The sequence below is a fragment of the Panthera pardus genome, unplaced genomic scaffold (genome assembly GCF_024362965.1).
Source record: "Panthera pardus isolate Hobbes unplaced genomic scaffold, ASM2436296v1 HiC_scaffold_4, whole genome shotgun sequence".
NCBI lineage: Eukaryota > Metazoa > Chordata > Mammalia > Carnivora > Felidae > Panthera > Panthera pardus.
This window is the reverse complement of record NW_026526969.1, coordinates 7,148,713-7,264,505: the sequence shown is the minus strand read 5'-3', so window position 1 is coordinate 7,264,505 and position 115,793 is coordinate 7,148,713. Positions and strand designations below refer to the sequence as shown.

At 53.1% G+C, this 115,793-nt stretch overlaps 3 protein-coding genes and 1 long non-coding RNA gene across 4 annotated transcripts; 2 read left to right on the top strand and 2 right to left on the bottom strand.

The window, feature by feature from the left end:
- The first annotated feature begins 1,429 nt into the window (after window positions 1-1,429).
- LOC109250569 (uncharacterized) lies at window positions 1,430-8,559 on the top strand. The gene is made up of 2 exons (XR_008419099.1): window positions 1,430-1,750; window positions 8,294-8,559. It is a non-coding gene; the product is annotated as an uncharacterized LOC109250569 (long non-coding RNA).
- Window positions 8,560-10,058: 1,499 nt separating this feature from the next.
- On the top strand, window positions 10,059-37,803 carry YWHAG (tyrosine 3-monooxygenase/tryptophan 5-monooxygenase activation protein gamma). Its single transcript, XM_019421633.2, has 2 exons — window positions 10,059-10,376; window positions 34,317-37,803. Exons 1-2 carry the CDS (start codon window positions 10,290-10,292, stop codon window positions 34,971-34,973), a joined length of 744 nt encoding a protein of 247 aa, XP_019277178.1. The 5' UTR covers window positions 10,059-10,289; the 3' UTR covers window positions 34,974-37,803.
- Window positions 37,804-51,340: 13,537 nt separating this feature from the next.
- Window positions 51,341-52,845, bottom strand: HSPB1 (heat shock protein family B (small) member 1). Its single transcript, XM_019421634.2, has 3 exons — window positions 52,354-52,845; window positions 51,768-51,831; window positions 51,341-51,661 (listed from the first exon to the last, which is right to left on the bottom strand). The coding sequence occupies exons 1-3, from the start codon at window positions 52,715-52,717 to the stop codon at window positions 51,472-51,474; spliced, it is 618 nt and encodes a 205-aa protein (XP_019277179.1). The 5' UTR covers window positions 52,718-52,845; the 3' UTR covers window positions 51,341-51,471.
- Window positions 52,846-59,833: 6,988 nt separating this feature from the next.
- On the bottom strand, window positions 59,834-114,945 carry SRRM3 (serine/arginine repetitive matrix 3). The gene is made up of 15 exons (XM_053893786.1): window positions 114,833-114,945; window positions 93,485-93,749; window positions 86,964-87,065; window positions 77,955-78,083; window positions 77,774-77,854; window positions 77,242-77,271; window positions 76,720-76,782; window positions 76,565-76,600; window positions 74,699-74,749; window positions 74,128-74,232; window positions 73,597-73,774; window positions 63,238-63,605; window positions 62,170-62,394; window positions 61,917-62,054; window positions 59,834-60,227 (listed from the first exon to the last, which is right to left on the bottom strand). The coding sequence occupies exons 2-15, from the start codon at window positions 93,715-93,717 to the stop codon at window positions 59,999-60,001; spliced, it is 1,968 nt and encodes a 655-aa protein (XP_053749761.1). The 5' UTR covers window positions 93,718-93,749; window positions 114,833-114,945; the 3' UTR covers window positions 59,834-59,998.
- Window positions 114,946-115,793: the final 848 nt, after the last annotated feature.

Genomic DNA, 115,793 nt, shown 5'->3' with positions numbered 1-115,793 from the left:
CTCTCTCCTTCATCTGACCATTAAATTGCTGATGAAAGCAGTCGGCCCCACATTTTAACTCTTCACCCCTTTACCCCTTGCTGTCCAAATTGCTGGCCTAGGTCAACAAGGACGCCCTAACTCAAGAAAAGGCCTTCCTGGGGCTCCTGGGTGGCTCAGTGGGTTGAATGTCCGACTTCGGCTTAGGTCATGATCCCGTGGTTCGTACGTTTGAGCCCCGCATCGGGCTTTGCACTGACAGTGTGGAGCCTACTTCAGATCCTCTGTCTCCCTCTCTCTCTGCCCCTCCCCTGCTTGCTCTCTCTCTCTCAAAAATAAATATTGAGAAAAAGAAAGAAAGAAAGAAAGAAAGAAAGAAAGAAAGAAAGAAAGAAAGAAAGAAAGAAAAGGTCTTCCTTTCTGCCCTCACATGAGTTTTCTGCAGGCATCTAGCAACATGGCCATAGAGCACCAGGAGGATCTGGTGATCACATCATTCCATGATCCCTGAGACACAGGAACTCTGGTTTTCCTGGTGCTCCCTCCAGGTCTCCTCTTGAGCCCATGTGTGAGGGCCTGCTGTTTCAGATTTCTACTTCTGGCCCCAACCTGGGCATCTCATTCGGATGTTCTTTCTTTCTTTCAACTAAATAAAATTTTAAATTTTATTAATTTGGTTTTTATATTTTAAGCCCAGCATAGTTAACATACATATAGTGTTGTATCAGTTTCATGTGTGCAATACAATGATTCAACAACCCTATACTTAGATACTCTTTTTTTCAAATTTATTTATTTTTGAGAGAGAGAGAGAGTGAGCACGAGTGGGGGAGGGGCAGAGAGAGAGGGAGAGAGAATCCCAAGCAGGCTCTGCCATGTGAGGCGGAGCCGGATGCAGGGCTCAGACTCAGGAACTGTGAGATCTTGACTTCAGCTGAAACCAAGAGTCAGACGTTTAACTGACTGAGCCACCCAGGCGCCCCTAGATACGCTTTCACACTTGTCACTTCCCAACTGAGCCCATCACCTTTCCCTTAAGCCTGTTCTATCTCGGAGAATGGGATCATCTTGGGAGTCATGCTGGGTATGTCCCACCTCCCACAGCCACTACGACGGCCGGCCCTGACCCAACCTCCCACCTCTCACAGGAACCCCCCCAAGTGGTCTCCCTCCCTCTGGCCTTCTTCCCGTCCAGTCCATCCTCTGTCCCAGCTGCCACAGTGCCTGTGTTCTAAAATGCCAATTTTTTCTGCCTTGCGTGAAACCTCTCCTAGCTGAAGATTCTGAAGGGCTGGTCCATTCTGAGATTCCCAACCTTGGTTCCACTTGGCACCTTTTTACTTGTTCTCTCCTCCCTAGAACCCAGGAAAGCCCCGTGATATCACAGATAGCCAGCAAAGCCCCGTGACATCATTGGGTGCTTCTGATCTGCACAGGAGAACCAGAGTTCAGATCATTTTAGAGAAGGTATCAAAATGTAAAGGTTTTAGTATTAGCCCAAGCGGCTTGTTTTGACCTGATGCGTCATGAGTCATTGGTTCCTCATTTGGCAAAGGAGGGACAGAGTTCCAGAGAAGAGAAGTAATTTGTTTAAAGTTATTCAGCAAGTCATTAGCGGAGCAGTTCTGTTCACTGTCCCAGGGCCCGGGACCCAGCATGGATGGCCACCACCGTGGGCTGTACACCTGGAAACTGCGGTCCCTCCAACTTCTCTGGGAGGGCCTTTGCTCTGATTCACTCCCCTAGAGACCACACTCCTTCCCATGAGTGAGTAAGTCACTTACTTCCTCCCTCCGTTAGAAACAGACCCAGCTGGGGGCGCCTGGGGGGCTCAGTCGGTTGAGTGTCCACCTTTGGCTCAGGTCATGATCTCACGGTTCGTGAGTTTGAGCCCTGCATCTGTCAGTGCAGAGCCGGCTTCAGATCCTCTGTCCCCCTCTCTCTGTCCCTCCCCCACTTGTGCGCCCTCTCCCTCAAAAATAAACTTTGAAAAAAGTTAAAAAAAAACATTGGAACATTGAAAAAACAAAGAAACATTGAAAAAAGTTAAAAAACCAAAACAAAACAAAAACAAAAACCAAGAGGGGCGCCTGGATGGCTCAGTCAGTTGAGCCCCTGACTTTGGCTCAGGTCATGGTCTCATGAGGTTTGTGAGTTAGAGCCCACGTCAGGCTCTGTGCTGACAGCTCAGAGCCTGGAGCCTGCTTCATACTCTGCATCTCCCTCTCTCTGCTCCTCCCCTGCTCACACCCTCTCTCTCTCTCTCTCTCTCTCTCTCTCTTGAAACTAAATAAAAACATCAAAAAAGAAAAAGAAAAGAAATAGGCCCAGCTGGGTGCTTCCGGATGGTGGATAAGGAGTAAGAGACACGTGAACCTCCTTTATGACCCAAAGCCTCCACTTACTAGCTGTATGACCTGGACAGGTTACTTATCTTCTGTGTGCCTTGGGTTCCTCATCAGTGCTATGGGTTCTCTAGAGTCTATAGGGGCATGGGAACAATCACATCCGCCCTCCTGTTCTTTTTTCTCACCTATTGGCCTTTCCCGGCTCTCTGAGTATTAGAGACTAAGGTGAGGACTTGGGGTGAGGAGCATCGATTATAGACCCCCAGGTAAGACTTGGATGTAGCTGGGCACCCAGCCTGGGTTGGGGGAAGGGGCGCTGCTGCCATGAGGTTGGAGACCAAACCCCTCTTTGTCACAAAGTGTCCTTCGGCCTCGTAGAAGCCTCTGTGCACAGGGAATCGGTACTGCGTGTCCTGGGAATCTCTTTTTGGCCATCTTTGCGTTTGCATCACATATCAGGCACTCTGGAGGCAGAAAAGCATGTGCTCAAACCTACTTTCCGCTGCTGGGGAAACCGTCCAGTGTGGAGACCACAGGGCTTCAGCGTTCTGGCCTTACACATAAAAGGTTTTTGGGGAGAAGCGTTCTCCTCCTTCTTGCAATGCTGGGAGGCAGAATGAGGAACAATGGACAGATGCTCTGGGAACAGGAGTGCTGTCCCGAAGAGGAAGGGGGACCTCAGGAGAACAGCAAATGATCTGTGGCTGGAGGGGTGCTAGCAAGGGCCGACGCCCAGGAGGTGGGGTGCCGCGTAAGGAAGGGATTCCTCTCCTGGACTAACAGGAGTCCTCCTATTGTCCCTTCCAATTATGAACCCCAAACTCCAGGAAGACAGAGAGGAAGCCTGGCTGGGCCCGAAACTCAGAGCACGGTGCAGGCCCCATGCTCTCGAGTCGTCTTGGCTCACTCAAGGCTTGGCATGGAGGGAGTGCCTCTGGCCCCTGCCTGTCCCGGGGCCCGGAGTGAGGAGTTGGTGCGGAGTGTCTGTCCCCTGGTGCAGCCTGGGCTCCCGACTGCCTGCTGCGTCAGCACCAGTGTTCCTATTACATGACCGAGTGGGATTTGCACTCTGGAAGCATTAGTGCTGGGCTGACTCGGCAGAATGGCCAACACGAGAAAATGCCAGTTCCCCCACCTCTCCCAGACGGTTCTCAGAAGGACTCACGGCCGCTTGACTTCCTCTTCAGGCAACCCAGCCTCGCCTCCTTCAAAGTCGCCAGGGCCTTTTGAGGTTACCCTGGCAGACCATGGGTGATAGGAAGAATCCCCCAGAGAACTTTGAAAGCATACAGTTCCCCGGACCCCACCCTTAGATTCTGACCCAGGATGTCTAAGCTGCACCTGGGACTCTATATTCTCGACACACTCCCCCAACCCCAGGTATTGGGAAGCAGTGATGTCCAGCCAGCTTGAGAATCACTGTTTATCTGCTGACCCTTGACCCCCGATTCCTGTCCCAAGCCCTCCAGACCCGCTCATGTCATCACCATACAGCTCCAGCTGATGGAGAAATTGCTCCCTTGAGATAAGCAGGCATTAGCGGGCTCTCTGAAGCTTGCAATCCTCCAAAGATAGAAAGGTCCACCTCACTCCGTGTGATCAGTAGGCAGGCTGCCACTGCCTCATCACTATCAGTCTCCCACGAGTCCTCCGTTGGAGTTCGAAGCCTCAGAACGCTGCTTCAGACCCCTCTACCAAGTCAAGGAACATATTCCTGCCATTGTACGATTCAGAGAGCAGGGTGGAGATTTCTCTTTAAGATTCGGTGGGGAGGGGCACCTGGGTGGCTCAGTCGGTTGAGTGGTTGAGCATCTGATTCTTGACTTCAGCTGAGGTCATGATCTCATGTTTCATGAGTTCGTTGGAGCCCCATGTTGGGCTCAGTGCAGAGCCTGGTTGGGATCCTCTCCCTCCCTGTCCCTCTGACCCTCCCCCACTCGTGCTCTAACTCCCTCTCAAAAAATTAAATAAACTTAAAAAGAAAAAGATTCAGTAGGGAATCTGAGGTCCAGATTGGTGAAGCATTTGGCCGAAGTTTACATAGCTGAGTTTTGGGAGAAGATCCTAGCTCAGGCGCCTCTGCTCTGGAACACCTATCTCTTTTTACTTTATTATTATTATTTTAAAGGTTATTTATTTATTTACTTATTTAATGTTTATTTTTCTAATGCTTATTTATTTTTGAGAGAGAGAGAGCATGAGTAGGGTAGGGCAGAGAAAGAGATAGACACAGAATCTGAAGCAGGCTCCAGGCTCTGAGCTGTCTGCACAGAGCCTGACGCAGGGCTCGAACCCAGGAACCATGAGATCATGACCTGAGAGGAAGTCGAACAGAGCCACCCAGGCACCCCTATTTATTTTTTGACAGAAAGTGCACCACAGCAAGTTGGGGAGGAGCAGAGAGAGAGGGAGAGAGAAATGCCAAGCAGGCTCTACATTGTCAGCACAGAGCCCAGCACAGGGCTCGAACTCACGAACTGCAAGATTACAACCTGAACTGAAACCAAGAGTCAGATGATTAACCCACTGAGCCACCCAGGTGCGCCAGGAATGCCCATCTCTTGGGAATGGCACAGTTTATCTCTTTGTTTGAGACAATGACCCTTTTTTTTTTTTTTTTTTTTTACTGTGACAGACATTCCATTGGTGTGGTAAATTTTGAATTTGGTTCTTTTTAGGGGAATGCAAAACTTAAAATGTAAAGATATGTCAGGAGCACCTGGATGGCTTAGTTGATGAAGCATGTGACTCTAGATCTCAGGATTATAAGTTCAAGCCTCACATTGGATGTAGAATTACTTAAAAACAAAAAAAAAAAAAAAGAAAGAAAATGAAATCTTAAAAAAAAAAAAATAAAGATCTATTAGACTTTTCAATCTCTTCCTCTTCATAGATGATTTTAGGGGATTTGAGAGTTTGGTCCTGGAGTAGGGAAGCTGGTTTGGTGAGGAGTGGTCAGCCTCCAGGGAGGCAGAACAGAGAATTTCTGCTGGTAGTGAGCCCCATGTCAACAGGCCCTTCTTTGAAATCCTGTACGGATGCTCTTCAAAACTATCCTTTCTGGCCATAGCCCTATCTGTTCCTGGGATTATTTACGGTTCTGCTTTCCCGAGTTTTTGCTGCAACTTGCCCATGACCATTGCTTTTGGGGTAAAACTTTTCAAATCCCCCTCAAGAGGCTAGACCATCATCGGGCCAATCCTTTCTCGAAGTGGAGAGTCCCTTTCATTGAACCAAACTGCCCTGAAAACCTGCTCCACGCTAGGCTTGGAGCTCAGAGGTGGCTCAGGTGGAGCTCTGTCTTTGAGGAACCTGTTTGTAAGACCTCAGGGAAAGACAGACTCATACATATAAGGGTAATAAGGAGATTTAAACCCCTTGCCGGAAGTATTGTAGCATAGGAGCTGGTAGGGGCTCCAAAAGGGAGCAGTTCAGTTTAACTTACAGTATCTGAGTCTGAAAGATAGGAGGTAAGGATTGAATGGGGGTAGGAGTAGAAGGAGTTCCCTGCAGAAGGCATAGCTTTTGAGAAGGCCCGGAGTTGGACGAGGGTACTACATGGCTAGGAAATGCCAATCGAGTGCCCTGTGAAAAATGAAGCTAGAGACGTAGGCAGGGGCCCTTAGGAAAGCCTTTAACTCCAGGCTAAAGCAAAGTGACTTTGGCCCATATGCAAGGGGAGTGACATGTATGGTGGAGCCAAGGCAAGGGAAGGAGAAGATGGGATGTCTATTTGGAAAGATCTTTTAGATCTTTTACTGGAGAGGCTGGGAAGACATTGAGGCGGGCCAGCTGAAAGGCTGTTGCTACCGGCTGGCAGATCTTAAGAAGCAGCCGTCTAATTCTCTTCTTTTATAGATGCACAGTCTGAGGCCCAGAGAGGTCAAGTGACTTGCTCAAGGTCACCCAGCAAGATCAATAGCAAAGTCAAGGCTTCAACCTGTGGGTCCTGCCTCCCAGCACAGGCTTCCTTCACTGCCCCACTCTCCTCAGGAGGGTGGGCCACGCACTGAGATTTCTTTTTTGTCCTTTGCTTCTGAATCTGTTACGTGCTCTGCCCCTACCACAGCCCAACCCTCGAGGAGAGTGACAGGGAAGTGTTCCCAGAGGACAGGGCGGGGAGTATTGCCTGCTTCAGAAGATGTTGCTGCTGCTGCTGCCACCGCTGCTGCCGCCTCCCCGCCAATCAGGGAGCTTTCTAGCCGCAGGAGGAAGCCAGGAGCCAGGGGATGGGACTGCAGTGATTTATGACTGCACAGAAACAGCAGGACACTAATGTCTCTGGCCGGCCTACTTGTCTGCCAGCTCAGCCAAAGAGCATGGATCTAAAGGTCACGTCCTCCAGGGCTGGAGATGGGGCAGAGGGTCAGCCATACAGGGTGCTTGCCCAGGGCCCTCATGTCAGGCCCATCACCAGAGGGCAAGGCCCCTCCCTTCCTGAGCAGATGCCAAAGGGTAGGTCCTCACAGCCTGGGCAGGGAAGGGTGCCCTTGCCATTGGGAGTCTGGACGATCTCCCTGGGTTTGAATTCAGTCACTGATCATCTGAGTCAGTCACTGATGTGTGATCTTTGGCTGGTCATACAGCCTCTCCGTGCCTCAGCTTCCTGATCTACAAAACAGGGACGATTTTGAGCCTCTCAATCCTTGGGATTGAATCATCTCCCAGGTCTGCAGGTACAGATTCCCTGTTGCCAAGGCTAAAGAAGAGGAACAAGCCGAATCTAGAACTTTGTCTTGTCGCGGCTGGGTGGGGCATTTAGCGCTCACTTCGTTTGATTTCTCACTTCAAAGTTGGGGAAATTAAAACCCTGAGAAGGGGCAGGCTTTGCACACAGAGCCGGGGGGGGGGGGGTGGTGAGGGGGGGGGGCAGGCAGAAGCCAGGATGCTAGTTTTCCACCTCCTTGCTCCAGGTGTTTTTCAGCAGTACCAGGCAGTGGCGAAAGAAGCCAGAAGATTAAGCCATTTGTTCTGTGTAATGTCGCTATACCTCTGAAGCAGCCCTCTCAACATCCAGGCACGGCTGGGCTGCTGCAGCTTTAAGCTTAGAGTCTCAAAAAAAAAAAAAAAAAAAAAAAAAAATCAAAAAGGAAAGGAGGGCAGGGCCAGCTCTCCCCTGCACCATTGGAGGGAAGCTTTGATGTGGGGACTGCAGATGTCATTCCTCTTTGGCTTTGGAACATCCTTTTCTTTGCATCTGCTTTCTTTTCCCAACCAGATTTGGCCTGGATTTTTATAATAATAATAATAACAATAATAATTATTATTATTTTAATGCACATTAAACTGGTGGGGGAAGGAACTGATGTGGAGAGGTCAGAGAGGCAGCCTGAAATGAGCCAGGAAGTTCCCAAGATTTTGCATCTGGGGCCTGAATCATTGACACATTTAATGCACAGGAGGACAAGCAGGGTTGGCTATGAGGGCTCATTGCCACGGACCTGCGATGCCCAGGCCTGGACCAGAGAGGAAGAGAGAGGAAGAGGAATGACTTGGTGAACACTCATGTAGGAGACAGGAGAAGGGGGAGAGTTTATTCACCCCCAGGACTGCATTTTTTTTTTTAATTTTTTTTTTTTAACGTTTATTTATTTTTGAGACAGAGAGAGACAGAGCATGAACGGGGGAGGGGCAGAGAGAGAGGGAGACACAGAATCGGAAACAGGCTCCAGGCTCTGAGCCATCAGCCCAGAGCCCGACGCGGGGCTCGAACTCACGGAACGCGAGATCGTGACCTGAGCCGAAGTCGGACGCTTAACCGACTGAGCCACCCAGGCGCCCCCCCCAGGACTGCATTTTGCTGAGTGTTGTAGTAAGAGAGGAGGGACTAGATGCTATGTCAGTGGTGGGGAGAGCAATTTCTAGACCCTCTCCTCACTCAGTCCATCTCCTCCACTTCTGCCGGGGCAGCCTCCCTAAAGTGCATGCATTCATTAATTCATTTCTTTATTTCATACATTCTACAGATTTACTGTGTGCCAGGCACCGTGCAGTGCTCTGAGGAGGCCACGATGATGGACGCAGGATGCAAATCTCATCATTTTTTGCCCTCGTTAAAATCTCTCACAGGCTTCCTACTTATTTCAGGATAAGGACTTCACTCCCTTGCCTGCCATTCAGGGCTCCTCCTGTTCTGGCTCCCGACTCCATCCCCAACCCCACTCCCGGTCACTTAAGGCAACACACACTTTGGATTCTTTGCCTAACAATAAATATGTCAGGGGAAAACGTGCCTCTGAGTCCTGCTGCCTGTGTCCTTTCCATGTTCTCAAATGCTACACATCCTTTTAAGAGCTGGGTTGGAAATGTTACCAACCTTCCTGGAGAAGCTTTTCAGAACCTCTTCCTATCCAGCCCGAAAGAATTAACAAACAAAACTTAACAGCACTTAAAACATTCTAAATTCCTTGAGGGCAGGATTCTGTGCCCTCTTCCTCTACCATCTAGCATAGAGCCTGAATAGTCCTTCACAGAGACTCCTTCATTCTAGATTCTCATACACAACACTTCATATCCTGTTGTTGTTTTAACTCCTTATCACTTCCTAACATACTCCACATATTTATCTGTATCTTACCTGTTTTTTGGGGGGTAGGGTTTTTTTGTGTCGTTCCTTGCTGTACCCCATTGCTTAGAACAGTGCTTGGAACACAGTAGGTGCTCAACAGATAACTGCCGGGGGAAAAAAAATGAAGCCAATAAAATGTGCAGTCAAAACTATGGATGTGTAAGCTCCACGGAATGTTGAAAATGGAAGCATATGAGCAAGAATTTGTCAGCCCGACCTCAGCGTGTGCGTCTTAGGTGGGGAGAGAAGGGTCGGTCAACCCTCAGATAACAACCTCATGTGAAGCATACAGTAGGCTCTTGGCAACAGAACTTAATCTCTGACACTCCACCCTGGAGAGGAAGGAGCTCCCCCGGGGGTCAGCCTGAAGACAGCTGCATCCTTTCTGTAAATTAACCAGTATGCCCGGCCAGTATTTGTCCTTCCATGTTTTCACCTCATCAGGTCCAAGAACCTCAAAGTGCGTGTGGGGAAATGGAAGCCTGTGGGGGAGGGTGACAGTTTAGCTCCCAATATTAAGCTCCGTAATTCAACCCATCCAGCCGGCGGGCACCACCCTGGCAAGTTTGGACCTACGGTGGACGCGTGTCCTCTCCTCTGTCCCTCCTTGGCCTGCTGCTACTTTATCTCTTAGACGGGGTCCAGGGCTGAGGTCCTGGCCCCCTCACCTCGTAATTTCCCGGAGAATATGGGGCGGGGCCGTGAATCAGCACTCGCTAAGACTGAAGCAGCCTCAGTCCCCGCCAGGGGTCCCCCGTGGCCGCGGAATTAGAACCCCTCCCTTCACCTCCGCTCGCGCGCTATGACCATTGGGAGATGTAGTCCTAACTGCCCCTTTGTCCTTGATCTCTCCAACATATCACCCCACCGCCGGGCAAACTACAATTCCCAGGGGCCCACGCGCTGGGGACCTGGCAGGGCGGGGGGCGGTGTGAGGGGCGAGGTTGGGGGTGATCTGGAGAAGCTGAGGCGCGGGAACCGGGGTAAAGTGAAGAACGGGGAGCACTGTCGGGGGGGCAGCGGGGAAGGGAGGGACGCCCAGAAAGCGAAGGTAAGCTGAGCTGGGGAGGAGAAGCCCGAGAGGCGGAAGGGCCGGGGCGGGGCCGGGGCGGGGTGCGCGGGCGGGTAGGCGGGACCGTCTGCGTCACGCGGCGTGGGCGGGGCCGCAGGGGGTTGTCCGCCCGCGGCACGCACAGCAGCCGCAGCCGCCTCGCGCCTGGTCCCGCGGTCGCAGCTCAAGCCGCAGCCTCCGCGCCGCCGCCGCCGCCGTCGCCTTAGCTGCTCGCTTCGTGGGTCGGTCTCTCCGGCACACGGGCTCCAGCCGCGCCGTAGCTGCCCTCCGAGTCCTTCAGGCCGCCCCGGTCTCCTCACCCGGCCCGATCCAGCCCTCGAAGATGGTGGACCGCGAGCAACTGGTGCAGAAAGCCCGGCTGGCCGAGCAGGCGGAGCGCTACGACGACATGGCCGCGGCCATGAAGAACGTGAGTTTCTCCTCCCCTCCCCCCGCCTCGCCCCAGTCCCTTCGCAGACGCGGGCCTTCGCGTGGACGGCCCAGGGACTAGTCGCCATTCGCGACTGCAGCGTTGACTGCCCCTCCCCACCCACTCGGGGAGCTGGGGAGGGCCCCGGCAGCGATAGGGACCCGGGTTGTGACGCGGCCTCTCCCCGAGCGTCCCCCAGGGCCGGCGGCGCTGCCTTCTCGGCCCTCCCCGGACTCGGGCTGGGGCGGGATCTTGCAGGGCTGGTCTCGGGAGCGGGGTCTCTGGGCCCCGCGTCTCCGGGTCCGCTGGGGACTTGAGCGGGGGCCGTGAACATCCTTTGTGCCCCACTTCCCCTCCTCCCAGCCTGGGCGTGGGGGCGGGGGGACCGCATGGATGCGGTTCCTCTTTCTCTCCCTGGTGTCTGGGCGGCGCCTTTCCCATTCACTCATCAGGTCTCCTGGTTTTCTAATACCCCCCCCCCCCCCGCCCCGATATTCCCCATTGCCTCTCCTGACAGATCCTTTAGAACCTCCACAGAAAAAACGTAGGCTCTCCTGAAAACCTGGGCTCAATGGTGCAAAATCGAAACCTTGCTGCTCTCACGTTTTTGTTAACAAAAGGCTCCTCTTTCTCTATACCCCAAAGCACGTCCTCTTGCGGGGAACGTATTTCTCGCTAGCGTTTTCATTGATCGTTCTCGACATGTCATCTCCGTTTTTTCCTAACGTGTTTTGTATTGAAAAGGGTAGGTATTGTCTTTAAAATAAAGGTTATGCATTTAGCTGACTGGTTTAATTTGTGACAAATGCTGTTTCTTTTTTAAATAGGCACACATCTGTTGAAATTCCTATAAGTCGAAAAAATATTCTCCCTAATCTGATATTGCAAACAAAGCAGTGGTGGGAGGCAGTATCAAGTCATTCTAGAAGATTCTGCATTTGTCATATTGCAGAGAGCCTAGACTGGGTGGAGGCTGGGAGGAGTTATTTTAAAGGAGGAAAAAGTCTTTTTTTTTTTTTTTTTTTAATAATTTGTTCTGTTAGATACATCCGAGGCTTAAAAAAAAAAAAAAGCTAGCGCATCCTCATGCTGATGAAAAGAGAATACTGATCGCCAGTTGTCGCATTTTGTCTGGGATGCAGATTCCTGCCTGTATTGCACCATTTTGTCAGTAACACTACATTTATCTAATGGGCTATCAAAGAGTTTGATATTAGAGGAGGGGGCAAATATTGAGCATTATTAAATAAAACATGGGAAATTACCTGGTTAATGATTTAGGTCTCCCACTGTCTTAACATTTAACTTCCTGTCTTATGTAACAAAGGTTTTTAAAATGCATCTCCAGTGTGAAGTGGATTCAGGAGTGTATCTTGCGTGTTAATTTTTTTTAATGAAGCAATGTAGGTATCCCAGCTTAATCCTTGAACAACTTTGCCGGTTCATAAAAGATAACAATGCTGATGCTTTTTTATTTAAGCCGGCTACCTTACCAAAAGATTTTTATCTCATTAAGGAAGAGACTTGATTCTGAAATGGGGACTATTGCCGTGTTAATGTATTGCCACAGATGCTACCTTAAAACATTTTAAAGCTCAAATGAGAAGTTCTGCTCTTAATAGATATCAGTGTTGGAAATATGTTTAGTTCATGTTATTTAGACTCTTCTAATTTTTCCATATTTCTAGTTTCACAGGAAAGTGAGTGACCTCGCACCTATATCCATAGCAACCCAGTGATGTCACACACAATGACACAGAGGCTGCAATGCACCTAAGGGCTGGTAGGGAGTATGCAAATGGCATTTGTCCAAGGTAATGCAGAAATTAGCAGATAAGCAGGTGGAATTGAGGACTTCATCTTATCCACCAGATAAGAATTGGTCCAGAAAATAAGAATAATCATTTACCTTTAGGCATGCAGAGCAGTGACCTCTAGATATGCCAATTCATTTTCCAATTTCTAGTTTACCCACAAAAGTTTATAAGCTACATTTGTATTTTTAAACATTTGTCTCATTGTTAAAATTGGACAACAATGGAATAAAGATAGAAATTTTAAACAAGAATATGTCTTAATCATAGTGCTGGGGTGGGCTGTATACTTGGGTTTTTTGCAGATTATTAACTTGGCAGGTGTTAATAAAAACCTTAAAAAACTCTTGACTTCCTACTGGGTCGTTTTCAGTAATGTTAGAGAGTGAGAACTGGTTACAAAACACAAGGCAAAAGTTCTCTTGTGCCTCTGGTCCTTGTCAGTATGGAGGAAAGGGCAGTTGTAAAATAAAGCAGACCTTTCTTCAAACCTACTTACTGAGGAAGTGTGCTTACCTCTCCGGCCCTCATTTTCCTCATCTGTGAAATAGGTCAATATCCCCTTGAAAAAGGTGTGAGGATTAAGAAATTAGTAGGTGTTCGAAAATAGTAACTATTTCTAAAACTTTGATTCTTCCCCTGTTTATGAGAGTCATCTCCTCATGGAGAATTTGGGAAAGACAGAAAGATACAGAGAAAAATACTCTGTCCTGTCACTCAAATGAGTGTTCTTCTAAGGCTGAAATCCTAATGATAGAAGGATTAAGACTATTTGCATTTAATGAAATTATCCTAGTAATAATGTCACTGGGGCCTGTGTGGAGGAATAAATTGTGTGTGGGTGACATAACACAATAGGAATGAAAAGCGGCATGCAATATTTTGAAAAGGAAGAAAGAGGGAAGTTTAGGGTTGGGTTTTTTCCTTAAGTTATTATTTTTTGTGTTAGTAATCCCTATGCCCAGTGTGGGGCTCGAACTCAGGACCCCAAGAGCAAGAATCACACGCTTCCAAATGAGACAGCCAGTTTATTTATTTATTTATTTATTTATTACTGTTTATTTTTGAGAGAGGGAGAGACAGCATGCCAGTGGGGGAGGGGCAGAGAGAGAGAGAGAGAGAGAGAGAGATCTGAATCAGGCTCCAGGCTCTGAGCTGTCAGCACAGAGCCCGACGCAGGGCTCGAACTCACAAACTATGAGATCATGCATGACCTGAGCCGAAGTCGGAAGCTTAACCACCTGAGCCACCCGGGCGCCCCAAGGTTTAATTTTTAAGAGAAGTGTGTAGTCTTCCATTTAAGGGGAAAGGGAACACCTAGATGTTTCTTGTTAGATGGTTCTGTCCTGTCCTTCGGATTCTAATAGCCTCTGAAGAGAAGTTAATAATCTAAGTAGGATACTAGTATTCGCCTCCGGAGGGAGAAAAGCTTCTGGGCTCCTCTTGTTGAAGTGACCCGATTGGGGGGTTTGCTTGCAAAAGGCCTTCTTAATTCTATTTAAAAAAAAAAAAAAAAAAAAAAAAAAGGTCTTGCTGGAATCAATATAGTTGAAAATTCTTCCTATCTTAAATATTGTGTTTTTCCTACTAGCCCTTCCAGGAGGGGCCAGATCAATAGCCATTATCACTAATGGAGTAATGACACCTCTGTAGACTTCAGAGGTGGAGTTCTGCCAGCCATTATTCTAAGTCATGTGGTTTCAATTGTTCTCTTCTTTGGGGTGGGAAGGATACAGATAACAGTTGGCTTTTTATGTAGTAGTCTTTGCAGTAACTGAAATGACGATTAAGTGCCTTTTCTAATTATTAAAAAAAAAAAAAGCAACCTCCCGTGGATCTTTTGAATTCTATCCAGATAAAAGGTGCTGCTAAACGTGTATTCTTGTTAACAGAGCTTTGTGTTAACAGCAGACAGTGGGGGGAGTTTCATCCCCTAGTATTGGCAGGAAGCCTTATTTATTTGTTAAGCCTAACTCCTAATCGTTAAGAAGAAAAAATAATTTTGTTTTTATTGAGGTAAAAGTCAACGTAACATGCAGCAAACCGTTTTCGAGCGTACGGTTCAGTAACATTTTGCACATTCGCAGTGTTGTGCAACCGTCCCCTCTAGCTGAAAAACTGGGAGAATGCCGTTTCTAAAAAGGATGATGGCTTGGCTATAACTGGCTGGATTTCAAAACATTACTGATTCAGGAATGTGTCAATAATGAAGTAACCACAGCAGCTTACAGCCACTGGTAATCGGGATCCTTCTCTTTGTTTTCTAACATCTGGACCTTTTTGGCATAAATTGAAAAGAAAAGAGACTTGTCTCAGCTAGATTAAGATTTCCATGGAAGTTCCAGAGCTTAAAAACCATGTGATGGTCCCCCAAATAAATAACAATGTATCTAAAATCGGAACAAACTATTAATCATTTGGAGATTATGGAAATTTTGCTGGGTTCGTACTAGGACTCATTTTCCACTCCAGTGCTGACTTCGTTGTAAATGATTTCTCTGCTGTGTGGCAGCAGTCCCCTAATGAGCACCGCACGGCACCCTAATGAGCACCGCGCAGTGCTGAGAGGGTTAGCTGTTCAAGCACGGATGCTACACTGATAGTCCTGTGTATATGATGTCACACACATCGTTTGGGGGCTTCTGAGGCTGCCAGGAGCTTCTCCCTCCCATAATCACCAGCCTTAACCCTTTTATCTGGCAGGGCATCTGACTGTTTCTGTATTGCTATCAGATTCCGTGGGATGTGGGAGAAAGAGAGCACAGGCCATCTTAGGTACTTACTAGTCAAAGGAGGAAAAAAATTACACATAAACCACCGTCTTTTGTTCGTTTGAGTAAGCTCTGTGCCCAACGTGGGGCCTGAACTCAGGACCCTGCGATCAGGAGTCACATGTGCTACCGACTGAGCCGGTCAGGCGCCCATCTTTTGTCTTATTTTCTAAGTTCTGTTAGTGCTTAACCAGATATTTAAGGTTATAATCAGAGGATGCTATGTTTGCTGCCTTTGTAGGTTGTGAAGGCTGCCAATATCATCTGCCTTTTGGCCTTGCCTTTCATAATCCCTTTCCTCTTCTCCCCAAATTCTGTTTTAGGTGTGAGCTGTTGAGTTTGGTTCACTACCACCACATCATCCTACTTTTTAAATTGGGCACTTGTAGAGATCCTTGAGTTTTGTTTTTTCTAATTTATAAATTTGAATAGTGCACAAAACCGTTCTGTGAGAAATGATCAGAAGTTCCCAAAGGAGAGCTTTAGTTTAAAGGTAAACGGTTAAATAATTGGTCTGGTCCCACGATCTTGCAGGAACAATAAAAATTACATCTTAAGGACTTGGCATGAGTCTTTTGTTTCTTTCCTTTTTAAAGAACTGGCGAAGTCTAAGCTAAATTTTCATCAGCATTTCACCTGTAAGGGTGTGTCCTACAGAGGGAGACTTTTCCTTGCATAAGTTGAATACCGTTAATGTGCTGCGTAACGTTAATTCAGTTGTGACTAGGTAAATGGAAATGAGTGTTCTCACATACACAGATTTTTTTTTTTTTTTCCCCTTCTAAGTTTTTACTTAAGTGATCTCATGACCCCGAGATCAGGAGTCGCGTGCTCTTCCAACTGAGCCAGCCAGGCACCCCACATACAGAAATTTTTAAACATGAGGTTTAGAAAATAAATTTCCAAAGAAACTCCTCGGTCTTATCCTCCTAATCTTTGGATTAATACCGTATTTTTGGAGAGATGGATGAAAGCTGAACTGAGTAGGACCCAGGTGTAGTGTCAGCTTTCTCCTCTTAATTCTGTTACTAGAACGGGGGTGTCAGAGCTGGGAATAGGACAGTGACAGCAGTGGGCAGCTGCACATGTAATGACAGGAGCTTAAGAGGAATCCCTTAGCCGCCCTCCCCCACAGCCAAGTGTGTAGGGCAGCTGTGGCGGTGGAGAGAAGGGTAAGAGGTAATCAGAGGAAGGCTTTCATTTTTATTTATTTTAATGTTTGTTTATTTTGAGAGAGACACAGAGTGAGTGGGGGAGGGGCAGAGAGAAGGACACAGAATCCCAAGCAGGCTCTGCACGCTGTCAGTGCAGAGCAGGACTCAGGGCTCGATCCCACAAACTGAGATCATGACCTGAGCCAAAACCAAGCTTGGACGCCACCCAGGCGCCCCAAGAGGAAGGCTTTTTTTTTAAAGACGCAGGTTTGTTTTGAGATATATCATTTAAATGTCCAACACCTGAGCTCCCATACTTTCATAACCTGGATCTAGGAAACCGTGGTCTCTGGGGCCGGTACTTTAAGGATGTGGAAATAAACTTTCTTTTGCCTGAATTGTTCCAGTTCAGGACCCTTCAGTTGAATACAGCGCTCCTTTTGTAGCTAACAAGAACTAGCAAATGAGAATGTGTGTGCCCTGGTGGCCCAGCATGGATGGTAGCCTTGCAGGTAATCCCACGCCCCCTGCCGGTGCAGTTCTCCTGCTTGAGCTGGACAGAAGCTATTGCCAAATGATGCCCCGCTCTTCACATACGACCTATATCTAGTCTTTGTAACTACATCTGTGTAATAGAAATAGACGTTAGACACTAAATTTTTTCTACTAAGTCGAAAATGACCCAGTCCAGAAGGGCAAGGAGAATTCATGGGATGGGCTCAGAAAAGAGCATCCTGAAGCAAGGACAAGCTAGTTGGGAACAAGTGGGTAGTAGAGAAGGAATATTCCTTTTTTTTTTAATTTTAATTTTTTAATTTTTTAAAATGTTTTAGAAAAGGTTTTAGTTTTAAGTAATCTCTACGCTCAGCGTGGGTGCTCAAACTTAACCCTCAGATCAAGAGTCACATGCTGCACCAACTGAGCTTGCCAGGTGCCCCTAATTTTTTTTTTTTAAGTTTATTTATTTATTTTGAGAGAGAGAGAGAGGGTGGGTGGGGAGTGGGGGACAGAGCATCTGAAGCAGGCCCTGTGCTGACAGCAGAGAGCCCGATGCTGGGCTTGAACTCACAAACTCTGAAATGATGACCTGAACAAAAGTTCAGACGCTTAGCCGCCATCCAAGCGCCCCTAATTTGTTTTCTTTTGGGAAGGAATATGGTAGAGTATCTTGAATTTGGGGATGCTGTTAATGTCCTTTTTTTTTCTTTTTTTAATTTTTGAAAATTTAGTTATTTTGAGAGAGAGAGCACGCACAAGTTGGGGAGGGGCACCGACGGCTAGCACAGAGTCCAGTGCCAGGCTTGAACTCGTGAAACTGAGATCATGTCATGACCTGAGCCAAAATCTAGAGTTTGACGCATAACCAACTGAGCCACCCACCTACGGGCCCTGGGATGTTAATTTCTGAGGGAGTCTTTGGAGTCATCGTTGGGAGTGATGACTGATGACAAAAACGTCTGACCTTTATGATGCTAGAAAATTTGGGGGGAAAAGATAGGTATCCCCATAATTCCCCATGCAGGGGTGTATGTCCATCATGTCTTTTTTTTCCTTGGGGTTTAGGCTTGCTTTTGTACCGTGCCTTCTCCCTTGACATTCATTATTTCAAGGAGTTTTTTTTTTTTTTTTTTCTGTTACTAGTATGTTCAATGGCTGAATAAGTCTGTGGATGGGTCATAATTTAATTATATTTTTATGTAACATCCATGCTCTTTGCAAATTTGTGGTAAAATTGCCATGAATATCTTTGTGGCTAAAGCTTTGACCACAGTTTATATATTAGGACCGAGACCCAAAAGTGGAATTTTTGAAAGCATAAAATTTTAAGCCTTTTGAAATCATCAGTAGTACTGCGTGTTCTTAAAAGTAGTGAAAAATGTAACTGAATAGGTAAACATATACATGGTTCAAAATTCAAGGATGCCCTGTTGCCTTTTTACTACATGAAGAAAAATAAACTGAAGACATCTGCTCTCAACAGATCTCCCTTTTGTTACTTTTTTCTGGTTGGAATGACTGCCTTTAAAAAGAAAACCCTGGGGGCACCTGACTGGCTCAGTCTGAAGAGCATGGGACTCTTGATCTCTAGGTTGTAAGTTCAAGCTCCACGTTGGGTGTAGAGATTATTCTAAAAAACGGACGTTAAAATAAAAAGAAGGGACACCTGGGTGGCTCAGTTGGTTAAGTGTCCGACCTTGGCTCAGGTCATGATCCTGTGGTTCATGGGTTCGAGCCCTGCATCAGATTCTGTGTCTCCTTCTCTCTCTGCCCCTCCCCCATTCGTGCTCTGTCTCTCTCTCTCAAAAATAAATAAACATTTTTAAAAAAAAAGAAAACAATGATATGAAAATTTTCAAAACATTTGTTGAGATGAATAGCAGAGTAAACCTCCCCATAACCTGCTTCACCAGGTGGCAGCATAGTAGTCAATCTTTTTATCTACGTACAAGCCTACTGGTTGGTCCCCTTGGGATTTACCATCTTGGAAGATGGCTTCTTACCGACCTAAAATTACCCCTTTTTTGCTGTAAATGGTCAAGTTAGCAGCAGGGTCTCCCTACATTTATTTAAATTTGGCACCCTGCAAAGTAGTTTCTTGCTTAAACCATTTAATCCAGATGGCGGCTGATTGTCACTTTTCCCTTGATTTTAAGGTGCTTCTCTTCAGTTGACATGCAGGTGATGTGTTATCTGTGGGGTAAGAGTGTGATCACTACAGGACTGGGATTCCTTTCTTGCTGCCTTTTTTCTTTAGGGTGGGGGAGGTAGATTCTTCTGACAGAAGAGCTAAAACCCAGTGAACTTGCAGAGGATGATGCAAGTAAACACGTTTTGCTTTTGTTTCGCCTTGTTACTTGCCAGGCATTTTTAAAAAATCCTTTTTGCCTTAAGGTCAGTGTCCTGCTGAGTGTGGGGGTGCATGGGCGGGTAGATAGCATATGTAATAGCTGTCTGAGCCCAGACGGCCTGGCTTTGAATCCATGCTCAGAAGTATGGAGCGGACCAATCTAATGATGCTAGCAGTAATTTAGACGGATATGCTGCCGTTCTATTTATTTTTTGCCGTCTGAAGGTCCTGCAGTTAAAACTTGAGATTTTTGGGACAGGATCCGTTTATTGAGGAAAGGAAAATAATATGGTAAACTTCAAACAGGTATAGTAACGGCGTAATGGAGTAACAGGGCACTGAAGTCACACTGGACTTCAGTGGCTCTTTCCTAAAGAAGTGATGCTGGCATAGTGTCTTGGGGGACTGCAAGGGAGGGGGGAACATGTAGAGGAAGGACTGTCCTGGGAGAGGGAATAGCATGTGTAGGTTCAGAAGAGCAGAGTGTGGTGCGGGATTCATTGATTCACTGTTGGTTGCTGCAGTACTGTGCATTTGAGGGAATATTAGCAAAGGAGTCCAAAGAGGTAAGTAGGAACCAGTTTATTGAAGGGCCTTGTGGAGTTTGAGTTCTTTCTCTAAGCTCTGGAGAGTCATGGAAGGATTCTAGGCAGAGGAGGATCGTGATCTGATTTTTGGCCTGGAGAGATTTGGAAACTCAAGGACAGTGAGACAAAGGGAGGGAGACTAATTAGAGCATTGCAAGGGGTCTAGTTTGAAGGAGGAGAACCTGGACAAGGATAGTGAGGGTAGATCAGAGACAACTTGATGGTCGGAGATAGAATAAGAAAGAGGAAGAAGGAAAAATGATGGAGAAGAGGAATGCAGCTGTCCTGCAGAGTTTGGGGAAGCATTTAAGTGGAAGTAGATAAAAGATGATGGCTACAAGATAGTACATGAGGAGCACTTAGAGTAGTGCCTGGCACAGCATAAGCGTGTGTGTGTGTGTGTGTGTGTGTGTATTTTTAGATGTTAAATATTTTTATTTATTTTGAGAGAGAACGAGCAGGGGAGGGGCAGAGAGAGAGGGAGAGAGGATTCCAAGCAGGCTCTGCAGAGCTGGATGTGGGGCTCAATCCCACAAACTGAGATCATGACCTGAGCTGAAACCAAGAGCTGTACTCAACCTACCGAGCCACCCAGGTGCCCCAAGTAAACATATTTTTTTAGGACCAACTAAAGACTACGTTCTGGTCCAAGAGCTGGAGAATATGTGTCCCATTCCCCCCCAGAACTGCCATTCTAGTGGGGGTCACTGTATATCCATGGTGGTTAACACCAGGCGTAGTAAGGTCACCTAGGGAAAGCAGAGAGTTGGAGTCAAAACATGTAACCCTGGGGAATAGCACTTCTATAGTTACCAGAATGAGGAAGCTGAGTTGGTAGTGATTGAAGGCAGAAAACCAGGAAAGAATGCTAACGAAGGGAAGAGCGTGTCAAGAAAGGGGGAGTGGTCGGCAGTGTTGGGTTCCTTTACGAATAAAAATTTAAGTTGGCTTAAGGGAACATTGGTTAGGGATATGAAATGGGAAGGATAGTTAATGGCATTTTACTAGATGGGTACAGGGGTGGAGAGGTGGGGAGTAAACGAAAGGAGGAAATGCTAGGGAAGTATAGGCTTACTTTCTTTTTTTTATTAAAAAATTTTTTTACATTTGTTTATGTTTTAAGAGATAGAGCACAAGTCAGGGAGGAGCAGAGAGAATGAGACACAGAATCTGAAGCAGTCTCCAGGCTATGAGCAGTCAGCACAACCCCAACGCGGGGCTCAAACTCACAAACCGTGAGATCGTGACCTGAGCCGAAGTCGGACGCTTAACCGACTGAGCCACCCAGGCGCCCCTAGACTGAACTTTCAGAAGCTTGATTTTGTAGGAAATAAAGAGATGGAAAAAAAGTGAGATTAAAAGGCATCACTTATTTTCACCCTAAACTTGGGTTATATGTTAATGGGAAAGAGCAGGAGAGGAGGAGGGAACATACAGGGGAGAGAATGACTGACCACTGGGCACATAGAGGGAAGAAACACTTAGTTGGCGCATAGGGAGGAGGCAACGATAGGAGAAGTTGTTTGCCAAGAAAAGGCCTTGGAATCTGCTTACCTAGTGGTCGCTTTCCTCTACAAAGAGGCAGTGGTAAGCAAGGATCGCTAGGCAGTGAGTGCAGAGGGTCAGAAAAACCCTAATGCGCAGCGGCTGGTCTTCTCTTGGTGTCTCTCTTGGTCTCCCTCCCTGTCTTTACTCGCTTCAGTTTTGGGTGGAAGAATAAAAAAGGCTGAGTGATTGGACTGATTGCGCATTTGAATGCTTTAGAGCTCGTGGAACAGAAGGACAAGGCACAGGAAAGTGTATATTTAAACAAAAACAATGGAATTGGTGAATCTTAGAAGGAAGGAGTAAAGTCTGAAGGGGAAGAGAAAGGATGGGATTCAAGAGCACAGTGGGAGTGCCAGTAGGTGGGAGTGAGGACTGGTATTACTGGAGGTTGTAAGAGTTTGATTTTAAAAGTGAGTGATTTCTCTGGGGTTCGCCTGGGTGGCTCAGTCCGTTAAACATCTGACTCTTGGTTTCAGCTCAGGTCATGATCTCATGGTTTGTGAGTTCGAGCTCCACATCAGGCTCTGCATTGGTATTATGGAACCTGCTTGGAATTTTCTCTCTCCCTCTCTCTTTGCCCCTCCCTGGCTTGCACTGTCTCTCTCAAAACAAGTAAAATAAACTTAAAAAAAAAAGCAAGTGATTCTGGAGCGCCTGGGTGGCTCAGTCAGTTAAGTGTCCCACTCTTGATTTCGGCTCAGGTCATGATCTCATGGTTCATGGGATTGAGCCCTGCATCAGGCCCCATGCTAACAGCATGGAGCCTGCTTGGTATTCTGGCTCTCCCTCTCCCACTTGTGCTCTTTTTCCTCTCTCAAAATAAATAAGCAAACTTGTAAAAACTTAAAAAATAAAGTGAGTGATTCTGAACAAAGAGGTCAAGGGTGTAGCTTGGGTGAGAAGTTGTCAAATTTGATGAGATAGCTGAACTATTGTTCATAATGGATTTGGGGGAATAGCCTTGGATAATGGAGGTGGAACAAGAGATATGGACGTAGGTGAACAATCCCAACGAAAGCGAACGCGACGTTGATTCTGGGAGAAGTTGTAGAAGCAAAGAAAAGGCCTAAAAGTGGAACTTATTGTAAAAGAAAGTCAGTATGGGTTTGTAGAAGAAGCTGTTTAATTTTTAACTAATTTTGATTGAATTACTTTTTAGAATAGGGTTATTTGACTACCAGCCAAGGGAACACTGGAATATGTATACCTGAATTTTTTCAAGACATTCAGGTCAGGTGTTTTTCCTCCTACGTGGGGTTACACAGCAAAGTTTTGACAAATGTCCTAGTTGTTAGAAAGTGAGATCAGACTGGAGCAGTGGGTGGAATCTAGGGTAATGAAATGGCCTTATTTTTTTTTGCTTAAAGTCTTGTATTTTGGCCCCCAAATTCAGCTTTTCATTATTCCATGTGATGCAGATGGCACTTAACAATCGCACCTGTTGGGGGCAAAGAGACCTAGGGTGTTGATTGAGATCGCAGTAGGAATTCAGTCTGATTGATTTTCAGAAGTTAATTTAAGCAGAATTTAACACTGCAAGATAATATTAAAACAAGTATATAAGTGAGTTTTTGTTGATATCAGATTACCCCAAACAAAGATTTCTTACTTCTCATGATTCTGTTGTTTGGCCAAGTATTTTTGGTTTAGGCCAGCCTCAGTTTGGCTAGATGAAACTACAGTGGCCGTGGAAGTTTCCTAGCAGCAAGCCCTTCCTGACTCTCGAGCACTTTTCAGGCCTTTGCTTGCCTCATACTCGATAATATTCCACTAGTTAATGTAAGTCACATGACCGAGTGCAGCCTGTGGGGTGGAGAACTGTATTCCATTTCTTCATAGGAGGAGCTACAAAATCATAGTGAAAAGGAAGATGTGTACAGGGTTGGGAAGAAATATTATTGCCACTTTTGCAAACAGTCTGGGCTTGATACATCATGTGTAAATTCATGTCACTTACACATTCAGAAGTGACTGTTAGGTAACATGGTGATTCATTGGTGAGTGCAAGGTGGTACCTGCCCCTTAAGGACTTCAGTCTTCTTGGGGAAAGGAAAGGTATACAGTTAACGGTACAAAGCGTTAGGAATCGGCAGCATGTTGGGGCGCCTGGGTGGCTCAGTCGATTAAGTGTCTGGCTCTTTATTTCCACTCGGGTCATGATCTCACAGCTCATGAGTTTGAGCCCCGTGTTGGACTCTGCACTGGCAGCACGGAGCCTGCTTGGAATTCTCTGTCTTCCTCTCTGTGTTCCCCTGCCCTCCCCCACCCCCTGCCCTCAAAAATAAATAAATAAATAAAAATTTACCAAAAAAAAACCAAAAAAAACCCCCAAAAAACCCAGTATAAAAGGTGGAAGGTAAAAGTTACACAGAGTAAGCAGTGATTAGAGCTGCCTGAGAATTTTTCAAGAAGCGTATGTAGTATTTGAATTAGGACCTGCTGGATATATAATTTTTCTTTATGGGTTCTGGAAGTGTGTTTAGGTGGTTGGAAAAGCATGAGAGCACAGAAGTGTGTGGTATGAGGAAGAATGTGAGTATCATGACCCGAGTGTCGGTAACTTGGTGCAGGGTTTTTCTACATCGATATTTGGACCGTATTATTCTTCGCTCCTGTAGGATGGCTGTCCTGAATATTGTGTGGCAATAGCATCTCTGGCCTTTGCCCGATAGGTAATATCTCAGTAGAGTGGTTTTCAAGAAACTGCTGTGCTGTACCATAGTTTATACAGCACTTTCATACACGCCAGTTTGTTTCATTTTCAGCTGGGGGAGTTCCCCCTTTCCCACCAAAACACAGATCTGTTGTAAAAGCAGCAGTTATAAATATTAGCTCATTTGTTTGCTGAAGCTTGCAGTCTTGTATTCTAAGTAGCAGGCTGAAGGGCAGTGACCAGGGAGCCTCTTTGGGGGAAGAGAGTCGGGATGGGCAGGGGAATTGTATCCAGATCATAGAAAATAGTAAGCAGGCGAGATCCAGAGATAGGAGGGCTCTCTTCACCTGTATGAGGAATTGATTCTGGCCCCAAAAGATAAAATTCTTAAGGCTAGCCCGTGGCAGTTGTAGGGAGATGAACTAGGTTTTAACATGAAGTGAATCTCTAAAGGTGGGTTTAGGCTGAGTTCTCCCGGAAAGCATGCAGGTAGAGGGTAGAAGACATTCACTCGGTCTGTAAGAGGGAAGGGAACTCTGGTTTGCTATTCGTGTGGATTGTCTGTATTTCGGGAAGTTAAGTAATCTTAGTGTGTTTCTCTCCTTGGCATTTCCCTCGCCTAATGGCGGGATTGGATGCTTATTATCATAATGGAAAAATAAGCTGTGGTAGGGAATGTAAATTTCTTAGCCCTTTTCAGGTTTATGTAAGTATGCGTGAGCAGTAAACATAACACAGTACTCTTGTTCTCATTTTGAGGAAAATTAAAAACACAAGGTTTGTGCTCTGTTATAGTTACTTTTCTTTGTATAAGCCCATGTATTATGAAGCACGAAGTATCTGGAATTCTGAACTCCTCAAACATGTGAGTTAATGTTTAATTGCTGGTATGTGTGAAAGTGCTGTGTAGACTATGATACAGTGCAGCGGTTTTATTTTTATAGCTTTATTGAGGTAAAATCCACCTACCAGTCACCCATTGAAAATGTACAATTCAGTGATTTTTTTTTTTTTTTTTTTTAATGTTTAATTTTGAGAGAGAGCAAGAGCACGAGCAGGGGAGAGCAGAGAGAGAGGAGACACAGAATCCGAAGCAGGCTCCAGGCTCCGAGCTGTCAGCACAGAGCCCAACGTGGGGCTCGAACTCAGGAACCACGAGATCATGACCTGAGCCGAAGGCGGACGCTTAACTGACTGAGCCACCCAGACACCTCTCAGTGGCTTTTAGCATGTTCAGGGTTGTGTAACTGGCACCAGTGTCTGAGTCCTGGAATAAATATTGTCATTCCCCACAAAGAAACCCTGTACCCATTGGGAGTCACTGCCTACTCCCCTGCCCCCAAAACCCCCGAGCCCTAAGCTACCAGCAGTCTATGTTTCTAGAGATTCGCCTGTTTGGGACATTTCCTAAAACTGGAAACCTACAGTATGTGGTGTTTTGTGAGGGGCTTCTTTCGTTCGGCATCGCATTTCCAGTGTCCCCCATGTTGTAGCCTGTGTCCCTCCTCTGTCGTTTGGATAATACTGCATTTAATTTTGTCTGCTCACCAGCTGACAATCAGATTGTTTCCACTTTGGGGCTGTTTTGACTAGTGCTGCTGTGAACATTTGTTTACAAGTTTTTGTGTGGACGTTATGTTGTCAGTACTCTCCTCTGTACTTACCAAAGGGTGGAATTGCTGAGTCACGTGGTAACTCCACATTTTGAGGAACGTTGTGCCGCAGTTCTTAACCCGGAGAAACACAAGTATGGATTCCACACACTACTGAGTCTTCAAGGGTTAGGGCTGCGGAGGGAGATACCTTAAAAAAGCTTCCCCTTCCTTGTTAAGAACTAGGCCTATAGTGGAAGGCATATAGGATTTTGAGCCATTAGGTATGGGTTCCATTCTGGGGCCCTGAGCCTTAATGTTCCTAACTTTAAAATGGGAATAACAGTACTAAATCATAAAGCGTTATCTGGAGGACCAAAATAGAAGTTACAATTTGGTAAAGAACCCATTTCTGATATGACGAAAGTTACTTAGAAAGATACGGAATAGCTGGATACTTTCTCGACATGGTAGAGAAATCTCTTGTAAAGCGAAAGTGAGTATTTAAGAATGAAACACTGGAAGTATTCCATTAAATTCACAACCAAACAAAGATGCCCATGATCAGCGATAGTAACATTGCCCTTGTGCATGCAGGAAGATGTGATTACAAGTATAGGAAGTATAACTACGGGAAAGAGAGTGATACTTGGAAACCAGAAGATTATGTAGGGAATAGGGGCACCTGGGTGGTTCAGTCAGTTAAGTGTCTGACTTCAGCTCAGGTCATGATCTCATGGTTCGTGAGTTCAAGCCCCGCAGCGGGCTCTGTGCTGACAGCTCGGAGCCTGGAGCCTGCTTCGGATTCTGTGTCTCCCTCTCTCTCTCTCTCTCTCTCTCAAAAATAAAATAAACATTAAAATATTTTTTTAAAAATTCAAAAAAGTGTTGGATTTAACAAAGATTATGTAGGGAATAAAATGGGAAAATATACGAAATAATAATTGGTTTAATGACAGGGCTGAAATCTATGGTATATATACTATATACTGGTCCTAATCTGTATAAAGATACAGTGGAAGATTTTTATACAACTAAAATGAATGGAAAAAAGTTGTTCTTGGTAGGGGTGGGGTAGTGAGCACTAACCAGCAGATGTACAATCATTTATATCAATAAACTAGTTTATATAAAATTACTGGCTTCAGCTTTTTTTTTTTTTAAACTCGTTTTTCAAAATTGGCTTTAAACTTTAATTGTAGATCTGATTAACAGGGTAAATTGTGGAGCGGGTTTGTTTGGGTATACCGTAACGGGTCAAAATTCAACCTTCTCAATCTTGACTGCCTCCCAGCCACTCTGTTTTCAGACCTTTCTAGAAAGTACACTGAGAATACACAGATACTTTTTTTTTTTTAATTTTTGAGAGAGAAAGGGAGGAAGACACAGAATCTGAAGTGGGCTCCAGGCTCTGAGCTGTTAGTATAGAGCCCGATGTGGGGCACGAACTCCTGAACCGCGAGATCATGACCTGAGCCGAAGTGGGCCGCTTAACCAACCGAGCCACCCAGGCACCCCTACACAAATACTTTCTGATTGGCTGTCTTAATTCCACTGTATGGATGTGTCCTAATCTAATAACTAGTCTCTTACCGAAGACCATTTAGGTGGCTCCAGACTTCAGCTGTTAGCAATAACGCAGTGAATCCCTTTCAAGAAAGGGAATTGCAGAGGGTCGCCTGGCTGGTTCAGTCGGTAGAGCACGCAACTCTTGATTTTGGGGTTGTGAGCTTACTTTGAAAAGAGGGGTGGGGGCTGCAGAGTCAAAAGTTGTTGAGCAGTTGTAATTTTGATAGTCCTTTCCAGATTGCCCTCCGATAAAGGTTTTGCCAGTTTATAGTTTCCCACTGTAAGCGAGTGCTTTACCCATGCCATCACCTTCATAAGTCGTCTGACTTGAGATATTGCCCGTCTGATCAGAGAAAAAACGAACATTTGTGATGGATGAGGTTTGGGTGCTCTGCTTGTGTTTCCCTTTCTTTCAACTGTCCGTTCCTTTTACTCCTTTTGCTGTTGCTGGTTCGTCTGAAATTCATTTTTAGGTCTGTATTAGAGAAATCAGCCCTTTCTCTGTGATGTGTCAGCAACGTTTATATCGTCAGAGAACACAGGGCTTGAAGCCATAGGGCCCACGTTTATGTCCCGTCTCTGCTGCGTGTTTGTGGTGTGCTTTGGGGGAAAAATCATTTCGTATCTCTGCCTCACACCCGTGAAGTAAGTGTGATGTCCGCCTCTGTAGAGTGGTTGTGAAAAAAAAACTCAGGACTTGGTGGCTGTCAGAAAAGCCCCGGTGCTTGGCCAGCTCTCCTGTCACCTGTGAGACCTTGCAGTTGGCCCTGATGAATATGAAGTTACATGACTGTTGTAGGATGTTCCTCTTCCTGAAATGTTTCCCTTCCGCACAGTGTTTATCCAGGATGGTTGCTGCCGGGTTCTTTTGTTTTTTTTTTTTAAAGCCCAGCTGATGTTATTTTCTAATTAAAATTTCCTCTAAACTGCCCAGGTAGCGTGCTACTCTCAGAAGATCCACCTGTGTGGCTGGTGACGTAAAGTGAATAAGTGTGTGCCCCCTCCAGGATGTCTGTTTTGTCTTCGCAGAGTGGTGGCGTGGGACACGTGCTAGATAGATGCTCAACAAATGTCTGGTGGATTATCTGATGCATGGCTTTTCAGTACATTTTCCTTGTCATCAGACCTTACAGGACACGTTCTATCAAGTTTTCCAGAATGAGTGTACTACAGTTGTGCTCAGGGCTGTTGATTTATTACGGTGAAGCCATACAGAGCGAAATCAGCAAAGAAAAAAGGTGCCTCGGGCAAAGAGTAAACCAGGCCCAAGCGAGAATCCTCTCCCCCAGGGGACTCCTGCGAGGGACTCCTACGTAGGGTGTGTGTGTGAAATGGTGTCTGCCAAGGAGTTTCATAAGAGATTTAGTGACCACGGGTTTTACTGGGACTATTCACATAGTACTTCCTGCCTAGCACATACCAAAAATGAAGACTCCTAGAAGGAAAACAGGTGTTTACCATGAACCACATTGTTTGCGCAAACAGTTTAGGGACAGGGAGCCATTCTTATCTGGGAATGATGGGAACCCTTCCAAAATTCAAGTTCTCAGATGCCAGCCAGGGGTCAGCTTTGCCAGCAGACCTTTCTAAAGATAGCAGTCTCCAGTTAACTCTTCCACGCAGACTATAATTCAAGTTTTTCAAGTTTAAAGGCGTTTTACTCAGGCGAGACATAGCTTCAGGTTATTTTGTAAAGTTTTTGTAGTTATTTAGTAGACTGGTCATCTCTAGAATACAGGATTAGTTCTGTATTCAAGCAGAACACTTGAAAGTGTTTCTTTCCAATGGTTTATTCTTCTGTCTGTACAACATATAGATACTGTGTCCGTTACATGGACGCTGATGCCCATCCTGCACGTTTTCACCTTGTTTTTTCTGTTTTTGGCATAGGATGTTCCTATACAGCAGTCACTGTGTTTATCTTTTTCATTTCTTCTTGGCCTTTCTGGGTGGTTAGTACTCCACACCTGAGGGCCCTAAAAAATGGAAGACGGGGCCAAATGTTATACCTAGTGTCTGCTAGCCCTCTTTTTCCTTTCTACTTTTCTTTAATAGACTTTTTCTTTTTTTTCTTTTTTTTAAGAGCAGTTTCCGGTTCACAGCGAAATTGAGCAGAAAGCACAGAGTTCCCATGTGCCTCCTACCTGCCCTGCCACCGCCTGCCTGCACAGTGTCCTGTGCTGTCAGTGTCTTTTGACTGGTCTGTTAGAGTCAGTGGCCCTAGACCTACCGTCCATGGTTTGTTTACATTAGGGTTTATTCTCGGTGATGCATGTTCTATGGATTTTGACGAGTGTGTAATGACATGTACTCGCCATTAGGGTATCCTACAGAATAGTTTCATGCCCTAAACATCCTTTTTTCCACCTGTTCATCCCTTCTGTCTTATTTTTTGGGGATGTGAACTCAGTTTTTTCTGGAGATTTTCAGCTTTCTTAAATCAAGATGTCTTGTGGTCACCACCATAACTGTTGTTTTTTTGTTTTTTTTTGTTTTTTTTCATTTTTTTTTTAATGTTTATTTATTTTTGAGACAGAGAGACAGAGCATGAATGGGGGAGGGGCAGAGAGAGAGGGAGACACAGAATCGGAAGCAGCTTCCAGGCTCTGAGCCATCAGCCCAGAGCCTGACGCGGGGCTCGAACTCACGAACTGTGAGATCGTGACCTGAGCTGAAGTCGGACGCTCAACCGACTGAGCCACCCAGGCGCCCCGCATAACTGTTGTTTTGTAACTTCTTTGTAAGCTTCTGCAAGATAGGAATAGATATTATTTATTTATATATTTTTTAATGTTTATTTGTCCATTTTTTGAGAGCACAAGCAGGGGAGAGGCAGCGAGAGAGGGAGACAGACACAGAATCCAAAGCAGGCTCCAGGCTCTGAGGTATCAGCACAGAGCCTGATCTAGGGCTCGAACCCACAAACCATGAGATCATGACCTGAGTGGAAGCCAGACACTCAACCAACTGAGCCACCCAGGTGCCCCAATAGAAATAGATTTTAAATAAAGTAAGCCTGATTCAAGTTTTTTCTTATTTAAGAAGATTAAACATTTGAAGTTGTGTTCATTACAATTTAAGGTCCTTGATAGAGAAGTTGAGGAAATTGTAAATGACTCAGTGCTCTGAATCTTGGGGTCAGAAAGTCCTCTAAATAGCTTTCCAAGAATCTTGAGGGTTGCTGATCTTTGGTTGAAAAGTCTCTGCATCAACTCTTAGGGGAGAACAGTTGACACTAATTAATATCTGATTCCTTAGCAGCTGGGATTTGGGGAGTTCTAGTTCTTAACCTGTCTGAGAATACCAGATTTTCTGGGTCTTTTTTCTCCTCTGTTTATCTTGAACTCACCGAAAGAAATTTGAACTTGGACTAGTATCCTAGGAGTTGAAAAGACAGAAAGTTTCATTTTGTTTTTAAGCGGAACATGTGACACGCCAGAGAATACAGACTTTCTACATTTTCCAGCAGCCGTGACAGTATATTTTGGGGACCATATTTAAATGTGTTGCATTCGTAGAAACAATTCAGTGACTGTTTTTGAAAAATAAGTCTCTCCCTTCCCAGATGATACATCTCTCTCATCTTCCCACATCGAACACTCTCCTTCTATCTTGGTTAAACCTTTTTTTGGACACTATGAGAATAATTTTTTTTCTCCCCTTTTCAAAAGTTCTCTTGACTCTTAAAACTAGCCTGTTTGGGATCTCTTGTTTGAACGTAAAAATCACAGGTTAATTCTCACACAAGTCATTTTGATCTTAAGGAGTTTTTGAAGTGCTTGTTTAAGGCTCCTAGAGGAACCTCATCTTTCCTTTGAGCGGACTTTTTAAGAGTTCAAGGTTTTTCCCTCTAACTTAGTTCTTCAGTGGCAGAGAACATCTGGGTATGTTCCAAATGTGGTCGAGTTACTATATCTAAGGGCGATACTGCCGTTTCATAATCTCCGTGTGCCCGTCTGGGGCAACCGTGCCGTCTTGACATAAGCACATTGCTGCCCGTGGGCTCTGCAGCCCTACTGCATTTGCAGCAGGAGACCTGACAGTATAGGGTACTGGTGAGGTCATTTGAGCTTTAAATAGTTGCCGGCTCTGGAAATAAGGACAGCATGATTTAGGGGAAAGGCCAGAACTCGATCTCAATGGCCTTAGGCACTCTGGCTTCTTTTTGCATCGGAGACAGTTATCAGGTTGCACTAGAGGCGAGTGTCCAGTGAATATAGGCTGGAGTCCTATGGTTTGCGTGCCTGAGGCTTACAGAGGCCTCTGCCTGTTTGAAAGCCAGTCTGGGGAGGTTTTTGTTTTTGTTTTTTTTTCAGGCTATATGATGTTAAAGTTTCTGGAAAGGAAGTGATGTAAGGTAGCTAAAGAAATTTCAGCTTTGAACAGAGAACAGGATGAAATGGAGAAGCGATACTTGATAGAGGGATGTAAGCTAGCAGATTGTTATGTAAGAAATTTAGAGGCTTCTTATGCTGAGAATTAAAATGGAAAACTATTCAAGGCATTCTCAAAAGTAATTGCTCACCTCTTTGTCACTTTATTGAGTCAAGAGCACTTTACCGTTCATCTGATAGGCTTTTTTAATTTTGAAAAAAATTAAAAAAAAATTTTTAATGTTTTATTTATTTTGAGAGAGAGGTGGGGTAGAGTGAATCCCAAGCCGTCTCCATGCTGCCAGCACAGAGCCTGACGCAGGGCTCGAGGCAGTGACCTGTGAGAGCATGACCTGAGTGGAAACCAAGTCAGACACTCAACTGACCGAGCCACCCAGTCGCCCCTCATCTGATACACTCTTAATAGTAATTTTATGAAAGAGGCAGAACTCTCATTTTAACGGATAAGAAAATGAGATGCCCAGGAGGATGAAATGCTTGCACCCAAGGTCACTTAGTAAAATGGTGGGCCTGGGAAAACCCCGATCTTCTGGGTTATCTGAATATGCCTCAAATCATCAGGAGTGACAGTGTGGTCTGTGGGCTGAGAATAGTGTCTCCAGAGCCTAGAACATATAAAGAATTGGACGGGAGATGATACAAGCCGCCTTATTCTGGAGAAGTGGAGTTTCCACAGGGCCACGGGGGTCAGAGGTCATGGAACAGAAAGCACCTGTGTCCTGATTTCCTTCTGCACAAAAACCCTGTCTCCTCACTCTGTGTCTCATGTAGGCCATGTCTGGGGAAGGTCCTGTTCTCCAGCATTATAATGGGGAACCAGTAATGCATAGCAAAAGGGTAACATAAGAAAAGCGGCTGATGAGTTTAAGAAATACTTGCAGATAGGTCATTTGCCGGATATTGTGGGAATTAGCGAGCAAAGCGTGATTAATTCTTTCAAAGAATGTATTGCTTGCCGTAAATTAATATGCATGATTTGGTTTGTGTTCTGATTTAATTATCTCCTCAGAGATACTGTTTAATTTATACAACCAGTTGCACTAAGCATAACCCTCCCCACCTCCCCAGTTTATAAAAGTGCCATACAGACCGAATGTGAATGATTCACACGTACGAAAAAGTCTCTTGGTATCCCAACTCCTCAAAATAGTTTTGGTATATCATTTTGGATTATGTCCTCCCCCCACTCCTCACATCTATAAGTAATATAACACTATGTAGAGTGGCCAGTTTTGTTTTTTTTTTTAATTTTTTTTTTTAGCGTTTATTTATTTTTGACACGGAGAGAGACAGAGCATGAACGAGGGAGGGTCAGAGAGAGAGGGAGACACAGAATCTGAAACAGGCTCCAGGCTCTGAGCCGTCAGCCCAGACCCCGACGCGGGGCTCGAACTCACGGACCGGACCGCGAGATCGTGACCTGAGCCGAAGTCGGACGCTTAACTGACTGAGCCACCCAGGCGCCCCTAGAGTGGCCAGTTTTAACTGGGGTTGGAGGGAGAGATGGGGAAGGTTTCAGAGAGGATACGAATAGAGGATATTAACTTTTTTTAATGTTTATTTGTGAGAAAGAGAGCTCAAGCCGGGGAGGGGCAGAGAGAAGAGGGAGACACAGAATCCGAAGCAGGCTCCAGGTTCCAAGCTGTCCGCACAGAGCCCAATGTGGGACTCAGACTCACAAACTGTGAGATCGTGACCCGAGCCGAAGTCGGATGCTTAACCAACTGAGCCACCCAGGCGCCCCTTAACTTGGATTCTTGACACTTGTATAGTATTTCAGGGAGGGAAGAACAAAGGGCAGAAGTGCGAAGTTTTTGTTTTGTTTAGTTGCAATTAAGGTGTCATGACTGGAGCCACAGGTAGGAGAGGACGGGACAAGGTCCTCTGTAAGACTTTATGAAATACTGAATGAATCGTGGTTCCTGATGTTGTGGCTTAGCCATTGACTTAGTATAACTAACTACCAGTGTAGATAGGATAGCCAGACAAATAAAAAATGTGCCTTTGGATAGGAATAAAAAGCCCTATCCTTGTAAAATTTTCTATTTCACATGTTGTCAGACAGCGGTGTCTGGCTCTGATATGACAGACATCAGGTAATATAAATTAAGTCAGTGCAGTGTTACTGACTTTTTTATTCTAAGCAGTTGTGTGGTAGTCCTAAAAATACAGATCATTGGTGGGACATTGCTTTAACTTCCTCAGGGTGATTAATCTTTGGGGTGATGAAGATCGAAACTTGTCGAAATGCCCACATGGAAAGAAGCATTAATTCCTCTTGGCCACCTCAGCTTAGAAATACCTTGCTCATCTCTCCATTCTTTTGTGTTGCTCGTAGCATTAGGCCGAACACAGCAACAGGTCCGTGTTCTCTCCCAGTTGCTGACGTATCTCCGTGGCCAGACTCAGTCCCATGCCCCCGGTGGTTTTGATTTCCCTTCTGAGATTTGTAATTCATACGGTCTTAACACAAGAGCAGAAAAGCCTTCTCATTTCTCAAATGTCAACTTGAAGTTGACTCACAATATTCTCCCTGAAGAGGGACGGAACTGAGTAGACAGGACGAGGTTAGAAGGAAAGGGTCAGTCTGATTTCCTAAAAAACTGTTGAGGTAGGTTGGCCACCTGTGCTTAACGACCCCCGGGATTTGGTAGGTAGGTATGTAATGTTACAGGAGAGATCTGTTGACCTTTTGCCACGTAGGTCAAATTTTGGTTTGTCCTCTAGGAGCTCGACTTCGATCGTTCTTCGGAACAGCTATGTGCTAAGCATGTGTCCTTTCCCGGGGAGGAAGCAGGGGTTCAGGCACCACTGATGAGCAGCAGTGTTTTCCTTCTTTGTTGTTCGTTCCGCCTCCATCCCCTTCCGTACACCCACACGGCCTCAGTTCTCGGCTGTTAATCACTTTAATCAGCCGACGAGTCTGTTTGTGTTTTAGTGGCACAGAGATAGGATTAATCCACTGCCATCATCTGGACCATAACGACTCCTCGTTCTCTCCTCCTAATAGGTGACAGAGCTGAACGAGCCACTGTCCAACGAAGAAAGAAACCTCCTGTCCGTGGCCTACAAGAACGTAGTCGGGGCCCGCCGCTCTTCCTGGAGGGTCATTAGTAGCATTGAGCAGAAGACCTCTGCAGATGGCAATGAGAAGAAGATAGAGATGGTCCGTGCTTACCGCGAAAAGATCGAGAAGGAGTTGGAAGCGGTGTGTCAGGATGTGCTGAGCCTGCTGGATAACTACCTGATCAAGAATTGCAGCGAGACCCAGTACGAGAGCAAAGTGTTCTACCTGAAGATGAAAGGGGACTATTACCGCTACCTGGCTGAAGTGGCCACTGGAGAGAAGAGGGCGACTGTCGTGGAGTCCTCTGAGAAGGCCTACAGCGAGGCCCACGAGATCAGCAAGGAGCACATGCAGCCTACTCACCCCATCCGATTAGGCCTGGCTCTTAACTACTCCGTTTTCTACTACGAGATCCAGAATGCGCCGGAGCAGGCGTGCCACTTGGCCAAGACCGCTTTCGACGACGCCATCGCCGAGCTCGACACTCTGAACGAGGACTCCTACAAGGACTCCACTCTCATCATGCAGCTGCTCCGCGACAACCTAACGCTCTGGACGAGCGACCAGCAAGACGACGACGGCGGAGAAGGCAACAACTAAGGCCCCCAGGTGGACTGGCAGCGCACGCTGATGCTCCTACCGCAGTCTTTATTTTTTTCCCATGAGTGGGGGGTCGGGTGGGGGAGGGGAAGGGAGGGACGACCTTCCCAGGGAGAAGCCCACGACCTGTCCTGTCTTTGATCGCCTCTTTGACGTTTTTGCCAAAACACCACTAGTGGAAAGTCAGGTTAGCTGTGCTGGTATTGGAATAGCAGCCTCACACTGGCATACGGACTGTTCTGTAGATGAATGCAGGTGGAGCTGTCTGTCTTGAGTCTAACTTATTGCCAGAGTAGGGTTTGGAGTCCAAAAGAAAACTGAAAAATGGAACGGCCCTCATTCAGGAAGTTCTGTGGTTCCAGTAAGGATTTGTATGTACATACGCTCTTAATCTTAAGTTCTGGGTACTTCCTGGCTCATCTGTTTCTAGCCGTGCGTTTTTGTTTTGTCCTGTTGTGTTTTTTTTTCAGGGTGCACCCGACCAGCCAGGGAATAGTTTAAATCCCAAACTGACAGACTTGGGACAGAAGGTATATTTATCCTTGTGGTTTCAGGCCTTGCCAGTTTTCTGAAGTCTCCGATTAGTCGACAGTATTAACACTAAATTGCAGTTCACAGCGTTTCTACATGACAGCCATATGTAACATCAAGCCATCGAGTGTGCATTCTTCTTTGCTGCTTCTTTTGGCTCTCCGTCCTTACTCAGCCTTTACCCGGGTTGGTGTTGCTGTTCCCTGTCTCCTAGGCCAAAAAGGCTTGCCTGAGGAGAACCCGAGCTACTTTAGGTTTTGGTTAATAGGTGCTTGGCAGGTGGCTGTGGGATTTTCGTCTTTCTTTCCTCTTAACTTCAGTCCGCCACAAAAATGGATTACTCGCTTTAATAGAAACGTTACACACCACAAAAATAGAGAAAATTCAGGTCTGTATGTCATTTATTGTGTTGATATTTTCAGAGAACTCCTGATTTTTAAGCTGCCACAGCTCCTTCCTCAGGGATCACGCTGCCATTTCACTCTTCACTTGAGTGCTCCCCACTGTACCTTCTGCTGGCGGCGCCCAGGGGGTGGAGACGCTGTGGGGCTGCAAAGGCTGGGCCGTCCTCCTGAGAAAGTCTGCGGTGCAGTGTGTGAAAATTCAGGTGCTAGAAGCTTACTGGTAGAAAAATCCAGAAGGAAGAGCTCTTCTAGTCATACACATTCTGTCCGATGGCGGGAGCCTCCGTAAGCATGTCAGTCTTTTCCTCCCCGAAAACACTCCTTCCCCGAGTAATTGTTGTAGGAAGATGAACTAAAATCATCCTCGGATAAGAAATAACTCCTACTTGACCAAAACTTTTTCTATATATCTATATTTTTTTCTTTTTAACGAAAGCATCGAAGCTGGAGAGTCCTTTTCTCTCGCGCGTGGTCGACGCATGATTTGGAATTGAAGGGAAACGACCTTGCTGTTTTCCACAAATTTGTTCTCAGTTAGCCTTCGGTCCTTCATTTCTCATTTTGGAAAAAATCTTTCTGAAAACGCGAACCGTTGAGTATGTGTTCAGTCTTTTTTAGAAGATCAGTAACCGTGTGAACTCCTGAGACAGGTAATGACGCCAGACTTGTTTTGTCTGTTTCTTTGTTTTATTTAGTCAAGGAGAGGTATGAGTAATAATTGAGGAAACACTGACCGTTGCTTTTGCTGTTACCAAAATTGAACTTACGGTTAGGAAACGGATACGTGTGACAGGACCCAGGTGACCGTGAAGACCAGAAGTACGACGAATTGATGCTCTGTGGCATCGCACAGTTTATACAGCGTGACTTTCCTTAGAAGGTTCCCTCCATACGCTAGAGCAGAAGTCCCAATTAACTGAACCCTAGCAGTAAACTCCTAGAAGAGAGCTGTACAGCTTTTGTGCCATCACTGGGGCCTAAAGTCAATGCCATGGATGGGAAAAGATTGGGGGTGGGGGGAGGGGGTAGGTGGGGCTTTTCCTTAACTTATCTTCATGTCCAGTGAGCAGTGTTGTGTCCTTTCTTGTAGCATTTGGAAATGATTTACTGGAATTACAAAACCTATTTTTTCTTTCAAATTTCAGCTTTGGCTCTGGCTGCTTTTTAGAATAATGCAAGATAAAATTATACCCGAGGGCTAAAAATGAAGAGGGGATGGGAGACTTGATATTTAAGCAGCTTGAATGGTTTCTTTTCTTTTCTTTATTTTTAAAGAAATGCACTTGCCTCTGATACTGTCTCTCCAGTGAAATGATTACTCCTCCATTACTCTATTGATACAATATTGTGCATGCTAGTGTTGTATTTCTATACAGTAGCTTGAAATTTATTAACTTATACTGTAGGTGTTATGTATTCCTATGACAAAAAAAAATTAAGTCTTCAAATTTTTTAAAGTTTTTTTAATTTAATTTTTCCTTTTGGGGGTACAGTTTGCTCTACCAAATAGTGATCGTAACAAATTGATCTGTTTTGGATGTTGCTATAGTGACATGCAGTTATATATTTTGTTTTTAAGGGGGGGGGGGGAGCAAAAGAAACACCAGTGTTAGCTTAATCTTAATGTCTGGTGTTTGTCATGGTGAAATTATAACTATTACAGTGTAGGAGAACAATGAAGATGTTCTCTGAATGAGCCTCTGTGCTTTTTTGTCATGTTATGCAGTGAACTATTTTTAAGGTCTAATCAGTGATTATTTTTCCAACTCCGTGTTTCTCTAAGGAATTCTTTCACACACGGACCATTCTTAGCAGTTTTCCTCAGTGATGGAATATCATGAATGTGAGTCATTATGTAGCTGTCGTACATTGAGCAAATAAACTTACAGATCTGATGTCAGTGCCACTTAGTTTTATTTAATGAGTGTAATTTGCCTTTGAAGGTTTGCTTGGACGCGGGGGGGGGGGGGGGGGGTCTGTCCCCCTGTCCGCTCAAAGAATGAAGTTGGACTGGGGGCAAGGGACAAGACTGTATCGGAAAGCGCCGCTAGCTAGGAGTCAGACCGGGTTTGCTGACCTTGAAAAACCATAGCACCTTTGGAGCCTCCGTTGTTTCTCTTACAAGAACGAGCACGTTCAAGTAGATCTCTAAAGGTCCTTCTGGGGGTATCATTTGGTAGAAGCACAGACCTCAGTTTGAATCTGGCTCCCTTCTGGGCCTCGGGCAAATTACAGAACTTCTGAGCTTTGGGGGGGGGGGGGGGGGTGGTGTGGGTGTGAATGAAAACTGGGTCACGTGCCTGGTTTGGTAACTCCATTAGTTTCCCAGTATTGTTGGAGATCTCATGAAGTCTTAGATGAGGTGGTTCTTTGCACTTAAAGGTGTTGGTAAGTAAAACCGTCTTGTGGTTTTAGCCCCTCTGAGGTGGCCAGCAGCCTTAGTTGGTGTGGGCTGAGCTCTCAGTAGCCCACTGTTGGCTGATGGCAGCTGTCAGAGTGTGGCCACCATGAGAATTGCATCCCTGGGTGTGTGGGGTGTGTCCTGCCTTGATCACTGTGGGGAGGGATATTTGTCTGTAGGAAGGAAGAATGCCAGGACAAAGGCTTTCCTCGTCAGGTTGGGTTTGCTCCAGGAAAGAGGTGGAGGGTTGTGGGGTTTTTGTTGTTGTTGTTTTAACTTTTTGAGTAATCAGAATTCACATTTTAGGAATAACAATTTGTGTGACCGAGTTTTTGCCACGTGCTGGATGAATTCACCCATGTTGGCTCGTTTGTCACTCAGAACCACCCTGAGAGTGCCCCCGCAGGCATAGCTGTGGAAATAGAAGTGGCTGCCGTGCCCAAGTTCCCAAGATGTCACAGCCCCAGTCCTGGGCCCTCCTGAACTTGGCCTACAAACACCAGGCTGCTTTTGCTCAGCCAGGAAGACCAAGAAACTGAGCGTCAGCCAACATCAGCACATGGTGATTGAGCTCTTTCAGTGCAGGAGATATTGAGGGTATAGACCATCAGATGACATTTTGCCAATAGGACAGTAGAGATTCGGGCATCATCAGAGCAGTCAAACTGGGCTAAGTATAACAGGCTCACCAAGGCTCATCAGAAAGAAGGGTTAGCTCCTGGAGGGTGCTGCCATTATACTCCTATTTCTTCTGTGTAACTTCCCATTATGAGTGCCTGGAATTTGCTCAGAGTACTTGGACGGACACTTAAATTTCTCTTGAGCTAGGACGCTGTCTGTTGCTGCATTTCTATCCAGTTTCGAAGAATATCAAAAACCAGATATTAAAAATAACTCATTTGTTTAATAAAAACCCATGACATGTTAAGTAATAACTTCAAGAACAGTAATTGTGTGCCCCCCCCCCCCCCCCCGCCAAAAAAAAGAGCATTGTTTTTACAGTTTTCCTGATCTCTTAGTAGAGGTCAGCTGGACTCTCTATACCTGCTCCTGCACTCGATCTGTTGTGATGTTTTTTTGAGCTGAAGTATTTGGAAAGGGAAAAAAAAAGAAGTAGTTGGAAGTGGATGGCCTTAAAGAGGTCAGGAACTGAAGGATGCCCCATGTGAGGCACCAATGATCGAAGTCCTCTTCCTCAGTGCACTCCAGAGTGTTAAAAACAACATCGTGTGAAGCAATTAAATAACGGTGATGGGTAGGGGTAGGAGAGCAATTAGGAAGAGTGGATCCACTCTACTTGGGGCGTCCCCGTAAAGCAGAATTCTCCATTCCAAGGCTGGGGCGGAAGGGCTGTCAAACGAGATTTAGTGGCAGGGCACTTGAGTGTAGCAAGCGAGTTGCTGTTCGGTGCCAGTGCAGTTTTCCCGCACTCTATTTATGTGTAATTACCACACGCGTTGGCCTCTGCGCTGGTCAGCTGAGACTGCGTGTTGACCAACGCTGGCTGATCGGAGTGGCTGAGAGTGGCGGCCCCCTCCTGGGTGTACAGTTCTCCAAGCGTGGAAAAACAGCCTGCCGAAAACTAGCTGGGTAACACTTGTCTAATTCTCGGAGTTGACAGTAAGCGGTAACCCAGCCTAATCAGAACATTACAGTGTGGTATACCAGCTTGCTCGTTAGTCTGCTGGTTTGAATTTTACAGTTCTGGTATGGATTGGGATAAATGGTCGAATGGGAACGGCCACAAACCCTGCCTCTAATGAACCAGACACCTGTGGTCAGTGAGAGGGAGGGTAGGGGCAAGAGTGGCTGGGTCAAGGTGACAAGAGCCTTCAGTACCAGGTCAAGTTTGTTGGTATCTTGTGTTTGTACTTCATCCACACCTGGCAAGACAAACGGGCCAGGATTTCCCATTTTAAGTAGTACTCTGAGGTGGCATTCAATTATCCACCTGCAGGAGAGGAAAGTCAGGAATTTGGGGAGCATTAGCTGGTTTTGGGGGTTTTATATCAGTAGGTAGTGCAGGCACATGAAAGTACACCAGGGTGTAGTCTAAAACAGGCTTTTGTATTGTCTTTGAGCTAAGACTGGTTTTCCATTTTAAAAGGGTTGTAAAAAAAGTGCAAAGGGACAGTATATTGCCCACGAAACTTAAAATGTTTACCATCTGGCTAGCAGTTGGGTGACCCCTGGTTCATCAGTAACTCACTCTCCCACACCCTTTTCCCAGCCATCCGTTTCCTCCTCTTAGAGGTAAACCACTGTTCTCTATTCTTACCTGGCTCAGTTTGAGACAGTAGAGTTGACTCTGGCTTTGAGATGGAAGGATTTCTGCTTCCGAGCAGTGACTATTGGTCCAAAGAAGATTTTGCCTTGTGATTTTAAATACGGTTAATTGAAATCTGGTGATCTCAGTGAGTACTTCTTACTTGGATACTTTAACCGTGTTTAGGGGCACCTGAGTGGCTCAGTCGGTTAAGCATCCAACTCTTGATTTCGGCTGGGTCCTGATCGCAGGGTTTGTGAGTTTGAGCCCCACGTCAGGCTCCGCGCTAATAGCGTGGGGCCTGCCTGGGATTCTCTCCCTCTCTGCCCCTCCTCTGATCATGCCCTCTCATTCTCTCCCAAAATAAGTAACCTTGGGGGGAGGGGGGGGGGAATTACTCTAAAGATATAACTCCATTTAAATGGAGGTGGTGTTGGGTGGGGCACTGAACCTCCAGCATTTTGAGAAATTTCAGACAAAAAAGCTGAAAAGAATGGTATAACCAAATACCCACTGTATCTTGTGGAACTTTGAGAGTAATGACATTTACTCCCCATATTCATATTTCTCTCAAATATCAGGACATGCTCTCACATGGCTACCCCATTGTCATCACACCTAAGGAAATCAACAATTGCTAATGTCACCCCATATTCAGGTTTCCTTAAGTTATCCCCACAATGCCTTCCCCACCACCAGCTCGGATCTAATTAATTCATTAACTGGATTTCATTATTAGGTTTCTTTAGCCTCTATTCCTTCCACCTCTTTTCTTTTAGGATAATGACTTTTTCAAGAAACCAGGCATCTTCATGAGATGGGTCTTTTTTAGAGATTTCATTTAAGTAATCTCTACACCCATTGTGGGATTTCAGCTTACCACTCCCAACATCAAGAGCTCTGCTGATGGAGCCAGTCAGGTGCCCCTCAAGAGATGGTCTTATGGAATGTCCCACATTGCAGGTTTGTCCAGTTTCCTCCTGTGTCCTTTAACTTGTTCCCAGCCCTGTGTGGGCACTTGCCTTGCACAAGGGTTTTGCTTTGCCCCTCCGTCCAGTCTTCAATGGTTTACGTGAAATTAAATGGGAGCCTCATAGTGCTCTACTGAGAATCAGGTGATCTTAAGCAGTAGCCAGCACCAGGGCCTGAGAGGGAGTGCCTGCTGCCCAAGGGAACCTGAGTCTTCTAGGCTAGGATGTTTTGCCTCCTTTCAGCCCTCTCTTGCCTCCCCCAGATGGAGAAAGTCTTATGTAGGCACCCGGTCTCATTTTGACTTCGCAAGCCAGCACACATGCACCCCACAGGGTGAGTCCTGGCGGTCTGCAGTTCTCCCCCTATGCCTGGGGAAGGTGGCAAAACAGTGTCGCCCACCATGTTCCCAGGAGTTCTCGGGAACAGGCAGGCATGTCTGAGAGGCTGTCTTCATACTGAATGAATGTACATCAGAAGAATAAATCTAGACTCGTTTTAAACCAACCTTGGTATAAACTGGTTCTTCCTACAATGATGGACAAGTTCCCCTACTTACTGACTCTTAGGGACCAGGAAGAGACCTCAAACCCTTCTACCTCTTAGGCACTAAGCCCATACAGATTTTAGGGATGGGGTTTTGATAGCTGGTGGGTTCCTTAAAGCCTAGTGGGATTCTGGGTTCCATAAGGTTATCAAAGCATATTGCCTTCCAAAAGTCCTTGCCTCCCCAAATATGGAAGTATAAGGTCATCATGGTTTACAGGGTTTTTGCCTTCTCCATTTGCAAACTGCTTAGTCTTAAAAAGTCTAATTTTTAGGCTTTGCGCCCAGTGTGGGACTTGAACTCAGAATCCTGAGGTCAAGACCTGTGCTGAGATCAAGAGTTGGACGCTTAAACGGACTGAACCACCCAGGTGCCCCTGAAACATTTCTTTTGGGGAATGTTGTGGTCCCTCAGTGATGAGTTCCAAGATGCAGGGCATTGGATTGTAGGCAGACTGAGAGTGAAACATATTCTCTTGCCCGAAATTTGAAGATCGCCTTGAAAATAGAGACGAGAGATGTAGGAAATAATGGCTGGGTAGCCGGGTATAAAGGACGAGCAGCTTTTATGGCTGACTCATTTGGGGGGAGTCCCTTCCCATGCAGTCTCCGTAAATTCTGTCCAGATCCCCAACATCCAACCATCTACTACATCCCACTGCTGGGCAAAAGCAAAAGGAGCAATAATAATTGCTCCCCGAAGTATTCTTTAGCCTGGTGGGGACAGGGCCAAAATAAGCCTGCATAGCAGAAGTAAAAAAAAAAAACAAAAAAAAACAACCTTGGCCCATCCCTCACGGCTTCCCCCCAGAATTGACCAGCGACGAGTGGTCAGGCCGCTCTTGCACCATTACTTTGGGGTGCTGAATGGTTTGCTGGGCCCGGGGCGCGCGCGGCAGCGGGTTGGGGGCGGGAGGATTCGGCATCTACCTGGGCCCGGCCCCGCCTAAGCGCTGTCCCCAACTGGGCCCCGCCCGGCTCTGCAGCAGGTCCGCGTCTACGGAGCCCCACCCTCCCCGGGATTCCGCCAGGATCCCCCGGGTTCTGCTTCTTGCAAGCCTCTGCGACACCGAGGCTGGACCCAGACCTCTGGGCCGCCTCGGCGCCAACCCACGTAGGAGCTCCATCCTCCGGCTTCTCGGGTCGCCTCCCATCCCAGACACCCGGGCCCGCCAGGCCTCAGTTCTGCGCGGGCACACGGGCGAGGCCGCGTGAGTAAGCCGCACAGCCCCGCGCGCCCCCCGCAGGTGCTCGCCCCCACCACGGTCCCGCCGCGGGGCTAAGAACGAGCCCGCGCGCGCTGTCAAGAACTGAGGTGGGGAGGGGGAGGGCGTCTGACCAGCAGGAATCGCGAAGGTTCCAAGACCGGCCAGATACCCGGATGGGAGCTGGGCGGGACACGGCCCGCCTTCCAATCTCCGGCAGTGGCGAAAGCCAATCACGGGCCGGTCTGTCCCGCTCCTCCAATGGTCGGCCTGTTGCTAGCCCCGCTCCCCGATCTGCCCCCGCAGCTGCCCAGGTCCGATTCGCTCCCGACCCGGCGCCCCTCCCACTCGGTCCTCCCTCTTCCGCCCTCCCCCAGCCCGCCTCCACTCTCCTCGTGCGCGGTCGTCACCCAGAGAGCAGCCGGGTCTGGGCTGTGCGGGGCGTTCTGAGGCCGTGTAGGCGATTGGCCACGTCTCCGGGCCCTGTCCATTGCCGCGGTCGGTGGAGGGAGCGCGTTGGAGGGGACAGGGCCTCAGGCGTCAGCTTTCCCCCTGACCCCGTGCCTGCCCCTCAGTTTGTGAACGGCCGGCACGACCGCAGATGCCCTGTGCGGGTTTGCGGTGCTGTCTTACCTCCGTAGCCGTCATCCGGCGCCGGCCCCAGCGGGCCACGTTTCCCGCAGATTGCAGAGGAGGAAGCCGGGTTCGGCACAGCCGGCTCGACCCGCACAGCTGAAGAGAGGGCTCAGGGCTGGTGGCGACTTGGGTCTGGCACATGCTGGCCCCGTGGCCCCGTAACCTGGCGTCCGGATGCAACGAAGCCCCCCCTGCCTGTCTTTGGCGTTCAAGGCTTCTCCAGCCTCACCTGCCGCCCGCCTCACGTCACAGCCTCGTCCTCCTTCGGCCAGTGCTTGTTCCACCCCTGAAAAAGCCCTTTCTTTCCCAACGCCTTTAAAGAGAGACTCCCAACTTGGAACTGCGTGGTGGCCGCCCAGGGCCAGCCCCAGAATCGGACGTTGGAAAGGTTCAGGAGGGCACGCACCCCAATCTCCGCCCCAAACATCTCCCCAAGCAAAGAGCTAATTCAGCCTGAGGGCCTGGGAGGGGAGACGGCTGGGTCAGCTTCAGCGTGGCTGGCTACGGTTCTCGAAGGTGAAATTTCTGTCGCTCAGCCATGTCTGTCGTGTTCCAAAAGGAAGGGCTGTGTCAGTGGCAGAAAGCTTAGGAGGCCGGGCTTTGAATGCCCACCCTACCCCGTCCTAGCTGTGTGGTGTAATCTCTCAAGTCCCTTAGCCTTTCAGGCCGACAGTTTCCCGATCTGTAAAATGGGACTAATACAGTCCACCTCATAAAAATGCCTAGTGTGGCTGGGTGTCCAAGACTTGTATTTGTCCGTGTAGTCGGCTTCACTCTGCAGAGGAAGAAACCAAGACTTTGTAACTTGCCTGAGTTCCCACAGTTAGTATGTGGGCCCAATGAGGGGTTGACCCAGACAGTTTTGACGCAAGAGGCAGAAGTCGTAACCACAATCCTCTGCTGCCTCTCAGTGGCATGGGGTTGCTCCGAGGGTTTCCTAAGCTAAGCAGTGATTGACAGCTAGCAGGTGCCCAGTGCTTGCCAATTGTGATAAGAGAAATGGTGGCGAGTATCTATGCGGCAGGGCAGAGAAGGGGCCTCCAGGCCTTGGCTGCCAAACCCTGCAAAGGCAGAGAAAGGGGTGGCTGGGGGTGAGCTGGGTCCTCCAGACCAGAGCTTCTAGGAGGCTTGAGGGCTCTCAGAGACTGAGGCCCAGGGCAGAGAACAGGGCCAAAGGTACAGAAGGCGTGGAGCTGAGGGCGCCAGTCCCCTGCCCCATTTCTGCTCTGGGCCTGGCAGGACCTAGAACGAGGGCAGAGACTCCTGAGGGTTCTGGGGTAGGCGGTGTTGGCTCTCTGGGAGAGCACCAGGGGGCAGTCCTTGACTGTCCTCTCTGGGCCTGGAGGAGGGGAGGGTGAGGACGCCCAGCCCCAGAAGGTCCGGCAGGGGGCAGTCAGAGCCTGCCTTGCTTGGCACTTGGCTCTGTCCCCCCTCCCAGGTGGGGCCTAGGCTGGGCTTCCTTTCTGGAATTGGCCAGTACCACCAGCCCAAGGCCCCAGCTGGCAGGGCCTGCAGCATGCTTGGTGGGGATTGGTTTCTCCTCCTCCACAACCTCTCTTCTACCCAGGAGGCTCCAGGACCCCTGCTGAAAGATTGGCCTGTGGGGCCACGCCTAGGGTTCAAGGCTTTCTGGCTGCTCAGGCCTAGAGAAGGGGGTTTTCAGCAGGCCCACCGAGGGGATTGTAAAAAAGATAGCTTACCCACCAGGGCTCAGAGAGAGATGGGGGTGGAGTTCAGATGGGGAGGGGCTCAGAATGGAAGGGGGCATGATGAAGTGAGAAAGTACAGCGATGGAGGGTGGGGGTTCAGTGAAAATGTAAGAACTCTGAGAAAGGGGAGGAGGTTTGGAGAAGGGATTTGGGGGTGGGGAGGGATGCAGTGAGGGGTGGGTCTGAGTAAGGGGGGGGTGCAGTGAGAGAGACAGGGAAGGCCAGCAGGGCAGCAGAAGGTCGGAAGGGTCTGGGAGAGGGTGGGAGAATTCAGAGAGAGAGGGGGCTTAGGGGAGAGGGCTCACTGACCTCTCTGGTCATTCATTCACCTAAGTAAGTCCTCAATGTCCCTGTCCCATTGCCAGCCTGAATGAACACTCAGACTCAGCCATCCTGGAGGGACTTTCAGAAAACCTTTCAAACTATCTTGTGGAGGGGAAGGATGTGAGAAGGGAAGGGTTAGCCGGACCTGCCCTGGAGTCAGGGCCAAGACTGAAGGAAGGCCTTCCTTCCCCATGCCAGGCCTTGTTGGTCCTGCAGAGAGCTGTCCTTATATCCTTGGGCGCCCCTGGGACTTTGGCCTTCCTACCATTGTTAGGAGACCCTGGGCAGCTGCCAATCTTCACGATTCTCCCTTGATGCCCATTCTGCATAGGGCTGACAACACTGACAACCCAAGGCAAGAGGGGCCTCAGAGGTCACCCAGACTCTCAAAATGGAAACTGAGCCCAGAGCAGGGTGGGCCCCAGACCATATCTCCAACAGGGATGGAGCTGGCCTCAGCCCAGTGCTTTTTCCTGAACACAACTGCTTATGCCACCTCAATCCATTTTGTTTTTAAGTTTTATTTATTTAATCTCTACACCCAACTCGGGGCTCAAACTCACGGCCCCGAGATCAAGAGTCGCATGTTCCCTGGACTGAGCCAGCCAGGCGCCCCTCAATCCATTCTTTAATCCAAGCCTTCCTAGTAAATTCTGCCCTGTTTGGCCTAGGGGAAGGGGCGGAGGTAGACTTTCTTCCTCTGAGGCAGCCCCCTGGACCACTGGTGCCACATCTTGATCCAATTACTGCCACCATAGTCCGGACAGGGTGGTTATATCAGGCTGGTAGGTGTACAAGGCTGGAAGGAAGGGTGGCAGGGGCCATTATGCTACAGAGACTCCTCCCAGGGCTGGTGGGTTTCCCCAGGGTCCCCAGACGTGACCTTTTCTCTCTGGGTGTTGGGAGCCCTGGCTGGGCACTTGACTTTCCTTTGCCCTCAGTCTGCCCCTCGGAAGAGAAGGAGGTGACTGGCTGGCCAGGGCTCTTCTGCCCTCCATGCTCCTACATGAAACCATCCAGCGGTTCTGTTACTGATCTGAAGCTGTCCCTTCTTCACCAAGCCTGGGATTCCTGGCATTTTTCACGCTGCCAGCTCTCCCAGCACAAGGAATGGTTGGCAGAACTGTCTCGTGAGAAGCCCATGAGAACATGGCTCATCCTTGGGATACAGAGTGAGATGCACGCAGTGAAATCCAAAGTCACCTGGCCAGATGGAAGAAGGGAGGACCCAGAGCCCTTAGCTAAGAGGGTTGTGCTGGGGATGGAGATATTTCCTGCTCATGTGTGGGTCTCCCCCCATTTAACCCTGTGCTCCTCAGGACTGGCACACAGGAGCATTGTCTGGTGGACAGACAGTATATATTTTGGGGTGGGGGGCCACTTTCCTGGGAGGGCAGCATGGGAGGGGGAGTGGGGCTTAGCCCCCATTTCACTGGGTCTGAGCTGCCAGGCCCAGTGCCAGATTCTGGCTAAGACCAGCCTAGGCTTGCCCTCACCTATGCAGCTTCCTCCCTGCTTTGATCCTGAGCTGGCAGCTCACTGCTGCTGTGCAAGTCTGGGCCAGAGGCCAAGCCCTGAGCTCCAGAGCTGTCTCAGATTCCCAGGTCCCACCAATTGCATAGGGTGGTGGGGCAGGGTAGGGAGGTGTAGGGGAGTCCAAGGTAAAGTGAGCCAATAGGACCCTGACCAGCCTGAGCCCTGCCCTGTCTTAGGCTCTGCCAGGAGACTTTGGGTGGCTGCCAACAGACCAGTGGGTCCGGGGTCTCTATCAACCATGGGCCAGGCTCCGGTCCTGCCTTCTCCCTTCTCTGCCTGGTTGCCCCTTCCCCATCACACAGGTGCTCTGACCATGCCCTTTGGACCCAGCACTAGGGTCCTCTGCAGCCATTCTTCGGGCTTTTGCTTCCCACCCCAACGTCTCCATGGAGAAGTCTGTGCCTGGCAAACCCTGCCTGAGTCGATTTTGTAGCAAGGAAGATGATGCTATCTGGAAACAATTCATTCCCCAGCAGCAGAGGTCTGGGGGTCTGCCTGGACTTACGGAGACTGAGATCAGCAACCTGGGCAGGAAGCCACAAGAGTCAAGGGCTCAGAGCCTCAGCGGATCCCTTTCTTCCCTGCCCCCCACATCCCCACACTGCGGTCTGTTACCCCACACCACGGAGCCTGCTGCTGCCACATCCTGACATCTGTCCTCCTTTCCCTCTCCCCCTGGCGGGACCCATGCCCACTACACCTCAGCAGCACACTGTCCCCTGCCTTTTGACTGGTTCCTGCCAACCACTCTCCTCTAAGATCTGGACCCTTTTTCCTAAAGCAGGAATGCTTAGGGAACGCCTGGGTGGCTCAGTCTGTTAAGCGTCTGACTCTCGATCTCGGCTCTGATCATGATCTCAGTTTGTGAGATCGAACCCCATGTCTGCCTCTGTGCTGACAGCACGGAGCCTGCTTGGGATTCTCTCTCTCTCTCCTTCTGCCCCCACCCCGCTCTCTCTCTCTCTCAAAAGAAATAAAATAAACTTAAAAAAATAAATAAATAAAGCAGGATGTTTAAACCTCTCCACTGTGGTCGCCTACACTTAGCGTGGCCTTCAGGGCCCTCTGAGATGGGCCCCACTCACCTCCCTCACTTGCCCTCTTGCTCTCCTTCCTCCAGCCTGACCTTGCCAGTTTGCCAGCCCTGGCCTATGTGATTCCCCCTTGCCTATCCAAGGGTCACTTCTGGAAATCCCTTTTTCCTACTCCACTAAGACCCCACAGGATGTCCTGCCCCCCCACCCCCCACCCCATCTCTAACGGTATAATACTGCTTGTCACTGAGAGGTTTCCTCCATTTGGTCCCTTGAGCAGAGACTCAGACTGACTGGCTGGGTCCTATGCCCAGAGGCAGGGCCAACAGGGATGCAGATTTCACAACTGGGAGGGAGAGAGAAAAGGAGAGACCCAGGGATTGGCCTGGAACTGAGGATGGCTTGTGCACTCCACAGATCCTAGGGAGGCTGGAGCTGGTGAGAGGTGGCCACGGGGACTTGAGGTCCTCATTAGCCTGGAGCACAGAGCATTGCCTCTCAGGCACCCTTCTGCTGAGCAGTGGGGCCCTATTGCTAGCATTCATTGAATCAAGGCCAATGTCTGGAGTCTGCAGACCTGAAGGACATCCGAGGCTTTTAGAGAGGGCCCGACTGAAAATCAGGGAAAGGCCTGGAGAAGCTTGGAAATGCTCCTGGACCACAGCGGGTGTCCCAGTGCCCAGTGCCAGCCTGTCCCGGTGGAAACCTGCAGACATGAGCCAGCCAGTCTACCCAGGGGTGCTGGCCCAGACCCCATATCTGAGTGGTGGTGCTCTGGGCATAGGGCCAGCCCAGCCTCGGACTCCCCTCTTGCCTCTGCCCCATGGTGGCCCAGGCAGGCTACAGTTTTCCTTGTCTTCTACTTCGTTTCCTCTGGAAACTGGGGCCTGTTTCCTTTGCAGGAACTGAATCCCTTCCCGCCCACCTACCCTGTGCCCAGCTGTGTCCCAAGTGATGGCCTGAACCCTCAAGACCTCAAAGCTGCTGCCCTTGGACTCACTCCTGTGGTAGGCACTGACAGTCCCCTGAGCGCTGACCTCTACCTGCCCCAGGCCATGGCCTTGGACACTAGGATCCCTCAGCCCCTTCGAGCAGCCCTGGCCCCTAGGCTCACTGCATCCCCCTTCTGCTGTGGCCCCACCGAGCCTCTTTCGGTTGTACTTCAAGCTTGAAGCGTGGGACACTTCCATATGCCCTCCTCCTCTCCAGCCTTCCTGTCTGAGCTAATCTGCCCTCCCCTGCCTCAGGGCCACACTGATGTCCCTACCCCCCCCGCCCCAGGACTAGCCATGTGGACCCGGGCAAGTCCATTCACTTCTTTGAGGCTGGCGGCGCCCAGGTGGAAGGCAGGACCAGCCACACCTCTTGACGCGGGGATTGACGCGAGGATTACCTTGTCAAAGCTTGGCACCAGCTTTCCCACACTTCCAGTTCGCTGGCAGCCTTGCTCCCACTCTGACAAGACGTGAGGAGGCAGCCACACCCCTGGAGGCCAGGGCCATCCTGCTGCCAGCCAGATGGGAGCTGGCGAGCAGAGTGAGGGCGAGCCCCGGACGGGCTGATTCAGTTGGGACCACAGGAATGTGGACACGTCCAGGAGACACCTGAGATGCGGCATGCGTGTTGTCAGGGAGGAGGATGGCAGATTGAGGAGATAGGAGCTCAAGAAATGAATAGTGGTAGGGCTGGGTAGATGGGGCAGTGCCCTGGCCAACAGGCCCAGACCTGTGCTGCCAGCCGGGCCGGCACAATCCTCGTTCCATGTGTTTATTTATTTCCCTTGTTGGCTGCCCTCCAGGTCCAGCGAGGCCTTCAAAGCCAGGGACCCGCTTTGGCCTCCTGCCTGCTCCAGATTGTGGTATCCCAACAGGGAGCCCCGCACCAAGCAGTGGCAATTAAGGAGCTGCGCAGTGTTGAGGGTAACGCACTCGTGTGTATGTGTGCACGTGGCTGCTCTCACAGACCCCGGGCAAGTCGGGCTGTGGGCTCAGAATGTCACAGTGTCTTGCCGCAGCTTCAGGCTCCGTGACCTTGTAGGTGGAGATGGTGTGGGATCTCTCAAGTTCTCAGAGACTTCACCCTGGGCTCCCAAACCCCCATCTGCTCTGTTCCTCTCCCAGATCCCTCCGAACCCTTCTTGGGCCAGGTGAGATGAGAGGGTGGTGGGTAGGACGAGGGCCAAGGAGAGGACCCAGGTAGGTGTGACTCTTCCTACCTGGGCTCGTCAAGGCAGGCCCTTCCTGGAGTGCACGTCTTCCCTGTCAGGGTCTTTGCCTCTTTTCCATCAAAGCCTGGGCCGCACTGCCCTCACCGTCTGCAGAGCGCCCTTGACCTGAGAGCCCAGGCCTGCTTCCTGCATGCGTGGGCACTGGGGGATGGAAACTTCGACAAGGTCAACCTCCTCTCAGAAAGTCACCTGGAGTGCTACACCTCCCATACCTTCTACAAGGTCCTGCCCCTCCTGGGGAGAATAGTGAAGTCTCACTGAAGTCAGCAAGGGACTCCGAGCTCCCAAGAAGCTCCCCTCCCCCGGCCCTGCTCTGTCCCTCTGCACCTGACTGCAGCCTCTGAGTCCCTGACTGCCCAAGCCTGGACCTGGTTTCCCCCATCACAGCTGGTTACAATCATTTCTTCTCTCTTCGTGGACTCAGGGCCTAGCATGGGGCTCGGCACACAGGAGACCCTGGGCAAAAGTGATCAGTGTGTCAGCCAGCAAATGGCACGGAACCCCAGGCCATTAGAGAGGGCCCAACTGAAAATCAGGGAAAGGCCTGGAGAAGCTTGGATCTGAGGCAGAGGCAGAGGCTGGCAGTTGCTTCAAACTTTATTTGAGAAAAACAGAAGGTTAACGTATCAAAAGAGCATACAGGTTGGTGGGTGGGGATGGTCAGTGATGGCTACTGAGGCAGGGGGCAGTGGACAGCAGGGCTAAGGCCTTTACTTGGCTGCAGGCTGCTCCGACTTCCCAGCTTCTGGGCCCCCAAGCTGGGCACGTGCCTCGAAGGTGACAGGAATAGTGATTTCTGCCGACTGTGTGGCTGGCTTGGGCATGGGGGCCTCCACGGTGAGCGTGCCCTCAGGGGACAGGGAGGAGGAGACCAGAGTGGGGTCCACACCAGGGGGCAGCCTAGACAGACAGAGGAGGAAGACAAGAGTTACACCCCCATGCCTCACTGCCCCCCTCCGCCCCGCACCCCTCTTCCTGCCCCCCTCAATCTGGGGCCAAGACTCACGTGTATTTGCGAGTGAAGCACCGGGAGATGTAGCCGTGCTCATCCTGACGCTCTTCGTGTTTGCCTAGGGGGGAAGGAGGGGGGGAAGAGAAGGAGGTCAGAAGCTGCGGGGAGGGGCCCGCCCAAATCCACACATGCCCCAGTGAGTGGCCAGACTAAGCCCGAGGCCCTTCAGAAGCTTCTGGAAAGTTGGGTTCAAAGTAGGGTGGGGCTGGGCGCGGCGCCAAGGAAGCGCACACGCCCCCTCTGCGGACCCGGGCTTAGGGCAAGCAGCAGGGCCAGAGCCAGTCAGTCCCCTCTTCCCCCGGCCTGCGGGTGGCCCCGCGGAGATCTGGTCATTTGGGGGCGGGGCTGGAGGTCTCCTCCGGAAGGGGCCATTTCTTCCCTCAAATAGAGCACTTTTCGGGCCAGAAGGGCCCTGAGGAACACACGCAGTCCCCTTTCCAGAGCCGGAGCCGGAGCCTGGGGGCAGGGTGAGTCCCAAGTCTTCCGGGTCCCTTGGTGGAGTTTCCCTGCCCAGTTCCCCCGCGCCCACGGCTCAACCTCCCACCCCGCCCGCTTGGTCCCCGCAGGGCCGGGGGCTCACCGGTGATCTCCACCACGCCGTCCTTGGTCTTGACCGTCAGCTCCTCGGGGGCGAAGTGGTTGACGTCCAGGGACACGCGCCAGCGGTCGGCCGTCTGCCGGATCTCCGAGACGCCGCTGCTGAGCTGCCGGCTGAGCGCGCGGCTGTAGGCGGGCGCGGCCACCGCGGCGGGGCCCTCGACCGCGGGCAGCGGGCGCACGTAGCCCGGCCAGCCGCTGTGGCCCAACCACTGCGCCCACTCCTCGGGCAGCCGGGGCAGCCCGAAGGCCTGGTCGAAGAGGCGGCTGTGGGCCGGGTACCAGTCGCGGAAAGGGTCCCAGCTGGGGCTCCGCAGGAGCGAGAAGGGCACTCGGCGCTCGGTCATGTTGGCTCTGCTCCGCGCGTCTGGCTGAGGCTTGGAGAGAGAAGTGCGGAGCGGCGGCCCCGCGGCGCTTTTATGCGTCTCCAGCCGGGTATTTTTAGCAGGCGGTGTTTCAGGTCTCTATTAAAGGCAATGACGGGCTGGGGGCAGCCCCTCCCCCTGCATTCCTCCCCTGCACTCGGGGCGGGGGCGGGCCGAGGAAGGCCCTGCCCACATCTGGAACCTTCTGTTGTTTGACAAAACAAATGACTGGAGCACCGGTGCTGGTGCAGTGCCCGCTGCCGGACACTCGCGGGCCTGGACGGTAAAGCGCTGGGTGGCGCGGCTGGTGGTCAGTCCTATCCCTTTGCCCTGGAGGACAAAGCCCAGAGAGGCTGGGCTACTTGTCCCAGGCCACGGGTATCTAGAAGTGGCAGAGCCGGGATTTGAACCACAAGGTGTCTATGAAATAATGTCTTTAAAAGCAGCGTGGTGTCGTCGATGAGAGTGTGGGCTCTGGAGCCAGGCTGTCTGACTTCACATCCTGGGTCTGCCACTAACTGGGTGGATGTGCCCAAGTCAGACTCTGTGCCTCAGTTTCCCTATCTGGAAAATGGAGATGGTGATGATGATGATGATGATGATAAAAATGCTTACATCGTTGGGTTGATGTGAGAATTCAGCAACTTAAAGCAAGTAGAGATTTTAGGCCAGGGCCAGCGCCTGGTACCTGCTCATTGTTCATTGTTGTTATTTTATCTATCTGCAGTTAAAGGGGGGAAGAGGAAGGAGAGTGTGTTATGTATCTCTGTTGCAGAGGCAGTGACCCAGGTCGGAAACCCAGTGCTGACAGGGGGTCAGGAGGGAAGTTGTTGCAAATCCCCCCATATATCTTATTTTTCCTCGAGGAGCCCTGGACCGGGAACTTGAAAGGCAGTAACTCTGAATTTAGCCTGGGCTTTGCTGTTGACTTACTGTGATTTGGGGCAAGTCCCCTCCTTTCTCCAGACCTCAGTTTCCTTTTTTGTAGATTATTATCTCAAAGTCCCTTTTGTTTATGATTCCCACAGGACCAAGGGAGGGAGAGCGCTAGGCGGTACATTTCTCTCAAACTTGCTTGGAGCCTGAGGCCTGCCCTTGGGCCCCTACCTCCTGTCTGACCACCTGTGAGATCCAGGCCCCCACCTCCCACCTCTGGGAGACGGTGCTGCACCTAGGCTCCTGCCATAATCCTGACATTCCCTGTCTCCTGCTTTCATAGGCATGACCCCCCTCCATTCTTTCTCCTGATTTATACCCTATTATCCCTCCTTTTTATTTTTTTAATGTTTGTTTATTTTGAGAGAGGGAGAGAGAATAAGCAGGGGAGGGGCAGAGAGAGAATCCCAAGCAGGCTCCATGCTGTCAGTGCAGAGCCCGACTCGGGGCTCAAACCCACAAACCATGAGACCATGACCTGAGCTGAGATCAAGAGTCAGATGCTTAACTGACTCAGCCACCCAGGTGCCCCTATCCCTCCTTTTTAGATGAGGAAACTGGAGTTCAAAGAGATATAGTGACTGGCGTACTGTCTCCTGTGAGACACTAGCACAGTGAGCCTCTTGCCTCTCTAGTGCCCTAGCTCTTACCCTTGTGAGGCTCCTGCTTTGGAGTCCTCCACTTCTGCTCTTTAGGAGGCCCACTCTGCTTAATGCCCCTTTCCCAGGGCTGTGCTGAGGCTGAACCCCAACCAGTTTTACAGGGAGCCCTGTAGATACCTGAGAAACTAGAAGCCAGACTCCAGCCACTCGCTTTAATGAGCTCAGGGTAGCAACAAATCTCATGCCTTCTCTGTGTCTGTTTCCTCTTCAGGAGAGAGCTCCTGGATGCTTTTCTTTCTTTCTTTCTTTCTTTCTTTCTTTCTTTCTTTCTTTCTTTCTTTCTTTCTTTCTTTCCTTCTTCCTTCCTTCCTTCCTTCCTTCCTTCCTTCCTTCCTTCCTTCCTTTCCTTCTTTTCTTTCTTTCTTTCCTTCTTTCTTTCTTTCTTCCTTCCTTCCTTCTTTCCTTCCTTCCTTCCTTCCTTCCTTCCTTTCCTTCTTTTCTTTCTTTCTTTCTTTCTTTCTTTCTTTCTTTCTTTCTTTCTTTCTTCCTTTTCCATCTCCTCCCCATCTAGGAAGAGCAGGGGCCAGGGCATGAGTCTGAGGTTGTTCTGGTCACCTCTGAGCTCCTGGGACTTTTGTGGGCCAAGGGTACAAGATAGATGGAACCCCTGTTTCTGTTCCACCTCCCTTGCTGGGTCATGTCATGGGCCCAGTGGGTCTCCTTTGGGAGCTACTGGCTGCCCCCCCCCCCCCCCCCGGCCCACAAGGGTTTCAGCTTTAGCGAGCCCCAGGCCTTCACTCCCTGGCACTCCCAGGCCCACCCATCCCAAGCTCTGTAAAGTGGAGGTGAGGTCAGGAGCCAGGGAGGGCCCTTGTCCGCCCCTGCTTGCCCACCTTGGCCCAGACTGGAGCCCAGGAGCCCCACCCTACAGGGAGCTGTCAGATGTGGTCATGGATGCTTTCAAGTGTGGTCCTGCCCGGCCCAGCCACGTTCTGGGTGGGGGCTGCTGGGCTGCCTCCCTGCCAACACTTTGTAGACAGAAGCTCCCTTCGTAGCTCCCTGCATCTTGCCCGAAGCCAGGGTGGGGAGGGTCCATTCCTGTTGCCCCAGCCAGGGAAGTTGTGTAAGCCAGGGCCCAACAGTTCCTAGCACCCTGCCCATGGTGGGTGGGGGAGGGCAGGTCTGAGAGTTCATATCAATCTTCAGCGGGTCAGTTCTTGAGGGACCCTGCCAATCACAAGGGAAGGGACGTGGGTGGCTCTGGGTGGTGGTAAGGGGGTGGAGTGGGGGACAAACTGGGTTTTGGAGTCAGACAAGCCTGGGCTTGAATCTGGGTGCTGCTGTTCACTGGCCTGGTGACCTCTCTGAGCCCGCCGACCCCATCTGCAAAGCGTCGGCAATAATAAGGCACCCGCGTTGCCGGGCGGTGGTGAATCTCAAATGTAGTAATGTATGGAAAGTGCCTGGCGCTCAGTAAGTGCTCATTGTTTTTAAGGAAAGAGGTCCTTTCATTTTGGATACTGAGATTTAGGCTAATGTGAATTACCCAGTTGTATGCATTCTAGAGCAGGTCCAAGTATCTTATCAAAGTCTCCTTTCTGAGATGAGAAAACGGAGTTAGAATTGCCCCAAGGTCACAAAGCTGGTAAGGGGGCGGGACGGGGTGGTGGGGGAGTGGATTGGAACTCAAGCCTCCTGACTGAGGGGAGAGACTTTCCGAGCTGTCCAGGGAGGGCTGTGGTCTGTGAGCTTGTGGGTGCAGGGGGAGGTGTGCAGCCAAGGGGGAGGGAAGGTCGGGCCAGCCTCTCTCGAGTCCCTTGCCGCCCTGACCAGGCCCCCTTTCGGGAGGTCACACCGTTATTCCCTGGGCACAGGGCAAGGGAAGCAAAGGCTGAATGTCAGCCCCTACTTGTCTACCTGCCCAAATATTCTTTGACAATCTTCTACTGTATCATTCTGGGCACTGAGCTGCCAGGGCTAGGCTTTCTGGGATTAAGAGGACAACTCCACCCCCAGAGATTTCCCAGTAGCCACAAGGGGAGTCGGGGGGGAGGTTGGCACTGCAGGGTCTGGGATTCCTTGATCAGAGGGGCCCCTCCCCTCATCCTTAGCCCCGAAGTCTGTGGTACTCTGCAGCAACCCAAGACCAGCCTTGGAGCCTCCTTGCCTGGCACTGAGCCCAAGGCCTTGGCCACACTAGCCACACCTTTGACAGGCCTTTGCCAACTGTGGCTGAGCCAGCCCCTCCCTCCCTGGCTCAGCCTTAGAGAAAGCTCGAGAGTCTTCAGGCAGCTGCCCGAGCTCCCTGGAGAGGCCTGACAGCTGATGGGTTGTACCAGTCGCTGGGCTTACTGGGAATTAAAAATACGGGCAGCAGTAATTAGAGCACATGGGGGTGGGGGGCACTGGATCTTTCTGGAAGCATCTAGATACTGCCCCTCTGGGAGTATCTCTCCAACCTGCCCGCCCCCTAGGCTTCTGGCTAACCTTGGGTGTCACCTCACCCCACCACCACTGAAAGGGGGCCAAGGAGGAGCCATGTGGGGAGGGCTGGGGATCCATCCCCTGGCCCCTCCCGCCCTGCTGTCTAGCAGAAAGAATCTGTCTAGTCTGGGAGTCTGGGGACCTGCAGTGTCTCTGGCTCTGTGACCTTGGCCAGCAGCCGGCTCCCGTGACTCATTTTCTTCATCTGTACAATGAGACCATTGGACTGGATGTTCTCGAAGGCTCCTTCCAGCGTGGTGAATCAACAGTTTCTCCTCCACTCGCCCTCACTCCCCCAGCCCCTCCGCACTGCCCGCTGTGCCATCTAATACTGCTGGAAGGGGTGTGTGTGTGGTGAGTGGAGGGAGGCAGAGAGGGAGGACCTGGCATCCCCTGTGGTGTCTGTGGAGGTGGGAGGCCCTACAGCCGGAGCGCCTTCATGTCTTGGGTGTCCTTGAGTGGAGGAGAGGGGCCTGGTGAAGGAAGGGCAGGTGTCTTGTGATCGGGCCTGTTTGCTGAACACGCCCTCAGCCGAGAGGCCGGTGCGAGTCCAAGGGGCTTTCAAGAGCATCTCAGAGAGGCAGGGGATGGGAGACACTATCTGGGACACCCAAACTGGGCGTGTACTCTTGTGACTTGCTACCCTGGGTCTGGGACTGCGGGAAACCAATTAAGAAGGGAAAACACCACCAGAACGCAACACGGGAAGCCCTGCCCAGCCTGACTCCCAGCTACCGTATTGGGAGCACAAGGTTAGAGGGGTCCCCGAGGCCCCCATCTGCAGAGAGACCAGGAGAGGACCTACAACACCCCAAAGGCCCACATCCTGGGGAGGTTCCCCCCGCCCCATCCCCTCCACCCCTTGCTACCAGGTGCAGAATTGGAGTTTTCTATTTTCCTGCTTGCCTTCCTGGAGGTATTTTTTTTTCTCTTTTCCTAAGCTGTAGAGCAGAGTTTAGGCTGAACCCTCAGTCTGTGGGTGGGCAGGGGCTTTGTCCTCTCCCCCTCCTTCCCCGGGGCTTGGACGCTGTTTCCCCAAGTAGCCGGGGTGGGTGCTGAGGACAGAAGCTTGGGGTTTCCAGGCTGACCTAGACCATCCCCCAGGGCTCCCTCTCCATTCAGGCCAGTTTTGTGCCTCTACTGGCCAGCCACCAACAGGCAATTTTCCTTTTCTCTCTGTCGCCCTCTAGTGTCTATCTGCCACCACCGCACCTTGCCTTTGGTTCATGCCCTCCCCCAAGGTTTCTGGAACCGCTCGCTCCCTGGCTCCCTGATTCACTTGTTTACTCAGTTGACAGACATCTCAAGGTGCTTATTTGGGAGATGCAGAGGCCAAGAAGGCATGGCCTGGCTCCAGAAACTCATAGATTTAGGGAAAGATAGGCATGCCCACAGATAAGCTGAACAAGAGCTTAGGGACCTAAAGGCACGTACAGACCCCAAAGAGCTGGAGGGACCCAGAGGTGAGAGTGGGCATTGCAGCTGGAGATCGGGAAGGCTCCTCGGAGTAGGAGGCAGCTGAGCTAGGTCCTGAACCAGGAGCTCACCTGAACGTTTGGAGGTGGAGAGGGCGTGCATGGAGGGCCGGAGGAGGTGGGTCAGCTGGATGGGGTGTATTGGAGTCAAGGACAATGATGGGAGGGGAAGCTAGGTGGGGTGTGGGGCTTGAGGGAGGTGGGGGTGTTCAAAGCCCACGGGGTCTCCAGGCTGAAAGGAGAGTCTTCTTGGGTCCCCGTTTTCCTCCCCACTGAGCTGCACGCTCCGCTCCAGCACTCAGGCAGGGAGATGGACACCCTGGGTTCTGGTTCCTTCCTGCCAGATCTCCTCTCTGGGGTGGAGTCCGCGACCCTCTCCTTTCTTGGAGGGAAGGACCCCGGGACCTTATGCCCTCCCCACACTCCCCAGGTGCCCAAATCCACAGAGACCTAGTCTCACCACCTGCCATCCGGGCACCGAGTGTTTATTAGAGTCCAATTTTTATCCGCACCGCGGAGAAAGAGGGAGGGGAAAATAGAGAGGGGGGAACCCGGACCAGACCCCAGACCCCTCCCCCCCTGTGGGAGCCCAGGGCAGATGCCCTGTTGGGCCAAGGAAGACTTTGTGAGATCCCTGAGGGCCCCAGGAGGAGTGGGCTGGGAGCAGCAGAAGAGGGCTGGGGGTGGGGGGGTGCCACTCGAGGTCGCAGGCCGAGGCCCTTCATCTAGATCTTACCCTTTGCTGTAGCACCCCTCTCCGGGTAGCCTCCACGGACTACCTCCCCACCAAATCCCGAGAAGGAAGCGCTCCCTCGGGCAGGCCCCGAAGTGCCTGTTATCCTATACCTGCGACCCTGTGCTGCCATCTGGCCCATGTCCCAGACACAGGGCACACTGGGACACCAGGGCTTGCTCGGTCATTGGACTGCGTTGCCTTCTCCCGCTCCTCACAGGCTCTCTTCCATCTACCTCTTCTCTCTTCACCTTCTGACCTGAGCCCCTTTTGATGTCAGGCTCGGACGCGGCATAGTCTATACTTGCCACCTCTTGCCATGCAGAAGGCCTGGCTGCTGCTGCGGCCTTGGCCCCGGGCATGGGGTGAGGGCCGAAGGGGAGAGCCTGGCCTGGAAGGGAGAGGTGGGACCAAGAGGAAGCTCCCCGGCTCCTCAGGCTGGGGCTTAGGGGCCCACCTAGTCTGGGTCCTCCTGGGCCAGGGGAGGGGTCGGGGGAGGCTGTGGGGCCAGCCTCCAGCCATCAGCCAGGATCCTGCAGCCAGCTCAGAAGGAAGCCGCTCCCCAGCTTGGATGGTGATGCACCGAGGGTTGGGTCGTTCTTCCTTCTGTCTGACTTAGATCCTGCCCGCCATCCCACCTCCTCGTCTGCGCGTTGATAGAAAGGAGCCAAGGGCCCTGTGGAGTGGGTGCGGGAGGCTTCCAGGTCTGGCACCTTCCGAGGTGTCCCTGGGTCCACCGAGCTGTCCCCAGCCTGGTGAGCTGGCATCAAGCGGGAAGGGGGACAGGGCGATCCCTGTGTTCGCAACGGCTCTTTGTTCCCTGGACACGGTGGGCAGGCAGGAGGTGGGGGTGGGGACCCTCTAGAAGCAGCAGAACCCAGCTCCTCCTTGTCTGCAGGGCGCCCACACTCAAGGTCTTCCCTGGCCCGGGGACCCCCTTGTAGCAGTGGGGTGCAGGCCCCCTCACGGGTCCTGGGGCCTGACCCCTCGCCTCTCCCTATGCCAGGGGGCACCAAGCTGGGTCTGTCCGGGCTCAGAAGCCCCCACTCTCTGAGCTGCTCCGGCTGTGGTAGCTGGGACTGGGGGTCCGGGAGGGGCTGCGCGTGCGGCTGCGGGTCCCGCGGCTGCGGCTGCTGTAGCTTCCGTGGCTGTGACCGGGACTGGGGCTGCGGCTGGGGCTCCGGCTTGAGTAGTCGCTGCTCAGGCAGCTGGAGGAGGACGAGGGGCTGGGCCGGTAGTAGGGGATGGGACGCTTTCGGGCACTGCCAGGAGGGAAAAGCTGATTACAGGCCATTCGGGTCCCTGAGCTCTGCCCCAGGCTCTAGCTTGGCCCCTCACTCAGGCCAGGGCTTCCCCAGCAGTGGCCAGGGCTTTCCTGCCTCAGTTTCCCCTGAGCTCTGGCCTTGGAGTGCCCTCTACCCCAAAAGGATCAGGCAGTCAGTGGTCACTTGCCAATTTCATGTTGGACCTTTTGTTTTTTTGCTCACTTGTCTTTAGGGAAAGGGGACCCAGTCTCTGCTTGACCCGAGCAGGCGCTCAACAATTTGTTGAATAAATGAAACTTTTAAATATAGACAACTCGCGTCAACCAAGCTAAGTAGTGGTTTCTGTGCATGGGAACGGTTGTGGATATAGCCCAGCCCTGCTTCTCTCTTCCTCACAGAATCGAAGGATTTGGTTTTTCAGGTCACTTCAAGGGAACAAGGAGGAGACCCCCCGGCCATCGCTGCCCATGCCCATGGCCCAGCCCAGTCCCGCCGGCCCCTTCTCCTCACTCAGCTACCTCCCGCCGGCCCGGAGTTAGTTTGAAGCCAGGAAGCTGTGACCCAGAGAAAAGAAAGGAGAGTGGTTAAGGGGGCAACAGTGCCCCATGGCGTGGGGTTAATTCTGAGGAAGAAAACAGGTGTACGTTAGTGGAAGGAGGAGGAGGCAGCCCGGGAGAGGGGCCGAGGTGGGTGCCAGGTGGAAGGTGCAGGGCTCCAGCTGTCTTAGGACCCTCTGCGTATGGCGATCTGGATCACCAAGGACTTGGAAGGGCTGGTTAGAGAATCAGTCCATGTTAGAGCTGAAAAGATGCTCAGGGAGCCCTGCTTATTGTTCAGACATGAGAACCGAGCCCCAGAGAGGCACATTGATCTCCCAAGGCTGCCCAGCAAAGTCTCAGAGCTGGGTTCAGAATTTTGCCTGTAGCCCTCTACCCCATGTCAGGGGTCTAGGGCTAGCAGAGTGATTTCCACGAACACAGACCATAATCTCACCCGGAGGCCCAGGCCCACGCCCACCGGTCTGGGCCAAAGAAGCTTTCTGATGGGGCTTCTGTCACATCAGCCACACCCTCTGCACAGCCCCATAGGACTGAGAGGGGCAGTGGAAGGGATGGGACCTCCCACAGCTGCCCCAGAGGGTAGGCCGCTGGTGCCCCCTCCTCCAAATTCCCCAGGGGGCTGGGAGGTGAGCAGTGAGGTTAGTGAGAAAAGGAGAGGCAGACAGATGACAGCTGAACAGAGCCAGATCAGCTCACATGGGCATCTCCCCTGCAGCCTGTGGGGAGGGGGTCCCCTCGGCCCCCAGGCCGGCCACAGGCCACTCGGCAGGCTGGACCTTGAGATGAAGGAGAAAAGGAGACATCATTGCCAGGAGATGGATGTGGGGAGGAAGGAGAGAGGGAGGGGCTCCAGGAGGGATGGCTGGAATCTTCCGGAGCTGAACTCCATGCCTGCTGCTGCCTACCCAGACCCGAGCGCACAGCCCCCTCCCCTCCGTGGGCCTTCAGACCCCTGCCTCTGAGTCCCACCTCCCCAGCACCTCCAGTTCTGGCCCCTCTCCTCCTCCAGGGGCCTCTTCCTCCCCCCCCCCCCCCCCCCCCCACCAGAACGACACCTCTCCTCCCGCACCGGGTTCAGTCCGTTCCCCTGGAGGTCCCCAGCGGGCCGGCCGGGGCCCCTCCGTACCTGGTGATGCGCCGCGGCTCCATGAAGCTGGGCGAGTCCCGGCGCCGCTTGCGGATGGGCGAGTAGCTGCGGGAGCGGCGCCGGGCGCGGGCGGCCTCGGCCTCGGCGTGCCTCGCGCGGCCTTCGCCGTCCTTGTCCCTGCGGGCCCGGCCGAGGTGAGCGACGCGGCCCGGCCAGCCCGCCCAGGCCCAGGCCCGGCCCCGGCCCCGCCGCCACCCCAGCGCCCGGCGGGGACCCCCGGGCCCGCACTTACCGGCCCAGGGTTTTCTTGGGCGACGGCGAGCGGCTGGGGCTGCGGGTCCTCTTCTCCGCGGAGCGCGAGCGGGACTTGGAGGGCGAGCGGCTGGAGCTCCACGAGCGCGGGTGGGGGCCCGGGCTGCGCGACGAGCTCTTCCCCTCCGGGCCGCCGTGCCTGCCGTGCGCGCCCGGGGACGGGGAGGTGCTGGCCGGCCGAGCGCGCGGGGGCCGCTCCTTGGTCCTGGAGGAGAGGCACGGCGACAGGGGCTTAGCTAGAGAGAAAGTGGGCTGGGGGGGGGGGGTGTGTTGAAGAGGGTGCGGGTGACAGGGAGGGGGCTCAGCTAGGGACAAAGTGGGCTCAGGGGAGGGAAAGGGATTCAGTAGGGGAGGAGTTCTATGCAGGAGAGAAGGGTTAGTGAGCGGGAAGAGGTGATGCGTGAGTTGGTGGCGTGGGGGAAGGTTTCCTGAGCAGGGAAAGGGCTGGGATAGGGGCGTGGGGAGTGAAATCAGTGTGGAAGAGTGTGTTCCCTGGTGTGGAGGGAGAGTGATCGGTGGGGGCGGGCAAGTGAGGGAGGAGAGAGAGCTCCCTGATGGGAGGAGAATCCTGGGTGGGGGGGTACTCTGTTGGGTAGGAGAGTGATCAGTGTGGGGAAGGGAGGGCTCCGTGTGTGAGGAGAGAGCGATCAGTGAGGGGCGGACCTCAGTGAGTGGGGAAGGAGAATGGGAGGCAGTTTGCAGAGAGGGAGAATTGCAGAGTGGAAGGGAGTTTGCACCGTGGGTGGGGGGAGTGATCACAGAAGGGGGAGCTTAATGAGGAGGGAGAGCGGTCAGTGTGGGGAGAACAGTCGGTGGGTGGGGGGTAAGGGGTCTTTGGGAGCAGGGAGAGTGGTCAGAGGGGCCGGTGGGGGGGGGGTGCTGTTCCGAGGGGTGGGGGAGAGGGGTCGGTGGAGAGGGGAAGCTGTTCTGTGGGGAGGGAGGGGCGAGAGCGCGGGGAAGGGTGTTCCGCGGGGATGGACGGGACCGGTGGGGGCAGGTGTTCCGCGGGGGCGGGGCAGCGCTCGCGGCGGGGAGGGGGGCCGCTCACCGTTTCCCGTGCGCGCCGTGGCCTCGCTCGGAGCCGGGCTCGGGCCCGGGGCCGGGGGCGCCGCCGCCGCCGCCGCCGCCGGAGTCGCTGCTGGAGCGGGCCCTGCTGAGCGAGCGCGACGAACCCCGGGGCGGCGCGGGCCGGGCGCGCCGGCGGCCCCTGCGGCGGGGCGCGGACGCCGAGGACCGGGAGCGCCGCCGCCGCCGTCGCCGCCGCCGCCGCCTGGCCGTCCCGCCCGCCGCGCGGCCTCCTCTGCCCTGCGACGACGGAGCCGAGCGCGGGCTCGGGCTCTCCTTGCCCCGCGCGGGCGGCGTGGCTGCGCCGGCCTCCGCCTGGTCGCGGGCCCTGGGCGAGGGCGAGCTGGGCTTCTGACGGGGAGAGAGGCAGAGAGGGCACGGAGGGGGGTGGAGGGGACGGGGGCGCAGACAGAGACCGGGCGGAAGAGATGCCCGCAGAGACAGAGGAAACCGAGGAGGTCGAGAGAGTCCAGAGCAGAGAGAGAGGCGGAGGCGGAGGAGAAGGAGCAGGGGAAGTTAGAGAAGCAGAGAGAAAAGGCGGAGACGGGGGGGAGAGAGAGCAGAGGAGAGACAGAGAGAGGACAGGCCAAGAGAAGGAGCGAGGTCGAGGGTGAGAGAGCGGGCGGGTGGGGTGGGGGGGGGGGAGAGAAGGAGAGGGGGCTTTCACCGGGCCCAGGCCGGGGGCTGCCAGTCCCGGAGCATCGCACACACGGTTCCCCGCGCCTGCCCTGCCTCTGCCTCTCCTGAGTGTCCACCTTCTGGCCTCAACAGTGCAGCTCATGCAAGGTTCTCGGCATGCAAAACACAAGAGGGACGGAGCGGTGGGGGGAGGGGGGCTGAAACGGAGGGGGCTCCAGGACGGGCACGGGGGCTGGCATTGCCCCCCGATGGGACGGACGATCCCGGCAGAGAGTAGAGAGAGGGCGGGCACCGGGAGGCCGGGCCGGGGCCAGCCCCCCAGGCCAGGCCCCCCCAGCGCGTGGGGGGTGGGTGAGGGGATGGAAGGGGCACACGGCACACAGATGGGGGTGGGGGCGGGGCGGGACAACTGAACTCAAAACTGAACCGAAGAAAGGGAGGAAAAACAGAAATAAAAAACAAAATCCACAAATGTCATTAGATACCAAAATCAAAAACAATGTCTGAACTCCTGGGGAACTGACATTTTTTCTGTTAACATTTTTCTTTCTTTGTTTTCCGGCCCTGCAGAGACCTGTGGAACTGTCAGTAACACCCGACTGTCTTTCTGTTTCTCTCTTTTCTTTTCCTTTCCTTTTTTTTTTTTTTTTAAGTTCTGATTTTTTTTTTAAGTCCCTCTTGGTTAACGTCCACTTACCAATAAAGTGGCACTTCCTCCTTTAGTAGGTAAGGTGTGTAAGAGAAGGGAAAAGTGTGGTAGCGTAAGTTCATCATTAGATTCACAAAAATGCAAGAGAGATAGAGAGAGAGAGAAAAAAAAACGCAACCACCCCATTCTAGGCCGAGAGGAGGCCACACCGCCTCTGGAGGAAGGACTGGCCGCGCCCGGCTCCTCGGGCCTGAGCAGGCACCTCTTGGGTGACTGCTGGATAGAGATGTCCAATGTTCTTCCAAAAGTGCAGTTAGGACACAAGGGTTGGGGTACAGAAAACCAGAAAGGGAGCCTGGTACCATCAAAAGGGCCCTAGCTGGCAACCAGGGGTCTGAGAGCCTGCCTCTGCCTCACTGAGTGACCCTGGCTAAGTCACTTCCCCACTCTGGGCCTCAGTTTCCCCACCCCCAAAACGAGAGGGTTGGGCTCTGCTTCCTGATGTCCCTACCAGAGCAAATACTCCAGGATTCTCTGTGTACCCCTGACCACCCTCTCCATCCTCCTCCCCTCACTGAACAGACCCCTCCTCTTGTCCTCGGGTTTCCAGCTTTCTGTCTATCTGGTAACAGTTGGTTCCACTTGTCTACCCCACCCCCAACCACCAGCACCAACTTGACTTCGAAGCACCTCCAGGGCAGAAATTTCGGTTGGATTCAGCTCCGTAACCTCAGTTTTTATCGCAGAACTTGGCATTTAGTAGGGCCTCAATGCCGTTGCTGAAGAAGGAATCATTACAAGGGTCGGGGCCAAAGAGGGGCAGGGTCTGGGCCAAGCTTTTTTGGCAGGCTCCTGGGATGGGAGAACAAAACCAGCTACCTACCACCCCTCAGGGCACCTTGCTGCCAGTGACTGAAAGGAGCGTGGTTTCCTTGGCATGGCCTATGCTTCCTGCAGGAGGCAGGGTGGTGCCCAGGCCCTTCCTTGCAAGCCTGGATCCAGCCAGGGCTTGGAGGCAGAGCCAAGAAGTCGGTCCCATGGGAGGAAAGGCACAGCCAGCTCTGATTGGTGGCTGAAGCAGCCAATGAACACTAGCCATAGCAAGTGAGAGCAGCTGTCCAGAGTCAAATGGGCCATAAAGGCCTCCTGGGAGAGCCTGGTGTCTCCCTTTGGGGCTCAGGCAGGCATAGGTGGGCAGGGTGGATATCTGAGCACCCCAGCTCTCCTGATGACCGGCTCACCTCTCATCCTGGGCTAGGAGCCATGGCCCCTCTGAGATGGCAGCTCCAAAGTCAAGAGACATTACCAGGAGACACTTGGCTCTCCTAACACATATCCCCCGCACCCCAGCGGGTGGCCAGCGCCTACAGCTCCCAAGCCCCCAGAGGAGGCAAATGAGAAAAATCTCCAGTATCTTCACATTTCCAAGTTCTTTCCTATCTCCTGGGTTGTCTGAGAGTGGAAAGTGAACAGATCCCAGGCAGGGGAGTGGGGGCCCTGGTGGCCAAGGCATAGTACCCAAACCCAGGAAACGCTGGACCCCGCCGTAAAGAAGCCTTTGCTTGCTATTCTGATGGGGGGGGGGGGGGTTGCAGCCAGGCAAGCGGGCAGAATAGTAAACATGGGGGTCAAGACCTGGCTGTGAACCCTGGCTCCAGCTTAGACTCTGGATCTGAGCCAGCTTCTCTGACTCCAGGAGACAGACCAGCAGTGGGGGAAGGAGACTGAAGGCCCCAATGTTCCTTCCCACAGACACTGCGGGGGGGGGGGGGGTCCTCTCTACTTCCCACTGTTGGGCTGGGCGTGTGGTGGGACTGTTAGGAGCAAAAAGGCTCTGGGTTGGGTGGACGCCCACCTGTATCACGTTGCTGCCCGCAACCACTGAGGCCCAAACCTCTGTGCCAGACCCCCTGTGCTTATCTGGAAGCTTCCTGCCTGGCGTGCCTTGAAGTCAAGTCCTTCTCCCTCTCCCCTCCTCCAAGCCAAATGCCATAGCTTAAGATGATGGTAAGTGGAAAAGTGGCACACCTGGAATCAGCCCTGATATGAGTTTGCTGTGATCTAACTCTGGGGGCCTCAGTTTCCCCATCGATAAAGCGGGGATAACTGGGGTCTTTGCTGGGGGAGGCGCCTGTATAGGAGTCGAAAGGTTCTTTTCAGAGCACAAGTGACTCACAGTCCCCTCACGGATGAACGGGGTCAGAGCAGCGCAGGAAGGTCTGGGCATGGCCACGTGCCCGGATGGCAGAGGACGGGATGAAGGCGCTGCTGGGCAGGGCGGCAGACAGCACCTTCCCTGGGGGAAGACTCCTTGGGCCAATCTCACATTCTTATCCACCCATACCTCCCTGGAGAAAGGGTCGCCATGGTCCCGCCAGAGTGAGAGCCCCCTCCTCAGCTTGGCCGGGTCTCATTTTTCCCAGGAACTGAGGGAGAAATCAGTCCAGACACCATGGGATTTCATAGCTAGACGGGACTGTTGTGGCCAGGGACCTCCAAACATCTCCTCCAGAAGCCTGCTCTTTGTGACTCCTGTTCCCTCTTCCCCTTCCCTGCCCTCACCACCCCCTCACAGCCTGGCTAATGCCTATGGGCCCTGTGCTCAATCAAGACCACCTCCTCCAGGAAGCCTCCCCTGACCCTCACCCTGAAACAGGTGTATTCCTCTGTGATCCCACAGACCCTTGGGCCTTCTCTCAGTATGGACTCTGCAGGGCTGTGAGGCCTACTGTGGTGAGCAGAGTTCCCCACCTGTTGGCTCGGCTTTTCCCCTCTAATTGTTCTGAGTGACCTTTGTCAGTGCCCCAGCCTGATAGGTGGGGGCCGCAAACCAGTTCCCTCAAACCCAGGCACGGACACCTAGCACGGGACCTGGCACCGAGGAGGGCTCAGCGGATGCTGGCTGAGTGTGTGTGTGAGTGAATGAGTCAGTGAACACAGAGGACCTCGCCTGTCTCTGAGCCCGGCTTCCAGGCTTCCAGGAGCCCCTCTGCTCTCCGATACCTTCTCTTTAGCTTACATAAGAAATGTTTGGAGGGAAAAGGCAATGGAAAAGAGTAAGGCAAAAGATGATGTGCCAGCCCCATCCCGGGATTCTTAAGGACGAGAACAGTGAGCATCTGAGATGCTCCACCCCCTCTCCCCCAGGGCTCAGCTAACTACCCCCTCTAGCTCAGCATTTGGCGATCCCGTTTCTGGGTCCCTGGTCACATCAGGTCCTCTACTCCTCCCATCAGGCTGGGACAGTCTCCCCGTGGGACCCAGAGTGATTTCTCTCTCCCTGAACAACTTCCTGTCTGCCCTCCCAACACCACTCACAGCCGAGCAATATTCTGAGTGGGTGAGCTCCTCACAACCTGCCCCTGGGGTCAACATAGGGGAGGGGGGGGCGAGGAGGGTGAAGAGCCGGACTTTCTCTTTCCAGAGCTGAGGACGGAGGTCCACTGATGCCTCACAAGGGCTGGGATGTCAAACTTCTGCAGCTACTCCCAGGTGAGACAGGAAACAGTTTAAAGAGCTGGGGTGGGCGGTGGGGTCCGAGGACCTGCCCCCAACGTGGCTGGATTGGGCACTGGCCTGGGAGTCGCAAGTCTCAGGACCTAAGCTCGGTTCCGCTCCAACACCTTGGGGAACCCTGGCTCTCACTGACTGTCCTTTCCAAATCATTCTGCACATTAAACTCAAATTCAGAAGATGGAACGATGCTGGGGGCAGAGGGAGACCCTGTCTGAGCTGAGTAGTGGTCCAGGCAGGGGGGAGGGTGAGCTGAGAGTCCCCTTCATCCCCCAAATTGCCCCACTGAAACTTTGCTAAGTAGGCCCTCTGAGTCCAGTGCCAGCTCACTGGGCCCCTGAAGTTCAACGACCATTACACCCAAAAGATGGAGCTGTGAGGTTCAGCCCTGGTGCCAGCTGCTGCCCCAGAGTCTGTAGGTCCTGCCTGAAAGCTCCAGCTGCCACCAGGGCAGGACCCTTGGGAGCCCAGCAGGCCCTGGAGGGTGGGGCAGGGCTCTTTCCTCAGGTTTGGCCTCAGCCAGAACTTCTTCCAGGATCTGGAGGCCAAGAGGCCAGCACACGCTCCTCCACCACTGCTTAGTGCCAAAACGGGCCCCGGGGGCTGGCAGGGGTGAGGGGTGGGGGGCTTAGCAGCTACTCCAGACAACAGAAATCAAATTGGCTCAACCGCAGCATATACAGTTCAGGAGGAGAACACAAACTTGGAAATGCTAACCACACAGAAATGCATTCGGACAACAAAATGAGAAAGAGAGGGAGTGGGGGGGACGGGGCTTGGAGGGGTGGGGGTGGAGGTGGGGTCGGAGAGGAAGAAGAAGGAGCAGGGAAGGTGGAAAGGAGGGGGGAAATGAACCAGAAAAGTTGTCGGGGAAAGTCAAGAAAACCAAACGACAAACCAGGAAACACAGCTTTCGTACGTAGCTCATTTGGAGAAAAAATGCAAGTTACAAATGAGGAGTCACTAAAGTAAAGAAAGAAAAGGGAAGGAGAGAAAACCAACCAGAGCGAGATCGAGAGAAAGAGAGAGAGAAAGAAAACCACATTCAAACCAAGCAGAGTGGCAGGGGGCTTATCTGGAGATGGGAGCGAGCGGGGCGCACAGCGGGGCCGGGATACCTACCTTCTCAGTGGTCAGGGACAGGAATGCAATAATAAAAAAGAAAAGAAGATCTCCGCATTGGGAATGCAGAAGGTGGGGGGGAAGACGGTGACTCTAAGCTGTGCTCCCCCTTGGGAACTGGCACCTGCATGTGCAGCCAGGGTGGCTTTCGGTCTAGTCCCAGGGGTGGGAGGGGGCTCCTGCCCAGCCATTTTGGTTTGCTTTTTTTGTTTGTTTTTTTTCTTTTTGTGTTTAAACCCGCAGGCTCCAATAGCCAAGCTTTCCTTAACTCTTTAAACAACAGAAAACCTCCAGAGGGCATGCAGGAAGCAGCGGATAGAAGCAGAACCAGAGGGTGGGCTCAGGAGGGGCTGGCAGCAGGGGGAGAGAGGCCCATGTGGGGGGAGAGATGGAGAGAGAGACAGAGACAGAGAGATGCAGAGAGAGAGAAACAAAGGCAGAAGGAAACAGACAGGCAGGGCAATAGAGAGAGGCGGGCCCAGACAGAACAAAGAGAGAGAAGCTATTACAATGAGGCAGAGTGGACAGATGGGGTGAAGGGATCAGTGCATTTAAAAGGGAAGGCAACCACAGATTCAGTTTGGAGGCCTGATCCTGCCTCAGGTCAACCGCTTTCCCCCTCTGCTTAGGCGTCATTTTAGCAAAACCCACCCCTCCTGCCCTCTGGCTTCGGCCTGGGAGAAATGCCAAGATGCTGCTTCCTATTCTGACTGCCCCGCCTCCCAACTGTGGTTACTGCTCTTTCCTGGGGGCAGGAGGGGGGGGCCGGGGTGGAGCAGGTGAGGCAGTCCCACGGACACCTCTTCTCGGGTCACCCTAGGCTGCCCATTTCGTGATGAAATTTGAGCCAGAGGCGGAGGCCAGAGAGAGCCTGGGGGCCTGGCTCAGGAACCTTCTCTGTCACCCTCACCAAATGGAGAGGCTTCCCTTGACACTTCCAATGCCAGGGACAGGTGGAGCCAAGGCAGGGGGCCCTCCTTCTAAGTCCTTAAACACCTCACACCTTTTCTGGCACTTGGGCTCAGCATCTTACTTCTCCATCGCCAAATCACGTGACCATGAGCGGCCCCCTTCCCTCTCTGCCTCACTATTTCTGTCCCCATACGTGTGTGAACTGTGAGGGCTTAGGGTTTCCTGAGTCACTGAAGTGACAGTTTTATAGAGTTGGGTTTGCTTAATGCTGGGCCCACCTATTCCCTGGTCTCTGTGTGGGCGGGCCCCAGTGCCAGGGAATTGAGAGCTGGGAGTGTGCCGTGGACATCCGAAGGGGTCCCCGGGAGGAAGGCAGGAGCGGAGACAACCAGCACCCACCTCCAAGCCCTCCTCCCCTTACTCAGGGCTCCCAGAGTGTGCTTTTCCACTGGCCACTCTCTCCACTGGCTGGTGGTCTTGAGGTGAGGGGGCTGGAGTCTCCTTTTGGATCTACCTCTAAAAAGCTGTGTGACCTTGAGCCGGTCACTTGACCTCTCTGAGCTCCTGGCAGTAAATAGCAGAACCCAGAAATCCCTTTGGGGGTTTAATCCTGACCTGGGATGGGACAACAAGAGAGCCGTGGCGGGAGCCAGCATCCAGCTGGCCTTTGTCTCAAGATGAGGATTTTTGTCTTGCCTGGGAATGTCCGGCTCTGAAGCCCTCACCTGGGCTACAGGTGTGGACAGCTCCCTCCTCTAGGATCTGGAGCCTGGCACTGAAGGCCTTGTGCAGCCTGTCCCTGTCTCCCCCAGCCATCTTATACTAGAAGGAACTGGGGAGCCATAGGGTGCTCACTGCCCCTGGATGTTCCTCCGGTGACCTGGGAAATATCTCTCTTCCTCCCATCTCCCAGCTTCCCTCCAACGTTCCTTAGAGACAGGGACATGGAGGAACGGCGGGGGGGGGGGGGGCCACTTCTGTTCATTTAAAAGCTGAGGCATTTCCAGCACATGCCCTGGGGTTGAGGAGTTGATTGGCTGCCGCTGCAGATTTCGCAGGGGCTGCTGGCGTGGGAGTCATTTTTTAAGAGTTATCTTCCCTTTTAAATTCTGGTTACAAAGGGAAAAAGAATAAGTATAAAGACATGTATATGGTCAATGTTCACTTGAGATTCAGGACCCATCTCTGCATTAGGAGGAGAGGCTCCCACAGTAACACGCACAAAAGCAAAATTCTAGAGCAACATAGAAGATAGAAAAAAAGAAAAAAACAACCAGAGAGATAGTTTGCATTTCTGTACATTACCAAAGGAAAAAAAAAAAAAAGAGAGAAAAAGAAAGAAAATACAAACAAAAACAAAACAGGAAAAAGTTACATAAACTTCCCCACCCTCTTCCCTTGCCAACTGAACAGGAAAATGGAATCACAATATTACCACGGTTCAAATGGGAGGCTAAAAAAACAAGCAAAAACATAGACGGGGTTAAAAATGGTGAGCTTTTCTTTTTTTCCGTTTGTTCTCTCTCTTTTTTTTTTTTTTTTCTTTAAGGTAGCGTCCAAGAATACCCCCGCCCCCCAGTACTTGTCCCCAAAGACATTTTTGGTGACTGGCAAAGTCTCCACACACACACCACCCCCCCGCCCCCATCTCACCTCCCTGGAAGGGTGCAGGTGAGAGGCCTGGATGTCCTGAGGTCCCAGATCTCGCAGGGCCCGAGGGAAGGGAGAGGATTTGGGGAACATGCTTTGTGAAAGGGGTAACAGAGTGCCGTCTCCCAGGAGGCTCCCGGAGCAATGTCAAAATGGAATCCCATTCTGGGAGGCAGTCAAGATTTGGGTGCGGCCGACAGGGCACCCTCCCCAAGGCTGGAGGCTACACCCTCTTCCCTGGTTGCTCTGTCCTGGGGTCTACTTTGTTGCTGTGGCCATTTTGTCTGTACCTGTCCAGGGCTCTTGGTGGCCTACTGCTCAGGGAGGGGAAGGGACCAGAAGTGGGATGGAGCCTCCTTTTGGCCCTGGCTTCGTTCTGTGCCTTTCCAGGAGGATGAGAAGCTCCCCTGAGAAGGTGTTTGGGGGCTCTGTGCCCATGGTGGTGGGGGGATGGGCACACTCTCTTCTGAGTTTGTCCACTGTCTCTGTCCTGGCTGCCTTCAGCTACCTTTGTGTGTCCTCTTCCACCCCCAGGACAGATCCAGGGACACTGGTGTGATCCTCCCTATGTGGCCCAGCCAGGCCCTTGGGAGCTCAGGCGCCTGGCACCCTGTCCAAGTGGGGCAGTCCTGAAACAGGTAACGTCCTTAAACAAAAATTAACCTTGACGCCAAGAGCCTTTTGTCTGCTGCCTTTGGCTTTCCTCACTAAGGCCTTGGCGGTAAGGGTGTTTGAGAAAATAAAGGGAGTGAAGGAAACAGCCAAAAATCAAAATGAAACTGACCAACACGGACATGTTTGCTGCTGAGACCGGAGGTCTGGGGAGGGGCAGCCCCCACCCTCCCTGCTGGGAGGCAGCCTTAGGGTCTGGGGTGGGGGCACCTGCAGGCCTGTCCACCCCAAGTCCCCCTGCCCACCCAATGCCCCTGCCAGTACTGCAGCCCCATCTCCCTGAGATCAAAGGATACAAGGGGATGTGGGGCTCCCCTGGGGCTTGGGAGAACCCCCCCCCCTTCCCAGCCCAGCCTAGCCCCTCCACCTGGGAAAGGCCGAGAAGCCTGTCTGTTCTGCCAGCCCCTGCCATCGCCACAGCTGCTTGTGGGTCTCAAGGAGTCCTGGCCCCTCTTGGAGGATGGGTGGGAACAGTTTTTGGGAGGTGTTGGTGTGGAGTCTCTGAGGGAGCAATGGGGACACTGGCAGGTGCTTTAGGAAGGTTGGAACACGGGGAACAAGGGCGCCTGCAGGTTTGAGACATCTGTCCACACGTGGGCAGCCAGTCCCTGGGGGAAAGGACACACTCTCCTTGGAAAAGGGACTTTAGAAATGCAGCTCGGTGGCCGCATGGGGACAGAGAAAGGGGAGGGCTTCGAGGGAGAGGGAGGGGCCAGTGAGAGGGTCGAGGGAGGGAGGGCGCTTGGAGAGGGAGAGGGAGGCTCAGGGCCTAAGTGGCGCCCAGGGGAGACCCCGTCTCTGAATCCGGTTCCTGACTGCGACCCCTAGCATTGTCCATGCCCCTCCCACCCCAATATGCCTGGAGAGAGGGAGGCAGGAGACCCCGGATTCTCCTCAGCTCTCTACCCAACTGGCTGGGAGTCCCAGTGGTCAACCCCCTCTGGCCATCAGTTTGCCAAGCTCAAGGGTGGCCCAAGCCTGCAGGCCCCCCTCGCCCCGACACTAGGGCCAGGTGGGCGCAACAACCAAGCATTCCAGGCCGCTCCCGAGCCGAGCCGGGAGGGGGAAGCGGCGCCTCCCTCCCCCATTTACACACTCACCGCGCCCCGCCCGGCGGTGACACCCCACCCAGCGCGGCGCAGCCCGCACGGCGCGGGAACCCTCCGCAAAGCGAAGCGTACGTACATCTGGCGGGCTGTGCGCCGAGCCGGGGCGGCCCCCGTGCGCTCCGCTCCGCTGTCTGTTGCCGCCGTTCTGCTGGGGCGACCCCCACCCGCTGCCGCCGGACGGGGAAGGCGACCGGCTCCCGCTGGACCGCTGGCTGCCCGTCTTCCGCCCGTCATCTCGGTGCTTGGGGCTCGGCCTGGGGGGTGGGGCGTGGGGAGGGGACGTGGCGGGCAGCCGGCGTGGGACCGCCCCCTCTGCGAGCGGAACCGCTGCCCCTTCCCCTGCGTCTCACTTGCATTTAGAGAGCAAGGCCCTGGCCCACCTATTGCCTCGACTTCCAAGAGCCGCGGCCGGAAGCTCTTCCTCGCCCATTTGCAGGGGGGTGGGCACCTGCACCCTCCTGGTAGACTTCCACCCACCAACTGCTCTTCTGCCCACCGGCCTCTTCCCCAGCCCTTGGGAGGGTTCGATCTGCAACTCCCCACCCCCCAGCAGAGCTGAACCGAGCTGAACGTCCCCTGGAGCGTTTCGAAGGGGCCCAGGACCTACCTGCTGGGTGATCTGGAATCGCTGTAGTGGGAGGAGAGGGAGGGGCTCTGGGAGCTGCCGCTGCTGTGGCGACGGGGCCTCCGACCTGGGGACTCCGCGTGTGGCCTGGGAGAGAAACCAGCCAGTACCTAAGTTCCGCCTGACTGCCCCACGGGGGACCCCGCCCCCTATAGTACCCTACAGAAATAGCCTCTCTAGTCCATGTGGGTCATTTATGGGAATTAGGAGAAAGCACCCTCTTCTCTAGACAGCCCGGACCCCCAAGACCTCACTGGCTCCTCAGCTGGTGCTCTTGCGACTAGGGGGTGAGGGACGCGGGGAGTAATAAAGACAGAGTTTGAAAGAACCCAGGACTGGGAGGCAAGAGGCCCCCGTTCCAGTTCTGGCTCTGCCACTGACTCACAGGGGCTCTTGGCTTCCTCTCTGGGTCGCAATTTTTCCATCTGGGCAATGGGGACCAAACGAACTATCTCCAAGGGCCCAATTCCGTGCTTCTAGAAGGCCAGGTTTGCCGGAGTGGGGGAAGAGTGGAGGGAGGAGGAGGAGCTAGAGAATGGTGACAGGTTCTCACCTCTTCCTCTCTTTGTTCTTCTCTTTCCTTTTGCTCTTGGGGCTTCGAGATCTGCAGAAAGCAGAGGCTGAGGGGACAGCTCGGCCTGAGCCCAGCAGGGGGTGTGCCTAGGTAGGGAGCTGAGGGAGCTGAGATTTGTTCCTGTCTGGGATCTGAGCCCCCCACCCCTACCCCAGCTGGTGTGGACTCGCTCATCCCACCTCACTGCTTTGGTTCCTTTTCACACAGCCAAGCCTCCTTCCTTCCTTCTCCCAGGATCACTGCCCATCTGGGCCGGAGTCTTGCTCCTCCTGGGGGTGCCATAAGCGATGTGTCCACCACCCCAGAAGGCTGACTTGTCCTTTCCTTCTGGAATCGGTCTCAGGACAGGCCCCTCTATGAGTCATGGTGGTGGGGGTGGCCCTTCCACACCTAATTTGTGTCCCCTGTTCCCAGGTCCCCTCAGATGGGGCTCTCTAGGGCAGAGCCCAGGCTTCCTGCCTCTCTGCCCCCTCAGAGAGTGGCCCAACTCTGGGCTAGCTCCCTGGGGGTTTAGGAAAGAAATGCTTTCCCTTGGGCATGATCTCCCTGCGTTTGAGTCCTCTGGATTCTCATCAAGGGCTGTTCCCAAAGCTTTCGACCCCACCCAATCCTGCCCCCTACAGTCCCATCCCATCCAGCTCCTTGGGCCAGGCCCCACAGTGTTCTCCTTCTACCTTTGACAAAAGGATTGAAAAGTTTCCTAGTAGGTGTCTAAGGTCTCACTGCACCCCTGGTCCCTGTAGATCTCTTAGCCCCACCCTCCCTGATGCCACCAGATTTCCAGCTGGATGCTTCTACTCCTGAACAGATGCCTCTTTCTGACCAAATATGAAGTGATGCTAAGAAAAAACTGGGATGTGTTTCTCACAGGAGCAGAGTGGGTGGGGGCAGGCCCAGGAGGCCAAAGATTTTAGTTCTAGAACCCATGTTGCTTGCTTTGGGCTTCAGTCTCCCCACCTGGAGCTGCTCTAGCCCTAGGTGGTCTCTAGGTCCTTCCCAGGACTCCTGGGAGCTGGCCAGAGGATCTGTGCAGATGGATGGTGACCACTAGGGGGCAGTAGGGGCCCATACTGGCCCCTGAGAAGTGGGGAAGAGAGGAAGGGAAGATGGGAAATTGGGGAAATTAGAGATTCAGGATTATTTATTTAGGCTCCTACCCCACCTGGCAAATGACCCTCGGCGAATTCCCACTGCAGGAATGAGACTGGGGATTCTGTCCCTCTTCAGGGCTGCTGGGAGGTCCTCTGGCCCTCATGCCCACCCTGGGGCTGGGACGGCCTTACCATCTTCCTTCCCTCCATGCTGAGTTCTCTACTTTCCCCATTCCAGCCTCTGCCAGGGCTCTTGACTTTCACCTCCTCCCTCCCCTCCCCTAATCCACCCTGAACAATCTCTGTCCTGCTCAGCGCCCCATGCTGGCTCCCAGCCCCGCCTGGTTGGAGGCCAGCTCCTTGGCCTGTCAGTCAGGTCTTTTTGGGGGCTGGCACCTGTCCTCCAGACACAACTGCCAGCCACAGCCACAGCTCGCCCACCTGTCTCCCACCCACTGAGCTTTCCTTCTGTATGGATGCCCTTTCCCTGCAAATGTGCGGTCTTGAGCTTCTCCCTTCCTGACATCAAGGCTGACTCATGGGACCAGAAAGCTTTGCAAACAATTGGCCTTCCTTCTCGCCCCCCACCCCCAACTTTCCCTGCCTGCCTCCCGGAAGGAGTCCCTTCCCGGAGGGAGGATGGAACAAGGGAAGACCCTCACCAATCCCCTCCCATCACTGCTTCCCTTGGGCCTTGGTCCCCGCGCGGGGTGGCACTAGCCTCTGTCCACATCCTTAGCAGGGCATCACTCACCTGTGTCGTCTCTTCTTCCGGGACCCAGAGTCAGACCTGTAGGGCCACAAAAGGGTTCTCTTGAGCTTGTCTGGGGTGGCCTGGGGACACAGATCTGCACAGCCATGGTCCTGGGCCGACAGGAGTGAGAGGAGGCCCCAGGGGAGGGAAGGTACCTGTCTCTTCGGTGCTTTTTCACACTCTTCTTCTTCTTGCGCAGGGGTGAGGAGCTCCCACAGCTGTGGACACAGGGTGGGGTAGGCTCTAGTGAACTGGTGCCCGGGACGGGGAGGGGCAGCTGGAAATGCTGGGGAAACCTGGGTGTCTCAGGCATCTAGCTGAAGCCGGCTGCCCATTGTACAAAGCGGCTGCCCATTGTACAAAGCGAACCGAGGCCCTGAGGGCCAGCAAGGTCCCTAAGGTAGGTGATGGAGCTGCCTGTGTTGTCCCCTAGCCACCCTTCAGCCTCCTTGGCATTTTGAGTGAGGGCTGTTTCAAACCCAAATGTTAGAGGCTCCAATGGTGGGATTTCTGGCCTCCGTGGGCACAGCTGGCACATTGGCAGTGTCCAGGGCCTGATGTGGCAGGCCTCCTGCCTCTGGGGGATGGTCTTGGAGTCTTGCCCACCCACAGACATCCCCACTCCTGTCCCCCCCCCCCCCCCCCCCGCCCCACCCCTGGTAACCAGTGATACTGACCTGCACTCAGAGTCCAGTCTCCTCTTTTTGCTGAGGGCCAGGGAGAGAAAAAGACAGACAGTTGGACAGAGTTAGTTGGGGCTCCAGAAGTCTGCAAGGGATAGGAGAGGGGGACACACAGATGGGGAGCCACAGATGTGACCCACCTAAACCCCTCCTCCCCAGGCCACTCACACTTGTGGTGGTGAGTGCAGGACCGCCGGGGGAGCGAGAAGGGGGGACTGCGAGCGGGTCTAGCGGGTCGACCCAGGGGCCGGATCAGTGTGTCTAGTTCTGGGGTAGGTGAGTGCCAATAAGGGGAGGGGGCTGGGCGAAAGGGAGGGGCTCGGCGAGGGGGAGGAGCCTGGTGAGGGGGCGGGCCCTTCGTTGGGGGCCCGCACAGTGAGGGGGCGGGATATTGTTAAGGGCAAAGTGTCGCGGCGAGGCGCGGGGCTCACAAATGCAACTTTGGGTCTCCTGCCCGCAGAAGGGTGCGCACCTGGGGGACCCCACCGTGCCCCTCCCGCCCCCTCCGGCCGGGCGGCGCTCTCACCGGCTTCTCCGGTGGCCGCCTTTCTTTTTCTTCTTCTTCTTGGGAGGGGGCGACGCCGAGCTGCTGGACCAGTGCTTGGTCCTGGGTGAGAGGGGGTGGGGGGTTGGGGGTGGGCGGTGAGGGAGGAGGGGAGGCTCCGGCCCCCTTCCCCCCGCCCCTCCCCGCCGCGGCGGGCGCTGACCTGTACCCCCGGTGCCCGCGGTAGCAGGCGGCCGGGCAGTCGCAGTCCACCGGGCCGTCGTCCTCGTCCAAGGGCGCGTACTCCAGGCCCGGCTCCGCGCCCTCGAGCAGCCGCGGGGTCTCCGCCACGCTGCCGGCGACAGGGACGCTCACCACCCGCGCCCCCGGGCCGGGCCTTCCGCCTGCCCCTTTCTCAGCGCGGCGCCCCGAGGCCTGGTCCTCCCGCAAGGTCTGCGGGATGCGGCCCCGACCCCTAGAAGGTCAGTCGGGGATCTGGGCGACCCAAAGAGCCGCCTCCCTTGCAGACACCCGGCCTCAGCCGGGCCCTCCCGCCCCTTCGGCCCCTTCTTTGGTCTCACCTCTCAGTGAGCCCCCTCCCCTCGCCGAGCCCCTCACTCCCATTCATAGTGCTCCTCTGCCCTCCCCAGCCCCCCTTTCCCGCACAGAGCCCCTTTCACCGATCCCTGTGCCCCTGAGCCCCACTGTCCTACCCCTACCCCCCTGCCCCTCGCTCAGCCCACTCCCCGTCCGCAACCCCCCTTCCTCTCGTGAGCCCCGCTCTCCCCACCCTCCTAGCTCCCTAACCCCGCTCGCCGGCCTGGTCCCCAAGCCCCCTCCCCGCCGAGCGCCTCCCTCCCCGCCCCCATCCGGTCCCCCCGCCCCGGCCGCGGCTCTGAAATATTCATGGCCTCTCCTCGCCCTCCTCTCCGCAGCCTCCCGAGGCCCGGCTGCTCTTCTCCCGCTGCCGCTGCCGGGCTGTCATCAATCACCGCCCGGTGGCAGCGGCGCGGGCCCCGGCACTCCGCCGCCTCCGCGGCTCCCCATCTATCTTGCAGAGCCCTCCCCTGCGCTCAGCAGGGACCGCAGCGTCCCGTCCCTGCTCCCGGCTCTGGAGCCCACAGCCGTCTTCCGCCACAGATGTTCGCTCCCTGCGGGCGCTTCGCCGAGGGATGCTCTCTTCCTAAAGGCAGCGGGGCTTGCGGCTAGAGCATGAGCTTTGAAGCCGCAGGCGTGGCCTCATCGTGTACTGGCCCTGAGTCCCTGTGTGACTTGTACCTGTCATCCCCCCTCTCTGAGCCCCTTCTCGGAGAGGAGCGTGGTAACTCTGTCACAGGGCCGCTGGGGGATTCCCTGGGGGAAACAGTACTGTGCAACTTCTTCTTCAAGCCCAGAAGCGGCCCTCCAAAGCCCAGCTCCAGGGTAATGGCTTCAAGGTGGTGGCTTCCCCACTTTCCATTCTTTCTTGCTGGCTCAGACAGTGCCCTTCCCAGATGGAGGCTCAGCTCTGCTTCGGGTACCACTACCCTCACTCCTGGGTGCTGTTCGCCAGGCTCACTCTTTCCCTGCCCGGAGCAAGGCAGGCCAGCACTGGGGGTGGCAGAGCATTAAGGACATGACACGAGCTTTGGATTCACACAGACAGGTCTCAATCCAGGCATGACCATGCTCACTGAGTCCCCAGGCCTTTATCTCCACAAGCCCGAAAAGAATATCCCAGCTGAGGAGAGGATTAAGTGAGATTCGCTCTATGAAGCTCCTGACATGAGCGACAGGCCTGGCCCCAGACGGTCGTCCCACACATGGTTGCCACTGTTAGAGGGACCCCTGTCAGACACTAACGCACCCTCACCTTCTCCCCACAGCTACAAGGTGAAAGAATTTCCAGGAGCAAATCTCTAGGAGAGCACCCACTAATCTGTTCTTTGAAGAACTGATTTTGTAGGGCACCTGGGTGGCTCAGTTGGTTAAGCGTCTGACTTCAGCTCAGGTCATGATCCACAGCTCGTGAGTTCGAGCCCCATGTCAGGCTCTGTGCTGACAGCTCAGAGCCTGGAGCCTGCTTAGGATCCTATGTCTCCCTTTCTCTCTGCCCCTCCCCTGCTCACACTCTGTTTCTCTCTCTCTCAAAAATAAAACAAAAAACTAAAAAAATAATAATAATAATAAAATAAAGAACTGATCTTGTATAAAAAAAAAAAAAGAATTGGGGAGCCTGGGTGGCTCAGTAGGCTAAGTGTTTTGACTTAGTTTTGGTTCAGGTCATGATCTCACAGTTTGTGAGTTCGAGCCCTGCATTGGGCTTTGCACTGACAGCGAGGGGCCTGCTTGGGATTCTCTCTCTCTCTCTCTCTCTCTCTCTCTCTCCCCCTCCTCTGTTCGTTCTCTCTCTCCCTATCTTAAAATAAACTTAAAAAGACAAAAACAAAAAAGAATGTAACCCAAATCTGACAGTGTTAGCTAGCCTGGAGGCCAGTATTAAGAATGCTGTTTGGTTCCTAAACCCCGACCTGGCCCGGGGCAACCCTGAAGTCGCACAGGTAGTGTGGGAGGTTTCTCTGGGGCGACGGAGGGGGGGGCTTCACGTCATTCCCCCTGCACCCCACAGAGCCAAACATCCCCATACCCCTCCATTCAAACCTCTCTGCTCTTCCCCACATTCCTCTTCCTGAAGCTAGTGGCCTCCTTCCTGTTCCTGAAATCTCCAGCTCTTTGGCCTGTCCCGTGCGCCACCCCCCCCCCCAACTGTCCCCTACCCTGACGGTGTCACCCCCACACAGCCCTCAGCCGCACAAATGCCTGACACATAAACACGGTCTTTGGCAAAACTTAAGGGCACCTCAAACACTGTGGGTGAGCCGATGGCAGGAGGGAGCTCCGGAGTCTATCCTGACGAAAATGTGATAAAGGTTATTTACAAAATAAAACAGCTCCGTCTGGGCACTGCCCTGGGCAGGGATCCTTTTTTGCCTGTAACATCCGAACTCCTCCTTCCCCACACTGTGCCCTCCTGCTCTGCCGGCTGCACCCCTACAGACATCTTTCTTCCTCTGTCCTGGGGACAGAACTTCTGTATTCTCCCTCCCTGGAGACTTCTCAGCTGGCCTTTCTCACTCTGTGGTCCCTTCCGAGAGATTTACTTGGGCTCTCGGCTGCTGGGAGCATTGAAGGTACAAGCACAGGGCATTGAGTAGTGGGCTCAGGGAGGGGCACAAGGTCTCAGAAACTTCTGGTTCCAGAACCTCTGTGTCCTGCAGGTTCCAGGGGTATAAAAGGGCCTAGGCTGACGCTTCTCTTGCTGACTCTGTGCAGCTGATATCAGCACATCTGTTTTTCAGGATCTCCCAAAGCTAGAACCCTGTGTTCTCCTAGCCTGCCTTTCCTGGATGATAATATCACCAACAATAATGTTCTCTAATGTTTCAATGCCCTCAAATGTCCACAAATCCCAATCAGAGTCACTACCTGATTTAGAGAAATTGTACCTCCCCATTTTACAGATGAGAAAACTGAGGCCCAGAGAAGGAAAGGAACATCCCCTTTGGTTTTGGAACTTTTGACTAAAGGATACAAGTTCACTTATGCAATTGGCTTTGAGAATTCCTGTGCAAACAGGACAGGCCTTGACTTCACTGGCCAGCCCCTGCTGCAGATGTTAGCTCAGCCCTGGCCTCTACTTTATAGACACAGTTGTGGGTGTATGCACGGAGTTCTAGATATGCATGGAGTTCTAGATTTGTGTAGCACTTCCTGCTCTTTTAAAAAATTTTTTTAAAAGTTTATTCATTTTTGAGAGAGAGAGAGAGAGAGAGAGAGAGAGACAGAGTGTGAGCAGGGGAGGGGCAGAGAGAGAGGGAGACACAGAATCTGAAGCAGGCTCCAGGCTCTGAGCTGTCAGCACAGAGCCTGACGTGGGGCTCAAACTCACAAACCTCGAGATCATGACCTGAGCTGAAGTCAGACACTTAACCAACTGAGCCACCCAGGTACCCCCTTACTCTTTTTTTTTTTTTTTTTAGGTTTATTTATTTATTTTGAGAGAGAGAGCATGCACGCACCTGTACGTGAGCAGGAGAGGGACAGAGAGAGGGAGAGAGAATCCCAAGCAGGCTCTGCACTGTCAACACAGAGCCCCATGTGGGGCTCGAACTCACGAAATGTGAGATCATGACCTGAGCCAAAATCAAGAGTCTGATGCTTAATCAGCTGAGCCACCCAGGTGCCCCTAGTACTTCCTGCCCTTAAATTCGAGTTTGTCATCTAGTTGACTCCTCACCACATCTGTGGAATAGGTGCGGGAGGCGTTACTCCCCTGTGATACAATGAACCCAGCCCCCACAGAGCTGAGCAAAGCCAGCCAAACAGTCTGGGTCTAGTGACGAGAGACCAAGAACGAACGGACCAAGGGTCCTCACCGCACAGGACATGTGTTGGACCGGCCGCCACGGCCAGGACTCTGACCTGAGTAAAGACTGCCTGTCACACGCTCTTCCTCATGCCAGCAGCTTCTCTCATTAACTGGTTCTGTTTCCCATTAGCCAAGAGCGTAATGGCCAATCAACAGATGAATGAGTCCGGACAGAGGAGGGGAGGATTCCAGGCAAAGGGTCTGCTTTCCCAGCTCATTCACTCAGCCGGCATGCCAGGTCTGCCTGGGGCCTGGGACAGGGGCAGCGGTGGCAGGAACAGGGATGAACAGGATGGCAGGACAGGTGGCGGGAACAGGGATGAGTCAGGCCTGAGGCCCCTCCCCTTGCTCCACACAGTGCATGGGGGCGTATTGTCAGGCACGATTCTAAGCACTGTGTCTGTATCTCATTTAATCATTTAATGCTCAAACCGCTCTGTGACATAGGTACCGTCATGAAAATTCCCATCTTATAGATAAAACAATGAGGCACAGAGATGTCGCACTATGCAGCAAACCGGATGCACAGGAAAAAAAAAAAAGACTGGAATTTGCTCACTGTGTTAGGGAGTAGCTTATGAATATTGTTTTCCAGAAACCCTCTCTCCCGAGCATTTTTTTTTTATGTTACATAACTAGGAAAACAATTATTCTTAAAGCTTGTCTATTAGAGCGAGGGAAAAAACAAAATAGAACTGAGAGCAACCACGAGAAGTAAGAAAGCATTGTGTGGATTCCAAAGAGGAAAACGGTTTACTTTTATCCCGGGAATGTTGGTGGAGTGGTTTTTAGAGGCAGCCCTGAATGATGGGGTGAATTAGAACCAGTGCAGAGGGGCCCAGGGTGTTCCAGACCGACGGCCCAGGGTGAGCAAAGGCATGGACCTGGGAACAGCAGGTCGGGCTGGCTGCTGCCTGAGGCTGGGAGCGGGGAACCGGGCTGGGTTGAGAGTGTGGAGACCCTTCAGCAGGAGGCCAGGGCGTCCAGGGCTGCATGGATGGTGGGGAACCACAGAGGGTTTCGGGGGTAAGATAGGCTCCCAACATCAATCGGTTTGCAAGGACAAAGGCGTGTCCTCTCTCACTGTCTCTGGGACCTGACTCCTGTCTGTCATCTGGCTTCCAGATTACCATGCCAGCTGCCCCACGGTTCTCCCCGCCTGTCACCCTTCTGATTCCTCTTTCCAAGAAGAACGTCCCCAAACACCTGTCTGACCACATCACACCTCCCTCAAACCTTCCACCGGCTGCCACCGTCTATGGAATCCAGTCCAGGTACTGCAGCCATATGGTGTCCTGGCGGTCTGTCTCAAGAGACTGTCACTCAAACTGGTAGATTAACTTAAGATCACTGGGAGTGATCCTGCCCCTTTAAGACCCTTTTCCTGAAGGGGAGGTACCATAGGCTCTTACAGTCTATGGAGGGTTAAAATCAGATATCCCTCCTCTCTTCCTCCTGAGAGGTGACATTCTACTGGCTCTGGCATTGTCACCTCCCTCTAAGAGGGCACTGGATTTCTCCATGTCTCAAAATCCAGTCCATGAAGGGGTTGGGGTATCGGGGTCAGGAAGCCAGAGGCATGAGCACAGAGATTGCCGAGTGGTCCCTTTTATAAGAAGCAAAGGCCCAGAGAAGTCAAGGACGTGCCCAAGTCACACAGCCGGGGTGTGGTCGAGCTGGGATCCAGGGCCCGGGGGGTTAACATGGAGCTTGGAGGTTGGGACAGGTGACCTGTCTGACACCAGAGCCCACACTCTCCCTCCACTACCCCAGACTCCGAGCTAGGAAGCGAAGATCCACGGTCTGATGCCAGGTCCACAGGAAGGCACACGACCCATCGGTCACCAGCTCTCTGTCACCTCTCTGCCTTGGGCCTCGGGCTCCTCCCAGCCTGCGAGTTGTTATCCAGGCCACCATCAGCCTCCTTAGCTTGCCTCAGTCACCGTTTGGAGTGCTATTTTCACATCGTTTTGGCTCCCTGAGCTAGAAGAAACCTTCCGGCCCCACCCCTTTTCCCACGTAGAGGAGGAAACCCAGGCTTTGGGGAAAATCGGGCGAGCTGCAGTGTTCTAGGTACCAGAGATAGAGCAGTAAACAAAACGGATAAAGATCAGTCTTCTGATAGCATCTTCTAACACGCTAGCTAGCGGAATCCCAGGACCCAGCCTAGTCTACACTCTTCTCTGCCTCCAAAGCAGGAGTGCTCCCTGATCATCCAGTCTTCCAGACACTGCCTCTTCCAAGGGACCCTTCCTGACTGACCACCCCAACCTGTCGCTCTCTCTTCCTCTACTGAGCACACACAAGGGCTGCGTGGTTCAAGCGGCCCTGGTGTTTCTTGTCAGGGGTTGCTGGTGATTCCTGGTTTCAGGTTTCAGGTTTGTGTTGCCACTGGGGGGGGGGGCAGGGGGCCCCCTTCCCCTCCTCTCCTCCCTGCTCCTAGCACTAGCACGGGGAAGGGTGGGGGGGGGACACCCAGCACAGACCCTCAAGGACATTTCTTCTGATGATGGACACGCTGGTGAATTTCCCAGTGCATCCTGGTTCTTACAGGGGAAGATATGATCAAGACTCCTGGCAAAGACTTGAGAGCACCCCCTGACAGGAAGCATCTCAGCAGGGGAACAGGTGAGATCCCTCCCTCCCCGGGGAGAAGAGGGAAGGCAGAAGGAAAGGCCCAACATCTGGGAGGAGGGCAGGGGCAAAGGGAGACAGAGAGAGCCACCAGGGGAGGCAGGAGGAAACACTGAAGCCAGGGGAAAAGTAGGCTTCCAGAAGGGGAAGCATAGTGGTGGCCCCGACTAGACAGAGGCCAGACCTGCCGAGAAGCACGGGCCACGGGAAGTAGGACTCTGGAGGCCTTGGTGTCAGCAGGTCCCAGGAATTGGGGCGGAAGCCCACCACGGCTGCATGGCCTAAGGAAGTAGGGGCAACACGTGCCTCATGGTCCACAGAAATTCGATTGAAAAAGGAGAGAAAAACGTGGGACAGTGGCCAGAGGAGGAAGCAGAGCTGAGGAAGGACAGGGAATTCAATTAAAAGGAAGGAGCCTGGGAGGCACCTGGGTGGCTCAGTCAGTTAAGTGTCCAACTTTGTTTGGCTCAGGTCGTGATCTCGTGGTTTGTGCGTTCGAGGCCCACATCAGGCTCTCTGCTATCAGTATGGAGCCCGCTTCAGATCCTCTCTCCCCTTCTCTCTGCCCCTCCCCTGCTCACGAGCGGGCGGTGAGTGTGCTTGCTCTCTCTCTCTCAAAAATAAATAAACATTAAAATAAAAAAGGAAGGAAGGAAGGAGCCTGGGAGAGGGGAGAAGGGCAGGCTTTTTGCTGGAAGGGCCAGAGAAAGTGGCAGGAGAGTCCACACAGGCCTCTGTCTCTTGCACTGTGTAGAGGAGGATGATTTTCCAGAAAAGCGCTGGGGTGATTTGAGGGGGCACAAGTGGGAAAGCCAGGACCTCCGAGTCTGGAGGTGGTGCGGGCAGCAGCAGGAGGATCCGGCTCTCAGGAGCTTTAGGAAGGGAAGAGAGGTGCTATCCTGCTCTTGGTGGGGGTAGAGGGCAGGGGGCTGGATGGGCATCACTGAAGGGAGGGCACGGGAGTGGCTGAGGGTGCTGTGAGTTGAGGGCGGCTGCAGAGAGGGAGGTGGTGATTAGCGCCACCTATCGCCTGGCTCCCCCAGATCACCCGTGAGCCCCTCGCAAGCCTCCGCTGCCCTGTGTTTGCTCCTCTCCATACCTGAACCAGAGAGGTGAGGTTTAGGTGGGGTACGGCGGGACTTCCCCACCCCAGGAGCCCCCAGCCATCCAGAAGGACAAAGAAAGGGCTTCCCCGCCGCCCACCCAGGTTGGCTACTCCTGCGATGCTGTTTGTCTTTAAGACAATGGCGACAGGAGGGGCGCCTGAGTGGTTCAGTCGGTTAAGCTTCCGACTTTGGCTCAGATCATGATCTCAAGGCTTGTGAGTTCAAGCCCCGCGTTGGGCTCTGTGCTGACCGCTGGGAGCCTGGAAGCTGCTTCGGATTCTGTGTCTCCCGCTCTCTCTGCCCCTCCCCCACTTGTGCTCTGTCTCTCTCTCTCTGTCCTCAACAGGAGAATCTCTCAGAACATGCTGCTCTCTTTTTGTTTGGGGTGTAAGCAAAAGTGACAGGGGTTTAGGGCCTTGGCAAAATGCCTGCTCCTCAAATTAGCCCCCCCCCCCCAGAAGAAACGCCAGGAGTATTTATCTTGGCTGCTCTAGAAGCCTCTGTCCCGCCCAGAGCCAGAACCGGGTGGGGCTCTGAGGCTCAGTGAGGGGAGGGGAAGGCCCATCGAGTGGATTCCATGAAGCCCCCTCAGTGCGCACTGCCTGCCAGGCATGGGGCGCGGTCAGCCATCCAGTGGGGCCGGGACTGGCGCAGGGACGGGCTGCCCTCACACTCCTACAGCAGCCTGCTGCACTCTTGTGTGGCATTCTTGTCCCCAGTTTCTCTAACCCCAGATAAATCTGCCTCCCCATAGCTCCCCTGTTGGATGCCAAGCTCACGGCCCATGGTACACTGGTGTTCCTCCTGTCCTGTGAGGGGCGCAAGATGTGACCCCTGCGGAGCCCTTGCTCTCTTTACCTGATGGTTCTTTGGCCACGCTAGCAATGATATACGGTGTGTCTGTTCCCACTTTCCGGAACACGTGCTTACTCCGGGGCCCATTTTACAGGTGGTAATAACTGGGGAAGTGGGGCTAGCCTGGGGCCACACTGTCAGCCAGCGGCCACGCTGGGGTCAGTACGTTTTTGAAGTTTCCGGATCACCCTCCCTCCCCCACCCCTACCCCCAAGCAGCGAGCACTCACATGTGGCCCCCAGGCCGGTCCTCCCTGGTCAGCATTCCCTCCTTCTCCATCAGCATCTGCCGGAAAGTCCTGACCTTCTGTCGGGTCTCCTCCTCCGAGTACCTGCAGGGGCACAGGGAGGGTGAGGGCTGCCCTCTTGGCTTTCTTTCCCTCCCCCCCCCCCCCCCCGTCCCCCCCATCACAAGTGCACCTTCCAGCTTGCAAAGACCTGTCTGAGGTCACACGACCAAGCAAGGCTCTCAGCCCTGGGGAAGCTCAAGGCTTTTTGCCCCAAACCAGACAATCAACCAACTAAACAAACAAGCAACGACCTGCCAAACAAACAAATGGACCAAAAAAAGGGAAGAGTTGTCCCGGGAGGTGGGGGAAGGGGGGGGAGACTGTGGGGAGGAAGCTGTGCCCTTCCTCCTGGTCCCCACCACTCCCAGGGCAGGTCACCCTCCCACGTCCAGGCCGCAGTCACTCTCTGGAGACATTTTAAGGGCGAAGTGAAGGTCCAGGACTTGTCCGCTTTCCTGATCCTTACAATAGCCTTGGGAAGTCCTCAACTCATCCCAACCTCTGCAAGAGCGAGGCTGCAAGCGGCTTGTCCCAGATCCCAGTACCAGATCCATTGCTTCCCTGTCTGGGGGGGGGAGGTGGGTGAAGTCTGGTTTTTTTTTTTTTTTTAATGTTTATTTATTTTTGCAGAGGGAGAGAGAGAGAGAGAGAGAGCAGGGGAGGGGCAGAGAGAAGGGGAGACACAGAATCTGACGCAGGCTCCAGGCTCTGAGCGGTCAGCACAGAGCCCGATGCCGGGCTTGAACCCACAAACTGTGAGATCATGACCTGAGCCGAAGTCGGACACTTAACCGACTGAACCACCCGGGAGCCCCAAGTCTGGTCTTGAATGGAGTCCCCCAACTTCTCTATTCCCTTCCCCCTCCCTCCCTAAGCCTGGGTTCAGGCTAAGGACCAAAGTCCAGAATTATCACTCTTGCTCCCACCCTGGGGTCAGTCATCATCCCCTGTCACTGCATCCCTGTGACAGCCTCTTGGCTCCTCTGGCATTTCCCCCTCCAGCCTGTGTCCATGCTGCCCCGGGGCAGGGTGTGGGGGCCTTCGCAGCGCTCAGCCCCGTGCCCTGCGCCTGGCACACAGCAGGTATCGTGTCTGTTGCCAAATGAATCTTGGCCTCCTAATCCCCTCACCCTCCCATCTCTGGGCTGCAGGTCATTGTCCTGGATGGAAAACATGGTGGCAAAATAGGACCGGGGTCCCGTCTTGTCTCTGTCCTTCACTCACCATTCACTCTGTCCTCACAGCAGACCCAGGCCTCTGCACTCAGTTTGTCCATGAAAATGGCACGTTGTTGCCTCTCAGGGACCCCATCTCTGTCCTCCCCTCTCTTCTCCTACCCTCCTTCCCTCCCCTTCTCCAACAAGCATTTGGGATTGGCCCAGCCTTTTTGGAGAGCAATCTGGCAGTTCCTTTCAAAAGCCAGAAGAAATGAGCACATCTTTTGCCTCACAAAATTAACTTCCTGGTTTAGCCAGTGGAAATAATCATGGCTAAGCACAAAGACGTGACTCATGGGATGTTTACCGCAGGACAGATACCCCCGACCAGGTTAGGTTGTGTTTCCATAGCAACCTGTGCCTCCAGGTCCCAGCAGGTAGCTCCTGTGTTAGTTGTTACCTGTTGACTGACTCCTCTGTATCCTGCACTGGCTTGGGGGTTCCTGGGGGCAGAGACCTTGTCTGTCTGGATTGCCATTGTGTCCCAGCATCTGGCACCTTGCCTGCCACATGTGGCCTCCAAATTGCTTTGACAAATGAGTGACTGGTGACGGAGAGGCATCGAACAGTTTGAAGGTTGGATGTTCGTTTTGGACACCTGACTCTGGTGGCTGCGTGGCTAGAGGCGGGGGATCTGGAGGCAGGGAGGCCGGCACTGGCTACTGCAGGGCTTTGTGTGGGAGACCGTGAAGTCAGAGCTGGGCAGTGGGCGTGGGGAGTGGGCGGGAGGGCCCAGGGGAAGAAGTGGACAACAAAGCATCCAGGATGCAGGGTGGCTGGGACCTGGGGACCGCCTGCCGACTGGCTCATGCTCATCAATGTCCACCTCAGTCCCTGTTAGGCTCAGACTCGGGCATTTGGCTGCAGGTGCCTTGGCCTTGTTTGCTGGGCAGTGCAGAGCCCTTTGTCGGCTGGGCTGTCCTGGTGCCCGGGAAGAAGGGGTGGTGGCCCCTTTTCTGAGCAGTGCAGGCACATAGGAACTGCTCCCTTCTCGCCTTCTCCTCAGGGGACCAGCTTGTCATTGGCACCAACATTGAGACAGACAGCAGAGGCCCTTCCACACTGCCCAGACCCTGACTCGTGGATCTCTGGGTGGGAGAGACAGGCCGGCTGTCTCAGGCCATGGGGCCCTGGACCTGGTGGGGCTGGGGAGATGGCCCAAGAGCGAGGCTGGGCCACATCCTCAGTTGAGTGGGATGGGCTTCAGGCCAGGGCCCAAGTCCCCCAGACTCCTGGAGTCTATGGAGCATAGGGGGCCGGGAGGTAGGAGCAGGACTCAGGGTTCGCTAAGACCTGGAGCAGGACACGTGCAGGAATTTAGGGCCCATCCCAGAGCAGGCAGGTCTGAGGCAAGTTGACGAACTTCAGCGCAGGCCATTGGGAGGCCAGGAGTGCTGGATTGAATCGACTTGGAGGCTTAGGGAGGACCCCTCTATGCCCCAGAGCATCTTGCTAGGAGAAGCTGGGGACCCAGGGATGACCGTCTGGTTACTGGGCAGAGAAGTGTCAGGTACAACGGCTGCCTTCAAGTCTCCTGTTCCCTCGCATCTCTTGAGGTCAGTCCTCAGCTGAGGCCACGTTGGACAGTGATTAAGGGAAGAGGTCCGAGAACCAGGCGGTCCTGCATTTGAGTCCTGGCACCCCCCATTTTCTAGCTCTGTGACCTTGACCTCTACATCTGTGAAAAGGGACAGTAACTTGTCTTTTAAGGCTGTCACAAGGATTAAGGGAAATCATGCTTACAAAGCACTCTGCGCAGTGCATGGCACATAATAGCTGCCCAATAAGTAGTAGTGACCAAGGACCCTTTGTCCCAGAGCAGGAGGGACTGAGGGTCTAGCTGTCCCAGGCTCCCTGCCTTTTTCCACCCCACACCCCTGCCAGGTCAGCAGTGTCCCAGGTCAGGAATCACCTCCGGTCCATCTCCCTGTTCTCCCAGAGGCAAAGGCCGAGGTAGGGAGGCTGCTACCCCGTCCTTGTGAAGGTGGCAGTGCCTGCCATGCAGAGGCCCGGCGGCCGTGCCAAAGCAAGACTGGAAGTCGAAGGCTTGGCCAGGGGACTGGGGACAGGGACAGCAATGACACCTGTCTCAGTGCCCCAGCCGCCTGGCTCAGGCAATCTGGCTCCCTTGTCTCGCCTCCACTCTATGGGCCACGAGAGAACGATGTGCCAAATTCGTCGTTGCTTCCTGGACCACCCTCTGAGGCTGGGGCAGGGTGAGGGGACACTGCATTAATTTTTTTTTTAATGTATTTATTTTGAGAGAGAGAGAGAGAGAGAGCACACAAGCGACGGAGGGCCAGAGAGAAAGAGACAATATCCCAAGCAGGCTCTGCACCATCAGCGCAAAGCCCGATGCGGGGCCTGAACTCCCAAACTGTGAGATCCTGACCTGAGGTGAAATCAAGAGCTAGACGCTTAACCAACTGACTGTGTCACGCAGGTGTCCCAGAATACTGCATTCTAAAAGAGGTCCTCAGAGTTGAAAATGTTTCATTCTGCCTGTCTCCACCCAGACTGGGATGCTCCTACGTAATCACTTCCTGGGTCCCTGGGTCACTAATTTGTTCTTGACTCCAGCTCGGAGAGGGTGGGCGGTCTTCCTCTTCCCATTTGACGGATTTGGAAACAGAACAGGGAGAAGGGAGGCTTCCAAGCTCCAAGCCCCAGAGCATGGCTCTGCCCGCCTCCGGGGCAGAGGAAGGGGCACAGGTTGGGGCTGGGGTGGGAACAGCACATCACACAGGCGGGGGACTCTGTCCCTGGCCCCATGGCGATTGCAGGTTGCGTGAAGGTGATTGCAATGCAGCATCAATCACCAGTGAATTAGCCATCCATCCATCAATATTAAGGAAGGGATTGCTTTTTAATGGGGCCAAAGAATGTGTGTTCCTGTGACTAGTGGGAATATCTGTCAAATGCCTGAGAACCTGGTAAATAGACTCGAATGAACCAGTGTTTGTAGAAATGGATATTAATGACCGGATTTTGTAACAGAGCAAGGGTCCCCAGTGTTTGTGGAGCACCTTCTGGGGACTGGCTGGAGGTGGGAGAGCCCTGTACATCTTTAGCCCACAGGACGTAGAACAACTCCCAGTAGCCATAGCTTGCTCAGTTCTGGATTGTTGGGTTCCAGAGTGGCTGTGCCCTCCACTGACCAGGCTGCCGCTAGGGGTTTGGGGGCTGGGGGGCACTGGTGACTTGAGAGCTAGCTTTACAGGAGACTCCAGACTAAGGACCATCTGGAGTGAGGGCTTGGGTAGGGTAAGGGGTCTGGACTGGAGACCTAGTGGGTGCATCCCAGAGAGGCACCGTCCTTGACACCAGGGGACCAACACTGAGGTCATGGTCAAATGACCTCTGCCTGACCATCCCCTCTGTGTGAGGCTGCCCTCATCCAGGAAGGACCTTCTTGTGTGCCGTGAGGGTCTGGGGGCTCCTGGAGGAGAGGGAGATTCAGCCAGGGGAGGAGGCTTGGGGAGGGGAGGAGCACCATGAGAGTGGTGCCTTAGGGATTCCCTGGGAGGATGGGGCTCTTCAAGGGGGAGAGAGGGGGCTCAGGAAGGAGGTGGGGCTGTGGGAGGGGGAGGGGACAGTTTCCAAGAATGCAGCGCAGAAGGCTGGCCCTCTTCTGGCCCAGGCGCCCCTCCTGTTCCCTCAACTCGCTCACCTGCCTGCCAACCCTTCACTGCCCAAGTCTCCCCAACTTATTGGGATTTGCAGGTTGAAATAAGGTCCGTGGGCTCTCCTCTTCCCAGCCCTACTTGTCCCTGCCCCTGGGGATCTCATTTCCTCTGTCCATATCCACGGCTCATCAAACCTGGTTTCATTGCCAGCTGGAAGCCTCCTTTCCGTCTGCCTTCAGCTGCTTTCCATCCATTTATCCCTCTCGGCAGGGACCCCCCCCCCACCCCCACCTGGTCCCCAGCTGGAGATGAGCACCAAGTCTCTGTGTCTCAGGGGCCCTGCCTGGCAGCCTCCCTGAGGACCCTGGATCTGGGCCCAGCCTTGGCTCTGCCTGCAGCCAGGGACTGTCTCTGTCTGAGCCTCAGTGTCTTCCTGGGCTCTAGAGTGATGGTGAACCATGTCTTGGCTGCCTCCTGGGGAGCCCAGGAGGCCTGGACGGACAAAGGCGAGGCTTAGAAGCACTTCTGTACACAGGCTGTCTGTCCCAGTGTGGCTCCGGGCCCCAGTGCACTGGGCATTTCCAACTTATCAGCTCCCCAACAGTACCAGTCTGATGGGCGGGCCCTGCTCCTCACTTTGACTCCCTCAACAGCCAGCCCAATAGTTTCAAAATCCTCAGGGTAGATACAAAATGGACACTCAAGACCACCAGCTTTCCTTAGAGCTGCACAAATGGGAATGGCTTTGTTCTGTTTCTTTGCCTCCAGCCCCATGTGTCAGACTTGTCCTGTCTCCACTGGACTTTTGAGGAAAGTCCCTAAAAAGAGCCTTACTGACTGATCGATGCACAAGCCCTGGCGAACTCCTACTCATCCTTCAAGGCCCATTCGAATGTCTCCTCTCAGAATCTCTCCTCTGAGCTCCTGAAGTGCTTGGTCCTCTCCTGTCCTGTCCTTTAACCACGATTCCAATCCGTTTTATGCTGGAGTTGGCTCTAAACATGGTTGTCTCTCTTCTCAGTCGGGGAGGGAGTGAGGGGCAGTCTTTGAGGAAGTGACCCTGATCCAGCTCCAACAGTGTGCAGCACGGTGGCTGGCGCACTTGTGTGTCCCTGTGACTGGGTCTGAACTGGACAGGTAACACTGAAGCTTCTGGGTGTGGCTGCTGGCTGGGGTTCCTCTGCTGAAACCACAGGTAGCCTTGTACTAAAAAAAGCCCATCGTCCCCTCTTGCCTGGCTGCAGCACCCACCTTGGCACAGTCCAGGAAGCTCAATAGAGTTGTTTTGGAGAAGGGGAAACTGAGACCTTGAGTTGGTTAGCATAGGTGTTTACATGCTTCCTCCCCCCCCCCCCCCTTAACTGGATGTTTCTGGAAGACATGGACTGTGTGTCTCCTTGGCTTCTGTGAATCTGAGCCTAGTTCAGAGCTTGACGTAGAGCAGGCGGCCAAGACGGTTGATGAATGAATACAAGAAGGCAAGTTCTGGCCTTGCAGGGGCTCCACCTGGACTGGCTCCGAGTGTGGCCCCTCCCAGCCTGACTGCAGTCCGGGCCTCGCCCGGCCCCGCCCCGCCCCGCCCCGCCCCGTGACCCGCCCCGCCCCGTGGCCCGCTCACCCTTGCTCCTCCATCATCTCCTGCAGCTCCATGCACTTGAGCTCCACGCGCCGCTTGCGCTCGTGGTCCAGGATCTCGCGATGCGCGCGCTTTACGAGGCCCGGCTCCGCGGCGCGCAGCTCCTCCTCGGCCCGCGGCCAGGTCCCCGAGGAGGCCCCCGGCTGAGGGAAGCCGTTCGCCGCGTCCGGTGGGGACGGCATGCCGGCCGCCCCGTTGTTCACGGTGGAGGACATGGCGGCTGGCCCCGGAGCCGCTGGCCTCGGCCCTGCGAGACAGACACAGACACCAGGCGGGATGGTCACTTCTCGGCCACCTGCTAAGCTCCTCTCCGCGCGGGTTAATCCTGGAGATTTAAAGGCCCACTCATGGCTCTAATCCGCTCCCCCTCAAGCTGCAGAGGGGGGCGGACGTCAGGTTAGCACCTTCGGGTCACGCCTCAGGGCATGAGGGGAGATTGGAACCCAGGCTTTCCCATCTGTAAAGTGGGTCCATGCAGGTTGGACTAGATGGCCTCTAAGGGCCCTGTGCTTGGAATAGTCCTCTCCAGGGAGGGACCTAGCAACTGCTTAGGGCAACCCTCTCTCCCTTGTACCAGTTCCTGGGCCTGAATTCTAGCCTCTGCTTGCAACTCCCTTGTGGTTGTAGGCAACCACATTGGTCTCTGGGAAAACGTGTTAGGTTGTTGTTGTTTTTTAAGTTTGGTTACTTGCTTGCTTGCTTATTTATTTATGTATTTATTTATTTATTTATTTAAGTAATCTCCACCCATCGTGGGGCTCGAACTCACAGCCCTGAGATCAAGACTCACATGCTCTTCACACAGAGCCAGCCAGGTGCCCCAGGTAAAATTTGTTTGTTTTATTTTTGTTTTTCCCTTCAGCCTCAGTTGAACCCCCCACCTCCTCCCCCCAAACACCCATTGTCCTGCTGGCCCATGCGGTCACGTGTGTCCCCAGCTCCCAGGGCAGCCCTGCGGAGATAGGAAGATGAAGTCAGCTGCATTCCCACCACAGATGCAGGCTGCAGTTGATCTGGCCAACTTTTCCAAAGCCAGCCTTCCAGCGGTGGGCCAGATCCAGACTGAAGCCCCACAGGTCTGTCCCCTCCTTTGTTCTGGAAACACTGCTTCTGAAGATACAACCAAATTGGCACTGACATTAGCTTTCCAGACAGCCACATCCTCCTGCAGGCTCAGGGCGAGGTGGGCGTCAGCATGTCTCGAAAGGTAAGACTCCACACTAGGCTCAAAGTAGAGTAGGCATACACACACGTGCAAGCACACGCACGCACACACGCGCACACACACACCAAGGACCTATCTTGACAGAGGGGAGGCACCTCCTGAGCTATTTCCATTTCCTTTCTCCTAGGCTCCAGCTAGTTGCTAAGCAACAGGGAGGCCTTCTTCCCAGTGAGTGGGATGGGAGAGAGGGAAGGGGTAGAGGGAGGTGGGAAGAAGGGATTGGGCATGTCTGGACGTCCTGGACGGGGCCTTTCCTGCAACACAACCTCCCAACACACATTCCCCTCATGGGCCTCAGAGTGATGGGGTGGGAGGTGTTCAGAGCCACAAAACCTGGAAGGTAGAGAAGGGGACAGAGTGACAGACAGGGATGATGAGGTGGCGATGAGAACATAAGCTCATGTGTCCATCCCCCTAAATCCCAAGTCCCTGGGTTCTAGGCCAGGCTCCTCACTCCTTGCTGTGTGACCCTGAGGATGTCACTGACCCTTTCCGAGCCTCTGGTCCCTACCTGTGCCTGGGAGCATCATCCAGATTTTTCAGGAGAGGAAGGCTTTTGGGACTTTACAGACCAAACCTGTTCTTCTAACCTATCTCTCCATCCCTAAGCCCTGCCAGCTTCCTGCCTCTGTCCTAGCCCAGCCCTGCACCCCAGCTCCACCAGGGCCTCTCCTGGGGTCACCCACAAGCATCCCACACTCCTCAAGCCCCACACAGAGCTCTGGGGGCCCTGTTCGCCACCTGCCTTGGCCATAGTGCTTGGCCCATGGGTGACCCTTCTGGCTGTTGGTCACCTGTGCCAGGAACACATGTGGAGCTTGGAGACCCCTGCTGCCCCGGCCCATCACAGCTCACCTGTCAGCAAGTTTGGTCCCCCATCCCTTCTTGGTATCACTTCCATTTATCCACTCGCTCCCCTCCTGTTGCCACCAAAATCCGAGCCCCTCACTCTGATCCGCTGCTGCGGCATCCTGCCCGCACCCCCGCCCCCTCATCAGCAACCTGAGAGATCAGTCCAGGAGCAAATCAGACTGTGTCATGCCCTGAGTAACAGCTTCTGGTGGCTTCCGGTCGCTTAAAGTCGTGCCACGGCCTGCCTTCTGGTCTAGCTGTAACCACCCCACGGACACCCTGCCGCACAGATTCCGCATCTCTCTTGCGTCCAGGCTTTTCCATCCAGTGCTCCCTTTCCCTGGGACTCCTTCTCTTCTCCTGACTCCTTTGTGTCCCCAGAGTCACCGCCCATAGGCAGCACCACCTTCTCGAAGGCTTCCCTTAAACCCCGTGGCTGGTGCTGTCCTGCCAGAGCCCTTGCCACTCGCTGTTGTTACTGTGGACTCACGGGTCTGGCTCCCTCTGTGCTGGGGACAGTTTGGCTTTCAACTCCTAGTGCCAGCAAAGTGCCTGAGGGAGCGGGCGGTGCCCAGTGCACGTGGATGGAACAAACAGAAGATATCACAACACAGGCGGGACAGAGGACTACCTGGTATAGTCCTTAATATGGGTTGCAAGATCCCTTCGCATTTTGCCTCATGCTGTCCTGCAACTTTATCCCTTGCTACACCTCCTCCTGCAAATAACATCCAGCCCTTCGGCCTTGGTCATCTGTCCCAAGGCATGTGCTCACTCCTTTGGTTCCCCTATGCTGGGATTCCATTTCCTCACTTTTCCACCTGGGGGACTTGTGTTCATCCTTCAGGGCCCAGCCCAGATGTCACTGCCTCCGGGAAGCTGTCCCTGCTTCTGAGGAAGGGTGAGTCATTATCTCCTTGTGCTCTAGCTCTGTCCTCACCTCTGTAGATAACGGAAGTTCGACTTGTTCTTTGCATCTGACACCCCCTTCTGAACTGTGAGCGCTTTGGGGGGATGGATCCCTCTTTCTGGTTCCCCAGAGCCTACCCGGCACTGGCAGTGGAAGAGGCGTGCTGAGGGTATAGGGATAAAGTGCTTAGGCCTCGGGGGAGCCAGGTTCTGAGCGATGCTGCTTTGCACTCTTTCCTTCTGACATGGGCGTGGTGCCCTTGCCTAGAAGTTTGTTTGAGCTCCTTGAAGGCAGGGGAGGGGAAGCTGGGGGGAGCAGTGCTGAGCACACATCTCCAGACCCCGAGCTGTTCTATCCCTAGAATCAGGAGAACGCCCGGCTAAGTAAGATTGCTGGACTGTCCAGGTAATCTTTCAGACGTGTCTCTAAGAAGTAAAAGAGAGAGGTGCATAGGCATGGGGGCAGGGACAGTCTGGATTTTCACTAGGACAGACGGTGGATTCTCCCAGCTTCACCTGGTGAGTTGGAGGCCACTAGACAGGAATCAGAGGCAGGTGATTGGAGGACGACCCCTGAACCCCAAGACGAGGGGCCAGGCCCCTAAGAGTCATTGCACATGAAACCAGCTTCTTTCCAAGTTGCGGTTGCTGGGCCTGCGGACCGGGGAGTTACTGCGGACACACGGTCTCTCTGAGAGGCATTTGACATTATTTTTTATGGAATCCCTGTGCAATTGCATAAAGAGAAAGATTGCGATTTATTGGAACTAATATCCTGTTCTGCACCGTTGTAATTGGCGGATAGATTGACCTGTGCTCAAAGGGAGCTGATTAATGGGTTGATGTCACATTAGATGGAGGTATTTAGTGAAGGACCACAGGACAGGGCTCTGTCCTCACCCATGTCTGATCCAGTATGTTCACCACTGACTGGATGGAACATTGATAATCTGATGACCAGATTCATAGAGGACAGCATGTGGGAAAGCTTCTAAATACAGTCAGTTTCTAGAAGGACTCAACAGGCTGGAAAGATGGGAGGAATTGAAGAAGGTTGAGCAGGACAGTGAGAAATCCCTCCCTTGGAAACTGGATCCCGAATTCACTTTCTAAAAATGGGATAGACATAATTTAAAGCAGCGTGTTTGGAAAGGATTTAGGGGTTTTTCAATGGCCACAGACCCAATTTGAGTCAGTATCATAGCGTGGCACCAGAAGTGCGTGTTCTCTTAGGCTACGTCAACAAAAACACAATGTCTAGAAGGGGGAGGTGATAAGAACATACAGGTGGTCAGAATCCCTATCTCGAAATACTTGAAGGGTGGTGGAGGATTTAGGCCAAACCTGGCTGAATCTGTGGGGAAGCTTGTTAAAATGAGGTAGGGCTTCCAGATTTGGCAAATGAAAATACAGGATGCACAGTAAAATTAAACTAGAAATTCATGAATTTCACATTTGGGGCATACTTATACCAAAAAAATTCCTTGTTTATCTGAAATTCAGAAAATTTTTAAGAGGGAATCTTTTTTTTTTTTAATTTTTAAAAAATGTTTACTTACTTATGAGAGAGACAGAGGCAGAATGCGAGTGGGTTAGGGGCAGAGAGAGAGGGAGACACAGAAGCAGAAGCAGGCTCCAGGCTCTGAGTTGTCAGCACAGAGCCCGATGTGGGGCTCGAACTCACGAGCCGTGAGATCATGACCCGAGCCAAAGTCGGACGCTCAACCAACTGAGCCACCCAGGTGCCGCAAGAGGGAATCTTTTTTTTAATGCTTATTTATTTTTGAGAGAGGGAGACCGAGGGTGAGGGAGGGAGGGAGGGAGGGAGAGAGAGAGAGAGAGAGAGGGAGGGAGAGAGGGGGAGAGGGAGAGGGAGAGGGGATCTGAGGCAGGCTCCGTGCTGATAGCAGAGAGCCCGATGTGGGGCTGGAACTCACAAACCATGACATCATAACCTGAGCTGAAATCAAGAGTCGGACACTTAAATGACTGAGCCACCCAGGCACCCCTGAAATTCAAATTTAACTGGGTGTCTTGTATCTTATATGTCTATCCTACCTGGGACCCACCCCAGACCTACTGAATCCAAGTCTCTGGGGCATTGTTAATGTTTGCCCAGTGATTCTGATACAAACTATTTCTGGACCGGCAGTTGGGGGCTGGCGTCTAGAACAGCAGTGCTAAATTTTATTAGGCGTCAAAGTCACCCAGAGGGTTTGTTAAAACACAGCTTCAGAGTTTCTGATTCAGTAGGTCTGGGGTGGTGTCTGAGAATTTGCATTTCTAACAAGTTCTCAAGTGCCCTTGATGCTGTGAGTGAGTCCTCGATCACACTGAGAAGAGGAAAGACCTAGACAGTCTGGGCTGCTCCAGAAGAAAGCCAGGACTCCTGCAGGGAAGTCATCTAGAGCAGACTTCAGCTAAGTCCGAGACAGGATTTTTTGGCTTTTTTTCCTAGCAATCAAACCTTGAAAAAAACCAACAACTAAGCAGTTCATTTCATCCCAGGATAAGTGAATTCAGAAATCACAGGAATGTTCCAACACGAGACAGACATGATACTCACTCAGCAAACACCCACCCAGCATCTACTCTGGGCCTTACGCTATGGAAGTCTGGGAGCTCGTGGGCTGGTTTGGGAGACCAGTGGTGTAGTGTGATCAAAGGATTTGAGGAGTTTCTGCAGCTCAACCTGGTTGGTCAGGGATGGCTTCCCAGAAGGGGTGAGGCAGGGCTGGAGACAGGGACACTAAAGCACATGAGGCCTGGGCCTCAATTCAAGAAATAAATGGATGCGGGCGACTGGGTGGCTCAGTCAGTTAAGTGTCCGACTCTTGATTTAGGCTCAGGTCATGATCTTATGGTTCATGAGTTCAAGCCCCACGTAGGACTCTGCACTGAGAGTGCAGTGCCTGCTTGAGATTCTTTCTCCCTCTCTCTCTGTACCCCTCCTGAAAATAAATGAACTTAAAAAGAAAGGAAAGGAAAGGAAAGGAAAGGAAAGGAAAGAAGGAAGGAAGGAAGGAAGGAAGGAAGGAAGGAAGGAAGGAAGGAAGGAAGGAAGGAAAGGAAGGAAGGAAGAAATGAAAGGAAGAAAAGAAAAAAGAAAAGAAAGAAGGAAGGAAGGAAGGAAGAAATGGGTAGATTTGGCGGGACCATGACTGGCTGGATGTAGGACAGGGGGAAGTGTCTTGAATGACAGTGGGTCTCTAGCTTGGGAGACCGGATGGATGGTGCAGGCCATTTACTGTGATGGGGAGTGTGGAGGGCAAATGAGGGGTGCGTCGGGAGTGAGGAGCTTGTGGGGGTCAAGCAGGCAGATGTGGGGCCCGAGCCGTAACATGTCGGGGTCCTTGGGGACATTCACACTGAGTCCTTTAGAGGTGGAGCAGAAAATGGGAAATGTTTTCTCTGCTGCTGATTGGCCGTGAGACCCCGAGGAAGTCACTCTCCCTCTCTGGACGATGAGGACACTGGACTCAAAGGTCCCGTGGGTCCTTTCTTACTCTAGAAATCTAGGTAATGCTAACTTGTATATATACTGCCAAGCCTTCAGCCCATCCTCTTCCTGCTGATGTAGTCAGTGGTCAGAGCCACACCAGCCACCTCGAGAGCTCAGCCCCGAGGCTGTCCTCAGCACTGGGTCAGGTCCCACGGGCCAGCCACACCCATATGCACATGAAGTCATGGAACTCTAATTTAATGCCGGCGGGCAGGGGAGCATCTCCTCTCTTGCTGGCCAGGAAGTGACTCCAGGGCCAGAGCCCTGACTGAGTCCCTGGGCTTGCCTCCTTCCCTCCACCCAAGCCGGGCTCCGCTGAGGCCTGGCTGAGAACAGGATGGAACACTGTCTGGCTGCTGGTACCTCCAAGTCCAGTTCTGCTGGTAGAGATTAAGTGAAAGTGAAGCAGCCCTTCTGTGCTATGGGGTCCAGTCTGCTGACGGGGCCGGAGGCCTCTCAGCTAATGAGATCATCACTCACCCCGGGGCTCAGAGGGGTAGGATGCTCAGGTCAGTAGCGACCTGGCCAGGCCTGGGAGAGGCGGCCGCAGGACACATATGCGTCTGAGGGGGAGAGTGGGCCCTGTCCTGGGGAACTCCGGTTTGATGGGGAGACAGGGCGGCTCTTTGGGAACTCATGAGCTGAGTGTCATATGACTGAAACTCTGTGCCTCAGTTTCCTTGCCTGTAAGATGGAACTAATGATAGCATCCTCCCCAGAGATTTGCTGTAAAGGACTAACCCCTGGGAAACACTATCACGGTGGGTGCCTAGCGTGCAGTGAATACTGGTGCTTGTTGACTGTCCTCTTTTTGGACACGGTGGGTGTGAGGAATCCCCGGAAATCTGGGTGAAGATGTCTAGGAAGCCTCAGGTCAGGGGGTCTGGCACTTGGGAGCCCGTAACCTGGGCCTGATTTGGGGGTCGTCATTACATCGGGAAGACTGAAACCCCAGAGTGAACCAGGGAGTTAATTGTAGAGGGAGGAGAGGGCAGAGGCCGGCCAGGGCAGGGGATGGGCACCATTCCAGGGGGCTTGCCGGACTGACCCCGACCGCTTTCCCTTCCCTCTCTACAGGCCACTTTTCTCCCTCCCCATCTTCTCAGCCCCCAGCACCGGGGCACCCCAAGGCAGGCCCCCAGGGGCTGCCTTTGCTCCTGGGGTTCAGAAACCTTTCTGGCCCAGAGCACAGCACCCTTCTCCTGGGGGCTCGTTTCCCTGCCCCTGCGCGCCAGAGACCCACCTTCCCAGTGATAGTGCCAGGACTCAGGGCCACCACCCCCTCAAGGTACAGGCCACAGCTTCAAGCAAGCTCTAGATCCATGGCCATGCACAATTTAACCGCCATCTTGCCAGTAAGGTCCTTCTGCTGTCTCCTGTTGGCTCAGGACAGGGATGGGGGGTAGACAAGAAGACTCTGAATTCAGAGTCAGAAGACTTGAGCCTGAATTCCAGTTCTATCGCTTCTGTCTGGGTGACCAAGGGAAGTCATTAAGCCTCCCCAAGCCTCAAGTTTTCTCATCTGTAAACTGAAGACAATACTCCCTACTTGATGACGTGGTAGGATCATTTATTCTTTCAGTGACATGCTTGTTATGAAGACAGATCCTGATTTCCATGCTGGGGGAGCAAAAAGAGAGACCAGAGAGGGCCTGTCTTTGCTGGTGATGCTCAGAGAAGGCTTCACAAAGGCAAGGATGTTTCAACTGGCCCTTCGAAGGGTGAGTCTTGTCCATGTAAGGAAGGGGGAGCACAGGCAGGGCAAAGCACGGGCTGAGGGCAGAGACACGGCAGGGTTCAGGGACCTGGGACTAGGAGGGGCAGGATGGCATGGCCTGCATGATGGGGTGCAGGCGGGGTCTGTGAACACAGGGTGAGCCCCGTGTGTGGAGAGGGCGGTGGGGAGGGACACGCCTCCTGAGTTTCCTGGAGGAAAAAAATTTCTTGGTGGCTATCAGAAACGTGACGGACCTTACCCACAGGAAACCCAGGTACTTAGGTTGTGAAACTGGGTCCAGGTCTTTGTAGAAGGAAGTGTGCAACAATAATTGTGTGTCAAGATATTTTATGAAGCTGGAAAAGAAAGACCATCTCCGCTGTGCAGAGGAATCCAGGTGTGCCTCTAGCCTCCCCCCACCCTTGGCACTGACGCTATTAACCCCTCCCTTCCCTGTGGGGACCCTTCTCCAAACCTCCAGCCCGCAAGCATGAGCATGGGGAGGGGGGTAAAGATAATCAAGTAGGGGGTGCAACAAACTGGAAGACCTATGCTGTCCAGGCGAGAGGGTGGGGCTGGGGGCCACGGGCCACGGGGCCAGGTAACAGCACCCTCAGCTCTAGGTTCGGGTCACTCATTCGTGTCATAGCTATTCAGCGAGTGGCCCCTCCAGGGCCCCTCAGAGGATAAGAGATGCAGGCGAAAATGTACCGATGCCTATAATATAGCAAGCTAAGTACTGGGATGGGAGATGTGGCAGAGACATCAACTGAGCTGGGGTGTGTGGGGAGGGGCATAGCTGGGAGGTCTTCCCGGAGGCGAGATCTTGAAGTGGAAGTAGGAGCTGGTGGGACAAAGAAGGGAAGGAAGGAAGTTGTGGGCACAGTGTGGGGGTGCGTGGGAAGAAGGCTTGGAGAGGAAAGAGGGAAGAGCGTAGGCCTGTGCAGGGCTGAGCACAGCGGGCCAGGGGGCTGGGGGGTGGGAACCAAGGAGCTAGGATCATACCCTGCAGGCAATGGGAAGTCAGTGAAGGCTGTTGAGCTGGGGAGGTCGTGGTCAGATTTGCATTTTGGAAAGCTCTCTCTTGCCGCCCGGTGCCCTCACTCTTGGTGATCCCTGTCCTTTGGATGGACCGGTCTGGCCCTAAGGGACAGCCCGATGCACATTAGCCAGGCGCAGACCAGCAAGTGGCCGAAGAGCCAGCCCGTGTTCAAGTCACCTACTGTGTGCCTTAAAACGACTTAACCTCTGTGCTCAGTTTCCTCATTCGTAAAATGGGATTCATATAAATACCTACACCCCTCCCCTGCTTAGGGGTGACGTAATTCACCTTTAAATTAAGGGTACACAGTAAGTTCTATGAGTAAGTGTTAACCGCCAGTTTTCCCCATAAATGATGCCAACCGGTCTAAACCACGACAGGCGTGAGTTAACCAGTAAGGCATATAGATCAGTCTAAATCAGAACGGGACCAGGTAGATGAGTACCTCTCCAAATCAGCACCAACTTGTAAAGACGGGCCAACAAGGCGGCTTTTCACAGCCAGCCACCCGCAGAGACCAGTACCTGCTGCACCAGGAGGCCTGGGAGGAAGTACTCAGCCAGCCTGGCAACGAGAGGGTTAGCAGCGTGAGCTTCCTCCCTGCCTTGGAGCCTCTCTTGGGAGGTGCTGGCACTGCTATTTGTTACCCAACCCTCGAGAAGACGCGGCAGGGGGGAGGGAGAATCGCTGAAAGCCTTCCTTTCAATTATTCAGCAGTCAGAGCTTCCTGCTGCCCCTGTTGGAGCCAGAGGCAGGCTCTGGCCGGAGCCCCTGGGCTGGGTCTGGCTGGGTTGGGCCTGGACGGCTGGTTCTAGGAGGGGCAGCCCATAGGGGTGCTGGCACCACAGCCTGGGCTGCAGCGCTCACTCGTGGTCCTACTCCAGTCCCCCCCATCCAAGCCCTGCACTGGGCCCCGGGCAGGGCTCTGAGCTGTCCCCTCCCTGCAATCTGGGTCTGTCGTGGAATGGATGCGGCCAGGCTATCTGAGTCCCTAGAGCCAGGATGGGTTGTCCAGGGCAGGCAAGGGAGGGCGGGCAAGCCTACTGTCCACAGGACAAAGCCCAGGCAGCTTAGCTGGCCCTTGGGTCCTGAACAATCTGTCCAGGTACCCTGTGTCTCAGACGCACAACACTCTGGTCCACCTAAGAACACCCTGGCCCACGCTGCTCCCTCTGCCCCGAATGCCCTTTCCTTTCCGTTTTTTTCCTTTAAGACTCTGCGCAAGCATCACCTCCTCTAGGAAGCCTTCTGCAACCTCCACTGGGGGACGCTCCTCTGCTGTGCTCTCAGAGCCTTACCCACTGGCTACTACTCTCCAGTTCTCTTCGTCCTACTGTGACTGTTTGCTCCCTGGGCTAGTGAGGGCAGTGACTCCAAGGGCTCTCCAAGGGTAATATCCATCTTTGTGTCCCTTGTGCCCAGCACAGGGCTTGGCACAAAGCAACCAAGCTGTGGACCTTTATTAAGCCATCTGTGACACTTTGCTGAAAGTCAGCCTGTGTTTGCACTGATGGGGAGCTCACTCCTTTTGTTTTTTTGTTTTTACCACTGCCAGAGACCTCAGCAGGAAAAGTCCCTGGTTACTGCTTTAGTATGCCCAGACTTTGTGTGTGCTCACGTTTTCACACAGGTCACATTGTCATATACTTTGTAAACCTTGGAGTTTAGCTTGTCTTGAATGGATACAAAGGACTTACCCTGGGACCCAGGCCCCTGCCTATCAGCCCAGAACCTCTGTCCTTGCTCCTGTTGGCTCTGGTTTGGGTTCCCAGGGCAGAGGATTTCGGTGACCGGTCCCTAGAGACAAGGAGGCCTCGGCTTTCTGCTCCCTACAGAGGAGCACGCAGTATAGGCAATTCAGCCCAGGTGAAATCCGGTACAGACCAGTGTAGCCCAGGACAGGCCATGGAGAGCCTGAAGCTGAAGTTCAGACTGGGTACATCAACAGTGGACAGTGCGGGAACCCACAGACCCACGCAGATCAGTATTATAGACCAGTGGACCAGAGCAGGACGTGTAATACTGGTCATTGACAATAACGCTGACCAGTTCAACCCGGAAGGCAGGCCTGTGTAGACCAGTGCTGAGACCACACAAACAAGGAGTTCATTAGTGTCCCTTCCCCTCACCCTAGTGGAACAAAGGAACGCATCCCACTCAGCCCACTCTACTTCTCTTCTGGGCCCTCGCTAGCCTTCGGGAGCTGCAGTCTTCAGCCAGGGAGCAGACAGTGTTCCTGTGGCTGCCTGAGCCAGAATGGATATCTGAGGTTCGGGCATAGGGAGCCTGAGAAAGAAGCTTTGTATGGCTGACCTGTCACTGGTGGCATGGGCTGCCAGAGAGGTGATCTCTGTGTCCTGGGGAGGGTCCAAGCCAGGTGGCCTTGGTGAGGCATCCTAGGGAGAGGCATCTGTGTGTCAGGACTCCCTGCTCTCTGAGGACTCTTCCTAGTTGGCCTCTGGGGCTGAACGCGGAGTGAAGTCAAAGGAGCCCGTGGGCTGACATCAGCTTCCATTATCCCCTTTGCCCCCTTCTCCCCTCAAGGACCCGATCCTTCAGGCTCACACCCAGGAGCTGGGCCGAGGAAGGGCAAGATGAGCTAGAAGCTGTGGGACCAGATCTCTTTTCCTTTTTGAGCCTCAGTTTCCCCATCTGGACGAAGTGTCAGGAGCCTGGATACTACTGGGGCCAGGGAAGGGCTGGGCTCTGAGTCTCTGGCAGTCCAAGACTTAGAAGAATCAAAGTTGCTGGTGATGTGCAGCTCCAGGAGTAATCAGCCGGAGGGGTGTGTGCAGGACAGACAGACAAGCCCCTTCCACCCACTGGGGAGGGTGACAGGAGAAGCCAGGGCAGCTGCCTCCATTGCCCACACAATCTCATTATGGAAAATTCCCTCTATTGACTCAGCTCTAATCAAGCAGGCTGCCCTGGGCATCCCCCCCAGGTTTCTGCTGGGCCGGGTGAGATCAAAGAGAGAGCCGGGCTGGGGGCTGGAGCCTCGCCTGCCATTCCCATCGATCCAGATGCGCCTCCCGTTGCTAGGCAACAGCCTCCAGTCTCTCCTGGTCCTTCCTCCCCCAGGGGCTGCAGGATCAGGCAGTAAGGGGAGAAGAGAGACCCCACATTTGTTCTCCAGGTCTTCCCTTACCAAGCTAGAGATCTTTGTCAAAAGGCCCTTCTCTTACCCAGGAAGCCACCCCCCTCATCCTGGCAGGTTGACCCTCCTGCAAAAATGGACCCCTTTCTCCCCCCACATTTGTATTCATCTCCAGAATACTCGAAATTCACACCTCCTGTGCTCCACATACACACTCTCTCAGGAAGACAGGCCAGGGATTCTCGAGAGGAGAAGGGACACTCAAGGGGTCAGCGAAAAAGTCAAGGCTACCAACTTCCAGCCCAGCGCTGCACTAGATGTGGGAGCCATTTAATCTTAAGAGAACGACTCTGAAGACAAATTCACACTCCCAGTTTTGAGTGGGTTGGCATTTTTTTTTCTTTTTCCAAAACGTAGGATGCATTTCATAGTAGTTTTTTCTTTTTTGTTTCAAGTGCTATAATTTAAAACTGTAAGTTGTGTTTTAAAACAGGCACAAAAATGTACTGTGGGTTTTGGGGGCTGTAATTGACTAAATAATACAAATCTGATCATTTTATCACATTTAATATCGTGCACATTTTCTCTACCCTATCCTGCTCATCTGTCCTTTTTTTTCCTTTAACTGAATACATGCATGCCATCCCGCAGTTGTTCTGTGGTGACCTACTTAGATCATGGCTTATTTAGGATTTTAAGGTCTCTTCCCCTTCCGAGGTCTTTAGAGCCCTTAGGGATGGAAAGCATCTCCCTTTTCCCTCTGGTCCCTCATCAGACCTTTTTTTTTTTTTTTTTTTTTTTTAATGCAACTGAGGGGCAGGAAGAGGGATGCACTTCCTGAGTATAAAGAGCCAGACTTAGGAGTTCACCGGCTCAGCCCTGAGAGCCACAGTCCTGGTGCCATTGGTCCTGCCACTGCCTGCCACCTGCTCCCCCAGCTCTGCGGCACTGTGACAGCTCCTTGCTGCCTCCCCTGCTCAGCCCCAGTCACACACGTCAACTCTGAGAGGCACAGCTTTCCAGGGTCCTTGACAAATGGTAGCCAATTAATGTCAATTAATCTGATTAGCCTAAATAGTTAATTAAGCAGTTAATTAACAACATCATTGACAATAACCTACGGCTCCTGAGGGATTGTGGGTGGGAGGCAGGAATGGTGGGGGGCTCTCCTTGCTCCAGGAAGGGGTGAATCCCTTAAGGTCAGGTCGGGCGGGGGCGGCTCGTGCAGCTGTAGCCTCTCCAAGTCTCACCTTGCTCCGCCATCAGCCCCAGAATGTTCATCAGGGCCTCGTCTGATCCCACCCCAGTAACATGCCCTCCCCTGCTCCCTGGCCAGGATTGACTTATGTGGGAGAGGCCACACCTCAGCACAGCAGAGGAGGGAGAGAGGCCTATTGTCTGGAAGCCTGTTCCACTCTAAAATCGCAGAGAGGAGTCCTTGCCTCTGCTGCCACCACACCCGCTCCAGACTGGGCACCTCGCTGCTTCGACCCCTGTCGGGGCCATGGACTTCCCCGAGCTGCAGAGTAGTCCTGGAAGGGAATCGTCATCCTTAAGCCCATCCTACAGATGTGGAAACCGAACACCTCCCGTATGCCAGACCCCGTGTTTGCACCCGGGACCTGCAACGGTGAGTAATGCAGGGTCCCTGCCCTCAGAGAGCTCCCGGGGTACCATTAAATGGTGCAGCCTCTTCGTTCCTGCCGTGTCTTAGCTGGGTGATGTTGGTGACCTTATTAACCTCTCTGTGCCTCAGTACCCCCTGCTGTGACCTGGCTACCTCATAGGATATTTTGAGGACTGAGCGGGAAATGCCAAATGAGTGTTCACGGTGACTAAATGACCCGCCAGGACAGAATGTAAAAGGGGCCGAGAAGGAAGTAGCACGGGACACTCGGGAGCACATGGAGGGAGGAGAGTTTGGAACAAGGTATTGTCCAGAAGACTTGTGAGCAGAGGCTGAAATTTGAAGAGGTAGAAGAAGAGGGAGGAAGGGCATCCAGGCAAAGGCAACAGCATATGCGAAGTGATAAGGCGCCGGTTTTCAACTCTAGCATGGACAGTCACCTGGGAGCTTAAAAAACTGCAGACCCCCAGGCCCCACACACAGATTCTGAATCCATCATTTTGGGTGGGTCCCAGGAATCTGCTTTTCACGGACTGTTCTAGAAATCCGGAGGCGGGTACTCTATGCCTAGAGACCATGGCTGCAGTGGTTCTGAGTGTCCCAGGTTGGGAGGAGCTGAGCTACAGTAGGAGAGGCCCCCGGCCATGTGACCCGTGTCCTGAAAACACACCGCAGGCCCCCAGTTCTCTCCATCTGTTCAAATCATGCTTGCCCTTCAGTGGTGACCTTCCCGAAACAGCTCTGGCCTTTCGCTTACCTGCTGGAAACATCCCATGGTTTCTCTGCTGCCCACAGGAGAAAGGCTAGGCTCCCCGGACCGGCACTGTGGCCCTTTGTGAGGCCTCCCTCCCCAGCCTGGGTCCAGACCCCGACTCTCCAGCCATGCCATTCCCCAAATGCCTGGTGTTCCCTCCATATCTCTGCACATGCTGTTCCCTCTGCCAAAAATGCCTTCCCCTCTCCCCCTCTCCCTGGCAAACCTGGACTCCTCTTAGCAAGTCCATCTGTGAAGCTGGCCCCAAAGTCCACTGGGCAGGCAACCTCCCCCACCGCCAGGGCCCTAGCTGTCCTTGGAATGCTCACCCCTTAACCCATATTCTGTCTCAAAACATTCACCAGTTTATGGGCCTTGTTCCCCACCAGGCTGGGGAATGTTCCTCCCTTTCTCCAGTGCCTAGCACAGGATTTGGGGATGACAATGATAATTGAGCTTTTAAGGTGAGAGGAGCTGCTGAGCAAAAGTTTGATGAACGAATGAGTGATTGAATGAATGAGCGAATGATCCTCTCTGCTTTCTGATACATGAAACAGAGGGGGACAGAGGGAGAGAGAATTTGGAGGCAGAGAAGAGAGATGTTCTGGGGACACTAAAGGATGGCTCACAAAGACCAATAAGCATGTGTCAGGTCCAGACAGGGAGGGGGGACAGGGCTGCCTGGAGACAGGACCTCCTGGGTGTCCTAGCTTCCTTCCCATCCCAGAAGTCCCCAGAAGTGGCATCCTGTTGGGAGAAGGGGTGGCTCAGCTCCTCTCTCAGCCCTAAAGCTGGGAGCCCTGAGCGGGCGCCCGCTCCCCCAGCCTGGGGTTCTCTGTTTGATCCCGAGGGCTGTGCCAGCAGCTGGGGCTGGGTGCGGGGACAGGCTGCCCACCCCATTCTAGCCCTGCCCCTGGCCCATGGGTCTTTCTTCCTCCCTGAATGAGTCTAGCCTGGTACACGTGCACGTACACATACATGTCAAATCTCCCAGAAGCGTGTCTCTGGTACCTGTCCCCTTTGCAGTCACCTCCCCCCAACGCCCAGCCTCTTTGTCCTCTTTCCATCCTTCCCTCCGCCCCAGTGCAGCCAGAGTGGGCTTCCTAAAGGGCAGATCTGACCAGTTCATGACAATGCTGCAAAGCCTCCCATGACTTCTGTTGCTTTCCAAATAAATCCTCTGCTCTTACAGTGGTTCCTAAGGTATTTCTCGACCTGGCTGGGACTTCTTCACTCCCCGCTGGGCTGCCCTCCGCCGTTTATTCTCAGGCATTCCCTGTGTGCTACGGCTGCATTAGATTACTCACCAGGACTTTTCATACCTTTGTGCCTATGCTGTTCTCTGGGTGTCATGCCCCAGCCTTCTCTGTCTGGCACCTTCCCTGTCGTTCTTGAAAGCCCAACGTAAATGCCCCCCTCCCAGAAGCCTCCTCTGGCTGCCCACATCACCATGGTCATCTTAGCCTTGGCAGAACCTCAACAGGTCGTCAATGTCAGTTCCCTCATGCCTGCCTTTCCCACTAGTCAGGGAGTTCCTCAAGTTCAGGGTTGGTGTCTGGTTCACCTGTGTCCTCAATGCTCAGACTGGACCCAGAAAATAGGAGGCGCTCAGTAGATCTTGACCGTGTGGTCTCACACTCAGATGATGGCCACTGAGTGCACTGGGTTTAATCCTTCCTGAGTCACTTCTTATAGCACACTTGGGGGCAGGTAGCATTACGTCCATTTTACAAGGGAGGAAACAGATGTGGTCGTGGAGGTTGGGGCCCAAATGAGATCAGAGTCCAGGAGACTGGCAATCGCCTAAGCTTTCTTCTTAGGTCTTGTTGGATTCAGGTTCTCACCTTTCCTGGGGGATGTATGACCCTCACATGCTCCTCTTTTCCCCTTAGCAGCTCTGGCCTTCCCCACCTTGGTCCCGGGCTGACTGTCACAGGGCCCAAAGCCATCCTCACCAAGGGAAACCCACAGCCAGCAGACTCCAAAGGTGTGCTCGACCTAAGAGGGAAGCGGGGGTGGTGGAAGGTTCTCCCCACAGGTCTCCCGGGCTCCCTTGGGAAGTGGCTCTTCCCATGTCCAGCCTTCAAATGGCCACTAAAAGCCAGCTTTTTAAAGAATCTTTAAAGACATCAGAGAATTCTCATGATAGAGTGAAAAATGGGATGCTGGCTTCCCTCAGCAGTATGCTCCCGGTTTTTAAACTCTATGTATCTATGAACACATGGACAAAATCCTGGAAAAAATACCCTCCCCCCGCCCCCCACCTTCTGATGTTCACAGTGGCTATCTCTGGGTGGTGGGACTACAGATGATTTCCATTTTCTCCTTGGCTTCTCTACTTCTCAGGTCTCGCACAAGGAAGGTGTACTATGTTTAGAATCACAAGACTCCAATGAAACTTGCTTTTATCTACCTGTCTCCATCCCGGGGAGTGTGGGGGGATGGTGGTGGGGATGGAGCTCAGTATGGGAGGGGTCTCGGAGCCACAGGCCACACTCAAAGCTAGGAATAAAATAGATAGGCCAGGAGCTCCCCAGCTCAGTGAGCTGCCTGCACCCCGGGGTTCGATTCACTGGGCCCAGACCGCCTCATAGGCCTCAAAGACCCCGGCAAGATGCTAAGGGAACTATGCTCTGCCTGCCAGCTCCAGCTGGCACAGAAGCCTCTGTGGTGGGCAAGAGGCCAGGCTGGGGGCGGCAGGAGGCTGAGGCCAGGCTGAGTGCCCAGGAAGCAGTGCCGCAGGTGGATGGGCCGGTGGCTTTTGGTTGGGGACAGGGGTGTCCCTGGGGGTCGGGGGCTGCTCTGGAGCCAAAGCACACGTGGCCACTGTGGCCTTTCTCCCAGGCCAAGGGCCAGCTTGGGTAGCCTGGACCTGGTCACTTGCCCAGGCCCCTTGAGCCCCCCACTCTGGATGACATGGAGTCAACAGGGCTTGGCCTCTAGGGGTGCAGCTGTCACCCTCCTGTGCTCATGACCCAGAAGAAGGAGAAGGGGCAGAACCCAGAGGTGTCAACAGGGACCAAAGCCACAGTGAAAAACCTAGCCTGGGCCAGGCTGGGGTCTATAACTGTTGGTGATGAGCCTGTCATAAGCCCCCTCAGCTCCTTTGGGCCTCCTACCTTCTCACTGACCTCTTCCCCCCCACCCCTACCATAGAGCAGCCCACCCCCCTTCCTCTCTGTCCCCACTCTGAGTGCCCTCTCTGATCCTCCCACCTCTCTGGGCCCCTGACCTTTCCGCTGGGCCCAGGTGGGTATTAGAATTGAGAAGGACCTTTTCCCTTTCTTGCCTGGCTTTCCCTCCCCTCTCGGACTGGACTAGTCACCAGGCAGACTCACTCCCTCTACAGGGCCCTGCATCCTCTCTTCAGAGCATCAGCTGCAAAATCCCTCCCTCTCCCCACGACACCATGAATAAGCCTCAAGCACTGCACTCCTGCTGCTTCCGTGGATTTGGGGCCTGTGTATGTGTGTCCTGGGAGCCTCCTAGAGTCTGGCGAACAACTCTGGGGGGCGTGTGGAGGGCACCTTCAGTGTCCCTGCAGGTCACCTCAAGTCCTGGGCCAGGAAGGCTAAATCCTGGCTCAGCCAAAGAATCTGGGGTCTCCAGGTAAGCCACTGGGCCTCTCCAAGCTTTGTTCCCCCCCTTTAGTTAAGACCCCAAGTTCGTAGCTGGGAGGGACAGGTGAATTTTAAATCTCAGCTCCAACTAATAACTCAAACCTTCAAACACTTGGCGGTGACTTCTATCTCTGCCAATAGAACCACGGGCTTCCCGACACACAGATTTATAGGGCAGAGAGATCTTAAAATCATCATGATGGCAGGGCTTTCGGGGGGTCATTCGGTCAAACCCCATCATTTTATGGCTGAGGACACCAAGGCCCAGAGACAGGAAGGGACCTGCTCAAGGTCACACAAGCAGCCAGGGTCAGAGATGGGCCCAGAAGGAAGGTCCTTGGGATCCTGTCCCAGAGCCCTTCAGCTGCCTCTGCCACGCACCTCCTCCCACCCCCCGCCGGCCCACAGTGCCCTGGTTGACCCTCACTCAGGAGAGCCTGGGGAATTGAGGACAGAGTGATGTTGTGGAAGCCTCGCTGGGCCCCTGCGGCAGTGGGTGTGGGCTGCACCAAGACCTTGCTCTGTGACCTTGGGAAAGTCACATCACTTCCAGGCCCGGTTTTGCTCCTCTGTGAAAGGGATCAAGGCCACCTTTGATACCAGGTTGCGTGAGGATGAAGTGAAACAACGTACATGAAGTGACAGGTCCATGGCAGGGGCTCAGAATATGGGAAGGAGTCAAGGGAGAGGGTGAGTTCCCCTCATCTCTTTAGCAGAACCCCTGATGGCTGCTGGGACAGGAGGAGCCTTGATTCTGCCCCTGGGGCAGCAAGCAGTGGGCGGAGGAAGAGAAAAGTCAGTAGGGGAGGCTGACCCCAGCAGTACTAGCAGTGGCTTGTGACCATGGCCCCATCTCGGGGGGCGGGGGCGGGGGGGCGGGGGCTAACCGCTCAGAAAGGAACAGGCAGTCACTGGCTTGCTGAGGTCAGCAAGAGGCTGGCAGGCAGAGGAGGTGAGAAGTGGATACGGCAGTGAGCAGTTGGGCCTGCCAGACCCAGACTCCCCCTCTGGCAGGCGTGACAGTGGCAGGGGTGGGTTGCGGTGGGGGCACGCAGCTGGCCAGTTCAAAGCACATTCTACCTCCAAATATCCCAGTGACCTTGGGGGAGTCAGCTCCTCACTGCACTGCACACCCTCACTCATATGCCTCAGGCTCCCCACCTGGAAAGCGGGCATCATGAACCAAGAAACTGGCATTTAAGTGGGCCTTGATATCAAGGGGCTGGGACAGGTCATCAGCTGCACCCAGGGAAGACAGCTTGGGTGCTTCGTGACCTTGGGAAAGCTACTCGAGTCTCATTTCTCAGCTGTGAAATAGGGACAGCGATGGCTTCCCTGGGAAGTTTTTGTGAGGATGGACTGAATCAACAGTAGCACTGTGCCAAGCGTGGAGCCTGTTCCAAGGCCCTCAGCCAGTGTCCCCCTCCTCTGGGAAGAGAAAGATGTGCTTCAAACAATGCTAAGAACTTTCCCACCTTTATCCAGCTCCTCCTCAAGAAATTCTTACTTGCATTCAACTGACAAACACTCCCCCAGAATTTTACAGCCCCAAAGTAGTTTCTCAGTCCTTATCTGGATTATTTCTTGGAATAGCCAAGTAGAGACTGTTAACATGACACCTGTTTTACAGATTAGGAAACGGGCTCCGAAAGGTTAAGTGGCTTACCTGAAGTCATGTAGCTTGGATTTGAACCCATGTCTCTCAGACTTCAGAGTCCATGACACCCTACCCACCTACCCCCACCTCTTAAAATCCAATCAAGTCTTTATTCACCCTTCAAGAATTCCTCCTCCACCCCTCACAGGAGAGTGGGATGGGGCATAAAGTTAAGGAACCAAAAAGCTGGTAATGTGTGGGAGCGATTTCCTAGCCAGCTTGGTCCTATTTCTGGCTGGGGGAGAATTTGGTACATGCCGGGGCCATGACCTTAAGATGCACAGAGAAACTCTCCAGCTCCTGCCCTGCTCTCCACCTAAGTTCCTGCCTTTTCCCTTGACACAGGACAAAAGGCCAGCCCAGGCCCTCTGATGCCAGAAGTGGGCAAGTGAGTGTGGTCTTAGGGGAGTGAGAAGTCATGGCTGGGACAGAGCATAGGCATTGGAGTACCAGGCCAGACCTGGGTGCCCTTCTTTCTCTACCCGCCAAACCCATCCCCACAATGGACCTGCTGCCAGGAGCAGGAACTGCAGGAAGCTTCAACACTGCCCAGGCAGGAGCCCTGGGAGGGGGGGTGGGGGGGAGAGGATGCAAGGCAGAGGCTGCGTCTCTTCTCTTATCTCTCCTTTTTACCAGGAATTTGCTCTGAGCTTGGGCTCACTCGGAGCTTCAGAAACTCTCCCTGGGCATTCAGAGAGGCCACAGAGAACCCCCCTAAACTCCTGGTGGCTATTTTCTCTTCTGTGCCCTCCATCCTCTTCCCAGTGTGAGAGTAAATGCCATCCTGTGTGAGACCCAGTTCTCGTTGCCAGATCCTGCCTCCCTAGGGGCATTTGGGCAGCTGGGAAAGGGGCCAGGCTGTCCCCTATGCTGCCACCCCCTTCTGGACAGAAGCCCAGCATTCAGGTGGGGGCTTGCTCCTTCCACCCCTCCCAGTGACCAGCCTATCCACAGGGTCCCTGCGTTAATCTCTCCCTTCCCTAGGGAGCGGGTCCTTCTCCTCAGCTGGGGGAGGGCAACTGGGCTGCAGCTGAGCGTCTCCCTAACATCCTCATGGGCCAGGCCATGGCCATTTATGCCCAGGGGAGTCCTGCCCATGACCCCACAGGGTTCCCACTTTCTCCGTTCCTCTCAGTGAAATGAACAATGTTCCTCATCTCTGTTTCCCAGGTGCCTGGCACCCTCCATCAAACACTCTTGCAGTCCCCCAATCTACCATCTGCTCGCGGGCCTGCGGACCTCGAGCCCCTGTCCGACTGTGGAGGCCCGAGGTTCAACCCAGCCCCAGCCCCTCTGGGAAATGCCCCCGCCCCGCTAGGGGCTCTCACCTCCCCGCTGGCCGCCGCGCTCCGCCGGGTGCTGAAGCCAGGCCCTCCGGCCCCGCTAGTCCCAGCTTCCTCCTCCGCTCGACTCGACAGGGCAGCTCCGCGGCCCCCACGGCCCCGCGCCCTCCGTCTCCCCGCGGGCGCCGCCGCCGCCGATTGCTGAAATGCTGGACAGCGCACCACCATGGAGGCGGTCTCCCTGCCCGCCTGCCGGCCAGAGCGGTCCGGCCTCCACAGCGCCCTCCGCAGGCCCGGAGGGCCCCCCACAGCGGAGGCCAGGGACGGGGCGTCCGGCTTGGACTCTCCTTCACCGTAGTTCTATCAGGTCCAGTCCTTGCGGGTGGGAGCATTCCAGTCCCCAGAGTCGCCCGGGGCCAGGGAGGTTATTAATTTTGAACTGGAAAAAGAACTCGGCATCCTGAATTCTCGCCAGGACACTGACTGAGCAGCTGGTGTCTAAGAGGGCCCTGGGATCCCGCCGGGAGATGTCCCAGGAGGCCCCTTTTATCGCGCATCCTGGTAGCTGGACAGAGGCTGGGAAGGGTGGAGGGGGAGGGCCATCGTAACTGGGAATGGAATCGCTGGACCTTTGGTGGTGCTTGGTTGGGCGTCTGGAGTTGTGAGTCGAAGTCACCCTTTGGTTACTCTCTTCAAGACCTTGGGGTGGTTTGTCCATCCTGCAGCTTCCACCTTTCTTTCTTTGACTGAACAGTGAGCCAGCTGAGTGCAGGAAATTCAGGGGTAGGGCAGGCTCCTGAAGAGGCTTTGGAATCCCGGAGACCTTTCTTTAATGGAAGCCAGGAACGTGGAGGAGGCCTTTGCTTGGAACCCACTAGTGGTGTCCTGGTGGAAGCTTCCTGTCCCAGGCAACAGGGCTGGAAGTGCCAGAGCAGACTTGAGCGGCACGCAGACTAGGGTGAGGCAGGTGAGGCTCTTGGGGCATAGGTTTTAAGAAGGCATGTAT

What these genes read in the sequence shown, in the direction of transcription:
- YWHAG (XM_019421633.2), top strand. Translation starts at nt 10,290, where the DNA reads ATGGTGGACCGCGAGCAACTGGTGCAGAAAGCCCGGCTGGCCGAGCAG. An exon ending in TGGCCGCGGCCATGAAGAAC is followed by an intron (nt 10,377 to 34,316) that starts GTGAGTTTCTCC and finishes TCCTCCTAATAG; the next exon opens with GTGACAGAGCTGAACGAGCC.
- HSPB1 (XM_019421634.2), bottom strand. Translation starts at nt 52,717, where the DNA reads ATGACCGAGCGCCGAGTGCCCTTCTCGCTCCTGCGGAGCCCCAGCTGG. An exon ending in CGGCGTGGTGGAGATCACCG is followed by an intron (nt 51,832 to 52,353) that starts GTGAGCCCCCGG and finishes CTTCCCCCCTAG; the next exon opens with GCAAACACGAAGAGCGTCAG. An exon ending in TGCTTCACTCGCAAATACAC is followed by an intron (nt 51,662 to 51,767) that starts GTGAGTCTTGGC and finishes CTGTCTGTCTAG; the next exon opens with GCTGCCCCCTGGTGTGGACC.
- SRRM3 (XM_053893786.1), bottom strand. Translation starts at nt 93,717, where the DNA reads ATGTCCTCCACCGTGAACAACGGGGCGGCCGGCATGCCGTCCCCACCG. An exon ending in AAAAAGCACCGAAGAGACAG is followed by an intron (nt 76,601 to 76,719) that starts GTACCTTCCCTC and finishes GTGGCCCTACAG; the next exon opens with GTCTGACTCTGGGTCCCGGA. An exon ending in GATTCCAGATCACCCAGCAG is followed by an intron (nt 73,775 to 74,127) that starts GTAGGTCCTGGG and finishes CCCACCCCCCAG; the next exon opens with GCCGAGCCCCAAGCACCGAG.